This window comes from Fundulus heteroclitus, chromosome 2 (genome assembly GCF_011125445.2).
Source record: "Fundulus heteroclitus isolate FHET01 chromosome 2, MU-UCD_Fhet_4.1, whole genome shotgun sequence".
In the NCBI taxonomy this organism is placed as follows: domain Eukaryota; kingdom Metazoa; phylum Chordata; class Actinopteri; order Cyprinodontiformes; family Fundulidae; genus Fundulus; species Fundulus heteroclitus.
The window spans coordinates 34264100-34408278 of record NC_046362.1 but is presented as its reverse complement, the minus strand read 5'-3'; the positions used below and the strand labels follow the sequence as shown (position 1 = coordinate 34408278).

Below are 144179 nucleotides of genomic sequence, written 5' to 3'. Positions count from 1 at the left end.
GAAGAACACACCAACCTTCAGCTCAAACGATGGCTTGAGGTTCGAGGGCTTAAAAAGACTGGAAAACTGGCCGAGTTGATGAACGGTAAGCTTTGTTTTTTTTTTTCCTGCGCGGCGATCATGGCAGCGTCGGCCGTTTTTTTTTTTTGTTGTTGTTTGCAATCACCGTCCAGGAATGGGTATATGTTTAATGTTTGTCTCATTTGAAATGTTTTTGAGTAAGCCTGGTAGCAGGCTATCATGTTAGCGCCTGCTACCATGATAGCCTATATGCGATCATGGTAGCAGGCGCTACTTTATTAACATGTCGGCCACCAAAATACTCTTACCTTGACTTGATGTCGCTGGAATTGGGTCAGGATGTTCTTCGGTTGTGCCCTTTCCTCCGACAAAATGCTTGCTACATATGTACTTGAATTTGGTAACTTTTTCCGGGTTGAACTGTTGTGTAGGCCGACCGCCCCGAAGCGTACACATTTCTCCTTGGCAGTCTTGAAGAAAACATCCTTCATATGTGGCCGATCAGCGTAACTCGAGTCGCTGTTGCACGTTCCATAGCAACAATGTTTAAAAACCATGGTCTTAGATTTGGAAAAAGCAGTCGTTTACCGAGTAAAACCTAGGCTAACGCACGTCTCTTACAGCGAAACAACGGCAGCTTTCCGGAGTTTGCCCCACTGCGTACCACGTGATGTGACGTCATCGTGACGTTGTGTTTCTAAAAATAGCTCGCGCGTGGTACCGCATTGGTGGGTTGCCAGTTCAATCCGCCCCTCCAACGATCTCAGTCGCCCTGGGCAAGACACTTCAACTGGATTGGCTACTGTCAGTGTTCAGAAGACCGATGTATGGCCGCCTCACTTCTGTCAGTCTGCCTCAGGCAGCTGTGGCTACTAACATAGTTCACCACCGTCAGGGTGTGAATATCTGTGTGAATGACTGTTGTGTAAAGTGCTTTGGGGTGGATGGAGTTGTTAAAGCACTATACAAGTACCAGCCATTTACTATTTATATGCTATATATACTACACAAAGAGAATATTACAAAAAATAATTGTGAGTGAAGGATATGAGGGAGTTTCCTAAAGTTGATGCCTGGGTTGCATCGGTGTAAGAAGCAGATTTTATTTAGTTTCTGCAGAAATATATTATTTTCTCCCCCCCCATATCTGCCATTTTCAGAAAGAAAACATTTATTTCCCGGTAAATAACTTTTTGGATTTGCAGTGTTTGGCTGTGTTGTTTTGTTAACGGGCCATCAAAGCATTTCTCGGAAACTGAAGGTTAAAGGTTTCAGCAGACCTGAATTACAGCTTTTCAACATCACTGTCACAATGAAGGCATGAAGAAAATATTCTGAGCAGTGAAGCTTCTTGTTTAAATATTTTGAAACTCACCATCTCTAGAACGGAACCTTGAGCCAAGGATTAATCATTTACGGTTCTGGCTTTATAGAAATGAATCAGGTCCAAAGCAAAGTTTCATTAGTCCAGCTTTAAGAAATAGCTTTGAAAATCCTTTATGATCCCAGAGAAAACAAATTGTGTAGAAAAAAAACAGAACATGCAAGTAGATGAAGAGTATGTTTTTAAAAGGCTTTTTCCAATAGAGCTACAGAATGCTGGTCCACCAGTAAACCTAAAACCCTGACTGGACCACCACAAAGAAGATGAAGAGGGGAATCAGAGGCCAAATGCAGCACATGGAAGGGGTTAAATCTACCATGTTCATATATCTCCAATTTTAGCTTCCCTTCATTGGCTTCCTGTTAAATCAAGAATATAATTTAAAATTATCCTTCTCATGTGTAAAGTCCTTAATAATCAAGCTCCATCATATATCAGAGCTCTGATTACCCCGTATGTTCCTAACAGAGCACTTCACTCTCAGACTGCAGGTCTGCTGGTGGTTCCTAGAGTCTCTAAAAGTAGAATGGGAGGCAGATCCTTTAGCTATCAGGCTCCTCTCCTGTGGAACCAACTCCCAGTTTTGGTCTGTGAGGCAGACACCCCGTCTACTTTTAAGACTAATCTTAAAACTTTCCTTTTTGACAAAGCTTCTAGTTAGAGTGGCTCATGTTACCCTGAGCTATCTCTATAGTTATGCTGCTATTGGCTTAGGCTGCTGGAGGACATCAGGGTCTATTTTCTCTTACTCTGCTGAGTTCTCCTACTGCTCTCCAATTTGCATTGTTTGTTGTTATTTCAGCTTTTAACTTGTTTTTCTCTGTCATTTTCTCTTCATGGTAGCTACTTCTGGTCTGGTTAGCTGTGACATCATCCAGGGAAGACAGATCATCCACTATTACCATATAACATAGAAAGTACTCTTGGATCAATGTGAGCTTCTGTGCTTTCTGTGTCTCTGCTCTGTCTTCTCTAAGCCCCAGTGGGTCCAGGCAGATGAGCGTTCACACTGAGCCTGGTTCTGGTTCTGCTGGAGGTTTTCCTCTCTGTTAAAAGGGAGTTTTCCTCTCCACTGTCGCTTCATGCTTGCTCAGTATGAGGGATTGCTGCAAAGCCATCAACAATGCAGACGACTGTCCACTGTGGCTCTACGCTCTTTCAGGAGGAGTGAATGCTGCTTGGAGAGACTTGATGCAACCTGCTGGGTTTCCTTAGAGAGGAAACTTTCTGACCAACCTGGAGGATATGATGGAGTTTGACTTTGTATGGAGCCTTGAGATGACATGTTTAATGAAAAAAACATGTCATCTCATAATAGTGACGCTGACAAACGAGAATTGATGTAGTCTTTTTTATTGTGTGAAACGACAGTAATTTCTATTCTATTATACATTTTCAGCAGCAGAGACTGGGACACTGGTTGGAGTCGAGGGGAAGGCAGATGGTGCCGAAATACATGTAGCAGAACCTGTTGGTCTGCCTGTGATTAAAGAATGGACAGGGACGGAGGTTCACTTTCCAGCAGGACAATGACCTGAAGCAAATTGCTAATGCCTAGTTCACGCAGCAACATTTTAAAATTGTCATTTGGTTTTCAAAACCTGAGAAACCCTACATACAACGATAAAAAACTGGTTTGGTCCTACAGTGTGTGGTGTGTAGCCACAGGGCAAGCACAACACAACACGAAACAACAGATTTCACTCACGAACATTCATATGTCAGACGGAAAATCTCTCAACATCTCTTGAGAGTTAGGGAGTTTGTCCTGCAATTGGCGGGTAGCCGGTTTGATCCCCTGCTCTGACTGTCTCAGTCGTTGTGTCTTTGGGCTCCATCTCCTCTGTCAGTCTGCCCCAGGGCAGCTGTGGCTACTAACATAGCTCACCACCGTCAGGGTGTGAATGAGTGATTCTAGTGTAAATCAGGGCGTCTTTACGAAAATCTGCATACTAATTATCTTGCAGTGTGATCAAGACGTCAAAGTGATTTAAGGGCAAACCTTTTGAATGTGTTGGAATGGCCTAGTCAAAGTCCAGACCTCAATCCAATTGCGAGTCTGTGATTAGACCTGAAGATTGCTGTTCACCAGCCAACATGAAGGAGCTGGAGCAGTTTAGCCTTGAGGAATGGGAAAAAAGCTTCAGCTGCTGCTTCAACCAGCTCACCTCAGCCTCTCACTACACAGGTTCCCTGTAAAAGAAAACAGCAACATTTTGATCACTGGTGGAAAAAAACAAGTCATGAAAAAAATCACTGAAACAGTATCTGTCTAAAATATCAGCAGTGGATTTATCCATATTTTTTATTATAATATTTGGCAAAAGAATCAAAATAAAACAACATATTGTTCGACTTGTATATAAATATCTAAAAAGAAGTTAGGGTCGAACCCACCCACCCACTCATCCAGGGAAACCGCTTAATTTATGCATATTTGGCTGGAATATGTCTGGTTTATTTTGTTTGCATGCATTGTGATATTTCTACTGTGTCCTATTAAAATGGTACATTTAATTAAAATGAAATGTGACAAAAACATTCCAGGTGTTGCAAAACAAGCCAAAATTGGTGCGAAAAATGTTGGTCGTCCAGATCCAGAAGGATACCTAGATTTTACAAAAGAGCCCTCCTTCAGTACCAAACTTATCAGAACCACAGAACCTCACTGGTGGAAGCAAAATCAAACTAGAACATTTCTGGAGGGAGGCAGAGCAGCTGGTGCAAAACAGTGAGATGTTTTCCTTGAAAAGGACACAATTGCAGAAATTACACAGGGTCTACAAAGGCAGCCATGACAGACTATTAGAAAGACCCTGCAGAGTCACTGGTTGCTGTGGTGATTCTCGCTTTTTCTGAAAGAAAAAGGGATATGAATAATTTTGGGTTGTAAAGTCCTGCTTTCTTTGAGCGTTTCAAACGCTGACTCATGTTTCTGCTGTAAAGAACCGCTGAGCTGTGGAGCTCTGGAACCGGATCAATTCTCCTCACTCAGAATCCCAGCAGAAATGATCCTAACTGTCATCGGCACAAACTCCTCTGACAGGAAACGTCACGGCACACGTCTTTTCTTTTGTTTTCCATGAGGTTTTGAATCGTGCAATGAAGAGAAGAACGAGTGCTTTGTGGAAACTTGCTCGCTTCTCGAAATACCAGCCTGATAAGCATGAGTCGACACAGAAACTCTCAACAGGATCTCAATTGCAGCTGAATATTCTTCCCTCCGCTGATAAGTCGCTGAACTGAATCTGAGACAATGTGAAGTACAGCCAGGACCGCAGGGAAACGTCTCAGGAGGAAATCAGATTTTGACCTTTACCCCTTTTCCTCTCATTTCCACTCCAAAGCGCAGCACATGCAGAAACTAAATTTCCCACAGTTCCCTGGGTGCGACGCCTCCTCTGTCGCATCAATAGATTGAAATAAGGTTGAATCGTATTAAGAGACACTTTCACATCGACCCTCCTCCCTCACACCCATCTGATTAGCTGTCATCGCCCTGTCTTCACCTACGTCTGTGTCTCCATTTCTTCAAATCTCTCTAAGTTGTAATGCTTTTTTTTGTCTCGGGGTCCCTCCTTCTCCCTGAGGAGTTGGTTGAAACACTGTGAGGTTTAATGGAGGTTGCAGAGGGAACAGGCGGATAAGGAGATGAATAAAAGTAATTTAGAGCTGACGGTGGAGCGCTGCCGTGCGGCTTTTATTTTTAAGGCTCTGCAGCTTCGTGCTGGAGGGCGTTTCTGCATGTTTGTCTCAAGTGAGCAGCAATAAAGATCTCAAACAGCCTGAAGAATCAAACCTTCAGCCGTTCAGAGTCGCAGCGGCTTTCAGTAGAAGCGCAGACAGGTTGCTCTAACTAAATCCAGTTCATCTTCTTTACAACCACAAACTTGAAGCTGTTTCTTTCCTTTAGCTTCTCTGTCGCTGCTGAAGAAAACAATCCTGCTAGCATGGCGCTGCCTCCATGTTTCAACATGGGCATGGTGTGCTCAGAAAAGCAGCAGATTCAGGATCAACTGATCCTTTTAATTTGCCTGCCTGTTTCTTCTCACCGGAAGAAATGTTGATGGTCTCAACATGAATCTGAATCTGTGGGGGGAGCTTAGATCTGACCCCATCATCCGAAGACAAATCTTCAAAATACCAGAGGAAACTACAAAGCAGGTTGTAGGGACTAAGTCGACGCTTAAAGCCACTGGAGTGTTTTTCTTCTGGTTCTTTTTTCTTTTTCTTATGAATCTTATGGTTGACGCGCATTTGCCGGGGTGAGATGGTAAACAGGAAATGTTCAGACTCTGTTCTTGCAGTTAAAAGCCGATTTATTCCCACTTTTGCTTGCTTATAAAACGAAAGATAATACAAACGGCAAGCTGTGTGGTGACAGCGTTTCCCAGCCAAACGGTCAAAACAGATTCGCCTTTTCCGGTGAAACACAAACCATTTCCTGTCTTATATAGGCTTTACACATATTGGCTTCTACACAGGTATGAGGGCCGTTTTTTATTGTTGCAATGCCAATGAAGGTTTTTCTGTTGATTATTCAGAAGGGTATAAATAACTAATTATTTTTATTTGCTAAATGGAAATGAATCTATACTCCTTTCACTTTGTTTTATCGTCTTCTGAGTAGTGTCCTTGTCATGTTGATTCAAAGAAAAACATTTTAAATCTAAATCTTTCGAGTTCAGTTTTGGTCTCATTCGATCAGAACAAATTACACTTCTTGTTGCATTCTTTCAACACTTGTTTTCTTCTTGCCCCTCCTCCATAGAGGCCAGATTGTAGTGTGAACAAATTCTCCCACCTGAGCTGTGGACCTCTACAGCTCCTCCAGAGCTATCATTGGCTGCTTTTTAGACTCTCCTTGTCCAGCCAGGCAGTTTAGATGTCCCTGTCCTGGTAGGTCTGCAGTGGTCCATCCTCTCCCCAGGTTCAGATGATGGATTGATCAAAGCTCTGAGATGTTGTTGAAGAACCTGATCCAGCTTTAAACCGGGCCAGAACTTCCTCCCTGATGTGTCTGCTGGGTTCCTTGGTCTCCATGATGCTGATTGCTCTCTAATGTTCTCTAACAAACCTCTGAGAGCTTCATAGAACAGCTGGATTATCACTGAGATTCAGTTAACCACAGCTGGACTCTGTTTACTGATCACCTGGTTTGGTTGCTCTGGGGTTTATTTTAGGGTATCAGAGTAAGAGGGGTTGAATACAAAAAGCATTGTTTAGACCATGTAATGTTTTATATAAACTTGAAACGATGCAAGAAGTAAACTCCCAGTGAAACTCAGCAAACGTTGCTTTTGAAACAAGACAAACGGTGAAAAAGTTCACCTGTTTGAACGCTTTTTAGGTTGCGGCACATTTCCACGTGATAGAGAGTCAGATGCGTGCTTTGCATTCATGCAGCGCGTTATTATTTTTAGCTCATACAGTTCTCTCTCTCTGTGTGTCTGTGTTCGCTGTATGTAATAAAGGTTTTCATTTGGTTACGAGGCTTCAGAAGGGCCTTCCAGGGAAGCCTTAGATTGGATCCGCCGCATGTCCGAGGAGGACGGGAAATAACATCAGCCGTCAGGAGGGAAGAGGTGAAAAATAACCTGTCATCACTTCGCTCGCTCTCTCTCTCTCTCTCTCTCTCTCATTCCCCGTATCCCCGACTGTCCTTGTCACCTCTGCAGTTTCTCCCCCCCCTCCCTGTTACTCCAATGTGTCAGACTCACTGGATCAGTGCTGCTCTCGCTGGTTTTTACCCCCCAACAGGAGCTGTGATGTGAATCTGTTCAGACCTCAAACAGGTGGACGGCCGTGAGAAGGTCTGCTTAGAGCTGGGATTCACGGATATTCAGAGGAAATATTTACGACCAGCCAGTTGCTTCTTAATTTGTTCCCCGAGTTCTACCATGTAGCTACTCTATAAAAATGCCATTTTAAAATAAAACCCAATTAAACCTAACCTCCCACTCACTGCAATAAACTTGAGATCACAATCAAGCTGCAGCTTCACTGTTTTTTTAAACATATTCGACACCAAATAAAAAAAAAAAAAAGAAAAAGAATAAAAGAAAAAGTAATCAGCCGAATGTGTAATTTTTTCCAATTTCAGGCAACGCATGATATGTTCCAACAACATTGGCAGAAATGTGAGCAACAAGAGATGCAAAGTTCAACACAACGTCTCCTCTCTGGAGGCCAGAGGTTGGGGATTACAACACTACAATGAACTCTCCCTGAACATTAATCCTTCCATGGTCACTTGCCTGCTGCCGCCTTTTTATGTCTGGTTGGTCCGGTCTAACTTATTTAAAATGCGTTTTTTTTTCCTCTGGTGAAATTATGAAATTGTTTTTTTGAAATTAAATGACTATTAGACGACTGAACGATTGTTGCTGTGTGACTCGTTTGCTTCAGTGACATTGCAGCCTGCGCGTCTAAGCTGTCAGAGGCGTGACTTCGATAAGCAGGCATCATGACTTAATCTGATTGGATGAATAAGAACACATAAAGTGCTGATTGGCCACAGGCGCAGGAAGCTGAGTCCAAAGGAGAATCTTTAGGTAACCAATTAGAAACTAGCAGGAAGTCCCGTGGAAACCAAAAGTGTCAAACAAAAGTTATTTGGGGAGCAAGCTTTGTTAGAGAAATGTATGATTTAAACTTACACATAAAAAAAGACTCAAACAAACTCAAAGTTTTGCATTGTATTACATTGAAATGACTGTTGTCATTTCAGCTTTTAACTTTTTGCTCTCTCTTTTTCTTCATAGTAGGCACACCTGATCTGACGTTCTGTTAACTGTGACATCATCCAGAGAAGACGGCTCACTCGCTATTACCATCTAATGTAGAACAGATTACTAGATCAATGTGTGCTTCTGTGCTTTTTTGTCTCTCTTGTTGTGTCTCTGCTCTGTCTTCTGTAACCCCCAGTTGGTCGAGGCAGATGACCGTTCATACTGAGCCCAGTTCTGCTGGAGGTTTTCCTTCCCGCTAATGGGTGGTTTTTCTTTCCACTGTTGCTTCATGCTTGCTCAGTATGAGGGATTGCTGCAAAGCCATGTACAATGCAGATGACTCTCCCTGTAGCTCTACGGTTCCCCAGGAGTGAATGCTGCTTGTCGGGACTTTGATGCAATCAACTGGTTCCCTTATATAGGAAATGTTTGACCAATCTGTATAATCTGACTGATTTTGACTTTGTAAAGTGCCTCGAGATGACATGTTTCATGAATTGGCGCTATATAAATAAAATTGAATTGAATTGAATTGAATTGAACAAACCCAAAAATGGAGCAAGATTACAGACATTTTGAGAGAACAGATTTGATAATTACATGTTATTTTGTATTTGTGTTTATTGTGTCTACACTTTTGCCTGAAATTCAGATTGACGAGCCGCCACTGGTGTGAATCCCGTCTGAGAAATATATCTGCTTCAGGGTCAGATAAAATAAAGAAACCAGTGGTAAATGTTTTCATGGACTGTAGAAACTCTGCTGCAGCTGTTGGACAAACATCTCTATGATTTAACTTTAAGTTGTTCTTGTGTTTACAACATTTTTTACAAAGGAGGCCCCTCTTGGCAAAATAAGCTTATTTAAGAACTGTTTGGTGCATTTCACCTTTTTGAGTCCAGAGGAAAACTCAAGCTGGACCTAATCTGACCATGACGTTTCACATTCCTGTTAGTTGGCCTTTTCCGTTCTCGGTTGCTTTATGCTTGAGTGTCTGAGAGCAGTAAATATTACAGAAACACTGTGAGGATTGATGGAAGATGAAGAATAACGAAGAGTTGGTCGTCAGCAGGTGTGAGGCCGGAAAAGCAGAAAGCTCTGCAGATATTTATAGAGCCGTGCGGCAGGTGAAGGGTTAATAAAAAGACAATCTGAGCAAGACGTTTAGTGCTCGTCCTTTTCTGACATCTTCAAAGTGTGAAATTTGTGACATGAAGACCTTTAACTTCAACACGTTCTCAAATAGGGCTTCGCTTGCAGTAACAATTCTCCGCTCGCCCCGACGAGCTTCGAAGTGGGCCAGAAACGAGAAGGCAGCGTGCTCAAAAATAGCCGGACTCCTGCGCCACAAGCTGCTGAAAAAGAGCGGCGGATTAAATAGACCTGAATGGGAGGTGTAAAGTGGGCAGACAGTGTGAATCGCTGTAGTGCTCACCGGAGGAAGCCAGACATGTTGGAGAACATTTGGTACGTAGCACACCCTGAGGAGAAACACGCCGCTGCCGCCAACATGACTAATGGATGCTCATTTCTACTCAGAGAGAAATGAGACAGCAGGTGAGGTCTTCATCTCTAACGAGGTGACGAGGACACGCGGCTCTGTTTACATAAAGGGAAATATTCTCAGGTCACAGAGTCTTTTCTTTCTGCTTTTGGGGATTTTAATGTTTGTTTGTGCCTGCGTGTAAATATCAGAGAAGCTCCGGGTGTCATGTTGACGCTGAGGATCGATGGCCCATCTCTCAGGAAGAGAGAAAGGCCAATCTCTACCTGTAATAACACCTCAATTTGACACTTGTGTCTGTGTGAGCACGTGTGCCAGCAGAAGATGTCATAAAAATGGAGTTTGAAGATTAAAGAAACGGCGACGAAGACTGCGGTTCGGGATGAAAACAGGAGCATTCAGAAAGGCCAGCTAAGTGTGGCTTCTATGGGTTCTTCATAAGGGATGTGGAGGAAAATTATTTAATTAATTCAATTACATTTCAACAGATCTGATGAGCCCAGATGTTACAGGCTAAGGCAAAGACTCAGAAACAATAATCCTCCACTTGGCAGCAAGGAGACGTGTCAATTATAGTGGATTTCAGAGACCTGTCACAATGTCACACTTTGTTGAGAAGGGAAACACACAGAAATGTTCCCACCTTAGAGATGAAAGATTTCCTCTAAAGTTCACCTAATAAACTAATAAAATTGACAATCTGTTAGGGGTGAAAAATCTTAGACTTTGTAGGAGTATCTGTAAAAAATGCCTTTTCTTATTTCCATCCTTTAGTCTGCAGAGAGGTTAAAAGGGACCTCACTGTTAGGGTCGGACGATTATTCAATAACAATATATATCGATCGATAGACGTCAATTGATGATAGAAAAAAAGATCAATAAAAAGTTCAATAGAATAACAGTTTTCCTTCCTTTTGTATTCTAGCCACGTAGATTAATATTAAAGTCATTACATCCTCCCAACCAATCACAAACACAGACCCAGGAAGCCCCGCCCCCTTCAATGAGTTCAGAGAGCACACATTCTTTTTTCTTTTTTGTAAAACTTACAGTATTGGTAAAAAGTTGGTTGAATAAAGGGTTGAGTTTGAATTCAATGTTTGTGTGATCTGTATCTAAAAATAAGTCGTTAAGCAACAGCATAAAATGGCCAGGGCTGCACTAAAAATAAATGTTTTGAATTTGGTGATAATCGATATTGATCACTATGATTTCTATTTTATCGATATGCTTTTTTATATATCATCCAGTACAAAGGTATTAGCCACATTTAACTGGAAAAATGAACACAAACTTGACATTTCACCAAAGCTGGTTAAAAGACAAACCAATCAGAGAAGTTTACAGTAACACTGAAAGAAGTACCTAAAAATCACCTATATTCTCCAAATATCTGGACTAAGTAGCAGAGTAACAAGATACAAGACTGTTCGCTGATACGCGTAAGCAACTATAAACAAAGTTGCTCCAGTGACGCAACCAGAGAACCAACCACCAACCTTCTGACGTCACATTTCCAGCTTGATTCTGCTCACTAAGGAAGACTGGCCAAGTATGTTCCAAAGAAAGGAGCTGGTACCAAGCAACTGTTTCTCATGGAAACCCCTAATAACCGAGCCGCGCTGCACTGAGCTGAGTTGGTACCGGTGGAAAAAGGACACCAACCAGACATGAACCTCAGAGGAATCAGTCTTTGCAGACTACTGGACCTCAACAGTGGCTCAGGCTTCCTGATTTTACTCTCTCTTAAGACTCAGGACTCATTTAAAAAGCAGCTGAAGGCACTCTCCTTCCTTAAGATCTTTGTAAATGTTGTATTTTTTATTTTATTTTTTTATTATTTGCGCTTTCGCCTTTATTCATGCTTTATTTTAATGTTTAGAACATCTTTCTGGTGCCCTTTGCAATTTGTTTTTGTGAAGGTTACTGTTACTATATAAATAAACTTTAATTCCTTACTTTATGCAGCATTAAAGGGTTTTATAAGCTAAAGAGGTGCTGAGGTGGTCAAGTTGTTAAGAAACTCTAACTAATTTGTTTCAATGCCAGACCATCAGGCGTTGGCCAGAAGCAACCGGCCCAATAAAACATTGTTGTTGTTCCCAGTAGCTGTATACACAACTCATTATCTAGACTCTATGCGTGCTATGAATCCAAAGCAGACAGACAAATAACACATTTTAATTATTTGTTTATTGGAAGTCATAAAGTTATCGCTACATTCAGCAATAATAATGCATGTTTTACAAATATCCTGCAGCCCTTAACCGGGGTAGTATGGTAAAAAGTGGAAAAACTAAAATAACATCATGACCTGATAATGGAATTCGCCCCAACCTGCAGGTGACAGTGTTACATTTAAAAAAAACAAAAAGAGGAAAAATGTATTGCCATCTTCTTATATGACAGGTTTTGGTGTTCAATTACATTTCTTTGTGTATCTAATTATAACTAATATTGGTTTAAGGATTCATGGATGCATCTCAGTGCTTCTTCTGATCTTTGCATCCAACTCTGCTCCTTTTAAACTGCCAATAACAGCAGAACTTTTTGGGTTGTGTTTAGCAGTCCAGGTTTTTGGCACAACTACTTCATGGTTGCATGGAAAGGGAAGAATTAAGGGTGGGTTGAAGGCAGATTTCTATTGACATGAATGTTGATAGTTCAAACATTCAAACCCTCGAGACTCTGCAGGTCTATGTTAAAAGTTCATGACAGGACAGTTAGAAAAGCACAGAACAAGATTAAACAGATGATCTTCTAAAATGAATACGGCACCAAGACGTTTCTGGGACTAATGACACCAAAGTAAAGATGTTTGTCCATAAAACAAGCCTCCATGCTTGGAGAAAACCAAGCACAGCATTTTAGCAGCAACACATCACACAAACTGTTGAGCATGGTGGTGGAGGGCTGATGATTTGGGCTCGTTTTGCATCACTAAGCCAATCATCAACTGCTCTGTATACCAAAGGGTTTTAGAATGAAATAGGAGACCGTCTGTCCAAATTTGGGTCATCAACAGGACAGGGATCAGAAAGACAGCAGCAAATTTACAACTGGATGAAGAGAAGCAACTTTATTAAATGGTCCAATCACAGTACAGACCCGGAAACAATATAAAGCATGGTGGGCAAAAATTATTACACAATAATGTCATGTATATATATATATATATATATATATATATATATATATATATATATATATATATATATATATATATATATACACACATATATATATATATTTAAATATGTCTCTGACTCTATATAGCTCATTCTTCTGTATTTTAAATTCTCACAAAGCATTAACACCCTGCTCCTCTAACTAATGCTGATGGTGGAGTAAAATTATGATTTCATCTCTTGGTTTGCACTAAAACCATTTTAGCAACTGAATGCTAACATCACTGATGGTTTATATGCATAAATTAAACGGGATAATCTTAAAACATTCCTGTGCTGCTGTTTTTACCTCCAAGCTCAGTGGCTTAGCCCACTAATTAACACTCTCAGCTGAATGTGTGTGTATCTATATTTCAGTCTGCCGCTGCGCTAAAGGCACCTGGTTAATTTGTGAAGATGAGAATTTGAGTTTGCTTCTCACATCCCCCAATTATTTTAAATGTATGCAGGGGGGGGGGGTGTCTGGCCAGTCCGTTCTCATAATTGAATCATTAATGAGCAGACAGAGGCTGGGGTGGGTCTCTTTCTAAAAGCAACAAGTCAAAGGAAGTTTGAGGGTTTGAACAGACTGCTGCAAAAACAGCAGATAAGTATAAAAAGCTGCTTATGTCAGTGAGACATGGGCATCAGTCTGACTCATCAGGGTTTGGCTTTTAAAAATTAGAGCTGTTAATCACATTTTGTCACCCCGTCAAACAAAAATGCCTGAGATATGCATGTGCAGAACATCTGTTTTCCATGAAGAAAAAAAAACATTGCATGTGTTTCTGGACAAAACTCTGCAAAGAAACGTATATTTTAGGTGTTTTTTTCTTTATTAACACCGGTTTGCAGGTATGAAGGAGGACCAAATTCCCTTTCTGACTCCAAAGCTTCCATCCATCTATCCATCCATCCCTCCCAGAGCTGACCCAAAACATGAGCAAACTAAGGGCCCCATACCATCACAATCAACCCCCCCATGTATGCTCTGAGCCTACTTAACTGGACGTGGACCCCCTTTGAGACTTAGAGCCTTACTCAGCTTTGGTCCAGCTCTGGTCACTCTGTCAGTCCATCATCGTCAGCTTAAGCTCTTAACATTAACAGATGCATGATGGAAACCCAGACATCCATCTTCCCAACCCTCTCCAGCTCATTCATAGGGATTCAAATGTGTTTCCTGGTCACAAGGGATGTATACTCCTTTAACGAGAGTTCTGGGTCTGCCCCAGGATTTCCTACCAGTCACTTCAACCAGGCTGAAGGGACCATACTTTCCTCAGACCATTGTCAGAGACCTGCCCTGTCTCCACCACCAGGAAACTCTCCGTCCTCCATCCAGACCTACCACTCACAACCCTCCAGCGATACATCTCCTTGCCAACCGTCCTTTCTGGAAACCATAAGACAGAACCTTTTTGAATCATCTGCTCTCAGCTCCTACCAACCTGCTGTTAACCACTGTCTAAGCCAGACAGCATGGATACCTGTTCCTGTAACAAATGTTAAAATCTTAAACAGCCAAGGACGCCGGCAGCCATGACAGTTTCCTAACTAAAACTTAGCAGCACCTATAAGATTAAAGAGTTCTTGATAAAACCTGAATTTACAAATTGGTTTAGAATTCGCCTGCAGAAGGCAGAAAAACTGTTTCCCAACACCTTTACTTTGCACAGATGCAGCAAACAATAGTGAAATGAAAGTCAAATTCTTTATTTTAACTCCGATTATCAGTCCTCTCCGTATCTGTGTATCTGCTCCCACTTGGTGTCGTTTTTTGAATACACTGCACGTCTCTCCACTTGTATGCAGATGACTGCCAGGTGTATTTTCCTGTAAAACACACCAGTGCTTGGTGAAGAAGGCTCAGCAACGGCTCTTCTTTGTCAGAAAACTGGACCCGACTGGACTTTCTACTCTTCATTCTTCACTCTTCATTCTCTAAAGACTCTTCGTTCTTGATTCTTGATTCAGAGGGTTCTCTGTTCAGCCTCTCCTTCACTGCCTCGGAAATGGTTGTCAATTAATTTTTATGTTGTTAAGACCTATTGGTCCCAATATGGCCCCTTGCATTAAGATTTCCTACCTCACATCCTTTGAAGAAATCCCTTGATATTACAAAAAGGATCCCAAGCTCAACAATAAAATCCTACTTTTCCTTGTCATGGTGCTTATCAAAAAATCCCTTCTCAAAGTAATCTGCAGACAGTAATGCACGCTTTTGTTACATTTTACCTTGATTATTGCAATGCTCTCCAATCAGGCATCAATAAGGCGAACATTGCTGGTCTACATTTGGTTCAAAATTAATGAATAAAGCCTTGTTTAACCTCCTCTTCTGTTGCAGGATCGGCGAGTTTTCCACATAGATAATATGAAACATTGGAAAGAGCCAAGTTTATACTTTCATTTGAAAGGTTGCTGGTGGGGGTAAGATCGTATTGCACCACTGCTACTGCTGTTTTTTCCAGGTATGTATCTTATTTTTTTATGATTTAGTTGTACATAGCAGTACATAGTAGATACACCTTCTGGCGTTCTCTTTAGCTGTGACCAGTGTTGTAGTCAAGTCACTATGCCTCGAGTCCGAGTCCAGGTTCGAGTCACCAGTGTTCAAGTCCGAGTCAAGTCCAAGTCATAAAAAAAAAAATCCGAGTCGAGTCCGAGTCGAGTCCACTACTCATCCGAGTCAAGTCCGAGTCGAGTCACTATTGACGTGTGATGTATGACATGAAGCAGTAACATTCCATTGCACTAATAACTCTTTCGCTGTAGTTACCCTTGGTTTTACTCGGTAAAACTACCGCTTTTTCCAAGTCTAAGACGTCTCCTAACCATGGTTTTTAAACATTGTTGTTATGGAACGCGCAACAGCGACTCGAGGTACGCTGATAGGCCGCATATGAAGGATGTTAAAGCCGCAAGTGGCGTCGATCGGCCCTCGCAGCCAAGCGCACTCCGGCCTATTGGCCACCGCCGCGGCTCCGGGCGGCGGGCGGGGTTCGCGCACCGCCGGCCGCCCGCCACCGCAGATGCTGTTACGCATTTTCCTCGCCCGTCCACCGGGCGATTCCCACAAACGCGTTCGGCAGCGTTCCCCCATGACTCACAACAAATCTGGTGTGGATCGGTCGATGCAGCGAGGAGATACAGCCGTTGGATAATGGTAATGCATTTGGCCACCGGACCGGACTAAATTGTTCGGCGGGCCTGAAAATTTATACCGATTCCTGGACGGTGACTACAAACAGAAAAAAAAACTGCAAATGACGCCATGAACGCCGAGCAGGAGAAAAACAACGACTTACCTTCCTATCAACTTGGCCAGTTTTCCAGTCTTTCTAAGACCTCGACACTCAATCCATCGTTTGAGCTGAATGTTGGTATGTTGTTCCACAGTTCTACCAGTAAAATGGGCGCCTGGACATCCTTTTGTGAAAGTTTAACAGCTGAAAAGTCGGTCATATCGTTGTATCTGTTGCATGTGTAATGGCTGGTTGCTACGTGCGCTCTCACACTGTTTGCCCTTCCTTAGCGGCAAGGGGCGTTGCTCATGAGATGGTGACGTCACGTGCGCGGTACGACATTTAGATATTAAAATCATACACCAAATAATATTCTAATGACATATTAAAATTATAGCCTAATGATATAAAAAAAAGTCGAGTCTTTTTCTCAATTTCCGAGTCAGAATGATCTGAATGTAGGAGTCCGAGTCCAAGTTCGAGTCATCAGTGCTCAAGTCCAAGTCAAGTCACGAGTCTCTAAATTTAGCTAATGACTCGGACTCGAGTTCGAGTCTCGGACTCGAGTACTACAACACTGATATATATATATATATATATATATATATATATATATATATATATATATATATATATATATATATATATATATATATATATATTAGGGCTGGGCAACGATTAAAATATTTAATCGCGATTAATCGCACTGATTAATCGCGATTAATCGCGATTAATCGCATTGTATTTAATCGCATTGTATATAAAAGAGCACTTTTATTTTAATGTTCTGCTGCCATATGAACAAAAGTGTTATAACATTTGTAGCACTTATCAGTAACACATATTTAGTGTAAAGCTCAACTTAAACATGTAAAACAAAAAATAGCAATAATAATAAATTAAAGCTTATTGCCACTGACAGGGAATTCTCTTTATGGGGAAAAAATCTACCAAAAACAGGCAATTTCTGAGGTAACAGCAGGGAGCAGCATTACCATTTTATGTTCAATACCAAAGTTTAACTTGGCAGTGGTTCCAACTAACTTGTTTCTGTCATATTCCATGCTGGAAGAACTTTAAACTGAAATGCTTGCTAACTCGATATGCTTGCGTTTATTTGACGTTGACACGCGGTTTTTTGTTGTTGCTTTCTCGCGCGCATATAGTGAATGGCAGGGGGAAAACAGGCAAAAATACATGGATACTTTGAAACGAGAAGCGACTTCACCGACGGCGTCGATGCAGACCCCCCCCCCCCCGCTCCGCTCCGCACAAAACTTGTTCCAGCCGCCAACTCACCGCCTCGCCTCGCCTAAGCTCGCTCGCGGTACCTGCGGGAAACACCGCCTTCCGCATGTCAGCTGTGTTTTTTTCCGGCCAGCACCTTTCTTCCTCTTTGAATCTGAGGCTGGGCTGACAGCGAGGTTATTGGCGCATTATCGCCACCTACTGTTCTGATTCAAACCCCTACACCGCAGCAACAGACCTTCACAAAATAAAAGCATGTGACCAACATGCGTTAACGCGCGTTAAAGAAAATATCGCCGTTAATAGTCTAATGAGTTAACGCGAAATTAACGCGTTAACTTGCCCAGCCCTAATATATATATATATATATATATATATATATATATATATATATATATATATATATATATATATATATATATATATATATATATATATATATATATATACATATATCAGTGTTGTAGTCAAGTCACTATGCCTCGAGTCCGAGTCCAGGTTCGAGTCACCAGTGTTCAAGTCCGAGTCAAGTCCAAGTCATTAAAAAAAAAATCCGAGTCGAGTCACTATTGACGTGTGATGTATGACATGAAGCAGTAACATTCCATTGCACTAATAACTCTTTCGCTGTAGTTACCCTTGGTTTTACTCGGTAAAACTACCGCTTTTTCCAAGTCTAAGACGTCTCCTAACCATGGTTTTTAAACATTGTTGTTATGGAACGCGCAACAGCGACTCGAGGTACGCTGATAGGCCGCATATGAAGGATGTTAAAGCCGCAAGCGGCGTCGATCGGCCCTCGCAGCCAAGCGGCGCTCCGGCCTATTGGCCACCGCCGCGGCTCCGGGCGGCCGGCGGGGTTCGCGCACCGCCGGCCGCCCTCCACCGCAGATGCTGTTACGCATTTTCCTCGCCCGTCCACCGGGCGATTCCCACAAACGCGTTCGGCAGCGTTCCCCCATGACTCACAACAAATCTGGTGTGGATCGGTCGATGCAGCGAGGAGATACAGCCGTTGGATAATGATAATGCATTTGGCCACCGGACCGGACTAAATTGTTCGGCGGGCCGGAAAATTTATACCGATTCCTGGACGGTGACTACAAACAGAAAAAAAAAACAGCCGCTGACGCTATGAACGCCGAGCAGGAGAAAAACAACGACTTACCTTTCTATCAACTCGGCCCGTTTCCCAGTCTTTCCGAGCCCTCGACACTCAATCCATCGTTTGAGCTGAACGTTGGTATGTTGTTCCACAGTTCTACCAGTAAAATGGGCGTCTGGACATCCTCTTGTGAAAGTTTACCGGCTGAAAAGTCGGTCATATCGTTGTATCTGTTGCATGTGTAATGGCTGGTTGCTACGTGCGCTCTCACACTGTTTGCCCTTCCTTAGCGGCAAGGGGCGTTGCTCATGAGATGGTGACGTCACGTGCGCGGTACGACAATTAGATATTAAAATCATACACCAAATAATATTCTAATGACATATTAAAATTATAGCCTAATGATATAAAAAAAGTCGAGTCTTTTTCTCAATTTCTGAGTCAGAATGATCTGAATGTAGGAGTCCGAGTCCAAGTTCGAGTCATCAGTGCTCAAGTCCAAGTCAAGTCACGAGTCTCTAAATTTAGCTAATGACTCGGACTCGAGTTCGAGTCTCGGACTCGAGTACTACAACACTGGCTGTGACACCATGTTACTTTCTAACATAGAAAGTACTCCTGGGTCAATGTGTCCTTCTGTGCTTTCTGTGTCTCTGCTCTGTCTTCTCTAAGCCCCAGTGGGTCGAGGCAGATAAACGTTCACACTGAGCCTGGTTCTGGTTTTGCTGGAGGTTCTTCTTCCTTGTTAAAGGGGAGTTTTCCTCTCCACTGTCACTTCATGCATGCTCAGTATGAGGGATTGCTGCAAAGCCATCAACAATGCAGACGACTGTCCACTGTGGCTCTACGCTCTTTCAGGAGGAGTGAATGCTGCTTGGAGAGACTTGATGCAACCTGCTGGGTTTCCTTAGAGGAAACTTTCTGACCAACCTGGAGGATTTGATTGAACTGACTTTGTAAAGAGCCTTGAGATGACAATGTGTTTTAAATTGACGCTGTATAAATAAAATTGAATTAAATTGGAAAAAAACTGCATTGAGTTACTGTTAAGTGTTGACTTGGGTTGTGTTTTGGTAGCCAATGCTGTGTAGACCATTTAAACAAACCTCTCCCATTTAGGTGGATATGCAACATGCATAATTGCGTCTGCAGTGGTGCAGAGCTCTGGTAGCACTGCTGCCTTGCCACAAGAAGGTCCTGGGTCCAAATCCTGGCATGGGGTTTTTCTGCATGGAGTTTGCATGTTCTACCTGTGTATGCATGGGTACTCCGGCTTCCTTCTACAGTCCTAAAACATGAATGTTATGTCAGCTGGTCTCTCTAAATTGTCCTTGGGATGTGTGTGTCTCTGTGATGGACTAGTGACCTATCCAGCGTGGAACCCGCCTCTCATCCAATGACAGAACTGCTGTAGCCATGTGTTCTCATGGATCAGTGGACCGATTGCTTTCAAAGACAAGATGTAAATTAACTTTTTCTGTTGAGAACGCTTTACCTTTGCATCTCAGGCAGGCTCCTGTTAATGAAATCTAGAGAACAGCCTTACAGAAAGCACTGGAGAAGCTGCAGAAACACACATTTAAGACACTTTGATGTGCTTGTTTTGGGTCAGAGCAATACCTGATTTATCCCAAAATAAAATGGGTGGAGGAAGAAAATAAATGAACAAACCATAATTTACAATTGCAGTGTGAAAGTATGCTTCAACCAGTAAATGTAGTAAAAGGAGGAAAAACTAAAAACAAACAAACAAAAAAACAAGTATGATCCCAATGGAGATAGAAGAAAAGACCTAAAGGCTGAAAATAAAATCAGTAACATCAGCGGGCAGAGAGCTTACGTTACGTGGAAGGCAGTTAAGAGCTCAGAAGACGGAGAGTTCGGTGAAAAGTGGAGCTATTTAAAAACAGTGAGGAGAAAAGAGGAAGAGTCGGGCTTGCACTTACCTGCAGGTCACATCCTGTTAATGGAAAAGATGGAGTAACGATAGAGGGAAAGAAATATAGTATACATGCAGGAAGAAATGGGTGAGAGGGCAGAAGAATGTAAAAAAAGCTCAGAAAAATGAAAAAGACTTATTTATTACAAAGGATTTAAGATCCAATGTTTTAGTTCTGCTGTCATATTTGCAGCTACAGCATCTCAAACTGAAGCGTCCATTAAAAAAATTCAAGGTGGAGGGAGTCCAATAATGAAAAATATTTGGTTTTACTCCCAAAACAATTCACAGAAAATGAACTGAAGCATTTTGATGAAAGAGTCTGATAACTTTAGCGATCCTCAACTTCCTGTTTTCCTGTGGTTTAAATATGATGCGCTCATTTCTCTCTTGTCTTTCCCCTTCTCAAGAGGGGAAAGACAAGAGAGCATGGCATTCGAGAAAGTGCTGATCTTAAAAAGTGAGGGAATTACCTTAATAAAAGATCTCCTGGCCCTAAACGTAATAAAATAATGAAACAGACTAAAACAACAGGAACTATCGGCTGGACAGAGGTTATTAAAGGAAGGAAACAAATCTACCAAACACTGAGGCTCCATCCGACTATGCTTAAAATTAGCTCCTAGCTCCTTTTCCTTAATGCTTCAGACTGCTGTGTCGATTTCAGACTGCATTTTACTCTGATGTCATTGTGTGACGGAAACACATATGGATGGTTCTAGTAAATCCCGGCCTACAGCCTTCTGAAAATTATGTCTTTTCCATGGTATTCTGATGGAGCCACTGTGCCAAAGAATGGTCTCTAGGCGTCACTCAATGACAACTATAAGATCCAATTGGGGTAATGTGGTTTATTCTTATCATAATTAGGTTTTTCTTGCAATCAGTAAAGAAAGACAGTCTAAATTTAGTTTTAAATGTTTTTTTTTTAATTGTCTCAGGTCACCATGTTCTTGATTTGTGGTGCCACATCCCTGGAGTTTCATGGAAAGAAGTTCTGAAGCTAGATTAGATGAGCATTTAAGAATTAGCTCATTTATGCCATTGAATGTGTTTATTGTTCGTAATTTTTGGAGTTTGATAAAAAAAAAGAGGAAATATCTGGTTTTAAACGACGATGCTACAATCCGAACTGTCACACGATATCTAAGAAAATCAAAGAATGCCGATACGTCTGAGCTGCCTTATCATGTAGAGAATTCGTTTTTTGATTTAAAAAAAAAAACCTGAGCACAGTTTTAACAGCTTTTAAAATGTTCTTTACATGTTAATCAAACTTAAACTGCAGGTCCAGAATTATCCCTAAAACCATAAATTCAGTAACCTGTATTTCTTACGTTTCCAAAGAAATGTGTGTCGTAGGTTCACTCTGTAATCTGTTTCAGATTGAAACAGTTTTTCAAACAGTGTAAAACATTATTATATTTCAACCATCAAATAACATCATCCAGTCACGTCATTAGGGCCTCAGCAGGCGACTTGGCAGGTGTAATAACGGATTCATCAGCATGAAGCTGGCAACTGGCTGCAGAGCAACTTAAAAGCAATCCATCCATAAAAGCACTGAATAAAAGTGAGCCAAGTATTGAACCCTGGGGTATTCCCCTTATTGTTAACATAAACTTTAAACACCTGTTCTCTGGTTTGGAAGCATGATTCAAACCAATACAAGCAGTTTGGAAATGAGAATGGTGTGGCTGATGGTGCCAAATGCCTTTTTTAGGACAGAAGACGCAAAAACAGTGCTTTATTTTCAATAAAATGATAGTTTACAGTTCTTACTATGAACTATAGTTATAACTTTGGTCCAAAACCAAATGGTTCTGGGTGAATGACATCTCTAGAATCTCTAGACAACACAGCTAAAAGAGAAATATGAGAAGAGGGTCTCAATGATTTCCTGTAGTTATTTTTTGAGCATGTCTAAGTAGCTGCCTGGTTTTTGCTTAACGTGAAGTCTTATTTCAGGTAGTTATGTTCTGCCAAAGGATGAGATGAAGTCACTGTTACAGCGGCACATCACAGCGATGATTTTACGAGGACTCCCACAGAGGGCGATTAAGACTTGATTAACATCCAATGTAAATATTTAAATCAATGTGTATGTTGGTTTGAGTTTATGAAGTTCAGCGCAAACGACAGAGGAGTTCATTTTCTCTGATAACCACAATCAGAATCAGAATATTTTATTTGTCACGCGTGAAATTTCTCTTTGGCTGCTCCGGTTCACATCACAGTTCACATTTCACATAATGAAGGCAAAGAAACTGACAATCAAACATGCAATGAACAAGGGTTACATTTTTTATGCATGCAATGCATCATAGAGGATGTATTCTGGTGAGCACAATTTTTAACTTTCTCTCCACAGGAATACCTTTCACACTGCTGTCACCATCAGCGGTGCTCCCCACCCACATCCAACACATGAACGCAACAAAGCTGAAGACATTCTGTTCCTTTTGTTTGGAGACTGTGAGGAGAAAATGGCTTCCTGCAGCTGAAAATGTTTAAATGAGAGAATCAGCCCTGAACTGATCCATAAAAAAGTAACAAAAAAGTGGAGATTTTCACTCATCTTCCATAGGAATATCAGATTTATCTTTAAGGATTTTTTTTTTTACTTTCTTGTTCCAGGAATAAATACACGAGGTACAACTGCAAAGGTGAAAACCAACAAGAATTGGGTTCATGAATTTGAGTTCATCGTGGATTTTCTTGAGTCCACACATCGTATAAATAGTTTGTCAGCTCTCAATGGACTCTCAGAACAATGGAAAGGTCCAAGGAACCAAGTGAAGATCTGAGGAGAAACTTTAGATTTACACAAGCTGGGAATGTTTTTTAGTCATTTCTGAACAACTGCAGATTCAAGCAGGAACAAGCCTCAGGAACGTCGAGGTGTAACTTCCTTCATTCTTGCAGGCCTGAGTGAGAGAACAGATGTATCAGCCTTTATGGTCATAGTTTCTTTCCCAAATTGTTCCTTCCAGATAAGAAGGATGTGGTTATGATGTTGAAGAACAATCAAGGAACCACCCAGACTCAAGTCTGGCTTGAGCTGCTGAAACAGAGACGCTAGTCTGACGTCACCCTGGACAAACCGGGTCCCAAACAGGAAAGACGCCTCTGCTCCGAAATCATCATCTTCAAGTTGGCCTAAAGTTTACTGCTGCTCGCTTCAGGAGAAATGTTTGATCGGCAGATGAGACAAATCTTGAACTGCCGCAGTGATAAGAAGCATGTTTGAAGGGCGAAGCCTTCATATCTAAGAACACAGCACCGCCTGTAAGGTATCATGGTTTGGGGCAGTTCCACTGCTAGTGGTACAGAATCATGGCAGAAGCTTGATGTTTGTATTTGAGTCTGTATGCAGACTTTTGACCCAGTGTGGGACAAACAATTAAAATCTGGGTTTCTTCCTCTGTGCTCTCTCTCTCTCTCCAAAATGTGAGGCTTTCCAAGCTAAGAGCAACAATGTAGCACCAACTATGTCACCAGGCGGTGGCAGCGTCATGCTGAGGGGCAGTTCGTCTGCCATAAGGTCTAGTCAGTGCATTAATGGATGCACAGAACGTGGATGGAATGATGAAGGAAGAGGAGTACAGCTGACTGAATCTTGGACACAGTTTGTCATGTAGTGTTGAGTCGTACAGGAGAACCCAAACACAGGCAGGATGATGGATGAAGGATTTATTAAATAAAAAAAACATACAGGGTGTGAGTGCGAGGGAGACAGAAGAACTGAAGTCAAAAGGAGGAAAACATGGCTGAAGAATAGAATACCCCGAGAACAAGGGAAGCGAACCCAGAACCCAGAGAAATGTACCACCCAGAAACAAAACACGGACTAAAAGAAGAACGAATCAAAACTCAAACCAAAAGGTGACAAAGACACTAAAAAAACAGAGATACAACAGAGACCACAAGGAAAGACCAGTTTCATAATAAAACAGTAACCAAGATTTCCAACGAACAGTAAAAAAAAATAAAAAAAAAATAATTTAAAAAAATAAACACTACAACTAAACAGTACTAACTTTACATTAGATTACCTTGTTTTGTCATTACTATTAATTGTGTGTAACTCTGTCTGTGTCTCTGCCACTGCCACAATTTTTTGTCTTATCTTAAAGTACTTCTTGATTCTGAGATCATACAAGTTGCTATAAATTAGAAAGTTCATATATTATTATGACCCGAGGAAAAAAAGTTTTAAAAATTTGATGACAAAGTGGATTTCTAATGCTTTTTAGTGCAAGGCTCATAAAAAATGTTGCGCCGGGTGTTACGTGACCGATGATGTCATTCGTTGACAAGCGTTGATCTGTTGTCATTGCAGCAAGTTACTTCCTAGTTGCAAAGTCGCTTTCTCAAACACAAATAGACAGATTAAACATGGCTAAAAAGCGTGTGGCCTATGGTTGGTCAAATACCAACAAGGATAATGTCTCCTTACACACATTTCCGAACCCGAAAAGTCCCGGAGGTGAGAAAATCCTCGCTGAATGGAATCGCCAAATAGCTAGTAGCCTCTAAACTTTCGTTTCAGACGCAGCGTTACCTGTCCTGAGCGGAGTGTTTCTACCACTCCAGCCGCGACAATCCCTGAGCGGCCTGAGCCCAGAGAAGCTCTCTGCGCTCAATCAGAGCCCACCGAGTTCTCTGCTGATGTCTTCTTCTCTCCTCATCACGCAGTAGGAGCGGAGAAATCTGAAGTCTGGCTGTCATCACAGCAGCCTGCTGTGAAGCGACGTGTTATCCACACTACCTCTCAGCACGGCCCTGCTACCCTGCAGAACCCTGAAGCATTTAAAGTTGTGGTCGGGATAGACACACAGCCATTTCGGTTCGGAACCCCCATGCCCCCCCCCCGAGAATATGAGCGCCACGGCGCGACAGATAAATGCGCGTCCGCTTTCAGAGCACTCACGTCCAGATTATTAAGTAAAATTCTGGGAACACATAATGCTGAGACACTGTGGTTTGTGCCGAATGTACATCTTTTTCTTTTATGTGCTGTTTCCGTGTTTACGCCCCGATTTCAATTATATACCAGCAACCCATTTCGTTTATTCTCCTAAAATGTTTTTCTCAGACTTACCCGAATCGTAACAGACGCTTGCGCTGTCTCTGGTGTTAAAATCATCACTTTGTGAATCCGCATTTGAACTTGTCGTTGTGTTCTCCAGTGTACTCTCTGTAGCGTAGCCTGAGCTACATCAACAAACTACATTATCATACCACGTGACCCAGATTGTGGATTTTCAGCCTAGCAGTCGCAGAGGGAAAATATTTAGTCCTTAAAAAAAGCTTTAACGGCACAATCACGATCTTAATGCCACATTTTTTGAAAATATGGTCACTAATGCATGTATTTCCAAGTTGGTCGATCTCAGAATCAAGAAGTACTTTAAGTGGAAAACGGAGGGACCCTTAAACTAAAGGGTAACGCACATCAGCGGCGTCTGGTCGGAGCGTTGGCACTGCTGAACGAAACATAAAGATAAATAACACAACATGTTCAAGATCAGACGACTCTTCTCACACTATCACAGAAAGATGTCCACACACTCCCTGTAATAATGCTAAATTCCCACAGCGGCCCCGACCACAATCCTGTCAAAAATTTGGCGATTATTCCAAACATAGCCATGTCTGTGCCAAAAAAACAAAACATCAAAGTAGACTCTACCAATCCTGGAAAGAAGAATGATTAAATATCCATCCAGAAGGTTCCTGATGGCAACAAGAAATGTGAGGTCTAGTTGGAACCTGCTGACGGACGCCTCACCAAATATTAATGGAGGTGTCTTTAGTTATCTGAACCAGAAATGCAGATAAATAAAAAAATATGCATACGTCTTTCTCTAACGTAGTTAAAGACGTACGTTGATGCCTGCATTGGAACCTCTGCTTGCAGCTAAACCAGGCCTGACACTCCTCGGTGTGTTTTGGGTTTGTGATCAAACCATTTTCCTGCCTGTTGTGACAGCATCTAACCGTCGGCTTAAGGTTGTTGTGCTCCTGCAGAAAGCATCAGCCGAGCTCCGTTAGCGAGGCGAGCCTCCGCAGCGGCCCGGTCACGGCCTCCCACTTGGTCTCTCCTGTGAAAAATCACCGGGGCGATCCGACAGGAAGGCTGACAGGTGTGTAAAACAGAGCGCGCTCACACCTGTCTGCTCGCGTTACGGGCCCGATTATTCCCAGAGAAAAAGCTGCAGCGCTCGGCGTGAACGCCCTCCGCATCCAGACGTCCAGGGGATTCCAGAAGGCCTTTCAGGCGTCTGGATGTGCTGCTCAGGTCTTCACTCTCCCATGAAACAAAACTGTCTGCTTTTGATCCTGGGAGGTGAAGCAGCGGAGAGACGCTCATCACCTGGCTCTGCTCAACAGACGCGGCGCTCAGAAAACAACAAAAACGTTTTCAGATGGGGTTCTTACATCTCTCACCCAGTTTCTGCTCCCAGCAGAAAGCTGCTCCTCCTGCTTTTCTACCACAAAAGGTCATTTATTGCTGCTTTGATCTTAAGTCAACAAAAATCAATGTGTTTGTGTGCCAGAGCCTCCAATCACTCCTTTAAATTTTTATTTCTCTTCTTTGGTTTTGCGCCTCTTCTTTCTTCTGTCACTCCCTTGCCAAGTGGCTTCCACCTCTGTGTCTTTTACTGATGCAGTGTTTTGTAACTCTCTGTATATATCATGATTTCAGACTTTTCTCCGTTTGTATGCGTGTGCGTGTGTGAGAAAAAGAGACGGGTGCAGGTAAAGGTCAAAGCTGACAGCGCTTTAGCGATGCTGCCAACCGCTCAGAGAGGAAAACAGAGAGAACCGGAGGAGAAATGTGCGCAGAAACCGACAACAAGGAATGAAAGGAGATAGACGGCTGATGTGTGGAGGAAGAGAGGGAGGGGTCGGGTTGTTGCAGGGCTCAATAACTGCCCAGATGAATGATGAATGGATAGATGGGTGGAGGGAAGACCATGATGAAGAGCAGACGTGCAGCGTCAGGGTGGATGGATGGATCTTAAAGCAGTTTCAGGGGAAAAGATTTATCGAGAAATTCTTCCTTAGTCATAATAAAAGGTGTAAATGTTGTGATAATGGAGTAATGGAGTGGAAGCAGTCACACTTAGTTACTAGAATACATAGAATACAATAGAAACACCCTTTATTGTCCCACAGTGGGGAAATTCATGTGTCCCAGCAGTATAGGGAAACATAAAAGGTAAATATATATATATATATATATATAAGTAAAAAATGAGAATAAGGCCAGATTCACAATTTAGGACAATATGCTGTAGTTATTAGCCATCAATAATGGCACACTCAAATTTTTGAGCAGCCTATTAAAGAAAATGTCGCCTACCTCATATTCATGGGTAGATAAGTTGAGTTGAAAAGTTTTAACTAAACCCTTCAAATTGTTTCTAAACGAGGAGCGGTCAGTGGTTTTATGGGTATTTATGTACATTTAATCCAGCTCAAAGCACCAGAGGTCCAGTGTATCTATCTCCATCATCAGGGTTCACCTTGGGCAGGTCATCAGGACACAGCACAGCCATGTTTTACCCAACATCCTACTTAGAAACAGCTTAATACGGACAGTAATGTCTGTAGTTTTTTAGGATACAAAACTAAACTAAAGAAAAATTATTCAAAAGACTAAACGGGCTCTTGGCTGCGTCTGAAAAAGTGTAATGCGGTACCGCGCGCGAGCTATTTTTAGAAACACAACGTCACGATGACGTCACATCACGTGGTACGCAGTGGGGCAAACTCCGGAAAGCCCCCGTTGTTTTGCTGTAAAAGAGACATGCGTTAGCCTAGGTTTTACTCGGTAAACGACTGCTTTTTCAAAATCTAAGACCATGGTTTTTAAACATTGTTGCTATGGAACGTGCAACAGCGACTCGAGGTACGCTGATCGGCCGCATATGAAGGATGTTTTCTTCAAGACTGCCAAGGAGAAATGTGTACGCTTGGAACACCGGGGCGGTCGGCCTACACAACAGTTCAACCCGGAAAAAGTTACCAAATTCAAGTACATATGTAGCAAGCATTTTGTCGGAGGAAAGGGCACAACCGAAGAACATCCTGACCCAATTCCAGTGACATCAAGTCAAGGTAAGAGTATTTTGGTGGCCGACATGTTAATAAAGTAGAGCCTGCTACCATGATCGCATATAGGCTATCATGGTAGCAGGCGCTAACATGATAGCCTGCTACCAGGATAGCTTACTCAAAAACATTTCAAATGAGACAAACATTAAACATATACCCATTCCTGGACGGTGATTGCAAACAACAAAAAAAAAAAAAAAAACGGCCGACGCTGCCATGATCGCCGCGCAGGAAAAAAAAACAAAGCTTACCGTTCATCAACTCGGCCAGTTTTCCAGTCTTTTTAAGCCCTCGAACCTCAAGCCATCGTTTGAGCTGAAGGTTGGTGTGTTCTTCGACAGTGCGACCAGTAATCCGTGCGCCTGGGACATCGTCTTGGGAAAGTTTAACGGCTGTAAAGTCGGTCATATCGCTGTTTCTGTTGCGCTTGTAATAGCTGGGTTATCCGTGCTTTCTCTCCTGTATGCCCTACCTAAGCGGCAAAAGGGGCGTTGCTCTTGAGACGGTGACGTCACGTGCGCGGTACCGCATTGGTAAGGAATCTTCAGACTCTAATTTATAAAATTTATTCATGTTCTTGGATTAATTATTTATTGGACTTCAAACTTTTGGCACCAATCCGATCTGAAGGGGCGGGTCCTCAGATGACAGGGGTGTAGAAACATGATTGGTACCATGCCTCACTGGCTAAAGGGGTAGAACCACATCCAGCCCTTTAGATGTTCCCAAACCGCCCTGCACAGAAGTTAACATTAAAACTTTCATTAAATGTGTAAATACTGCATGTGAATAGAAATAGTGTGCTTTTATTTTGAAACATTGTTCCTGATTTTCGTAAGTACCCACCTTCCTCCAGAGAGGCAGTGTAATTAGGCTCTGCACTGATAAACAGAGAGAAATGAGTTACCCAAAGAAAACAAGAAACTTCTGGGGAACTACAACTTAAACTGAAACGTTCTCTCTAATCATTAAGTTAAAAAGTGGCTCATCTTTGACCCTTATTTTTGTAAAAGATTAATATTCATTTTAAGTAAAGCAGTCTGCATGGTGGGCCATGTTAGAAGAAAATAGAAAAATGTTTTCAGTTTATCATCAAATACATACTTTTATAAATTGTACGGTTTCATCTTCGCTAGAGTCACATGAGCTCATGTGGTATTTTAGGAGAAAGAAGTGGCCACTTCTGGGTTTTCATGTTGCATTTAGGGAACCATGTAAAAACCCTATTTATATGTCTGGTCTGCAAAATAATATATCCTACTGATATATCTTTGCAATGCCAGGCTGCACTTGAAGCAAATCTTAGCATTAGAGTAATAAAATATTTAAAACTGGGCAAAATTCTCAATTTTAACACAGCGGGCAACTTCATAACAGCCTCCTCTCAAGGTCATAATATTTTCTTGTACTGTCAGAATTGTGTGTAATAGCGACCAGTAGCTCAAAAACCCTATCCAGCTTTAAATATATATATGTGTATGTAAACAAATAAATGGTAATATGTTAAACTAATTATTTAATACACATTCAAATAAAATAAATAACATTTTCACATCTTTTTTTATTTAGGATACCTTAAAAACTAAGAAATATGTAACTTTTCCCTTGGTTTTCAATGCTTCTACTCTCATTAAATAATTAAACATATTTTGGCTCGATACATTTAAGGTCAATGAGAGAGAACCGACGCATGAATCATCCCATCCACACAACAAGGATATTTCTAACTCAAATATCTTCCGCCACACATTTTCAGATTTCCTTCGCTTGTAAAATAGTCGTAAAATAATGTTTGTTCAACAGCAAGTCCAATGAAAAAAGCAGAAGCCAATGTTCTTTCCTTAGCTTTAGCAACACATTTGGGAAACTAAAGCAGGATCTGGTGAAGCATTTTTACCACTGAGGTACGTTCTGGCATGAACGCCCCGCTGGGCGAGCAACTCCTCCTGCAGCCCCCCTAATCGATCAAAATGCAGGAAGTCTGCTAGGTTCTCTAGTGGGATAAAATGCAGCGCAGAATGTAAAACATTCACACTAACTATCAGCAACAAGTAATTGACTGCACATGCATAAAAACAATAGAAAACTAGAAAGAGCTGTTCCTGCGTAACAGCGAGTGAGAATGCTAATCGGCAGAATGATTTGAGCAGAAGATGCAGAAGATCCCTGCAGAAGAGCTGAAAAACATTGAAATCAGATTTGAAGAATTTGAAAAAAAATTAATTAGAAGAAATAGAAGAATGTGAAGAATTTGAAGAATTTGAAAAATTTGAAGGAATTTGAAAAATTTGAAGGAATTTGAAGAAATTGAAAAAATATTTAAAAAATTAAAGTTTGAAGAATTAGAACAATTAGAAGAATTGGAAGAATTGGAAGAATTGGAAGAATGTGAAGAAATTTGTATCAATTTGCATTGATTTCAATGGGAACAGCCAAAGAATTGCACAAAAAGTGAAATATTTTAAAAAGTGTAAAAGTTAGCATTACCATGAGACATAGCAGTCATGCCCGGGAACGAGCCGAACGTTTTGATACCAAAATTGTTGAAATTGGTTGAAGTATGCGGGAGTAGTTAGACGCCGACGGAATAATAATAATAAAGAAAAAACAGGAAAACAATAAGTGAGAATGCTGTATAGCATTCTCACTTATTGTTCAAAGAGCAACTGACACATCCGTTGTTTTTTTTGTTTTTTGTGTTTCCTGGTGCTCATGCACACCCCTCTCCAATGCCGCTCAGAACAACTGCTAATGTGGCTCATATCAAAAACTGCCCCTCTTACCACTTACTGGATAAGGAATGAGTTCCTCGGGGTCTTCAGAGCTGCAGCACTGAAGACAGTGGTATCTGCTTGTGGCGATGTCTTTTAAAAATGTAATCAGACTCTGTTGTCACTTCATGAGGTTTTGGCTGATATCAAACTGGATTCTCCAGACTCCATCACTGCTTCTGTCACAATGACATTCTCCGTTCCAGGCCCTAAAGTCCTGACATTTCTGTTGGCAGGAGCACCAGGGTTGACTCTCGGTCAAAGGTTTCATGCTGCAATGTGCCTCATGCAGGCAAATAAAAAAAAAAAGTGCTATTCTAAAAGCTGCAATGTTGCATGATTGTAGGCAGATCTCAAAAAGCGCCTCCCCATTTTCCCTGGCCTCCACTGAATTTAATTTGCTTTGTGATCATCGAAGTTGTAGCAGGGATGCAGAAGAGCCTCAACCTACAGATGACTCCACAGAGAATCACAAAGAGCAGGAGGAAGCACACCCAGAAGCAGAAAATGTGAGCAGAGGAGTGGTGCAGAAACAAAGTAAAGGTTGCATGTAGAGGACAAAAAAAAAAAAAAACTTAAAATGACTGTGAAATGCCAGTGAGCTTGAGAGATGAAAAGCAGGAACAGAAAAAGAAACGAATCCAGGGTTTTTTTGTTTACTTGGCTGCATGTTTTTCTACCCCACATATGTTTGTGCGTTTAGGATGAATGCACTCACACAAATGGGTGGTGGGGTGGGGGGGTGCAGATGGGAGGCCCTTACGGGAGTGACACCGCATCCCTCCTCTCGTCATCCATTAGACTCAGGAGGAAACCGAGCAGCAATGCAGCAGCAGAGAACAAATTAGAAAGCAACGGTAAGAAAAAAAAAGAGAGGAAGAGCAAAACGCTTCAGTCTGCAGGGAACAATAAAGATGGAAACGAGTGACATGAACATCATCAGGCTGAGACGCTCAGTTCCACAGCATCAAACCTGAGCTCTGCTCCACAGGGAGAGATGCACTGAGCCTTGCCTCTGGAGTCCTGGGACAGTTCCGCCGTCTTACAGGAGAGAGGCAGGAGTCAGTGTTAAGAGATGAGGGAGTTTCCACGTAGCTGACACTTGAAGCACTGGTGGACGAAGATAAACATCGAAACATCCTGTTGTTGTCCGGAGCCACAGGGCGAGACGGTACAGATAGATAGAACCTGTACAATGTCTAAAATGTCTAATTTATACGTCTTAGACAATTTCATTCATAACATTCTCACAACACACATATATGTAGGGCATAAATGGGGGGGGGGGGGCTACACAGTCAACGCTTCAGTGATTGTATAGGCCTTCCTCTGCCGCCATTTACATTTAGACATTGAGGTTTAGGATAGTGTGTGATGAATGCAAGTGTGTGTACGGCGTCCCTTTTTTAATTATTGGCAGGAATGTTTGCATGTTGGGGTAATAGGTTGGGAGCATGTGAGTGTGTACGTGGTTTTCTGTTTGTCTTTTTGTCAGGTTGGGTTTGGACCGCCCCCTCTTCTGAGACATCTCCGGTCTCCACTAAGTGTCGAGCGCATCCCCCCCAAGATGTGAATGTTATGGGCCTCGAAAGGGCACGTGATTTGGCAATGCATTGTGGGATGTGGCAGCCACTTTCCGGGGGAATGGGTTTTGTTTACCTTGCTGTTTTAGATGCTGTGCAGTGGAGATAGACACAAAGTGCTTGAACAAGAGACCATTCTAAAGAGATAGGTGATGGACTGTACTGGGACAAGTTAGACCCTGTTCTGATGGTTCATTATTGTGAAAAAATCTCTAGGATTAAATTCAATTTAATTTTATTTATATAATGGCAATTCACGATACATGTCATCTCAAGGCACTTGAGACCACATGTAATCTGAGAGTAATCTGAGAGTAGAGTAATCCCAAGTATCCTTGGGATTATTCCATATGAGCATGATAAATGGACAGAGGATTTATATGAACTGTCGCCGCAGTGTACTGCCATTCTCAGATTCTCAGAAGCTGAGCTTTCTTTCTATCTCGTCATTAGAGTTAGTTTTTATACCAGCGAATAATTCAGAAACGTTAATGGACAAAGCAGCTTTGGGTGGGTCAAGGATCCAGTGTCTGCCTGAATTTTTTTTGTCATTATTTTAAGCTTTGCATCCACTCTGCATTTATGTTGGAAATATTTTATGGGCTTATCAGTTAATTGATTTATAAGGCAGGGAATATTCACAAAGGATCTCCTTTACTTTCACTTTGTTTGCTACCCTCAACTGGCTAATCTAGCGCTAGCTGGCAAGGCTAGTAGCTTGCTAAAAGCTCCATGTAAATTAACATAACAAGCTTTGAGAAACACACATGCCCATTATAACTAAACTAATTTCAGTTATAATGAAATATCACAGATAACATCCAAGAAGTGAGCACAAGTTATGATGTAATGTCTGAATTAATCTCCTATGCATGTTGGAAATAGAGGCTCTCCTTTACTCCTACTTCTTTACTAGACTCAGCTGGCTAGGCTACAGCTAGCAGCCTGCTAAAAGCTCCGTGTTAAACAGCACAACAAGCTTTGATTCAAACTCACCAGTCGGGAAATGTTGTGAAAACACACATTGGGATCGGGATATGGCAATTAAAGTGAGGTTTGGACGTCTCACCACTGCTATCCAGAGTCCATTCAGCAATTATTTGTCAGTTCAGAGATCCGAGCTCCTTGGCTTTGATTCCCTGTTGGTAAACTTAAAATTCTCAATCCATCATTCTTTTTCACGAAGCGATTATGTCACAGAGTGTGACTGTTAATGACACATCACGTTTGCACCATGTTTTTAACTTTTCAAAACCTGAAAACATAGAGAGCGTTGTGGATGAAGCCTATCTAAGCAAACAGAAGCCCGTTTCCCGATGTCCTGGTATCCCACAATGCAGTGTGGTTGTTACTTCACCCTTTTAAGCCCCATAGGAAAGTATTTAGGAGTGATGAAAAACATCAATGAGATTTATTGTAACAGACCCACACAAAGAAGAGCATTGTTCTGAAGCCAAAGGAAAGGATGCATAGGTTTCAAAGCTTTTTACCACTGAATGGTGTGGGGTGCAATTTTTTTTAGCACCTCTGAGTCAAAATCTTGCACCCTCATCTTTTCAAAATAGGATAAACAGACAATCAAAGCAGCAGTTTTTTGTTTTTTTTTTGCCGCTTCATTTGAAAGTTGACGACAGGAAACAGGGCTGAGAGAGGGGGAGGGGAAGACATGCAGCAAAGGTCCACGGGCCAGGAGTTGAACCTGGGACGGCTGTGTTGAGGACTAAGGCCTCTTTAAAATCTTTTTCCAGATTCTCAGTTGGATTTAGGTCTGGACTTTGACTAGGCCATTCAAACTTTAATCCAAACCATCCCACTGCAGCTTTGGCTTTAGTCGACTGCAGCCGCAAAAAGTTTTTTGGGGGGTTTTTTTGCCCTGTATTTAGCTCCATCAACTCTGTGGAGCCTCAATAGTCTGCAGCCTGTGGTTCCAGAGGTGCCATGTGACTCTTTAGACCTTCTACTATGGCTTTTAATAACTTTGGCTAAAAATGATTGGGAAACAAGGGATGTTTTTAAACATAGGTACAATACCGAATGCAGGTTTTGCAGTTTTTACAGTGTTTTCATAGCATAAATGCATTGAATGTGCACTGCAGAATGACACTAAGGTTTATGCTAATAGTTTTTTAAATCAGTTTTCTAGCCATTAAACGTGCAAAGCCATGTTATTTGACTTTTTTTTTTTAAATTTATATGTCAGTAGTTCACTCTGGTTGCATACAGGGTTTTTATGAAAGATTATCACGTCCTGCTGGTGTATTAGTTATTATTTTGGTGTGTTATTCTTTGCTCAATTTGTCAGACAATAAGGCCTTTCCTGTTCATTTATGATTTTAATGGAAGTATGTACTGCATATGCACATGCAGGGGTTAAAACAAGGAAGCGGCTAATGGCTATTAGCATCTCTCAGCAGAGCAATGAAGAAAGACTGAAGATCTAGTGAGAAAAAGCAAAAGAAAAATATGATTCCAAGAGGGAAACTACTGAAATGTCACTGGGAATACAGTATGAACGTTGGTGTTTACTAAAGCAGAAACTAAACCTGCTGAGGCTCAAATGTGACGCAGAATTGACTGACCTGAGTAAATGTTCTAATATGAGGTTCTTAAAATTGCTGTAGATCGGTTAATTTAATTAATAACGGTTGGTCTTCGATCACGCCGAGCTACCACTTTACTGCAAGACATTTCACAGGGTCAGGCTCAGTCCGGCATTATTGAATTTTGTTACGTCCACCAGTCTCGTTTGGTGGGGTAACATTAAAGGAGACCACACAAGGATTTTTTGATTAAATTAAAATTTAATTTATTAAATTATACTAAAGAAATAAAACCTGAAAAGGGAATACCTGAAATAGGAAACCAAAATAGATTAATGCAAAACCCATAACTAACCAGAAATAAGCAAAATGCAAAACAAACCTAACAAAACCCAACCAAGATACAAACCAAACCAAATGGGGTTCTGAGGAGGGAGAGCAGGAAAAGAGCCTCTCCTCTGCTGCATGCCTAGCCTCTTTTAAGCAATTAGGGCAAAACGTAACACCTGCAGAAGGCCTGTCTCCAGAACCCTATAAGGAAAAAAAAACAGAGACCCACTGCAGCCGTAACAAGTTAGATTTATTAATTAAATTAAAGCCGCCACGTTTGTCTATATCTGCTAATCATGCCCGGTGCTGGGGCTATTTATCCACAAAAAGGACCATCAAAACATTATCAGGAGGAGGCTTGGTGTATATAACCTTATTTTATCATGATCAAACGTTTTTTTTTTTTACATCATTTTTCCACCAGTCTCATCTTCCCATGGAGATAAACATATCCATCCTATTTTTCTAAATATTTGTAGTTATTTTAATATCTAGAGAAATATATTTTTTAAACTGGTCCTTTAAAAATTTCTAATAGTGGATCTTTAAATTGTTTTTAAAAGTTTATGTCATGTTTGCAGTTCTAAATGAGTTTTATTTAGCTTGGCTGGGGGCAGACAATGGCTCTTAGGGCTCTAGAAGCTCCAGAGCCCTGATCTAAAACATATTGTAGCCTCTGTTGAGGGCTCCCCGAAATCACCACACACAGAGTCGGGTAGTCAGAACATTCACGTTTTAATGGCGGAACACACAGGTCTTATCATTCGAACACATAGCCTTTTCGCTCACGGTTCGCTCCCTCTTCTCTGCCGCTAAGCCTCATGGGAAAACACATAACAACATAACATCACCCTCTAATCGCTACATTGCCCCCCCTCAGACGGTTAGCTGTCCCCAGCAACCAGGAATGCCTAAGTGAAATGAACCACAACATTGTACAACAACAGAACTCTTAACCCATTACGAATTAACTACAAAGTCTCTGAACCGTGCAGGAAGGCGCCGTTGTCTGGGGTTAGCGCGCCGGGACTCACCCATGACAACTTGAGGCGTAGGAGAAACCACTGGCAGAGGGTCCGTCTCCAGCTCGCTCACCGCAGGCTTGCCTGGCTGATATGGGGCCAAACGGTCCCGGTGAAGAACCACCAGCCGGCCCCTCTTGCGCAGCCGCACCCGGTACACCACATCAGAAAGTCTGTGAATCACCACAGATGGCCCAGCCCACTGACTGGTGAGCTTTGGGGACAGTCCTTTCTTCCGTTCAGGGCAAAACACCCAAACCTTGTCCCCAGGCTCGAAGTTCCTCCCCCGACAGCGCGAATCATAGGCCCGCTTCTGCTTGAGTCCGGCTGCAGTTAGGCACTCCCGAGCCAGTTCATGAGCAACCCGCAGACGCTGCTTTAAATCACAGATGTAGCGCAGCCCTGGCCCAACAGGTTGCTCCGTTTCGGGGGGTGGTCCAAAAACCAAGTCCACTGGGGTGCGTAGTTCATGGCCAAACATCAGCAAAGCAGGGGTGCAGTGAGTAGACTCCTGGACCGCTGTCCGATAAGCCCACAAGATGACAGGCAGGTGTAGATCCCAGTCATGTTGCCGTTTATCCACCAGAATAGCCAACTGGGTGGACAAGGTCCGGTTGAACCGCTCAACCAGCCCATCGCTTTGAGGGTGAAGTGGCGTGGTTCGTGTCTTCTTGATGCCAAGCCTCCGGCAGACCTCGCCAAACACCTCCGCCTCAAAGTTCCGGCCCTGATCACTGTGCAGCTCCTCAGGGGCACCGAACCGACAGAACATCTCGCTCACCAGTCTTTCAGCCGTGGTGGCAGCACTCTGGTCGGGGATGGCATATGCTTCCGGCCACTTAGTGAAATAGTCCATGGCAACTAGGATGTAGCGGTTCCCTCTTTCCGTCACAGGAAATGGGCCTAGTACATCCACACCCACTCGTTCCATTGGAGCACCCACCTGGTACTGCTGCAAGGGGGCATGTGAGCGCTGGGTTGGCCCTTTCTTTGCTGTGCAAGCATCACAACAATGGACATGGAGCTCCACATCTTGGCGGCAGCCGGGCCAATGGAATCTCGACCGGAGGCGTTGCAGTGTCTTGGCGACTCCAAAGTGACCTGCCCCCACAGAGCCATGGACCATCTGGAGCACCTTGGCCCGCAATTGTTTGGGCACCAGCAACTGGAGAACGTCACGCTGTGCTGCTGGAGCTTGCCACTGTCGATAAAGGAGCCCACCGTGGCAACAAATGGTGGACCACTGGGAGTACAGTGCCTTAGTCTCTGGATCTAGAGCTGCTATCGCCTCCCAGGTGGGCCGCTGGCCAGCCTCCACCCACTGCTTGATCCGAGCGAGAACAGGATCCCGATCTTGTTCCTCCTGCAGTTGTTCGGCCTCCATAACTTCCACACCATCCACAGACTCTTCGGTCACCCTGAGACACCTAGGATGTTGTGGGTTTTTGCTGGTGACTTGTAGAGCCACGGTCTGGGGGCCCATTGACTCACGTCCTTCCACCCGTTGACACTGCTTACAGCCAATTCCTGTTGCACACGGCCGGCGGGACAGGGCATCAGCATTGCCATGAAGCCGACCAGCCCGGTGAACGATTTGGAAGTTGTAATCCTGCAGTGCCTCCAACCACCGTGCTAGTTGCCCCTCTGGCTCTTTGAAATTCAGCAACCAGGTCAGGGATGCATGGTCAGTGCGAAGAAGAAACTTCCTCCCATAGAGGTAGTGGCGGAAGTGTCGAACCCCCTGGACAACAGCCAGCAACTCCCGCCGGGTGACACAATAGTTCCTTTCTGCCCGGCTGAGGGTGCGGCTGTAATAAGCAACAACCCGTTCTCCTGTCTCTCCCCCTTGCGAGAGCACCGCTCCAATGCCTCCATCACTGGCATCAGTATCCAGAATGAAGGGTTGGTTTGGGTCAGGATACTGCAGTACTGGGGCCCCCACCAGTGCCATCCTGAGGGCAGAGAAGGCAGCAGCACAGTCTTCATCCCAGTGGAAAGTTTGTCCCTTTTGGGTCAGCCGATGCAGGGGGCTGGCGAGAGTGGCAAAGTCCTTTACAAATCTCCGGTAATAGGAGGCTAGCCCCAAGAAGCTACGCAGCTCCTTAGTGTTCCGAGGCTCTGGCCAATTTCTCACTGCACTGACCTTGTCTGGGTCTGTAGATACTCCAGCTGCACTGATGATGTGGCCCAGGAAAGTGGTCTCTCTCCGGAGCAGGTGGCACTTCCGTGGGTGAAGTCGCAGGTTAGCCTGGCGAATGGCATCAAACACTTCCTGAAGGTTGGCCAGGGCAGCCTCGAAACTGTCTGCGTGCACCAGAAGATCATCCAGGTAGACCGCGCAGCGGCTTCGTGGAATATGGGCCAACACCCTTTCCATGAGGCGTTCAAAGGTAGCTGGGGCGTTGCAGAGACCAAAAGGCATCACCTTAAATTGCCACAGTCCCTGACCAATGGTGAATGCTGTCTTTGGGCGAGCTTCTGGAGACAGTTCCACTTGCCAATAACCGCTGCGAAGGTCAAGGGAACTGAACCAACTGGACCCAGCAATGTAGTCCAGCGTATCATCAATGCGTGGGAGGGGGTAGGAGTCTTTGCGGGTGTTTTCATTCAGTCGTCGGTAGTCAACACAGAACCGCCAGTCTTTGTCTTTCTTTCCCACCAGCACTACCGGTGCGGCCCAGGGACTGTTGGAGGGCTCTATGACATCGGCCTTTAGCATCTCTTCGATCTTCTTCTCTGCCACAGCCCGCCTTGAAAAAGGCAGACGGTGGGGTCGTAGACGGATAGGTCTCGTTTCTCCAGTGTCGATGTCGTGCTGTACCAGATTAGTGCGAGTACACTCCTCATCCTTAGCAGCAAAAATGTCAATGTAGGCCTCCAGCAGGTCCTGTAACCGTTCACTCTGCTCCTGGTCCAGTCCTCCACAGCTTCGCAGGCACAGCTCCCGTACAGCCTGCCTTGTCTCCTCTGATGGCAGTTCTGCATGTGCCTCCTCCGTCTCCACCAAGTCATCCAGTGGCCTTTGAGGAGCCCCGTTGCGGTCTTCTGCTAGTGTTGGTGCATTAACCTGTTGCACCTTCTCTTGACGTTGGGAGTGAAGTTGAACGGCTTTGTGGCCCATTCGGAGCGTGGCTGAAGTAACATCTATGATGCCCCCCCACGCCGCCAGCAAGTCCAATCCAATAATACAGGGGTCCTGGATTTTCGCTAGCCAAAACATGTGTTGACTTTTCTGACCCTCCACCTCCACATCAAGGACCCGCCAGCCTTTCATCCTTGAGCGCTCCCCAGTGGCCGTGGTGATGTATTTCTTAGTTAGGGACCATCCTCTAGGACTTGGTGCCTCTGTCCCAGGCAGTATGCCCGGTCGAACCAAGGAGGCCGTGGAGCCAGTGTCTATCAGAGCACAGAGGGCAACACCATTTAGCATAATGTTCACATATAGTCCATGTGGGCTGCCCAGTCGTCCCAACCGCATTGCATTTTCAGTTGTAGGGGTGTATTCTGGTGGTGGCAGGCCCCCTCCAGTACCACCCCCAATCAGTTTAAAGGAGGCTGTAAGTCTCCTTTACGTGGAGCTGGTGCGGGACAATCACGAGCCAGATGCCCCAGCTCTCCACAACGGTAGCACTCTGGTCTTCTTCGTCGCCGGCCCCCGGATGGTGCTCGCGGTTGGACAGCTGTTGCTTGTCTCAGGTTATCCTCATCATCGCTCTCAGTACACGCTTGGTTTGCATACAGCCTCACCCCTGGAGCAGTATTCTTGACGCTTAGAATAGGCTCTACCCTCTCTGCCTCCTCCAGCACCGCTGCCCAGCTGTTATGGGGGTGGACACTGATATGTTCACGAAGTCTGGCTGGCCGAAGTCCCCTAATGAAGGCTTGGAGGGCAAGTTTCTCCTGTATTGCTTTCTCCAGATCAGGGTAACCTTGTCGCGTTTGTAGCAGAATGTCAGCTGCATAAGAGCCTAGGGACTCACCTTCCAGGCGCCAGCGATTAATCAGCTGTTCCCTTGCATGCTCGGCATAAATCCTTCTGCCAAAACGCCTCCGGAGAGCTTCCTGGATCAACGGCCAACTGTGGCGTTCTTCTTGGCGTCGGTCAGACAGTACTTGTAGGGCACCTCCCTCTAAGCTCAAGGCGACTTGGAGCGCTGTTTCCTCTGGGGACCAGCCACCCAGTTCGGCAGCCATCTCCACCTGGACAAGGTAACCATCCAGTGCCGTCTCCCCATTATAACGCGGAAGCTTGGGTAGAGTTGGAAGGTGACGCCGTCGGGGAACCTCCTCCCTAGCGATCCTCTCCTCCAACTCTTGCCTTCCGATGGTAGGCGGGGAAGCAGGGGCGGGGGCACCCGTCAGCCTCGACAAAGGCCGCCCTCGGACAGCGCTTGCTCCATCCGGTCGGCTGCTGCTGTCTCGAGTGTCCCTCGCGCTTTGCTCCGCCGTCTGCCTTAACAAAGGCAATTTGCTTCTTCTTCTCCGTCTTTCCGAGCCAGGCTGCTCCTCCGTGAAAGCGAGTTCTTCTTCAAGTTCGGCTAGCAGCCGTTCAATGTTCTGTAATGATGTCATTTTTAGCATCCCACTTCTGACACCAATGTAGCCTCTGTTGAGGGCTCCCCGAAATCACCACACACAGAGTCGGGTAGTCAGAACATTCACGTTTTAATGGCGGAACACACAGGTCTTATCATTCGAACACATAGCCTTTTCGCTCACGGTTCGCTCCCTCTTCTCTGCCGCTAAGCCTCATGGGAAAACACATAACAACATAACATCACCCTCTAATCGCTACAATATGCTCCAAATAAAACACTAAAGTTTGTGACTATAATGTGACTAATGTAGAATGGATGGATGGAACATTGATCAGTCGCCTATCAAGGTGACACCTCCTCAGCCCTAACTCATTAAAACTCAGAAACTACAGAAGTAGGTAAAAGCAAACATCCCGATCTGTTAAAACCTAAACATAAAGAGATTTTGTTCAGCATTTAAAGCTTTTATGAGTTCAAGGCTGTCACAATATGCACAGATAATAAACAGTTGATGATTCTTCAGATAAAGAGGTGGTAATGTGAAGCGCACAGATGGAAGCCTTGAAAACTGTTTAAACGAGTTTTTCTGACTGCCTCTCGAATGTCTTGACCTTTCTGCTGCGTCTGATTGCAGACGGGACGCAAAACGCAGAGCACCAGATCGATACCTGCCATCCACTGATCACTGAGTCCATCTCCAAGCAGATGCTGAGAGGTTCATGTGTGAAAAGCCTCCTCGGATATTCGGTCATCTGTTTTCAGAAGCAACGGCAACGCATTTTCCATTCAGCCGGTCGGCTGAATAGATGCTTTGTGTGATTATCTCATTTCCAGGATCATTGAGAAAATAATTAGCATTTGTCTGGATGCTCCACTGCTTCACTTCTCAGAAAAGATATTTTACAAAAAGATAAATACTTATTTTTGTCTAACTGAAGTTTTAAAAGATCTGCATTAGTCGAACCAATGCTGTGTTACAATTTTGTAACTAAACATTTTGCAACAAACAAACTGCAGGAAAATAAAAACACATATCTGAGCTAAATATTCAGTGTCCCTGAATGTAATTGTTAAATATAAACACACAGGGAGTTTTTGGTATTTTATTCCTGTGTTGTGATCAATTTCAGCTGCAGGATGCACCGTTTTTAGCACTGTTGCCTTGCAGCAAGAAGGTCCTGGGTTCAGATCCTGGTCTGGGAACTTTATGCATGATTTGTCTCTTTAAATTGTCCTCAGTCATGAGTGAGCGTTTGCCTTGTGGGTCTCTAAGTCACCCTGTGACCGATTGGCGACCTGTCCGCTGGATGTAGGCAACCAGCCCCCTGAGACCCTGCAAGACCGAGCGGGTACAGTTAACAGACAGATGGATGTAAACATTTGAGTTTTCCTATGAAAACTGATGTTTCAAGAAGTTTTATAGTATGATGTTACCTGGAAACTGATGAAAAGAGAGCTTGAAACTCTTCCTGTGTGTCTCTGTGACAGCTTTACTCTGTGTGTGTGTGTGTGTGTGTGTGTGTGTGTTTACTTGTTTTTGTTACTATTTGGGACCTTCTCTGGTACATTTAGCAGGCTTCTGAAGACCGATGGTGTTATGGGGACCAAAGCCTGGTTCTAATGTGGCGGGCCCCTTTTTTAGGGTTAGGGGTTTAGAGGTAAGGTTTACGTAAAGTTTCGGTTGAGTTTGGGCTAAGGGTTAGAGTTAGGCATAAACGCAGGTAGAAAAATGAATGGAAGTCAGAGTCCCAATAGAAATGCAAACGTGACTTTGTGTTTTTTCTCCCACCCTCACTAACCAAACTTTTTGATCGGTGACTGTGCTTCCTGACGGTTACCATGACAGCCAGTCACATGATCAGAGACTGCACCGCAGGTGTGTGTGTCAGCAAAGATACCCTGAGGTGTGACCTTGTTCAACACAAATCTAGCTCGGGGATCGCTCCGCTTCAAACACTGAACACACACACTGACAGTCAGAGACACAGCTGCTCAGTCACACACACACACACACACACACACACACACACACACACACACACACACACACCACACAATGACGTTCTCTTTAACACACTCAGTGGATGCAGACATAAATGTGAAAGCCACACAAAGATCACGCTGATCATTTTTGTAACCAGTGGTCAGCAAAAGGAAAAATAATGTTCCTTTATTCTGTCTTTTCTTGTCTCACCAGAGTGGAAGAAGTCTGGAAAAGGATTGAACTTGATCTCACTATTTCACAGAACAAAGTAAAAGTGAAGTAATAAATGCATGTTTCTGTATTTTATTATTCATACTTTTGTCCCCTTTTGTCCCTCCTTCCTCCATTTTCCTTCCTCATGTCCTTCTTCTCTTCCTTTTTATTCTTCTTTCCTTGTATTTTTCCTTCCTCTCTTCCATCCTTATGTCTTGCCTCCCTTCCTCCATTTACCAATTTTCCTTTGATTCTTATAACCTACTGTATTTGCTTTCCACTGTCCTTTTATTTATTCCTTCTTTACTTGTTTCCTTACCTGTGTCCTTCCTTTCTTCTTTATTTCAATGATTCCCTCCTAGTATCGTGTCCTTCCTATCATTCTTCCTTCTGACTTTCTTCACTGCAAAAATGGAACTAAAAATAAGTCACATTTTCTTGAACTTACTGTATTTGTCCTTGATTTGAGCAGGTAAATAAGATGATCTGCCAATGGAATGAGTATTTTGATCCCTAAATTAAGATAATTAGATTTCCTGCACTTGAAATAAGACGATGGAGATGAGTTGTTCCCATTTTAAGTGCAAAAATCTTATTCCTTTGGCAGATCATCTTATTTGCCTGCTCAAATCAAGGACAAATACACTAATTTTAATAAAATTCGACTCATTTTTAGTTTTGCTTTTGCAGTGTTGTTCCTTCCTTCCTTCCTTCCTTCCTTCCTTCCTTCCTTCCTTCCTTCCTTCCTTCCTTTTTTCTTTCTTGATTCCTTCTGTCCTACATTTTTATTTCCTTCCTTTCCTCCCTCCTTCACGTTCTTAATGGAGGTGTTTTACAGGAGTAATATATTTTTTCAAGAGTTTAGGAACAACTTTAAAACCATTGGGTACAAAACTCTAGCTTTGTCCCAGTGTGGGTGTCCTCCAGGGCTCCTCCCTGTCTCTGTTCCCGTTTGTGGTGTTGGTGGACTCGCTCTGTAAGATAGGGGTGTCTAGCTTAGGAACCTCTGGGTCTCAGCTTTGCTTTTTGCTGATGATGTGCTTCTGTTGGCACGACTTTCAATGACCACTGGCAGGTTTCACCGCTCACTTTGAAGCAGATCAGAATTGGCTTCTCTAAGACTGAGGTCATGACTCTGGTCCTTCCGGGTCAGGGCAAGTCTCTGCTTCCAGTAGAGGAGTTCAAGTGCCTTGATCCTAAAGGAGATAAAACGTGAAGAGGTAAAGGGGCGGACTCCTTCTCCAGCTGTCAGGGAATGAGAGATGGAGTTCAGTTGTTTGACAAGTGAGCCAAACAGCTACTGTAGGAGAAAATAGAAGGACTTAAAAGAACGCATCAATGCAAAAAGGAAAAACATGTAATTCTGCAGACAAAGGCTCCAGCAGTGACTTTTTGCACCTTAAAACTTCATTTGTATTGTCTAACTGTACTTCAAAATGGCCTCCTTCTCTGCATTTTCTGTCAACTATTCTATTATGGGCACCTTGAAAATACTCTCTACTGCAAGTAAGACACTGACAGGTCATAATTTCCCCAAACGACTTATTTCAAAAGAACAGCAGCATTTATAACTGTTTTTTCCATGTACATACAATGAGACTGAGACTCAACGTACCTCCACAATCAATCAGCTTTCTCTTCGCCATCTCCTTACACACTTCAGATTATCTCTGGGAAAGGAGGCGATGGAGGAAAGCACGGAGCTGAAGACAAGCGTAGAGGAGAAAGGTGGAGAGGATGGTGAGTTTTGTCCCAACCTTTCTGTTTGCCTCAGCATTGATCTTTGCTTCACCTTAACATCAAGGCCAGCCCACACACATATATTTGCTGAAGCCCCGGTTTCGACCGCCTGACTGGTCAAATTAAAGCTGGATAGCTGCCAGGCCCCAGGGACGGTGCACATGTTTTCACTGAGACCCGTTTAATGCATTTTCACATCTCTTTCAGCTTTGAACACAAACCAACAGAGCAGCACGTGTTTGATAATCTGTAATCTACATGAAAACCTGGCCTGGACCAAGATGGACCACATAACTGATAACTCGTGTCAAAAATATGTCTTAGTGTTCATCTATATGAGTCCTGGATGTTGTTCTTTCATGACAGAAATGGTCATCATCAGTACATAACCAGAAGGGAACCAGACATTTTCTCCTGTTTCTTTAACAACTTCATCAGAGCAATCACATTATCAAGTTATAAATAATACGATTGTTATCAAATTATCATTTTTGAGGTGTTTCACCAAACAAATCATGGCAGAATATTTTTAATTATTAAACCCCTGATGAGGCAGGTAGAAAAGCTGCTGCAGACTTTCAGAGGAGACCAGATCAAACGTCATTGTTTGACGACTCAGCGGAGAACGGTCTTTTATCATCCTTCATCTGTAAGTGGAAACTTTTATGTACAACTATGGTTTGTTTAGATGTTATTTAGCTGGGGAAAACATTTTAAAATAGGAAAATAAACACACCTCTGAGTGCATGGTGAGTTTTTTTGTGTTTACCTATGTCTGGAGAGATGATTGCTTACCTGTGCAAAGTGGTACAAGACGTTCTATTGCCATGTTCTGGACTTTTGGTTGGTAGTAAGATTGTATGTTGAAGGATTCAGGAATTGCAACCATTCTGTGTTTTTTTGTAGAGGTTTTTTCCAATGTGGCAATTTGAAGATTCGACATGGCCACACATTGGAAAACAAATGGACAGGCCAACAGAAATACCTCTCTAATATAGTCAGTTTTGGTGCTATTGTTATAAACTTTTAACTTTTAGTAAATAGGAACTGTATCTAATGCCTCATTTGATATATGAGATCATATCTTTGGCCCTCCATGTACAGTTACATAACAACGACCAACTAAAATCCAGATCAGAAGAGAAGTGACATGTATGTGTAATCCAACTACAGAATTGTGACAGTAATAAGAAGTTTAGGTTAAATATTCAGTGTTAGCTTTACATCAAGGCCAAGCTCCTGCTTATGCTCCAAAGGGTTGAAGAACGGCACGTCACTTAGTTCAGGTATGCATTTTACAGGCATTTTTAGATGATTTGGGGGTGAATGTTAAGGTTAAAGCTGTACAACACAGCCAACTAATTCAGTGTAACATCTAAAAGTAAAGGGTTTGAACATTTAGAATAGCTCCAGTTTTCTAAACTGTTGGTCCATCACTGAGAGGAAGATCTGTGGCATGTTTGCTCTTACGGTTTCTCCATCCATTTCTACAGCATCAGCAGATCATCGTAGACGTCCCACACTGAAGCGTTGCATCTGTCGAGCCCCTATTGGACCAAAACCTAAACACTAAAGCGTGATCAGAAATGTTTTGCCGCTCACAGAGCAGATTTCTGACTTTAAGTTGGCTCTGAAAGCTTGTTCAAACGGTGCTGTGGCTGAAAGTTGCCCCTTCTTTGAGAAGACAGCTCAGTTCGTGTTAAAGCACCTCGGTTGGCGAGGGTGATGTGTGTGAGCGCGTGTGTCTGTGTAAAAGTGTGCTGTGTCAGCACCTGAGACAGACAGGGCTGCTGTTGTGCAGCCACAGAGGAAATAAAACAACAGCCCACGTTGTTCCAGCCGACAGACAGAGTCTCTCCTCCTCGCTCCTCCTTTTGTTCCTGCTGTTTATTATTCCTTGTTCTGCGTTCATCCTCTCCTCTCCTCCGACTCGGCTGTCTCTCATACTTCGTGCTCACCCCGCCTGCATCTGCCTCTTCTTTCTCAACTGTCCAACCTCCTTTACATTTATCCTGAAATAACATCAGAGCAACTTGTGCACAAACCCCTCAGCATCACGTCTGCTGAAACATGTTCTATTTTTATACGCCACTATGACTTTTTTTTTTGCTGCAAAAATGTAAAAAAAGGAGAAGCAGCGGGTTGGAGGAACAGATGGAGGAAGGTGAAGCTGAATATCTCACTGATGAGTGATGAATGGTTGAAGGAAGCATGAGCAGATGGGTAAAGGAAGGATATGTGGCTGAAGTACAGTAGAGGAGTTTGCCAGATTGAAACTAAGACAAAGGCGCCAAAAAAGAGTTTGTTAAAAGAAGAAAAGAAAACTTTAAAAGGAAAAGTTGGAATCTTAGGGGAGGGAGAAACTAATGAAACACCTTTTTGTGTGTTTTGTGTGCTTCAGCTCTGATTTGGTAGAATCCAATCTGAGGTGCAAGGCTGCCATCTGCTGGAGATTCAGCAGAAGGATTTTTTTCATGAGTCTGCAGTGACACCAAAGGGAATTAAACCATTACCACTTTACCACATATCTGTGCATTACTACACTTTTTTTAAATTATCAGCATTTCATTTATCTGGAGGCAACAGAGCTCTCTGACCTGCAGGAAATAACTTTGTGGACCAAACCCTGACTGATGGCGACCTGGCCTCGTGTTTCTCAACCTGCGTTCTGCGCGCTGACCAAAGGTTCTTTGGGAGAACCTTTTCATCTGGAGAGTTTCCCAACCGAAGCTCAAGATCTTCACTGTTCTGTTCTTTGAGCCGTAATTGCTGCCTAACAGCAAGAAGGTCCTGGGTTCAAATCCTGGTGTTTGGTCATGTTCTTCCTGTATATGCGTGGGTTCTCTCCAGGTACTCTGGATTCTTCCCACAATCCAAAAACATGACTTTTAGGTGAATATGTCACTCTAAACAGTCTTTAGGTCTGAGTGTAGGAATAATTTATTGTTTTGACCTGGACGTGTCTATGCTGTCCTATGACCAGGGACAGATCCAGAGTGTACCCCCCCTCCCCCCCCCCCCCTTCTGTAATTGCTATTTTAATTGCATAGGAGTAGCTTCTTTCGCCATTCCTGTTATAACGCATGCAGACAGACTCACTGTCAGTGTAGGACAGTGTAAGTGCCGGCAGATGGACGTAGCTCCACACGGCTCCACACATCCATCTGGTATCGCTCCATTGGAAATGTATTTCAGTAGGAGGGGCCTTATCAAAAATCCTTACACGTGATTGGATAAACCACTCATCCGTCCATTATCTTTACTGACGTGCTACTTCAGCTGCTCACGTCAATACCAACCCGTGACGTCGACGAGAACGGCGCAGAGAAACCCAAAACAGAACAGCTGCCATCTAGGATATAGCGCGATGTCGGTAAATGGCCGATGCCGGTGTTCTTTTAAAGAATTAGCCATATTTTTCAGAACATAAGGCGCACTAGATTACAAGGCGCATTAAATATTCTTCAAGCAGTCTTGTAGACAGCTCAGGGGTCCTATCAGGTAGTGACACAGTGTCCCGTAATGCTCTGAATATCCATTGAGCGGAGCGGCCTCGTTGCTAACCAAAGTCGTACTTACACATTTTAACAGGTTTTTGAGCGCATTTTACCACATAAAACCAGTCAGTAAGCACAACAAGTACCATAATCACATAAGGTGCACCAGATTATAAGGCACACCATTAATTTTTGAGACAATTTAAGGTGCTTAATAGTCCAAAAAATATGGTAAAGTGCGAGCAGCCATTGTTGTCTGAATCCAAACAGTTGCTTCTCTGATCCGGCGATTCTGATTGGCTCATCCATTTCATGGGGTATTGAAATTCCTCCCAGTGGCAGTGATTCCAGATGGATGTGTGGAGCTCAGCAGAACTGCATCCATCTGGAGAGAGTCGGGTTAAAAGTCTTCTTCTCTGCAGCTCAACCTTTCGGCTTGAAGTTCTTGATGATCCAGAAAATGATTCTTTCCGCTTCAATATTCTCAGCAGCAGTTTCCTGCATGAGAGGCCATGTTGAAATAAAGTGATGACTACTCTCATCACAAGAAGACAACTATTTCAGCTCATCTGCTTCTCCCAGCTTTCAGACAGTCTGATGACCAGATTGATGGAGGGATTTCAGCTTTGTTAATGGCATCACTGTATAAAAACAGGAGGTTCAGTCCAGTTACCTGATCATTCTGGCCAAAATTAAGAGTAAAAATGGGATCTTGTCATAAACTTGGTATGAATTTAATATTCCTGCCACTGTAACAACTCTTAACCTTAAGTTTTTTTCCCCAAACAACAAAACTAAGACAAGAAAGTCTTAGAATTAAACATATCTGTGTCTAATGGAGCTAACAGTTGTTTTTACCTCACTGAGAAATAACAGACGTGTTAAGAAATCCACACCAATTAATTTGTCTCTGTGAGGATCTTTGTTCCAGCGGAGCAGGAAAACCATCATTACTTCACCTTCAGCACCCGCTCTTTCGCTGAAGCTGCAGCGCGGACGCTATTTTCAGATTATGAAGTTAATGGATTTACTTCTCAATTATTAATTTTAATTCTCCGATCTCACAAGCGCTCACACAGACACCAATGCACAATCCACATATCTAATTAGCATTCCCAGTGTGTGGGAGTGGGAGTGGTGCGACAGTTTGACAGCAGGTCTCTGCAGTATGATGTCAGCTATTAATCACCAGGTCCCAGGACACCTGAAACACCCAGTGTGCCCGTTCTGATCCTCCCTGTAATCCCCTCACCCGTCACAATCACCCCCCCCCCCCCTTACCCATCACCCCCCACGCCCTTCAACCATCAACCCCCTCACACACACACACACACACACACACACACACACACACACACACACACACACACATACCTACAGTCCTGCGCAGTATAAACTTCACTTTGTTTACATTCTAAAGAAAGGTGCATCACTGTGGATGTATTGTTGTTTTAAACCCGTTGCCTTAATTAGTCTGAGGGTTACATTTGTGCAGTCAGGAAAAATAAACATGTAGACTTGATTCAAACTATATATATATATATATATATATATATATATATATATATATATACTTTTTATATTTTCTGTTATATTACAAGCCGGTTTCCAGAACTGGTGCAGAATTTACAGGGTGCTTTCCACCAATAAGTATACTACCCAATTACCTTTTCCCAGAAATACGACCTGGTTCACAAGGTGGGATAATTTGCATGATTTTTGCCCCGTCTTCCCCTTCCAACATGCCCTGATTATCAGGATGGCTCTTAAGATAATCTTAAGAGATATTCCGGCCATGTGTGGTGTGTTAAGAGTGATCTGGTTCGCTCAGAAGGACGTCAAGACTGCCCGACCTGAAATCGGGGATATTCAACATGTTGGATTGTCTTAGCACCATATCCTAGCGTGTGGTGTCCCCCGAGGACAAACGGTCACACAGCCTGTTGAATGTGACGTTTAGCCAATCAGGAAGCGAGGTGAGGGAAACATGGAGAAAAACAAACACAGCTCACCTTTATCATAGTGCAGCAAACATAGAGCCTGTTTTCGAGCTTTTTATAATGTTTTTTTCTCTGTTTAAATCAGTTTATAAACTACCATCATTGTTTTTACATGTTAATTTTAACCCCCCCCCCCCCCCCCCCCCTCGTCAGCGGTTGGACACCTCTGCGTTTCTTCCAGTTCTTTTACGCCGAACAAGCGGTCACACATTGCACCCTTCTTTAATAGGAAATGACTCTGGAAACAGACATTATCCTTTAACACTTTTAATCTAAATAAGCCATATAAATGGTTAAAGATGTGAGCCAGGACCTTTATAATAACAACATGGGGGAAATGAAAGGAAAAGGGCCTTGAATGAGGGTTACATCAGCTTCTTATAGATCAGCAAAGACACAGCCCTGCAGGAGCGGTACATTTCACCACCGGGAGTTATCTGTGACACAGCCTAGACTCCCAGATTTCTCCACATGCTGCCCCGAGATAACTGACCGTTTGTTGGTGTATGCCACGTCTGTGACGTCCAGAGTTTCAGTGAGTTATGTCTTATTTCCCCAGTAACTTCTTTCAGCAGCTCCAGCAACCTGTATTTTCATGCCATATCTAAGATTCCGCCCTGCGACAGACCGGCGACCTGTCCAGGGTGATTTTACAGGATTTCCCGCCTGGCCCCTGAATGTTCCTGAGTGAAATTTCTGTGTGTAAGGTGTTTCCAGTACTTGCACATAAACCTGATAGGTGCTTTCTGGAACTTACTGGATGTTTTCCAATACTGTGCGTTTCCAAAACAAACGGGGTACATTCCCAGAATCACTTAGTATTTTCTGAATCTTTCACAGAACCTACAGGGTAGTTCATCCAAAGTGAAGGGGGAATTTCCAGTACTGGTGACATTTCCGGAACTCACAATTTGCTTTCTTGAAACTATAGATTTTCAGGTACTTTTCCACACTGTAAAAGTTAATTTTGCAGAACGTACAGGGGTGCTTTCATAGACCACTTTCCATCATGAGATGCTGGTACTTTTCTGGAACTTGTACAGTACATTTAAAGACCTTAGTAGCTAGTAGCGTTTCAGTATAAAGTCACTGGAAAGCTGCTCTGGTACTTTCAGATTATTTTCCTGGAATAACAAGTTCCTTCCTTTGCCCATCTTGGAAAGACATTTTAAAGTTTTGGGAAATTACTGAAACCTACTTAATATGTATTTTGTGTAAGTACTGAGTACTTTTGGACACACTGAGAAGTTTTATGAGTTGACCTGTAATCTGACACTTCAAAGGAGTATCAGACTTTCCACTTTCCTGGTATTTAGACCTAACAGCAGCTGACCTGGTGGTTTGAGCTTGTGGCCTTGATAGGCCGCACAAGAACCTTTTACAGAACTAAAAGGTTCTGTAAAGTGACACTTTCCAGGACAAAACATGTTTCTATGGTGGAGCTTACTTCCCAGAAATTAATCTTTCTTGCAATTTACAAGATACTTTCAACTTCAACTATTTAAATACCTGGTCTGCAGGGAGAATGTGCCGTATTGAGTAACATCCTGGTCATTGTTATTTCTGTGCCAACTTTGTTGCTATATGTTGAGCATTTAATAGCAAAATGTAAAATAAATACTTTTATTCCTCATTTGTTTGTGGAATATCAGGTCAGTCTGTAATAGAGTCCATTAGAAAATAGAAGAAATCAGTTAAATGTCTTGCAGAACGTGACTGTCTGCTTCTGATCGGTCCCATAATTGGCCTTCTCACTTGTACAAGCGCCTGCAGGTGAGACCCACACACGCCGAGCCATGCAGGTTCAGGCGTCCACGCCAGGTGGAAACTGAAACACATTCTTGTACGTGCAGAATCGTGCGCACACAGGGAGCCACCGACAGGAGTGTGAACACACCTTGACGTTTAACAAGACGATGCTCACACCTTGCCTGACAGAAGTCACCTGCTGCCACACTTCCACATGTCATTAGAGAGGAGTCTGAGCTCTTTGTTACTTCCGCTTGCTGACTTCACTGGAGTTTTTTTTGTGACCAACTGTGATCAGCCCAATTAGATTTTATTTAGCTCTAATTGGGAACCATTCTAGCACTGTTTCAAAGAACCTCAGAGATTTGTTGAAAAATAGGATTTTTCTATATTTAATAACCCAGTTTATTTTATTTTTTCATGCATTTGACCGGTCTTGTCTCATTCTGCTCTTAAAGGAGCTCCGACAAAGACCTTTAGTAAATACTTTATCTTCTGCGGTCCATACTTGTTCGTTCAGAAGAATCTCAGAATGTCCATGAAGATTCTCTTTGACAGACGTAGTTCCATTGCTGACCTGCTTGCCCAAAGGTCTGGTGATTGGACGATTATGCCATTTCCTCCTAGTCCTGAACCTTGGTGGACCCTCTTGAACATCCTGAAGCCTCATTCTCTACTGCTGATCCATACAACTGTTCTTTAAGTGATAAAACTAACAGCCATGGCTGAATATACTTACCAGGCAAATATGTTTTAACCCATAGGAATTTTGTTTCTGAAACACAGACACTTTTTGGTAAACCCAAACTGAAAAAGCCGATCAAAACACAATCCTGCTGTTTAGTCTCCCATAATGCTGGTAAACCTTCACGTTCTGATATGAGCATCAAACACAGGGCTCTAACTCACCACAGGCTGCATATGCTAGTAACGCTAAACACCTTCAGGTCGCTACTGTGCCTTTTTATAGGAATCAATTTCTTATTCTTTGTGCCTCCCCCATCTAATACTGCCCACATTAAAAAAATAACTGCTACCCCCCGGAAGACCTGTAGCTTCTGTAGATGAGGAAGGGAAATCTCTTGTTTTGGAGGAAACAAGACAGGCTCTACAGCAAAACTTTTATTTGGCCTCAAAGAGGTTTTGGAAAGCCATCTGCAGACAGAGAAAGGAAAAAGGAGCCCATCCCAGGATGTGGCAGCAGATGATCTCTCATACTGATCTAGGTTCTGGTGAAAGTATCTTCCTGTTAAGATATAAAATCATCCATCCATCCATCCATTTTCCGAACCGCTTTATCCCTCATGGGGTCGCGGGGGGTGCTGGTGCCTATCTCCAGCGTTCACTGGGCGAGAGGCGGGGTACACCCTTGACAGGTCGCCAGTCTGTCGCAGGGCAACACAGAGACAAACAGGACAAACAACCATTGACGCACACACTCACACCTAAGGACAATTTGGAGAAGCCAATTAACCTGACAGTCATGTTTTTGGTCTGTGGGAGGAAGCCGGAGTACCCGGAGAGAACCCACGCATGCACAGGGAGAACATGCAAACTCCATGCAGAAAGACCCAGGGGTGTACTTGAACCCAGGACCTTCTTGCTGCAAGGCAACAGCGCTACCCACTGCGCCACTGTGCAGCAATACAAAATCATTTAAATGTCAAATATAGAAACTGTTGAAAATCAATTCAGGACATGGATTAAGTTATAAAAGGAATGCTTGCAACATGTTCAAACCTTATATTGTAAGGACATCTTTCCACTCCCTGGTTCTGGAGGTAGTTTCTGATAAATCCTCTCTGTGGGGGCCGGTGTGACATGTGAAAACTTGTAAATCGCTGTAATCTATGGACATTTGTGAGAAAACATCCTGAAATGCATTTTTCCCAGGTCAATCTCCAGTATCTCTTATTCCTCCACAGAACCACGATCGCTTCCACTGTTGCACCGGCGCTAACAAGGCCCGCGTGCATCACTTCTTACTCACACGGTGGTGACATATTGGATCTCACCACGCTGATGTGCTCGGCTGATCACAGCGTCACGCTGGCAGCTATTAGAGCTCCTATCAGACACACTGAGAGGCAGGCTTTGATGGCAACACAGTCTGACACATGATGATTAGAAGGTTGAAGCTTTTTTTTTTTAAGCCGCAGAAAGATTACATGTAGCGTCATAGAAATTAACCAGACTAGTTTTTTTAATACTGCGGCCCGTCTCCACAAAACCTCCAATGATTTACTTGTTTTCTGATGGATTTTAATCCACAGTCAGAACCTAAAGCAGATCTAATTTGATTGAGTTTATTTGATAACCATTAACCGTGCTAAATGAAAGTAAGTCATCCCTTATGCTGCTACCGGCCCAGGCTGCTGGAGGACAGAACACATCTTCTTTAGATTTCCTTCTGTTCTTCATTTTAAACCAACATTTTTAATACCTTTATTTATTCCCCCTGGCAGACATCTTTTGCCAACACTACCTGTTTTTTTTTTTTTCCGGATCTTCTTCCCCTCTTCTCACCCTCCAGCCAGTCGAAGAAGCCGGACCTTCGTTTAAGTTCTGCTGGAGGTTTCCTCCTGTTAAAAGAGTGTAGCTCCTCTCCACTGTCGCCCCGTGCTTCCTCAGAAAGATGGGATGCAATCTGCTGGCTTAATTAGACACTTTCTCATTCACTGGCCTGAGTCTAATCTTTTGAAATAGGGTTGATTTGAATAAAATGACAAGTTTGACAGTTAATAAAATCAACTGAGACTTTCTTTTCGGTAATATGACTGTAGTGATTAAGGATTAATAATAAAATGTGAGTTGAATTGATACATAGATTTTTTTTGGGTGTAACTTAATTTTTTGAGTTTCTAATGTCCAGTTTAAATGTGAAACTTTTTCCCATTAAGCGTTAATTTCCTCTTTACAATTTTAAAGTCAAACTTCTAACAACAATTTTTTTCTGATGTGGATTTTTATGTTAATTTATTTATAAAGTACTTTAAAAACAACTTGAGTTGTACACCAAACAGCAAAAGCAACAGTAACAATAATAACATGAACATTCAAACCCTAATTTTTTTTTACCCATAAATGAATAGACTTTAAAAACTAAACTGGTACCCCTTATTGTGAAATATTCCAGTCTCAGTTCAGCCTCAGATGAATCTGACAACCAGTCAGTGCAGATTAAACAGCAGACACTAGAGGATGCTGTTGGTTCAGCTTTTAACCTAAGCGCCTTAGTTTGTGTAAGCAAAAAAAAAAAAAAAAAAAAAACACGAAAGAAATGCATTTTCTTATTTTTTGTATAAATGCATCAATTAAAAGGAATATAAATCTAAAATATGAGCAAAATATATGAGACACACATTAGAGCAGCGCAGCAAATCTTTTGGACTGCAAGACATAAATACAACAAATGTATTTAAACATAAGAGTGATGAGGCGACGTCAGCGGATACTAAATCTTTATTCAAATCATACAGCAGATAAAAACATTAAGGCAAACCAGCAGCGAGCTGCAAAGTGGAACTGAACAAGGCTCGATCCGTTCATTAAAAATATAAAATTATAAAGCAGAAAGAACAGAATCCACAGAATGCCTGTCAGAGAGCATGCACTAACTGTGATTTTATCCATGTGAGCGTAAAGAGTTCCAGACGCTGTCTGCTTGGTGCAACCATAAAGTGCTGTTGTTGTCGGGGTTTTTGTTGCTGTTGACCTTCTTTGATTAAAGCAGCTTTCAGAAAGAAAGCTGAGAGCGAAGCAGCTCGACTCGGCAGCGGACGGTTACAGAAGCAAAGCTTTGTGTGTTTTTTTTTTTTTTTTATTCAATTTCTCCTCCAACGAAACATCAGAGCAGAGCCGGGAATTTTATTTCTCCAGATAACAATGGCTTCATGCGCGGGATGAGTCAGAAACAGGCTCCCTCTGCAGCTAATGAAACAGGGACGCCGGCCACTTTAATGAAAACATCCGAGCTCCACAACAAAGACGAGATTAAAGATGAACTCTTCACCTTTGGACGTTTTATTTTCTGCTCCAGCTACCTGCTCAGCATGACTGACCTGTTGTTGCCGAGCCAGGAGTCACAACTGAGACAAGCGACGTTTGTCTGGTAAACGGGAGACGTTGAAGTTTTATCAACCTGTCCTGTAAACTGTGGAGTTGAAAGAAAACTGCTTCCTGGTCATCTTTTGATGCCAAACCCAAATATTTTTTTACCAAAAAAGTCTCAATGATAACGTCTAAGGAGGCCATTGCAGCTTCTGTCTTAAGAATCTGAAGCAAACTTTAGTGATAACTGCTTTTTTCCGAAGCTCTGAGGAAGCCTCAGCTCCTGATTTAATCATTTCTGATCAGAGGATCACACAATCGCTGAAATTGTGACCAAGCTGGATGGATTAATGTGATTTCTGCCCTTTCTGGACAGCAGAGAGTGAAATCTAAGCCTGAAACGGATGGAAAAACTTGATGTTTTTTTTTTTCAAAAATAACAATGATCCATGAGGAGCAGAACCTTCGGTTAGATGTTAAAGTGTCTGCTGTGTGTCTATGAAGGAGAAACGACCAGTTAAAGAGACCTTATTCCAGTTTGGAAAGATTCATTTAGAGCTGGAATGAAATGTGAGTTCTCCAGCAGTGGGTGAAAATAGACAAAAACAAAAATACCTGCCTTTGATTGTTTAAACTGTAAATGAGGCCTGGAAACTGTAGCTATGGAAGGAGTTTAAATCAAGATGTTCCTGTGTTACTTGTGTTATCAGCACTGTTGATTCGGCTCCAGAAAGCAGATGGCCTTCTCTCTCATTTCAACGAAATCCCGTTATTTTCAGTTGAAAACTTTTTCACCTGTTTTATTATTTTGGGTGGAAAATGCACAAAGTATCACTACAGACAGTTAATGAAAGAACATCACACACGTTTTGGTGTATTTTGTGAAAAGGTTTGTTTAAACTCACCCTTTTTAAGCTCTAAAATCTGTCAGTAAGTGAAATGCTTAACGTCAGATCACAGATAAACGTGAAAATACGTTGCCCTGTTGGACAGGAGCGCCACCTAGTGAGCTACACTTACATTACATGCACCTGCAACACTGGGACCTCGGTTTGTTTCTGTTTCCGTCAGGAAAGTCATTCTGATCAAGACGGTTTGTCTGTAACTGGCTGTAAGATCTACTGCAACCAAACCTGATCCCCTGCAGAGAAGCAGCGCTTTGAGATTCAGACTGGAGGCCTCAACAAGACCACAGCACAAACTAGATCATTTAGACGTGGACTTGATAAATGTTGTGGCAAACAGCAGTTCCTTAGAAGAGCTCCCTCCGTCCTCTGGGCTTCTTTTTTTGGTTAATCTGTTGGATTAACCACCACTGGTGACAATACACAGCTGACTGATAGTTTACAGCAGTCATAATAAATAAATGCAACAAAATTTAAGATTCACATTAAAAAAAGTTGCAGTTTTCCTTGATTATTGAACCAACCTGGTGATAATATGTTTTCGGTCATTTTGGTGGATCGATCTGTTAATTTGGGTTAAATTGGTTGGTTTGTCAGTTTGTAGCAGTTAATTGGTTTGGTAGACCAACATTAGGACCTTATTGTTTTAATTTATACTCATCAGTAGCCTCGTTTTTTCTTTTTTTGCCTTTTATTTTGGGCTGGTGTCTAATGTTGACTGCAGTTCAGGATCCTAAACCTGGTTTGTTTCCAGAAAAGCGTGGATTCATCTCAAATCTTATTATATGGCAGATAAGAAAGTTTAAATGAGCCATAAGAGCCTGATCTGATCTAACCAACACCTGCTCAATTAATAACCATAAGTTAGTTATTAAGCTTATTTTAGGTGCCCTTGTTTCTACATGCAGGTGTGTTAAAAAGAGAAGATCACGAGTTCAACTCAGCATATATCTGTTTTTTTGCCCTCCTGTCGCATATTTGGCCGTTTTACCCGCTTGGTTCTTGGTGTCCGTCAAAAGGTTATCCCAATAAATCAAGAACAAAACAGAAAACAGAGACACCAACTGAGCGTTTCCCTTCCTGACGCGTCGCTTCACAAACAGCTCAGTGCCTCTTCTGGAGAGCCCAACCTCCAGAAACCTGAACCAGGACTAAACGCAGACCTCAGGGATCAAAGAGGCCGACGGACGCAGGACATCCAGGAGGCTCTTCCTCCAACCTCAACTTTTTTCCTCTTTCTTTGCACACATCGTTTGTTCTGAAGCGGGAAAAAAGCAAGAAGCGCAGAGACAGCAGAAGAATGTTTGCGTCGGTGTCTAACCCTCCATCCGTCATTTCTACATCTGCAGGTTTGCATTCGCACGCCCAACTCCCTCTCATTGTTGGTTTCACTGGGTTTATTTGTCAGTCGGTCTTCTTGGCCCACGCCATGTCGTCTGATCGGGGCCTCTGGCCCGTCACGTGTTCGATCAGCCGCTCCATCCGCCTCCAAAAGCCCAGCCGGTCCAGCGGATAGTTGCACCAACCTGGGGCGGAAGACAGCAGGAGGAGAAAAGATGGGAGGGAAGAAGAAAAAAAGAGGGGTTAGAGAAAGAATCACATCTTAATCACATTTGATGAGAAAAACAGAAAGAGAGAACAAATATGGTTTATCTTGAAGATTTCTGAATTTTTTTTTTATTGTGAACGGGCGAGACGTCAACCTGGAGACTGGTTTGCTGAGATTTATAGAAGCTCCTGGCAGACGTTTCCTTCCCTGCATATTTTTCCCTGACTTAAGCAGCCAGCTTGTGCAAAAGACAGAAAACTGAAACGGCAGAAGGGGAAAAGATGTGAGGAGGTGTTGCAGAAAAATACAGCAACTCGATCCAAAAAAATGTAAGAAATAAAGCCGTGTTCCTGATAAAACCCCAGAGATTCAGCAGCGGAAATGAATTAAAATCCAAAAGTCAAGCTAATAACCAATAAGCAGGTGATTTAAAAAAATTAAAACCACAGACGATAAAAGTTCGGCCTCCAGAAGGAAAAATCCGAAAAGGATATAGTTTGATCCACAGGCAGACCAGAGATGGGTCAATAAACGATGAACGGAGCAGGAATGTTCAGGTCGTCTGTCCATCTCAGTCCTTTTAACTGCTTCTCTAAGATCATTTCAGGGAGACCAAAAGTTTTACTCCAATTGTTTCTGCTCTTAACTGTTATCAATGGTCACAGAGTTGGAGTCGATGGTCAGGACGATCCCATGTGTTCATCTTTAAAGGAGATAGAGGGCCTGCTTGGCCTAATGACTCAAGCAGAGACTATTGACACAAAGACCTCACCAGTGTGCCGTCTCCAAGATAATGTGAACGTCCCTGAGTCACTGCCAGAGGAGATGTGAAGATGCTACAGGTCCCCCATGCTATGATGAGGAGAGGACATCGACAGGATATGACAGGAAGGGATGCAGACCCCAGATTCATCACTGCAGATGATGCCGTGCCACTTATCACCCTCCCACTGATCCAACATTTGGCCAGAGTAACATGTGTGTGGTCCACATGCAGGAAAGATGCCACAGCGTGACCTCATGCAAACCAAACCCTTCCTCCATCACTGAACTTTTCCCTTTGGCGCTCTCTCTAGATGTTCCGGCTCCGTCCACCTCGTTCACATCCACGCCTCCGGTCTGCATTGGCACCAAATTAAGTCTAAACTGGAGCTTTGCTTCTGGATGGTTAATCAGGTTCTTCTGATTTTAACTGTTAGACACAAGGTCAGCGATTGCATTCAGGCGAGGCAAAGCAAATTTATTTATATAGCACATTTCAGTACAAAGACAATGCAAAGTGCTTTGTGTGATTAAAATATAGGAAGATAAAACAGAATAAAAGCATGTTGGAATAAAATGTAGAAACAAAATAAAACACGGGAAAGTAGAAACTAAAAGCAAATATTAAAAACAATTGGAATACAAAGTTGAACTAATGATATTTCAGTAAAACTAGAACTAGAACAATCAAAGGCAATCCTAAATAAATGTGTTTTTAATCTTGATTTAAAGGAACTCAGGCTTTCAGCACTTTTACAGTTTTCTGGAAGTTTATCCCAGATAAGTGGAGCATAGGAAGGTATCACTCTCCTCCTTTCTGCTACCTTAACTTCAGGGCCCTTAATTTCTCCATTTTTAAATCGATTCTCCACTAAGGTTTTAAACTCCTGCACATCTTAAGCGTCCTGTTTTATTCTCATCATTATGGCCAGAAGGATGAAGGAGTTTCCCAGGAGACACCCCTAACCCCACCAACACACACACACACCCACGGTGCCTCACTTCCCGTGACGCTTACAGAACTCCGGCGGCTGTGAATTTATCCGTTTGAGTTGAGCAAATTCATGAATGTGTGGCTGCAGGCCAAAATACATTTACATGTGCACATGAATGAATGCATGGCACCCATGCAGCAGCGCAGCGGCCCCGAGAGGGGAAGACGTGAACACGCAGTCCGCCGTTATCACCGAAGACGCAGACTGGTGCACGCAGACGGAGTTTAGCTCATGAAGTGGATTAAAACAGGAAAGATGCTCACACACAGACACAGAGGGCGCATGCTGGAGCTGCCTGTCCACGCAGAAGCCCTCTCTCTTGGCTTAAAGAAGGGAAAGCATCCCGGTTTTGTTTCATTTCCACCATCTTCCTGCATTTTTCCATGTTCTGCCTTCCTCCCCAGTCGTCCTCCCCTGTCCTCCACCCTCCCCTCGGCTTCCTGTGAAGTCCTATTTGTTAGAACAGACAGCAGGTTAGCATTAAATATACATGGCGATTGTCAGCCGGTGGCGAACACAAAGGCAGCGAGGCGGGCCCCCAAAGGACTCCGAGCCAGGCCCAGGCAGCCAGGCAGCACGAGCAGGGGACCGCCGTCCCCCCCCGTCCCCCCCCCCCTGTGGACCCCTCCGCTGTCCCCTACCACCACCTCCTTCCTCCACACACACAGGTTAGGCACCGAGGAGGAGGTCAGAGCGACCAGCGCGCGCTCACAGATGCGAGGCTCTGCAGATGTAGCCGAGTGTGTTCGCCGTGCCACCCCCGACAGCTCAGGCTCACATCTGTCGTCCGCTGGGGCGCAGGGTGACGTACGAGCCGAGTCCCCCCCTGAGTATACCCCCCCGCCCCGCTTTCACCCAGATGCAGGCAGAATACAGAGTGTGGCTGTGTGACAGAGGCCTGGAGTCTCCAAAGACGGCACGCACGCAAACACAACATTAGCTTTTAGTTATTTATAAGCCTACGCTCAGACACACACAGTCGCCATTTTATGTAAATCTGCAGAGAAGTGCGAGTTAAATTATTCTGGAGCCATCGTCTGCGCTTATAAACGTCCAAAATGGAGGATTTTATTTGTCCTTAAGCTTTAACCTACAATTCGTTTTTTTTTTTTTCATGTCCCTGTTTATATTTTGTCTCTTAGCAAACAGGTAAAGCCAGATAACAACTAAACCTAGAAGCACAAACAGGGTTAGAAACTAAGTCCACCTGGGCTCTTTATGTGTGATTTAAGGTTACATTTCTATTCCTCAGCTTCTGGCACAACCTGAGACTTTCTTTTAGTTTTTAGCTATAGTTTTTTATTGTTTCAGATTATTCTCTGTTCTCATTGTCCTTTATTTGCAATGTTCTTGATTTTACATGAGCAGCTGTGGTTATTTTGACGTGCTGTGCAAATAATAAAGTAATAATAGTAAATTAAAGACATTGATTAACTGATCGTCGTCATTATTTTCATCTTATTTTATGAAAACATCTCAAACAGCAGCCAATCTTCCCAGGAGTGGACATCTCAGCAGATTCACCCTAAGGTCAGAGCGTGAAGCACAGAAATGACCGGGGCTGCCGCCTCGGACCGCCGTTCCCTGACCCACCCACTGTGGACTGTGGGAACTGAGCTCCTGGACCTGGAAAGTGTGCATCAGGCTAACTGTAGAGCACGGCGGTGGAGGGGGGATGGTTTGGGCTGGTTCTGCAGGCACCGGCCCAGGGCGCATTGATTGGACTGACAACCAACGTTCCTTCACATTTACCGTCTATCAGTCTCATATTTTTTCATAATTTGAAGTCTCAGTTTTCTAGATTTCTCAACTGATTCCCTGCCCTTGTTTTTGTGGAAATTCAAAAGGTAGCAGCGACGTCCCAGCACATATTTCTAGCGTGATCGGAGTTTAAATGTGGAACCTGCAAAAACCCGGGACTGTAGCGGGTCGGACTAATTGGGGACCGTCCCAAACCTCTGCTTCTACAGATAAATAGTACATTTCCCTTGATATTCAAAATTAAAAGATAGTTTACAATGAATTAAACTTGCCTGTATTAGATAATAATAATTAGATTGCCTTGGACTGTATATAAAAGGGTTTAAATCTGAAAGAATGATTAGATTTGATTGAAACTGGATTGTCTTTAAAAACTGTTATAATTTGGTGCAATTAAATCTAAACTGAATAAAATGCACTTCTGCATGACAGATGGCTCGATTGATACAAAACTTTAAAGAAATCAACTAGTTTTTTCCACAAATCTGAAAAAAATGGGGCTGAGGATTGGAAATACAAAGATAATGTTCCCTTCTTCTCCAGATGTGGAAAAATACTTTAAATTCATGCTTCTCAACACTTTAGGACATTCTGGAATATGGAAGAGTTGCCCAGGCACAGATCTGAAACTGTGACATCCACAGAAACACGATCAAAAACAAAGCTACAAATCTACGGTAGACCAGCATCACGGTTTTGCAATGGCCTAGTCAAAGTCCAGGCCTCGATCTGACTGAAGTGGTGTGGTGGCACCGTCACTCAGTGCACCCACCTGTGGTGATGCAGTAGTACGTCTCGTGCGGTGAAACATGGTGGATGCGGTGGTGTTTCCGTGGCAGCACCAGGTGCCAGTCCTGCAGCAGAGTCACCCAGCGTGGGAGGCCGAAGTAGGAGTGGCTCCACTTGTGGATCTGATTGGTCAGCGTCACAAATCCCGCCAAGGCGAAAACGTAGCAATCCCAGGGGTAAGACGCCGCCAAGGCCTCTGAAAGGAGGAGGAGGGGGAAAATAATCAAGCCAAGAGAATGATTGATCAAGATGTTTTCGGCTGCACTCCCACAGGGACGATGCTGAGGAGACGAGGAAACAACGAAGACAGAAACACATAAATGCAAGATGTTGGCAGCAGTATTCCAGCCGATGCCCCTTTTCTGTATTTCTGCTTTTTCTAAACTTTTCTCTGTTTTTGATTTCTAGTAAAAAAAAAAAAAAAAAAAAAGATACAGAAGAAAAGTCAAATGATGAATCATTAACCTATACTTCTAAAACCCTAAATCTTCCTTATTCCCACTCTCTTACACACATCATGCCCATCCTGGACAGTGTGTGATTTTCCGTATTCTGATGCAGGTAAAGCTGCAGCTCGGCTGAGGGATGGAGAACAGCAGATAAGTGGTTTTCCGACTGTGACAAAGTGGCAACGAAACTGAATTTTACACAGCGAGAGGCGATGCAAAGCTGAGAAGCAAAAGTATGAGTCAGAAAAGAAGCATCCAGATCCTTTAGACTGAAAACTGATCAGAAACAGCTTTTATTTTACTGGTTGAGCAGCAGAACGAGTTGAAATTTAAAATGTCTTCTCTTTTGAGACAGTAATAAAAAAAATGCTTGACCCATCATTTCTGCTGGGGAAAACGTGCATTTATTGTAAATGTAATTTTGCATGATGGCGAACGCTGGGTGCAAATGTAGCGATTCAAAACAAAAAGAAAAACAAGATAGCAGCAAATGTTAAAAAAGCTGCCTATTTGGACTGGGGTTGAGCTGTGGTTTAAACATCTAAATGTTAACTGTTTTAATTTGAAAGAAGAGATAAAACTGCCTGCTTTTAAGAGATCCTTTATCCGAGTCGCTTATAACTCCTCCATTACTCTCCAAGCTGGGGTCAGACTGCTGTCGACCAATACTAAAGGCACACAAATCAGTCTTTAAATAAACATTTGATCATTGTAATAAAAACTAAAATGCAATGAAAGAAATATTTAAAAATGCAATAAAAATTAACATAATTGTATATTAAAACATATTTAATCACATTACAGTTCATTTTATTATTGAGAATCCTGTGTTGCAGCATATTGTAAATTTCTTTAAATTCCATTCGGCCTTATCCATGAGTGGGCGGAGCTAAACACTAAGACATGAGGTGATTGGCTGCCAGTTAAAACTTCTGTTCAGGTCAACCAATCAAATGTTAGTTTGTGTTTAATGAGCTGTTAATATATTTAAGGTTTTAATTAATACTTTACACATTTATTTAACTGTGGATATTTATATAAATAGCGACAGCTTCTTTTAATCTATCTTAAGCTGTCCACAAGTTTGTGTCTTCATCCGTCACCTCAAACCATCTTCCTGACTCTTTGCTGCAGCTTTTCATGTTGAAACGACTTACAGAAACACACACCCCCACCCCCCCTGCAAAAAAAAAACAACTAAAAAAAAACACAATCTCTTGACCTGAGTTCAAGCACAGACATGACAGCTGGAGACGTCAATCCTCCACCTCGTCCTGCGTCTCGCCGTTTGTCCGGTGACACGGTGAGGAGCCTGACATGAGAGGTTTAGATGTCATCTTACCGCTACATGACCCTTGGATGCCCCCGCCCCGCCCCGTTTCCTCCCGCCAGCCGACTCAAACTCTTAGCGGTGACCTCTACGGGAGCAGACATGACAGGCGAACACGTCGCTGCGTCCCTGTCTCTGTTTGGTGACCTCCTGACGCCCTGCGGTGACAGGACGAGCGTGGACGCCGCCCACAGGTGGGCTTCATCCTTCATCGTCCTCAGCCGCTCATCCTTCCTGATGTTTCCTGCATCCTTTTGCTGATGTATTTAAGATCATCAGCATTAGACAGTTTAAAGAAATGTTTCTTTTAAGCAGTTTTTCTAAAGCCTATTTGACATAAACCTAAATTTTAGATCTATTAGTTGAATAAATACGTATATAATTAGCATTATTAATAATAAAAGTCAAATTAAAATGTTGAAATGTATATTTATTTTCTAAAGTTTCTCCTAATTCTTTTTATTTTTAGATTTATTTATTGAAAATCTAAAATAAATAAATGCTCATGTATAAATACAAAGCAAAACTGGCTAATTATTTTCAGCCATAACCTTTAAGACTTTAGGGCCAAATCATGAAACCGTGAGGAGCAGCAAACCTAGAGTCAGATTTGTGAGCCATGGAGACTAGATCCTCCAATAAACTGATGATCAATCAATCAAAACTTTGTTTATAAGTGTTGTTCAAAGTGCTGCACAGCTGAATAAAAATACAAGATAAGGGTTATTTTAGTCATGGGAGGACATTTGTGCTCGCTGTCACAAGGGAATCGGGAGTCAGAATTGGAAAGAATTTGATTAGAAGTGCAAAATTAGTTTTTTTTGTTTTGTTTTTTTCAAACTCCTCTTACAAGCTTTTTTTCCAAAGAGCAGTACTGGTGATAAATGTTTGAGGGGTTGTGGTGAAGAATCAGACCCACATATTCTGGGACTGTCCTCACATACAAAACCTCTGGAAAAATGTTAAAGATGTGCAGGAGAGAATACTAAAAGTTAACATTCCTTTTGATCCTGTAATTTTCATACTTGGTGTGTTCTCAGACCACTTTACTTATGACCAAAGGAGTCTCCCACATATTCTTCTAATGACAGCTGGGAAGATGATTACAGTGGATGGCAATAAAGTTTTTTTTTAAAAAAAAGAAGTTATTTTAGGTTATAGCTCACTGTAAGAGAACTGGAGCACAGGGTGGCATCCAGGGGGTCACTACGTCTCCATAACAACTGTTACATGCCATCTACCAGCCAGCTTATTCGTTTGGAGCAGTGGTTTTCAACCCTGGTCCTCAGGACCCGCTGTCCTGTCTCCACACACCTGACTTAAACAAACTGGTGATGAAGAGGCCACTTTAAATCTCGATAGCAGCTGATAATGATCATTTAATTCAGGTGTGCTGGAGCAGAGACACGTCTAGAACATGCAGGACAGTGGGTTCTGAGGACCAACTGCTAGGAAAAAACTTTTTTCTAGCATGACAAACATAAGAATGGTGTAGTTAGTTAAACTGGGACTGAATGAGACTGATATTAAGCTTTTCAGGCGCAAACCCCAGGTGGCTCTGAAGGGAAAAACGCCTCATGGACACTGAAGTACGTTGTCGGATCTGTGATGCTGTGGGCCTGTTTCCCGTCCAAAGGCCCAGGGAACCTGGTTAGAGTCCAGGGCTTCATGAACTCTGACGTATGCAGAAATTTTTATCAAAAATCTGCTGCGCTCTGCTAGAAAACTGAAAGTGAGCCACTGTTGGGTTTTTCAGAAGGGATAATGATCCCAAAATTCTGGTCAAATCAACCCAGAATTTAGTGGACAAATCAACCCTCTGACGTCCATCTCTTTAGCGTATCTTCACACTGGCTGGTTAGGGTTACATAAGATACACCATCAGTAAACCAAAAAACATCCTTTTAAATTCCATTTTAGGTTTAACACCAAATTATATGATATTGAAAGTGTTGAAATGAATATGGGCCTGCTCCTGCTTATTTCTGAAGGCCCGTCTCACCCCGGTTTAAGATTTGATAGTAAAGGAGAAACAGATTATCAGAGGCAAATATATAACAACTAAGTGACATTTTCCACAACAAGAGTAACTCCATCAAACGAGAACATCTATCATCTAAACCCGTTTGTCTGTGCCATGTCTTAAAGGGTCTAGTGCTCGTCTCCAGTGGCCATTGGGTGAGAGGCGGGGGCCATATTGGACAGGTTGCCAGCCCCTTTGCAGAGACACCCAGTAATGCACACAGTCATACCTGAGGGCAGGAGAGACCAATTAACATAGCAGACATGCTTTGGGACTGTGGGAGCAGGCTGGAGTACCCAGAGAGAGCCCCAAGCTCCATGCAGAGAGACCCCAGGCAACAGTGCAACCCTAAACCTTAAAATAACATTAATCTATTCCCTTAGGAACGTCTATTGTTACCTAATAACAATGACTTTTATTCTATAAACCTCACTGAATGCTGCATCACAGATATGAGCTGCAGCGTCTGGGTTGACCTCATCTGTTGTGATTTCCTTTCATGAGGAAAATGCATTCAGTGAGTTTACGATTGAAGACATAATTACAAATATACGTGTAATTAAAATGAGATATTATAGTTTTAATCTAAAAACTCATAAATCTCCTGAAGCTCAAAACTCTATGTTGGGATCAATAAACTTAGCGTTTGAAATTTAGTTTAATACTTTCACCTAATATTTTATTTTTCCTAAACTAAACTAAACTCAAGAGTAAACCTCTGAAGTTAAATAATCTGATACATGATCAGTTCTGGTGTATACGCCGTCACCCTGAGAGGTTTAAAACTGATATTTACGCCCCCTTCTGCTGCGGGTACCTGCTCGTTTTGCCCAGCTACCGTGATTTATATCTCAGATACTCAGTTCCAGATGCTTGCAGCAGCTTAACCCCACAGCGCCGTACGTAATGCAGCCTTTAACCCGAGTAACTGGTGTCACCTCCCCCGTTCTCCTCCCATTAGTGACCTTTACGCTCGAGCTGAAGTGCAGACATGACAGGTGGAGATGTCACCTCCTCAATAAGCGCTCTGCCTGCTCCTCCTGCTGGTCCTCCTCCTCCTCCAGTCCCTCCCTTCCTGCCCTGCGCTCTCAGGGTCAGAGAACACGATTACCAGCACAAGTGCCACGTGTCTGCAAGCAACTTCCTGTCTATCGGCCCTCTCCAACTCTGAGAGGCTGCTGCAGGTTGCTGGAAAGTCTCTGACCTTCTGGAGTCCTTAGATTCACTTTTGAATGTCATGGAATTTGACCGAAACCACTGACTGTGTTCTGGGTAAAATGTGGCAGCAGGTATGCACAAAGACGTGCAGAGGCAGCACGTACCTGGTGTGTATGTGAGGAACTTGTAGGCCATGTGAGCAAGTGGCAGGATGGGGATCATGCAGTTGTCGCCGTTGGTTTCGATGAAGTCGTGCCGAGTGATGGCGGTTGGGTCGATGTGGTGCTCCCTGAATGGTCGGATGAAAGCCTGCAGAAAGAAAAATCATTGTTTTGTTTTTTTTAATACTTCATTTCACTTTTTAGGACAGAATAAGCTTAAAAACAGATTCCGCTCTGTTATTGAACCAAGAAGCTAAAATAGCAAAGCTCGTGAACTCCATGTTTAACAGCAGTGATAACTACCATTAGCTCACTGAGATGCTACATTACAACCAAACATCTCAACTTTGGTCTCATCTAACCAAAGCACATTATTCCAGGAGTCTCGTGCTTCATTTAGATGCCTAAGTTGTGCTCCTTATGCTTCTTCCTTCATCCTTTGACATGTGACACATGATCTCATATTGGACTTTAGTACAAAACCTCATCTTACATAAAAGCCCAAACCATCATTTCTCCCTGGCCATGCTTTGCAGTCTGTATGAGGCTTAAATACATGTTGGAGTCTCTAAGAGTGCAGAAAAAAATTAATTAGTCTTTCCAGGTACTGCATAGTTAACTTTAAATTCTTTTTCAGTCACATTTTTCAATCCATTCAATTTTCTCTGTTCTCGATATTGTTTTTTTGAACAATTACATCCCAGTGTTTCCTGCAGAGCTGCTAAACAAGGCTATGGATGTCCGGCTAACCGATTTCACAAATCCGCCTTTTTTTTTTTTTTTTACCACGACTTTGTAGTTCAAGCTGAACAATGTTGATGCTACAATAATAATATTAATACATTATTTAAAAGCGCCCAAAAAGTAGCATCATAGCAAAGATAAAAGACAATAAAAATTACAGTGAGAGTATGCAGTTTTAAACAGATGGGTTTTGTGTTTAGACTTGAACTGGTAGAGGGTGTCATCTGGAGAGAGAGAGATCCAGAGTTTGGGAGCTGAGCGGGAGAAAGCTCTGCTCCCCATGGTGTTGAGGCGGGAAGGAGGAACAGTGAAGTGAACCAAAGCGGAGGATCTAAGGGTGCAGGAAGAAGTAGTGTTGAGAAGAAGATCAGATAAGTTGGGGGCAGGCAGGTTGTGGATGCACTTGAATATGCATAGAAGGATTTTGAATTCTATTCTGAATCTAACCGGCAGCCAGTGGAGCTGCTATAGGACTGGGGTGATGTGATGAAATGAGAGGCTTTTAGTAATAATGCGAGCAGCTGAATTCTGACCCACTTGAAAATTATGGAGGGATTTTTGAGGAAGGCCAAAGAGAAGATAGTTGCAGTAGTCAATGCAGCAGGTCCAAGGCTATGGACAAGAACTGATGCACCATGAGGGGAAAGGGAGGTATGAAGCCGATGTGTGGATGAAAATAGGTTCATAGCTTAGCATATGGTCTTTAGCATGGAGCTGCTAACAGGTGTGTTTATAAATGTGTTTGGATTGAGGTACAGAGGTTTTCCTTTGGTGTTTTATATATTACATTCAAAGGATTGTAATTCTCATGTCACAACTCACATAGCCAAGTCTTTATGTCTTTGGTCAAAGTAAAAAATTAAACTCCAGCTGTTTTTTCCGGCCCAGTTCGAACAGTTAATACCAAAGCACTGGACCATGATGAACCGTTTAATGGTAATATGCTATTTATCCTCGGTGGCTCAGGTAACTAACCTTGCCGGCAAGATGAATTCTCGTGGTGTTTGTGCGTTCACAAACACAAAAATCCATCTTCAACCGTTTGTGACCGAACCAAAAATGGTTTGGGCCAATCACGTTGCAGTATTGTGGTTTAAGGCGGCACATACAGCTGTGATGAAAGCAAGAGCTGATGAGCTCACAGCCGAAACAACATGGCAGCGCAGGGGGATGCACACATAGCTGCTGCTATCACATCTGTTAGGTCAGAATCCACGATTTGTTCTTTGATAGTAACAGCAAGAAGGGTCTTGGCTAGCTTACCTTCTTGTGGTTTCTCATTATACCTGCTGCTTATGTTTTAATTTGATACCGTGATTGGCTAAAACCTACCTTTGGAAGGCGGGCACTAAGTGTCGCTTCTCCCAGTCAGCTCGGGGAACATCCCTCCTTTCCCCAAACGGATTTCATGGGAGCAGACCCGGGTTGATAATGTGCAGAACAGAGAGTGCTACACATTATCAATCGTAAAATCAAGTTAGTTAGTTAGGATTCTTTTTTTAATTTGCATCTTTTATGATGAGTAAGTTTAGTGCTTCTACTTTTATGTGATGTTAGCTTCAAACCACTTAAATTTTACTTTCTTTGTGTAGAACAATGGACTTCAGATGGTTTGGGTTTAGAATCGTTCCCAGACTGACGGGCAGAAACAGTTGCTTGTCTAAGGTCATTGCTGAGGTCTTCCCATCCTGGTGTTTCATCAACACACATCAACAGCAGCAACCTGAAAAAAGTTATGCTTTTATAACGGTCAGTTAATCTGATCAGCAGCATCTGTTTGCTTCTATACCCAACGAAGCAGCAAGGATCTACTTTTTTTTTTTTTTCCAATTTTCACATTTGTTTAAGAATTTACATAAATGTCTGTGTGGAATCTGTGGTGTGTTTTAGTTCAGATGAGATTAGATTAAAATAATTACAGAAACTCATAAAGAGAGGATATTTTTATCATCTTCAAATATTTTAACTCCTTGAATTAGAAATGGGTGTATTTTTTATTTTGAGGTGACTTTGAAAGGCAGAGAGGCAAAACTACCACTTCTTTGTTTAAAAAGCAAACTACTACATCTTAAACATCTTTATTAAGAGACAATGAAATGTGTTTCAGGAAGTTTTATGAACTTATCTAGAAGCTCAAGAACATTCAGACCATTAAAATGAGTTGATGCATTTTGAAGGACTTCCAGCAGCTGAATTTGTCTCTTTGATAAATCAAATAACTTCTTTTAGGGGTTTTCCACATCACTCCCAAAACAAAATCTGATATATAATCAATTAAATTTCTTAGCTAATGCTGCACGACTGCAGAAACATTTACCAGACAGCAACAACAAAAACGCAACCGCCACAGAAACTCATTTGCAGCTTTTTTTTTTCCTAGATAATATACAATAAACTGCGATGCTAAACAATGCAGATTAAACACACAGAGGAATTCTCGCCACACATAGCAATGCTGAGCGTTGTGCACAACCCCAAAGCACACATCCAGCATCCTAATAAACCTCAGAACAGCAGTCGACCTGCACACAAACACACACACACTAATGCACATAACCTGAAAAAAAATGAGCTTCAAAACACACACAGACACACACACACACGGCTGCAAACCCCACCTGCGCTGTGCAGAGGCAGACACCTGTCTGTGAGAGCACGGGGGTCTCAAATGAAAGGCTGAATCAGAATCTCAGAAGCTTAAAAGAGGACAAAGAGAAACACACCCACGAGCACACGCTGGATAAAGGTAATTTATTTCCCTAGGCAGAGAAAAAAAAAAGGCGAGAGAAGGGAAGGTTTGCATGTGTGTGTGGAGGCATGGAAGCATCAGCATGAAAACTCATTATTGTCGGGTCTGCTGCTCGAAACAATCACAGCCGCCGATCTGTGGACGTCGTCGATGGGTGCCACTGCAAACTCTGAAGTTATCTGTTGATATCTGTGCAATTAGGGCCCTATCGCCGTTCCGTCGGTCCCTCTCTGTCCCTTCCTCTCGCCGCAGCCCTCAGTCAGATGAAAGGCCGGCTAAGCCGCAGAGGTCGTGCCGAGCGGGGCGGCTCCGGCGCTCCCAGCTAACGGCAGGCCGCCGGTCGCTGCGTGTCCTCTAATCCCACACCGTTTAGCGGCCTGCGTGGCACGGCGCCCGTTAATCACCGGCTCACATCGCCCATCGCCCCGGCAACCAGCACCGTCCCACTGCTCCTGCAGACACGCCCTTCCACCCCCATTTTCCCGTCCTAACATTTATTTCATGCGCTTTTCTTTCTCCCTGCGCTCCATTCACTTTCAGGACAAACGTCTGCCTTGAGTAAACACGGACTCGTCCTCAGGAAGACGTGTTTGCTAAAAGGCGCGACGAGGAGAGCGGGAGCCGAAACAAAGAAAGCCGCTTCTAAACAATGAAAAGTGAAGCCGAGCAGTCTGGGACGGAGGATCTACAAACACGTCCTCCTAAACTGGAAACACATCTGGCAAATTTCAGAGTGAATCGAGCTTCATTGGGAACTAATGAGCGTGACTTTGTCCTCAAAGTAGTCTCATTAGAGGACTGCGAAATCCTTGTTGAGTCAATTAAAGCTCAACGACACGAAGACGAAAGAAAATACAGCGTGGCCCGAAGCCTCGCGAAGGAATTGTTCTGAGCACTGCGGGGAGGCTGTGCAGCTCTTTTTAAAACGCTGCTGTAATTCTGGTTCAGCAGAGACAAAAAAAAAAAAGAAAGAAAGAAAAAAAAGGGATTTATGGCCTGAATTCAAAATAAATTGTTTTATGTTCTGATGAGTTTCTTTAAATTCATATTAGACGTTTGTTTTTTTCACCCCAAACGCTCCTTGTTTAATGTGCTGACTTTCATTTTTAGAACGAGAACCTTTTTATCGAGTCACCCGTCATTCATCCCATCCTGTCAAAAAGTATTCACCCCCTTGCAGATTTCTTCTGGTTTTGGTTTTTCTGACCCACTAAAATTATTTAGATCATCTTCATTTTGATATCAGGTTTCAAAACTAGTTAGGCTGAATTAACTGTACTGAAAAGCATTTTTTAGAAAGCTTAGTTCAATTTTAATACACCTGCAAATCAATAAATTACTTTAATAGAAGCCGTCTGACAACATGAAGCAGGCTTAAAGATCTTGAATAGTCACATACAAATTTAACAACAGTCTAGAAACAAAGTCACCAACATATGTCCGCCTGGAAAGGCTTACAAAAACCTTTTTAAAGGCAAAAGCGCAGAAAAGTCACCCAGGAGGATTACTCAAAGCAACATCCAACGCTCTGAAGGCTCAGCTACGGTCAGAGTTCACAATTCAACAATATTGTGAAAAACAATTCTTAGTTTTTTAAATGCATTCTTGCACAAATGCCCTTTGCACAATCAATTCTGCACATACAAATGGTTTTTAAAAATACTCACCTGTACACTGTGACTTCTCCTGCATTGTCTACATTTAAATTGTTTACTTTTAAATCACTGCTGCACCTTATACTGTAATTTAATTTTTACTGCAATTTACAAGCTGTATGCAACGAAATTTCGTTCTGTACGCACTCTGTGCATACAAGATGACAAATAAAGTTGTCTAAGTCTAAGAGAAGAGAGACTGTGTAAAAATGGCCTCAGGTCGAGTGGAGTCAGGGCTGTTTTGGCACAATTAGCCTGGTGGTCATAAGGTTGACTGGTGTGTCTTTATTTCAACTATCCTCTTATAACCAGGTTTAAAAAACGAGTAAACAAACAATCAACTTTCAGACTGATACGTATCAGTTGTGGACTCTTTTGCCTCCCTGATAAGCTCATAACACACAGCCTCATCTTCTCAGGAAAGCACCTAAAACTCTGAGGTGTGCCGACATTTTGCATAACCGCTTCCACACTTTGTGTTTCACAACCTGAGAAACGTCCTCAGAGATTTCCCAACAATTACAGACAACAAAGGAAACAGGAACTAAAATCAGGACGAGCTCATGTAGACACAAGACGTTCAGAAGACAGCAAACAGAAACAAACGACCCAACAAACAAAGAATGAAAGTGCCTCTATTAGCCTCGGGTGTTCTGCATCGAGTCGGTCTTTGATATTCAAACTAACCTTAAATAAAAGTAGAAAACCGCTTTATTCTCCAGCTCAAAACCACCACTGAGGTGGCGGCGTACACACATCAACGCGCCGCCTGTCGTCGCCCCTCTGTTCCCCGCTAACGTCCATTCTTCTCTTCCATTAAACGCATTTATTAGGGCTCTCCCACAGCGGCTGACACGCCATGTAAATACGCTGCTGCGTCTTCAGTCTGCCTCAATAAATGCCACATCATACATGAACATCCAGCCACACGAGCCGCTCAGGAAACAGACTAGTCACAAACGTCAAACCAAATGTGATGTGGGAGAATTAACTCTGAATAATATCCAGCTGGATTCTCCATTTAACCTGATTATTAGGAACGGTCGCTGTTGCGTCATTAGCCTTTGAATTAAAGTGAAGTGAAATGTTAACTCATCGTCATTTTGTCCCTTCACCGATTCCTACTTTCAAATCAGCCTTCTTCTGGGTCAAGGCTGTGGTACTACAGGAATGCAGGTAGGAGACAAGGAAGGAAGGTTGGAAACAAGGAAGGGCCTAGGAAAGAAAGAAGGACAGAAGGAAAGAATTGCAATAGGCCACAAATGAGGAAAAGAATCAAGAAGAAAAAGAAAAAGGAAGGAAGAACACAAAAGGGCAAGGAAGGAAGGAAGGAATGAAGGAAGGAAGGAGAGAAGGAAAGAAAGAGGAAGGAGAAAAGGACAGAAGGGAGGGAGGAAGGAAGGAAGGAGATAGAAAAGAAGGACAGAAGAAAAGAATCACAATAGGACAGAAAAGAGGAAAATAATTAAGAAGAAGACACAAAAGGGGAAGGAAGGAAGGAAGGAAGGAAGGAAGGAAGGAAGGAAGGAAGGAAGGAAGGAAGGAAGGAAAGGAGGAAGGAAGGAAGGAAGGAAGGAAGGAAGGAAGGAAGGAAGGAATCGCAATAGGACACAAAAGAGGAAAATAATTAAGAAGAAGAAAAAGGAAGGAAGAACAGAAAAGAGGAAGGAAGGAAGGAAGGAAGGAAGGAAGGAAGGAAGGAAGGAAGGAAGGAAGGAAGGAAGGAAGGAAGGAAGGAAGGAAGGAAGGAAGGAAGGCAGGACACTTGCATTGTGTTTTAAACAACCCAAAAAAATCTAATAGTGAAATAAAAGTTTAAGATAATAGGAAGATTAGGTTAAAGAAACAGGAGTAAAACCTGAGAGTGTCTGAAGCAGGAAGATGGTGGAAACAGAGGGAGCTGATTAAAAGTTTCTGTCGTCTCCTTAATCTGAATCGCTCTTAAAGGTATACTATGCAACTGGGGTTGATTTTCCAGTGAGGCTCCCCCCAGAGGGCGAAAGTAAAAGTGCACTGTCATAAAGATGCTCAGCTGTTCTGGTTTCTCCGTCAAGCCAGGCGCGGTTGTTTTGAGCTTAGCAGACAGGCGAACAAAACGAAAAGTGGAAAAAACGGCAGTACAAACAATGACTAAAGCCGGGCGTACACTGTACGAGTTTTTCAGGCGTGGTACTTATATACATCTCAAACTGTGCGACGGAACCGCGGGGTTTAAAAAGTTCACCGCTCACGATCTGTGCGGCGCGACGCTCGGACGAGACCGGACTGCTCACATTGTACGTCGTGTCCCCTCTGGGACCGCTGGCTGTGGGGACAGAGGCAGGCGAGCGACGGTAGGTGACAGGGACCCAGAGCAGGGGTTCGAGCCCAGCTCTGGCGAGGCCCGCAGGAGGCACCGGGCGTCGGGGGAACGGAGGGGAGAGAGAGGAGAGACGAGACGCATCGGCGGCCGCGCGGCACGGCAGGTCGCCTGGCCCGCACCCCCCGCCCCCCCCAGCAAGCGGAGGAGTGCCGAAACAGGCGGCCAGCGCGTTGCGCGGACTGGACGGCTCGCCCTCCCCAACACCGGCCGGAGGTTGCTTCAGGGACGCCTGCTTCCCTCCCTCCGCTGGGGGGGACGGAGAGGAGGGGAGGGCGCCCCCTCGTAGCTCTGCTTGAACAGCAGGATGCGCTCACGAAAACCTCACGACAGCCGACTGAATTTCAAACATGTTTGATTTTCACCGATCGTCCGATTCCTGATCGGGAGGTAGTCGTGAGAAGCCAGTCCCCCCTCCTCCCCCCCTCTACGATCAAGCTGAAATTCAGCCCGATTCAAAAAATGCTCGCACGACTGAAGAATCGGCCCGAAAAGGGGAAAAACTCGTACAGTGTACGCAGTGAAGGTATGAACATCAAGCTTCCCGCAGCGCTATCTTGGCGAGGCGGCCACCTTGCCAAACTCACGCTACCACCTCGCCAACATTCAAAAAAAAAAAAAAAAAAAAAAAATTATAATAATAATAATAAAATAAAAAAAACTCGATATGCTTGCATGTTTATTTGACGTTAACACGCGGTTCTTTGTTGTTGCTTTCGCGCGTGCATATAGTGAATGGCAGGGCAAAAACACATGGAGTTCTCGCCATAAAGCAAGACCGACTCTCGCGGTCTTGCACGAGACTTCTGAGCCTGTGTGTGCGGCCCGAGGGCTCCTGCAATTGCAAGTACGGTATTTCCCCCACAGACCACCAGGGCGGCCGAGAAAACCTTTGTTCGACCTGAAATGACTAATTTAATCATCCAAAACGGTATGGAGCACATTAATTAACTGAAAAATGTTGCATAGTATGCCTTAAACCAACTCCTAGGAAGAAATATTTAGACCAAGACTCTGAGAGACTCTGAGGATCTTTGTCAATACGGCCACAGGTCTTCTTGGTTTTAAGGTATAGAGCAGCAGGACCTTGGCTCCATCCGAATACTCTTATAGAGTGAGAACTCTTTGGACAAAGTGGAAGTGATTTAGCGGTCGCCATGATAAGTGATGTCCGAATAGTGCAGTCAGTAAGGAAGGAGGTAGGAAAAGGAGCCTTTAAGCTTCCTCCTGTGGCTAGTTTGGCCTAGGAACTTCGCAATGTCCTTTACTGGCACTAAGGAGCCTTAAGGTATCCCACAATCCTTTGTGTGACATGACATATAAGCAGCCCACCTCACTGAAATGAACAAGAGTGTGCACTTAGTAGCTCTTTTTTTGGGAAGGCTGCAGTCCCGAATATGACTTTTCCTTCACGTAATGACGTCGCAGTTAAAGGCTGTCCGAATTCAGCACAGCGGTCTGAAGCTCCTTTCCTCCCTACGACAGAGTTCTTACTGTTGACCCCAAGAAAGGTCAATAAACAGGAGCTAGAAGCCATTAATAAGGTTTTTCTGATGGATCCCTCGTCTCAACATGGAGGATTGTTTTTTAGTGTGAAGGCAGATTTTTGAGTGAGAATGGGAAATCAGAATTTCCTGCTCTTAGATGAACAACGCACACTTTTAATTAAAGACACCCCGTTAATTTTTACATTATGCACTAGCATCAGCGTCATCACAGCTCACATTCACCTCTAATAATGAGCTTTTGTCAGATTTCTTTTTTTTTTTTTGCGGGTTTCATAAATTTTAATCAAATTCTGACTAATATCAGCTCATTATTAATCATGCGTTGATAATATATGTGTACGACACGAACGGTAACTGGTCTAATTGGGGTACATGAGCTCTTAAAATGCACATTAGTTTTAACATTTCAACAAATTATTTACCTATGAATAAAACATAAATGCAAGAAAGATTCATGCAGCACACACAGACCCTAAAATCTGATCCCATTAATCAAAACAAAGCTCATACGAACCAATCTGCATGCTGCACCTGATCACGCTCACTTTAATTGGATGAAATGAGGATGAACTTTAATCTAATTGGCTTTGTTGGAAAATGTGTGTTAATGCAGTGATTTAATAGTAGGCGAATGTGCAGACATCTTTCACCAGCACATCAATGGAGTCCCCGCATATGTCCTCTGGCGGATTAAGGGGACAGGTCAAGGTCAGGTCAATTACAGAACCACTCGTTTATGGTGCCTATTTAAGACCTTTTAATGGTATTTTTTACCTTCGAAGACCAATTGGCTTTATGGGATTCAAAGCCCAACCCAGGTTAAAGGTCTGTATGTGTGTCTGTGCAATAAGATATTACCATAGAACCGTTTTTATACACTTACCAGACCTAATACTGAATGCAATTATGAGATTGTGGTGTGTGTGTGTGTGTATTTGAACAGGGTTAATTTTATATGAATGTACATTTTTGGTTAATTCATCAACACACGCTGTTATATTTATGGTAATACATTAGCAACAGAATTGATAAATATTGATATTTCTTGTTTTATGTCCTGATCAGCTGTCAGACTGCAGCGCTCAGTGAAGAAAATACAGTGGTGTTTGTTAAAACGTCTATACCTAGTAAGATAAGATGAATCTATATGTGGGTTTCCTGAATATTCAACATTATGCTAATCTTCCGCATGAACGTCTGCGCCTGGCTAGCTTAATCTATTTATAATTAGTTAGCCTAGCCATTCTACACTTACACTACATTAACTTCTCCTTCGTTAGCTTAGTTTGGCTCAGCAACAACCCAACAGAGCCTGATAAAAAAAGTCATTCAACATGATCAAATTATCTTTTTCTTTCCATAAATATTTTAGGATAGGTCTGAGTTCAATGCTAACAAGCTGCTAGCTCATATCCAAAATACATTTGCAAATGTATGCTTCCAGACCAGGAAGCAGAGCCGTAGTTTAACACACCTCTCTGCAGCTTATGTACTGTTACCCATCCATTATCCTATTGAGACGGTGTCTTTCCCACGGCCAAAACTTAACAGATCAAAAACTGATCTAAAAGGAACAAATCATAAAAACCTAATAAAAATCAATATGGTTCACCTTGAACCTAAAAATAAAATAATAAAATGTGGTCTATTAAATATAAGGTCTCTCCCTCCAAAGACTTTGTTAGTTAATGAATTGATTTCTGATAATCAGATTGATTTGTTTTGTCTCACAGAAACCTGGCTACAAGAGGACTACGTTAGTATAAATGAGTCAACCCCCTCCAGTTATTCAAATTTCCACATTCCCAGATCTGTGGGAAGAGGAGGAGGAGTGGCAACTATCTTTCAGTCTGATTTATTAATTAGTCCCAGGCCAACTAATAATTACAGTTCTTTTGAACATTTAACCCTCAGTTTCCCTCATCCAAACTGCAAAGCAATAAAACCTCTTCTGTTTGTTGTTTTGTATCGTCCACCAGGCCCTTACACTCAGTTTTTGGATGAGTTGTCAGATTTCTTATCTGATTTGGTGTTAAATACTGATAAGGTTATTATAGTGGGTGATTTTAACATCCATGTTGACACTGAATGTGATAACCTTAGTGTAGCCTTTAAAACTATCCTAGATTCAATTGGTTTTGCTCAAAATGTGCATGAACCGACGCACTCTCGGCTCCATACTTTAGACCTTGTTCTGACATATGGCATTGATTGTGAAGAATTAACAGTATTCTCTCACAACCCTGTCCTGTCTGATCATTTTTTAATAACATTTGAGTTTAATCTAACTGAATTCTCCACCCCCAAAAGAGGGTTCCATTATAGTAGATTTTTATCGGATAATGCTGTATCAAAACTTAAAGAGTCTGTCCCCTTCTTAATATCCTCAGTATTGCAGAAATGCCCTGTAGATGGCAGCATTGCTGTTTCTTCCCATTCACAAATCGATACCTTTGCTAACAATGTGACTTCCTCATTGCGTTCTGCATTAGACAATGTAGCTCCCTTGAAAAAGAAGGTGATTATTCACAGGAAGCTGGCTCCTTGGTTTAATTCAGAGCTGCGTTCCTTGAAGCACAATGTTAGGAAATTGGAGAGAAAATGGCGCTCTACACACCAAGAGGAATCCTACTTAATCTGGAGGGACAGACTATTGTTGTATAACAAGACCCTCCGCAGAGTTAGAGTAGCATATTTTTCATCATTAATTGAAGAGAATAAAAATAATCCTAGATTTCTCTTTAGTACAGTTGCCAAACTTACCCAGAGCCACAGCTCTGTTGATCCATCCATTCCCTTAGCTCTTAGTAGTAATGATTTTATGGGATTCTTCATAAATAAAATTGATGCCATTAAAAATAAAATAATTGGCATCCTCCCAAACATGATTACCTCGTCCTCAGTAAGTGAGGCAGCATTGGAGGAATCTTTAGAATCTGTGCAGTGTTTGAACTGTTTAGAAGCAGTAGAGCTTTCTGAGCTATCTAAAATTTTAGCTTTATCTAAACCTTCTACCTGTATGTTAGACCCAATCCCAACCAAGTTGTTTAAGGAGATATTCCCTTTGATCAGTGGCACTATTTTAGACATGATTAATCTATCCTTAGTAAATGGATATGTACCACAGGTTTTGAAAGTAGCTGTTATTAAACCTTTACTTAAGAAACCTTCTCTTGATCAAGATGAGTTAGTAAATTACAGACCTATATCTAATCTTCTTTTCTTATCTAAAATTCTTGAGAAAGTAGTTGCTAATCAACTTTGTGAACATTTACAAAGTAATGACCTACTTGAGGAGTTTCAGTCAGGCTTCAGAGCTCATCATAGCACTGAAACAGCTCTGGTGAAGGTCACTAATGATATTCTCATGGCCTCAGATAATGGACTTGTGTCTATACTTGTCCTGTTAGATCTCAGTGCTGCGTTTGATACAGTTGATCACAATATTCTCCTACAAAGACTTGAACATACTGTAGGGATTAAGGGGAAAGCATTAGGCTGGTTTAAATCTTATCTGTCAGACAGATTCCAATTTGTTCATGTTAATAATAAATCTTCCTCAAACTCTAGGGTCACCTGTGGAGTACCACAGGGTTCAGTCCTTGGACCAATTCTCTTTACTATATATATGCTTCCGATTGGCAAAATTATCAGACAGCATGGGATTAATTTCCACTGTTATGCTGATGATACTCAGCTATATTTATCCATAAATCCTGATGAATCCAATCAATTACTTCGACTGCAGTCATGTCTTGATGACATCAAAAGCTGGATGACTTTAAATTTCCTGCATCTAAATTCTGACAAGACCGAAGTTTTAATCTTTGGGCCAGAGTCCTCAAAAAATAAACTTCTTAACCAATCACTTAATCTGGGTGGCATTAACCTGGCCTCTGGTAATAAAGTAAAAAATCTTGGTGTTATTTTTGACCAAGACATGTCATTTAAATCCCATATTAAACAGGTTTCCAGAGTTTCCTTTTTTCACCTCCGGAATATCGCCAAAATTAGAAACATTCTGTCCAGGAGTGATGCTGAAAAACTGGTCCATGCATTTGTTACTTCAAGGCTGGACTATTGTAATTCTTTACTATCAGGAAGTCCACAAAATGCAGTTCAAAGCCTTCAGCTGATCCAAAATGCTGCAGCAAGAGTTCTGATGAAAATCAACAAGAGGGATCATATTTCTCCAATTTTAGCTTCCCTTCATTGGCTTCCTGTTAAATCAAGAATAGAATTTAAAATTCTTCTTCTAACGTATAAAGCCCTTAATAATCAAGCTCCATCATATATCAGAGCTCTGATTACCCCGTATGTTCCTAACAGAGCACTTCGCTCTCAGACTGCAGGTCTGCTGGTGGTTCCTAGAGTCTCTAAAAGTAGAATGGGAGGCAGATCCTTTAGCTATCAGGCTCCTCTCCTGTGGAACCAACTCCCAGTTTTGGTCCGTGAGGCAGACACCCTGTCTACTTTTAAGACTAGGCTTAAAACTTTTCTTTTTGACAAAAATTATAACTAGTGACTCATGTTACTCTCAGCTACCTTTATAGTTTTACTGCTATAGGCTTAGGTTACTGGAGTATATCAGGATCTAATTTTCTCACTATATTGAGTTCTACTGTTCTTCAATTATGCATTATGTGTTGTCATTTCTGCTTTAACTTTCTGTTCTCTCTCTTTTCTCTTCATAGTAGGTACACCTGGTCTGGCGTTCTGTTAACTGTGACATCATCCAGAGAAGACGACTCACCTGCTACTACCATCTAATGTAGAACAGATTACTAGATCAATGTGTGCTTCTGTGCTTTTTTGTTTCTCTTGTTGTGTCTCTGTTCTGTCTTCTGTAACCCCAGTCGGTCGAGGCAGATGACCGTTCATACTGAGCCCGGTTCTGCCGGAGGTTTTTTTTCCCGTTAATGGGTGGTTTTTCTTCCCACTGTCGCTTCATGCTTGCTCAGTATGAGGGATTGCAGCAAAGCCATGTACAATGCAGATGACTCTTCCTGTGGCTCTACGGTTCCCCAGGAGTGAATGCTGCTTGTCGGGACTTTGATGCAATCAACTGGTTTCCTTATATAGGAAATTTTTGACCAATCTGTATAATCTGACCCAATCTGTATAATATGATTGAACTTGACTTTGTAAAGTGCCTTGAGATGACATGTTTCATGATTTGGCGCTATATAAATAAAATTGAATTGAATTGAATTGAAATGTAGTAGGCTATGTCAACAGTAAGAGAGGAGAATAATTGTCAAATGGTAGTCCACTGTATAATCACTAAATCATACGTTAATACGTTTAATCACGTGAGTATCTCATCCACGAGGGAGAAGTATTTGAATTATTTTTTTTAAATCTTTTCCACCGGCGCCACTTTTGCTGAGCTTTCTCTTTTCCACCAGTTATTTCTGTTTCAGAGTTTTCCAGTTTGAACGTAAGATTTTCCACGGCTTGTGGAACCCTGCTTCCTTCATTACCGCTTCAAGATCTTGGTAAATGCTCGCATTTCTTTGCTGTTTTAAATCTAGTATGTTGATCATACCCCTGTCATGAGCTAAATGTAAAAAACTTGTTGTCTCCTCGTGTATCCAAACATGCCGCGCCATCATTCTGCTGCTACTTCCTGTCGTTTTCTTCGTGTATTTCACCAGCAGTAACGTTCATCGTGTGACTCGTGTGATGCCAAAAAAACTATTTGCATTGCAGTTTTGCGAAATATACCAATTTCGATTATGGCTAAAAAACCACCTCATCCTAGCGCAAAAGCCTTTCAGCGAAAAATAGCTGATTTATTTTCATAATTACAATTTGCACAATTTGTTGGTCAATGGAAACACGACTAGTGACTTAATGCAATCTACTGGGTTCCCCTAAATAGGAAACTTTTTAACCAATCAGTCTGCATGATCGACTGAATTAACTTTGTAAACTTAGAGATGACGTGTTGGGAGTTGGCGCTACATGAATAAACTAAATAAAGTTAAATTTCTAAACATTAAGCAAATTTTGATGGATTATTCTTGCCTCTTACTGATTATGTGTTTTATGTGGGTTTTGGTAAAATGTTTCAACCTATTTACATTACGGCCAATCAGAGCCTTGAGCTGAAAAACAGAATTCAGTAGATAATCGACTGAAAGATGACACATTTCTTAGGTCCTAAATCAGGACAGAAATCGTGGTGGCGGTGCATGACTAGTAGTCCTCGACGCAGCCATCCGGGATTCTAGTCCTGGCCGTGAACCTTTAACCACATGGCTTCCCCCTCTCTCTCTGAAGCCCAATTCCTGTCAGTTTACAGTCAAATAAAGATCGCTAGTGCCCCACAAAAAAAACATCAAACCTCTAAGCTCATTGCTGATGTCTTTCCTCTTCGCCAGTTTGTTAACATGTTAGCCGTTTATTAAAGAAAACATTTCTGCTGTAAAGTTGTTTCATACAAGCTGGTCTTCTGCGTACATGCTCACCTTCCCAATAACAGGAATATCCACAGATCCCCAGGTATCAGCTCCCCAATGAACAATCCCCGAGGCAAAATCTGCTGTCACGATTCCCAAAACTGCAACAGAGGGGAAAGAAACAGCACAGTTAACATAAAAAATGGTCAGATTACGAATAAAGAGGATGAAAATAATGATCTGGGGTCATTTTTCTTCATTTACCAATGCCAAGGATGATCTTGTAGATGTGAACGGTGGAGAAGTGCAGGAGGAGGAAGGAGAAGTTGATGATGAAGAGGAAGAGGCACAGAATCACACAAACCCACTCCTGGACTCGTTTACCTGAAAAGAAAATAGGGAGTTTTATTTATCTAGGTATGAAGAGTTAGAATGAAAGGAAAAGAGGGGAAGGGGGGGTTGATATGATGAACTGGGTGAGGTTCCTGTTCCCATCAGGAGAACAAGGCGCTGCTTACAGGAGGTTAAAGGATCACTCAGCAGCCATCACTGTGTGTGTGTCCACAGTGTTAATATGTAATCATTCAGAGGAAGACAAATGTACTGCGAGGCGGCGAGGTCACGACCTCTCCGGTACCAAACACCGACGCTCGGGCCACACAGAGTCCGCTTCAGGTGGGAGGCCGGTCTCTGCAGGGACGATCCCAACTCCGAGGTCAGCAGCTGAGGGAGCGGCGGTCTAACTGAAACTAACTCCAAACTCTGGATTCAGCAGGAAAATCGGGGAGCGACGGGAGGGTCAGAGCGGGAAGCCTCCTGCTGCACAGCGCAGAACATCAGAGGTGCTGAATTATTGAGATTTCGCTCCGCCGCTCATCTCATTTTCCTGAAAACTTCTGGAACCGTCTGAACTGTACATCCACTTTTCCCCATTTTCTTTTTTATTTATTTATTTTTTTAATTTTCCAGACCCATCAGGAGAACAGAAGAACCATCAATGTCTCACAGATTTACAGAAACAAACCCAAAAAGTAAACAACTACATCCGGTTGGCATGCCTCCCATCCTTCTTCCCTTTGTCTTCATCCATCTGACGTGTGAAACTTTAATGTCTTCAGATCCTAATGTATCTCACAGCATTAGCAGCCTATAAGAAATTCATGACAGATCTTTTTCCTAATAAAGCACTCAGGCCTGCAAAGGTTTGCGTCCGCAGACCTGAGCAACTATGAATATGAAGGTGCGGAGTCAGGAGGTCATGAGAGATTTAGAATAAGTGATTATGGATATTTTACAACTCATCAAAGCTGACCCTTCACCCGTAACGAAGCTATGAAGAGACAGACGACCGATTCAGAAACGGATGGAGGTTAAGCTCCTCGGTGAGCTTTACATTTCCTCTTCAGATGCTGCTGTTTTAATCTCTCACAAAGTTTTATTTGTCCTCTGCTTTAGAGAAAATGCATTTTCAGGTCAAAGTTGGGATCTCCTTTTGGCTTTTATGCAGAATAATACGTCCAACCAGGAAACTTCCCTCTGTTTCTGCATCTGCACTGACCACTCAGCCACAATTAGCCTAAATATTCAATGTTGAGACTCTTATGTGTGTGTTTTTCTCAGCTTCTTTATTAAAACCAGAAACTTTTCTCTCTTTTTTTTTTACTTTTTAGGCTGCTTAGTAGGTTTAAACATCAAAACTTTTATTAATCTACAGAATAGCTTCCACATTTATGCACATGTAGGACATCTTATCCTCTCACATTTCTGCATGGAAACAGGAGAATAAAAAAAAGCCTTGTGTTGAAATGAAAATAGTAATACGAAACCTGTAAAACCTTTAAAAATTATCTCCCATCTCTACTAGACAAGAGCAGGTTATTGGTCTCAAGGCTTTTTAAAAAGTTACACTTTCAGGATCACAACTTTCCATAAATCAGTTCCTGCGCTTTAATGTCCTTGAATGAAAAGCCAGAGAGAAAGCTGCAGGAAGAGCTCCGTTTTTATCTACAACGTAGAAATTAATAAGAAAATAATGAAAAGACATTGACTGACAATGGTGCGTCAAAACATTTGACTGCTAATGTAATATATGAAATAATTCACCGGTACGGGAACACCAAACAGCCGCCAGGTTTAAGACAGATACGGTGAACGGTCTCTTGCGCTCTTCATTTGCTTATTAAAAATCAAATAAAAAAAATCAAAGAAATTCAAAGGAGAAAAAAAAGTCATAGACAACATTATAGCATTTGTAGTATTACAGCAATGTCCCACTTTAGTTTCCATTCCTGCTGGAGCAGACAGAAAGCAAACACTTCTCTTTTTAGTCTTGTATTACTGATTCAGTTCTCCGTTTCCTTCTGGTCAGCCGGCTGCTGATGTCGGCGGCATTACTCTGAACTCAATTATCATAAAGACATGTTGCAGCAGCCAGATTTCCTGTTTTTCATGTTTGTGCTCCAGCTGTGATGTGGATGTAGGGATGGGCGATAAATCGATTTAATTGATTAATTTGAATTCACAATTTTTGGAAAATTAGGATTTAATTTTGTCAAAGGACTCACTGGGCTCCCATCAAGAGAATAGCAGCAATGCTGAATGTGCGTTTAGGAAAATATATTTTCAAAATATTGTAAATAGGAAATTCTTTTACCTTAAGACAAGCCACTTAAATTCATTCATTAACTTTTTTAAGTTAACGTACAAAAATAAAGTCAGTTCTTACCTCATTGTGTAAAACCACTATATATATATTTTCATTGTTTACAACGACAGGACGGCCATCTTGTTTTACCAGCATGTTTCACAGCTTGGATTTAGATGCACTTTGAATTCAGGTCAACTCCCAGATGAACTGTTAGACATAAAAGCAAGTTTTAACAATAATTTCTTATTTTCCTTCTGTTTTTTTTAAAGGGAGGGGGGGGGATCAATTGATTGGATTTAGTAAAATTGGAGAAAAATATTAAGCCATATAGCTCAGCCCTATCTTTCATGAAGCTTTGCACTATATCAGTCCCGAAAGGTGGAAATTGTTTTGCTAATAGCAATGTTGATGTATGTTAAGGAAAATATATTGTGCAAATAGTCCAAAGATCTTTTTTACCCTAAGAATTTATTAATTTAGTTATTTTCTTATGATGGTGTGATGTTATACAAGTGAAGCCTGTTCTTAGATATGTAATACCACCAGCAGCAAAGATTTTGTGTTATATTTTTATTATTTACTATGGCGGCGCCTGCATGTTTCAAAGCTCATAATAAGTTGCATTTTGAATTCAGCTCAACTCCCAGATGAGATTTTTGAAATAAAAGTTAGTTTTAAAAAATAATTTCAGCAATTTGTTTTTATGAAACAAAAAGGGAAGAAAATCAAGATTTTACTTTTAAACCATATCACCCAGTCCTAGTTGTTAGTACAAAAAATAAATAAAACACACGTGTTCCAAGAAATCAAAGGAGCGAAATTAACGGAGAATAGATTAAGAATGTATGAAAATTAAATAATTGTCACACAGCATTAAAATGTTTGAACGAACCTTATTTACATCCTCATCATTTTGATTTGCTTGTTGTTTACTCACCTTACTGGTCATTTTACTACTTCATATATTTGATACTAATGTGCCCTCACCTGTCAGCATTTTATTGTGATTACCTGCTTGTATAAAGCAGCTGGATTTGGCAAAAGGGGCGACATAAAATAGAGAAAAAAGGTGGAAAACAGCGAGAGCAGCAGCGCCTCTGTCCCGCTCAGCTCTAGGAGGAGAATAGAGGAGTGAAAAAAAAAAAAAAAAAAAGAATAGAGGAGTGTTGGAAAGTAAAATGGTTCCTGAATCATGGAGAAGGACAGATCAATCTGCCTTTTTCCTCTGCATGTCCTGGCTCTTAAAGCCTAAAATGCTTTGTGAATAACTTACCTAACTAAGGTAAAATTCTAAGAAAATCTAAGATTTTTCCTAAAATGACGTAACTAGGAGCTGCTTTTAGTCTGAGGATCCTCTGTTAATGATGGCACACAGGTCACTGCCACGCTCCTCTTTTCCCCGTATCGCTTTAGCCTCAGGATGGGAAACAAGAAACACAGTTAAATCTTAGTAAATCAGAATTTAAATGTTCATTTAATGATCTTTACTCATAAATACATTTACTACACACTGTGTGATACATTTTGAGTGATTATTTCTCTTAATTTAGATGATTATGCCTTGCAGCTATTAACATACAAGACTCGTAGGAATATTATTAAAACATAACTGAACACGCCATCTGACATGACAGCAGACAGCCTCTAAACACGCCACAAAAGCTCTTTCCTGAAGAGGCTGATTTATCCGCATGCTGCATCCAAGCATACGGTGAAAGTTAAACGGAAGGAAAAAGTGCGTTCGAAAAAGAAATGCACAGCAGGTTGTCCGGTAGTCATCAACTCCCACCACAGGCAGAGTCAGCAAACAGAAACTGTGTTAAGTGTTGCACCAAAGCAAATCACTGGAAAGTTGAGTGGGAGGAAAACGTGTGGGAGGCCAAAGAGCTCTGACCAAGCTGAGAGGATATACTGTAAACTACATGGACATGCAGTTTCTAAATAAGCTTTATTGTTCGTTTGCAACTAAAATTTTCTGAGAAACTGAACTTTGGGTTTTCATTTGCCGTAAGACAAAACCATCAATCACTGAAAGGTGTGTCATAAATGAACTATGCAACCTATGCGTTTCACTCATAGTGATGTTCCTATTTATTAACATGTTTGAAATTAAAATGGTTGCAGAAATTCCTAAACCAATGACTTCAGTGCATGTTCGTGCAGAAGAGGGGAAAAAGCTTTGAAATGCAGACCTTCCTGTGTTTGCATGGCGCACAAAGACAGTAAACCTGGGCCGACGTGGGTCTGGAGCTTCAGCAGCAGACATTTAGCTTTGTTGTTTTTAAGTTTTCTGTGACATCATCTTCTCCCCCAATCAGCCTGAAGCCCCCATCCCCCCCCCCCAGTGCACCAAACGGGGGTCACCGCCGGAAAAAAATCATCTGCCGTCTCCACCAAGTATGGCTGCTCCCGATCTGTGAGCATGAAGACAGACGCTGATGGACTTCCTAACACACATCCCTCGTCACACGGATCCAGACGCTCCATCTCTGTCACACTTTCACACACCCATGGTGCAGGGCACTGGAGCAGTGGGGCGGCTGTCAGGTGATGTGCTTCAGTCCTTGGATCCTCCGGCTCCCTGGTGAGGAGAAGGAAACTAGGACAGGCCTCCACAGAGTGTGCACATTCACTCACAAACACACACATAAGCCCTCGTCCCTCAGGCCACGGCATTGCTGGGTATCACACACAGAGGCAGTGACAGACAAAAAAAAAATAATGTCTAAAAGCATCTACATGCACGTGGAAAGATGCACGGGCAGAAAAAAAAACATAAAAACCAGAGCCATTTGTTCCTTCTTCCGGCACGCAAACACCCAAACACTTAAACGTGCTGGCACGAACAATCGGCGCACACTCCGAGGGCCTGAGCAGCCCGCTCATTAATATCGCTCTGACAACAACTGGTTCCCTGGCAACCTCTCCGCCATCGCTCACCCAGCAGCAACCCCCGCCTGCGAGCATGCACGTGGGTGTGCACGGGGACTTAACCTGGGCGGAGCCGGGGGAGGCAAACGAGGGGTGCTAATAGGCTGAAATTAATCAACGCCGGCTGATTTGCCGTCAGGGGAACGAGTGGCGGACAGCAGGAAGGAAGGCGACGCGTCCTGAATACTAATGACCAAATAAAGAGGAAGAGGATCCCTTCACCCCTCTCTGTGCCACTGAAAGGGGCTAAAACGTGATAACGTCTACAGATTCCATGCCAGAGGTGTCGGCTCGGCTCAGGTAAGGCGTGACTACATGAAACAGGATGCGAGTAAAACAGGGCTAAAGATCAGAGATGCAAAGATCAGGCTTTATCTGGTTAACTTCTGGTTTTCTGGAAGGTCTGAGCTTTGAGCTGATCTTTCAAACCCATCAGCAAACAGACAAAAGAGCCGTCTCAACAGCACAGCGTCAAAAGAGCGTCTGAATAAATCCCACCACTTCGGGAACGAGGTCCTTTAGGCAGATGACACCACAGCACAGATGTCCGGTTATGATGCACAGTGTCTGGAGTGGACCGAACCGAGGACGCCGGTACAAACACCTCATACCAACCACCAAGCACAGCGGCAGAGAGCTGATGATTTGGGCTCTCTTTGCAGCCGTTCGATCTCCTTTATCAAGAAGCGGTGCCGGTCCGAATGCTGCAGTTATTCTTCCAGGTGGGATTCATGAGACTGGATTATTGTGAAGCCATTTTTTAGCCAAATTCATGTTGATAAATGAGGGAAACATGTTTTACTTTAAATGTCTGTACGCTACCAGACCTAAAATCCCACATTTATGAGCTAATGTCTAGGCCATTCATTTTAAGACAGAATACTTTGTTTTACTAGCTTTTAAAAATCCACTAATTGGAACATTGTGATAAACTGAATCTGAGTATCACACGGTGGTGGAGGGGCAATGATTTGAGTTTGTTTTGCAGCCACAGGGACTGGGAAGCTGTCTCCGAGTCCAGGATGATCTTCTCTGTATACTGAAGTAATCTAAGGTCAGCTGTGCGGCTAACAGCTGAAGTTTGGTCCAAACTGGCTCAGGAGGACAATGATCCCGAACACAGCAGCAAATCTACAACTGAATCGCTAAAAAATGGAAAAGAGCCAAGGTGTTTCCGTGGCCGGGTCATAGTGCAGACCTGGAGCTGACTGAAATACTGCGGCGGGACGTGGGGAGCGCCGTGCAGAAACCAATGTCTGTAAATCTCACCGTACCGAAACAACGCTGTAAAGAAAAGTGGACCTGAATGTCTCTGTAACGATTCCAGGGACGGATAAAGTCCCTCGACTTTAGAGTGACCCACTGCTGAGAGTTACTGCCGCTGGAGGTGGTTCTGCAAGATGGACTTTACACTTTAACTTTGTATTTGTTAATTAAATAATGAAAATGTGAAAACTTTAGTCTGTTTTGGGCATTCAAAGGTTGAAATCTAATGATTCCAGAACCTCGTGCATCTGTTCTTTACTTGGACTCTTTACCCGTCTTAGTGGTTCTGTTAAGAACACTATTGGTACAGAAATCTGCTGCTGGCAGGACTGAGTCTATATTTCTAAAATGTTACATTGGGAGAGTTTTATAAACATGGCAAAATAATTGTCATAAGTTTGTTGGCATTTGTTGTGGGCATTCTTTGCTGATTTTTTTGGGGCTTTTATATTGTTTATATCGATATCGTAATTATATTGTACCGTCCATCACTAGGTTCCTGCTTCCTGTCTTCTCATGTCACCGTTGCTTTATAAAACTCTGAAGCTCAGAAACGGTCTTGTAAACAAACTGTGACTGATTTGGTTTTATCTGATTGGGTTTGCAGCAGTTGGAGTCAAACACAGAGCCCTGAACACGGGGCTCTGAAACAAAAGCCAATTCATACCTTTTAATCCGACTGGCCGTCATGCAGGGTAATTAGGCCACATATTATTGAGCGGTTGGCTGTTTTTCTTTGGCTTGACTGAAGTAATCAAATCATTTTCATTGTCATTAACCCGCAAGAGATCCGATTCCCCGACGAGCTCCATTGTGGAACTCGTATGAAAAGGCATTGGACTGACTCTAGGATCAATTAGTTTTGAAGTAATTCGGGTAATACTACATTATTAGTGAACAAGCAGCATGCTGGAGACTAAGGAAACCAGCGGACGGGTCAGGGAGAAGGTTCTGATCCAGTTTAAAGCAGGGTCAGGTTGTGCAACAACATCCCGAGCTTTGAACGTCTCCCAGAGCTCTGATCGATCCATCATCTGGACAGAGGATGGACCACCTGCAGACCGACCAGGACATGGACGTCCACCTGGACTGACAGACTGAGACAGAACCCCCGTTTCCTCTGACCCATCAGGCACAGAACCACAGCGGTCCATAGATGCACTACGCAGGATGCTCCCTCAGTTCTGTTGCTCTCTATCATCCGTCACTCAGTCTTCCTGCTCCCCCCCCCCCCAACCCAACCCGGTGTTCTCTCAACAGACTGCCTTCAGATGGGACTTTGGGGGGGAGAGATAGGGAAATGTGGGTGGTGAAAGTGGGTCACATGCTCAGAGAGAGGGAGAATAAAGGAGAGAGAGACACTGAGGGAGAACGACGACGACATGGAAACACGGGGGTTTAGGATGGGGGGCGGGGGGGGGGGGGGGGTTGAATTCCCTCGTTCAGGAGGAGTGGATCAGTCGGAGGCCTCTTCCCTTTCATCTGATCTCTGCGGATGGGACGCACACGGATCCACAACACACAGCCAGCAAAGCGACAACAACACAGCAGAGGAGACAGACGCCTGACAGCACAGACACGGCATGTAGGACCCTGTGTGGACGCGGGTCTGCAAGACGAACCCAATCAGCCCATCGCCCTGCAGATCCAACAGAGGCACAAACATGGAGGACTAAAGTCAATAAAACGTACCAACACACACACACAGAACACATATAGCACACATCACATTTAACCCACAGGGGGGGTCAGAGGAAACAGGCCCCTCTCCAGCCTCCCTCCATCAGTCCCACCCGGCCCAGACCACACACTCCCAACCATAAACACAGGATGGACGGTTCCCATCATGCTCCTCTTAGTGCGTGCTGCATGTTGTTTTCTGGGCTTCCCACCACATTATTAATCTGCAAGCATCATAAGGATAATCGCTCACACACACATCCACCCTAAAAACAAGTCACATCTCCAAATATTCCCAGATATTCTAGAGCAACAGCAAAACAGCGGAAGCTCCGCCTGCAGCCAAAGAGAGCAAATTGATTATTGCACTCCCCAGGGCCTTTTAAACACCTTTCAGAAACATTCCTCATATTGATAATTTAGCGCCATGAACCTGCAGTAGATTCCTCGTCTGAACATCTATGAGAGGATTCTCCTAGTCATGCTCCAGAAGTTGCTCAATTTTGCTGAGATCTGGTGAGCATGGACACGACAGGAAAACAGTGAACTCATTGTCATGTTCCAGAAAGCCCTTTGAGATGCACGCATCAGAAGATGGGTCCAGTGTGGTCATGAAGAAATGGAGACTCTGGTAGGCTGGGGTGTTTAAATGATGCTCAGGTGGCACAGAGTGGCCTGAAGTCTGCTAAAAAACTATCCTCAGTACCATTATACTGCCAATCACCTGGATTTTCCAGGTGAAATCAAGTATCATTGAACCAGGCAACATTTGTCCAGCCTGTGTGAACTGCAGCCTCCGTTTTCTGTCCGTAGCTGAGGAGAAGCCCCCTGTGTGGAGCTCAGCTGCTGTAGCCCATCCGCTTCAAGGCTCAATGTGTTCAGAGATGCTGCTCTGCATACTGCAGCTCTGGGGGGGGGGGGGGGGGGGCTACTGCTGCCTGTCAGTCCTGTAGAACCAGCCTGTTGGTTCTCATCTTATATCTGACATCAACAAAGTCTTTCTGTCCAATCAGCTGCCGCCCTCTGGACAGGAACTGGACTATTCTCTGTAAACCCGACACGGTTCTGGGTCATCAACGAGCCTGCCATTGTCACTTAAAACCCGTTTCTTCTTCGTTCTTATGCTTTGAACTTCAGCAAGTTGTTTGCAACACGTCTAGATCCCCACTTACATCGAGTCGCTGCTTTCTGATTGGCTGATCCACCAGTTTAGCCAGTAATGAACCACTCTACCTTTTTCCAGAACATTTATGTTAATTCCAGCAGGAAGATGGCAGACAGCCTTTTCCACGACTTCCTAGACGTCATACCGTGAGCTTGACTGAGCTAAACGCATCCGGGCGCCGACAGCGTGAAGACCAGAACCGGACGACGACGAGAACGGCCCTCTGAGATTAAATTCAGCAGCATCAGACTCGGTTTGTGTCTTCAGATCTTAAATGACTAAGGTGCGTTTTCATCATTAGATTTGGCAAATCTTTCTAAACAAGTAAAAAGTGTGATTATTGAGGGAGTTTCATGTGAAGGTGAAAAGATTTTGCATAAATGATGATAAAGGGAGACTTTTAAGTGGCCTAACTGAAGACCAGGAGGTTTGCTGAACGTTTTAATGACAAAGTAACACAATGGTACGCCTCAGAAAATCAGAACTTCCTATAAACTTTCAGTTGTGGAACCTCATGGACACAGAAAGTGTCCAAAACAATAAATATTGATTTTTTAATCCACAATTTTTTTATTATTTTAATCTGTATCTGTGAAGAAAATAAAAAAGACAAAACTTCTCTGTTGGACAACAATGATTTCCTGCCACCATGACACCTCTGTGCCAATTAAAACTACAAAATAAACCCCCTCAAAGGTAGCCAGTCCCCCGGGGAGATGCCCGGGCCTCCGTTACCCTCAGGGAGCCCTCCAGAACAATTAGGTCCAAAACTGCCAATTGGTGTCAAAGTGCAGCCATGGCTCCGGGCCAAACAGAACCGAAAATTTAATGTCCCAATGGACAGAATAACCTCTGAAAACAGGACCGCTCTGAAAAGCAAAATGAGGATTCTTTTATTTATGGATCCAGAAGTGGATTTAAGAATAACAGAAGTTATGAAGATGGATGGAAAATAAAATAGTGAAAATCTGCAACTATAAATACTTTTCTGAATTTTAACTTCTTTGTCCATTCTAATTCCAGACTGTAAGAACCATGATAGTGGTTTTTTTTCTGCCATCTTTGTTCACAGTGACTCTAAACAGCCATAAGTCACATGAAGACTCACCGACATCACAGGTCAAAGAGAACTGCAGCTCCATGTGACGCTCAGACCGCTTATCTTTCTGGACCAGAGGGTCTCTGGTTTTGGTGTAAAGTGAGAATATCCTGGTCTTGAGGAAACACATGGGTCGGGTTTGAAGGGTTCTGATGTTTCAGTGTTCAACGGGCCCGATAGAAGCGTGGTGCTGGTGCTGGGGCTGCTGTGATGCCAATACAGTGAAAGAACTGGGAGGGTTTTCTTAGCAGGGTTTCAAGTTTAATGAGACCAGGCGGAGATGTGAGAACTACCCAAGATGAAGGGGAGGAGGTTGGAGATTAGCAGCACTCACGAGATTACTCACACACACCTAAACCCACCCTGACCATTACTAGTACAATATTCCTTAACCTAAAACTAGGATATAATTGACCTTAGCATCGGTATCGGTCAGTGTTAGTCATTTTTTAACATATCGGTTATCGGTCCGACAGGTAAAACTGGGCCGATATTAAGAACGATGTTTATTTCCAGCTGTTGCCCTTTATACCCATGTTTAAAGATGGGAAGGTGAGAGGATTGGTCATGTTAAAGTGACAGTGATGCATTGTGGGGGTTTTAAATGAAAAAGATAAAAAAGCAGTGTGTAACGCACATTCAAAAATGCAGTTAGAATAGTTTTCAGTCGGTACAAACCTTTACTATATATATATATATATATATATATATATATATATATATATATATATATATATATATATATATATATATATATATATATGGACACACACACACACACCAGTAAATATCGGTTATCGCACATAACATTGATATCGGCCCAAATTTTCATATCAGTGCATCCCTCCCTAAAACCATACCTCTAAACCCAAAATGCGGCCTGCAGCATTAGGACCAGGCGTTGGTTCCCTTAAAGCCTACAGGTCTTCACAAGTGTATTTATTATACATGTAAAGGTCCTAAATAGGGATTATGAATCCCCCCCCTCCCCTACTCGCTACTGAGGCGTACAAGACAGATCTGTTTTTATACCCACCACAACGACAGCGCTAGTGACGTCAGTTTCTCTGGGTAACGTCACAATATCTATTGAACCAATAGCAATACTATAGTACAAATGCAGTACACTGATAAAACATGAGGGGGGCGCCACAGAGACGGTTTTAGACACAAAAGCAGGATTTCAACAAGCGTGCAGTAAATTGTCAAAACCCGGACATGTAGACAGCACTATAACCAGAGTGCGAAATACGGGGGGGGGGGGGGGGGGGGGGATGGGGGGGGGGGGGTCCTGGGGAGCTCGACCCCCCGATTACCCCATGAGACCCCCTGAAAGCCTCAAAAGCTAAATTTAAAGGGGGTCTTAAATTGTGTCAAAAAAATGAAATTTTTTTGTCACTAATGGTCACTAAAATGTTTTTAAGCTCAATATGTCCAGTATTTAAAATTCAAAACATTTATTCACAAATATGTTCTGTTTTTTGCCAAGTGGAGCCAGCCAATCCTGTTTGCGTATGCAAATTAGCCATGTGCGCGCCAAACAGAAGAAATACCTAACGTCAACAACAATTAATACTAAAAATGGCTAGCAAGCGAAAGCTAAATCAGAGTGTATCACTCGCACACTTTGGGTTCACATCCAAAAAGGTGGCACTCAGAGAAGAAGAGATGGGCCAAATGTTTAAATTTTAGTATTAGGAACTGATCTGATCTGTTTCACTGTTGGTGAATGAGAAACCCCCTCTCAAGTCGTATGTCTGGTGAATGTGAAGAATTGACATTAACGCTGACTTTGACATTGTAATGTTATAGGCCTACTGCATATTGAGAAAATTTAGATCGGTATTGCGCAACAATTGGGAGATGGGGACCCACCCAAATATTGACAGGTATTTCGCACACTGACTATAACACAACCATTTTCACAGTTTATTAGTAAAAAAAAAAAAAAATTCAATTTGTGGGCAAGTTGCCCTTTAAGCACAGAAACATTCTTACAAACGGATCTATAATTGGTATAAACCTAGTAAGAAAACAAACCCAGTCTTCAAACATTTGGTCACGACTTTGTGAAACAGAAACAATCCTCTGAAAAAGGTCCGACTGGACAGAATTAATGACAGGGCGTACATAGACTTTTGCATGACTATAGCGAATTATAAAAAATAAAATAAACATCTAAGCAGCTTTACTACCTTAAAAATAGTTTGTATGCAGAAATGTAAGATAAAGAAAAACTCCCAAATCACCACCCATCCACCACCGTGCTTTGACAGAAACTTATCAGAGAACAACTTATGCTAAATTGCATTCATAGATTGAAGGTTGCGGTTATTGTCAGATTATCACCATCTCCAACCACAAGAACTGCCTTCAGGAGAAAAAAAAAATCCAGCCTAAGACCCACATAAAGTTACCAGACACACTTAAGATAATAAATACAAACATACAAGATGCTCATGAAACAAGACTGAGAACTAAGATGTCTTGTAAATACAGAGGAGGAGGAGGAGGAGGAGGAGGAGGAGGAGGAGGAGGAAGGCACTGGACCGTGACACTTTAAAACATATGGGAGGACAGAGGAGACGAGGGAATGAACACAGACTTGGTGGGAGAAATGGAAAAGCACAGAAACGGAGGCAGAGGGGGATGCATCCAGCTGTTTGTCCATCCTTGCTCTGCCGTAATGAGCCTGTGTTTGGCTCTACGGAGCGTCGCCGATGCCTCATCTAACTTCTCCAAACTCTAACAAGCCAAACTGCTATTTAGATTTACCTCCTGCCGGCGCTGCACCGAGCCCAAACAAGCGAGCGCGGAACAGCGTGGCGCTCCCCTAAATGGACACTTTGACATTTTGGATTTCGGCTGTTTATTTTACTTTAAACAGACACTTGTCAGCATGTGGGGGAAAATTTCTGCTTTTAAGTTTCCATAAAATGGCTCGGCTGCATTGTTAGCGTCGCTGAGCATATCTTCCACTCGCAGCCCGCTGAGCCCATTGGCTGAAATGAGGGGGAAGTTTGTGGAGACTCACCTGGTGAAAACAGACCCATCCTCTGTAGAGGCAGGAAACCACAGGGCCATTATTTTAATCACAGAACCAAGATCCAGTCACTCCAGGATGCTCACATTTATGATATTTGACTGCACTCGTGTTGGCAGATACAGCTGTCCTTCATCAGTACAACACAAGGCTCTGTGACAGTGAGAAAATGGCAATTTATCGTCACCAGAACCAACATATCTGTCTTTTGCTCAAAAGAAATCACTTTTTTTCCTAACTAAGATGAAGGAGTGACTGCTCTCTCACACCATGTGACATCCCCTCTACTAACTAACAGAAATAATGGCCGCTAATGGCAGGAAGGCACAGTAAAACATTCTGAAAACTCTCCTTATATTTTCCTCTAATGTTGTTCCAAAATGGAAACTGGAATTAGACAAAACTGCTTTACAAAAACGCGGAGTGATCGGTGTATTTTTAACTAATGCAAAACTTTAAATGCATCAAATAACATGATTATTGATGCGTTTACAGACAGAATAATGTGGGACTTTCCAGTTTTGATCCATTTACCGAGCAAAGAAAATCTGATTGTTGGGTTTTTGAAATGAGAGCCAGCCTGAGCTGATTGAGGAAAAATTTTGGTTTCCATCACTGACTGAAAAGTCAGAGAAATAAATCAATCAATAAACCAATCAGACATGTTAGCCTCACTTCTGTGTTTTTATCTTTCTTATTTAAAACATGGCAGCCTGATAGGTGTCTGTGATGCTGGAAAATGTGATGACTATTACAATTAAACCATGTTTTTCTTTCACTGCTGTAAATGTCCCCACCATACTTTATGACCTTCAGCATCTCGTGTTTGATCATCAGGACCCGTTAGAGTTCAACATTTATTACAGATATGAGGCCGTTGATGCCGGGCGCTCTGTATCGCGCTGATTTTGGGATGATGACTCCAATTCGACACACCTTGTAAATGCAGAAGCAGCTTTTAAAAAAAACAAGGTGGCAGTTTTTCTGCTTTGCTAACTGAAGAACATCAGAGACTTTAGTCATGTGACCGTGGCAGTTTAAGGTGTCTCTAGATGTGTAAGACGAACTTTATATGATTGATATGCTGCAGTCCAGCAGAGGTGAACGGGAGCTCCTTAAAGCGTCAGGATTTATGATCTCTCGTAAACTTTACTGCTGCGTGTGATTGTGTAACAACCTCGAGGTTTAACGGGCCGTTCTGCAGGGTTGCATCACAACACAACCCTCGTTGGGGCCATTTCTGCCGTCAGGGATCAGATGCGTGTGTGATCCTCTGATGCATCAATCCGAGCTTCAGTCGTCGGGATAAACCGGACACGACTGTAAGTGTTCACTACAGATTTAATCTGCTAATCCTGAACGACAAAAGAAACGCGGCGCTGCACGTTTCTGTGCCATGACCGCTTCAGCCCAAACCAGCACTTCCTGATGTTTTTACTGCAAATCAGGCAAAGCTTTGCTAGAATTACAAACAAGAAAATGGATGTGGAAACTATTTTTATCACGTGTACAGGACAGGTTAATTATTGAATTATACATAGCCAGTACCTACAAACTGATACTTTGGCATTTAGCTGGATCATTAGCTACAGACCCGCATCCTCTGATCCCTGGTGCCGTTTCAGAGAACCTCTGAGTGTCAGAATGAGCCAATCTGAGCAACAACACCACGGCTAAAGTGTGATTTTTGTTTTTTTGCATAACAGTCACCCATCTTTCTTTTTACAAGAGAAACTTCCTTTCCTTTAAAACACGTTTGGCTGCAGATCTCGTTCTCATCTGACAACAGATTTGCCGCACAACCTCTAAACCAAGGGTACCGTCCTTCAACTTTTAGATGCCTCCCTTTTTCACCAAAATTATCTTTACCAAGCAAATAACATTACATGAAATTGGGCAGGCGTTGCACCGCCAACCAAACTGCAATGGGAGTCTCTGCTGAACGCGAGCAAAAGGCACAAACCAGGCAGAGGAGACACGGCTTGTTCCATCTGGTTTTAAAGGGAAGATTAAAGTCAAACTAAACACAAAAAAAAATTGTTGGGCTTGTGTTGATATATGAATAGCAGGATGAGAGAGCATTCTTATTATAAAAAACCTATTTACCAACAATTAATAATATTTCATAGTTATATAACGTCCTTTATAATGAGACGTAATCCTCTATTTTCAGAACAAGTCTGACATTTGGTGCAGCTTCACAGCACTAATGTCAGACTTGTTCTGAAAACAACAGCTGGCCTCAAACTTTTCCTGTTGCCCTGAGGATTACTCAGAATATTGTCCCATTTTAGAACAGTTAAAAACATTTTATAACAATAAGTTTTTAACATCTGGCATTTTTCAACATTGCCACATTTTTTTTAAACTATATAACAGTAAAAAAGCTTTTTAGCCCGACGCATACCTGCAGACACAACAAGTTACTTTTAGCGAGTCATGAACATCAATAAAATAAAGAGACAAAAATATGGTGCAAATAATAAAGAATATGAAAGACAAACTACATTAAGTTTGATCCTCCTTCAGGAGTTTAATATCATTTGTCCACAGACACTCAAAGCTGCATTAGCTAAATCTGGTGAAGCCGTTGCTCTGAGGATTACCCAGAATCCCTTGCTGCTCATACTGCAGGTACAGACCAAACAGCAGATGGTGCTGTTGTCCCATTTAGCAAGATTTAGCTATAAAAAAAAGCCTAAACTTTTCCGACATTATGTTCTTCCTCATGTTTTCTCACTGATCCACGGCTACTAGAGGTTCTTACTTCACAAACATTTTTGCCACGTACGCGCACTATGCAGCCAGGACCAGCTCTACTTAATCCTCACCAGTATTTCTCATCCCATGGTTATCTTGCATCTAAACGAATTCAGCTGAATAAAGTGTGAATGAGTGAACGCATGCTGGTCGGCTCTGACCGAAGCAGAACGGACCGACACGTTTCCCTCTAATGTAATTGCACTGAGTAATGGTGCAGATCCAATTCCATTAACAGGGAAGGTGCTCAGTTCCTCACCGCAGCTAAAAATAGAACAACTGGTCTGACCGGCCTTAGGAGAAGGGGCTGATGGAGCTTAAAGAAAAACAACTAGTCAGATTGGACATGGAGAAGTTTAGTGTGCGTTTATGAAACCGCCCAACAGACTTGTAGTGATGCAACTCTTCCCTTGGTCGGATCACAGCCTCTTTTTTTTTTTCCTGGAAAGTGTCAACAGGTTGCCAGCAGGGCTAAACTGGAGGCAATTAAAATGCTCAGCGAAGTGAGACACACAGGGCAGATGGTCAGGCTAAACGTGGCACAAACCAGCTTGATGCACAACTGGTAACACAGGTTTCCTCTGATCGAGTCTGTGCTTTCCACGGAGCCAGAAGTCAATGTGCAGACACAGAACGACTCAATCTGCAGAACCTTCTGGGTTTAGCCTCAGAGCTGCAGAGACGGAGCTGTCCGAAGGAGCACGAGAGTGTAAAAGGTCCAAAAAAAAGCCAGATACTGTCCTCAACATCTGGATTAATATCATTAATAACAAGTCTGACCTGGTAGAAACGCGTTCAGCAGAAATAACTCAGTTGTGGTTCCAGGTCTGACTTTATCGGCCTCTCACGGTGTTGTGGAGGAGCTGCAGACAAGCGTTTTTGCACATCTCTGTGAAGGTCCGACCACAGCCTTTCAGCAGCTTTAGTCTGGACTTGGACCGGATCAGTCGCAGCTTTGAACCCTAAATCCTCCCTCAGAGAAGAGGCTACCTCCTTCAACCCTTCCAAATAATTCAATCCAATTTTATTTATATAGCGCAAATTCATGAAACATATCATCTCAAGGAACTTTCCAAAGTCAATTTCAGTCAGATTATACAGATTGGTCAAAAAAATTCCTCTCTAAGGAAACCCAGCAGGTTGCATCAAGTCTCTCCAAGCAGCATTCACTCCTCCTGAAAGAGCGTAGAGCCACAGTGGACAGTCGTCTGCATTGTTGATGGCTTTGCAGCAATCCCTCATACTGAGCATGCATGAAGCGACAGTGGAGAGGAAAACTCCCCTTTAACAGGGAGGAGAACCTCCAGCAGAACCAGAACCAGGCTCAGTGTGAACTTGACATAAGATGATGGAGATGAGTTGTTCCTATTTTAAGTGCAAAAATCTTATTGCATTGGCATAGTATCTTATTTACCTGCTCAAATCAAGGACAAATGCAGTCATTTTAAGAAAATGTTACTTATTTTTAGTTCTGTTTTTGCAGTGACGGCAGCCATGTTTCAGAGTCCTGGTCTGCAGGATGTTCAGCTGCTGTGTTGTCCAGTCTGAGCTTAGAAAAGGATCAGCTGGGTCACATGACCCAATACACATGGGTCCTGCCTGGGAATCCAAACATATCTGCATGAGCATCTTAGAAACACGAAGCTATACGCTGGTGGTAGGAGGTGAGGCGGAGGAGCAACAGACAGCCAAAGGTTCCAACGTTAAAACTCACGATGAAGGTCTCTGATGTGACCAGAATGACTTTCAAGAGTAAAAACAAAACACCGGACTTTAAAAGTTAGGATGCTGAGGAACAACATCCTAACTTTCCGGTCTTAGGAAGGTCTGCAGCTGCCCACACGGACAAGCCGGAGATCTCCTGGGGGGAAGTTTTGATGGTCAGACGAGGCAAAGCTGGAGCCGTTTGGCTACGATCACAGCTGGAATGTTTGGAGCCGTCAAGACGAGACTTTAAACTCAACAGGAGGGCGACCTGCAAAGCAAGGAGGCGGCGGCATCATGCTGAGGGCTGCTTTTTCTGCTAGGGGGGGAAGGAGAAGGACTTCACCACAAACCAGCATCCACACCGATTCTGGCCTGAATTCTCGACACCGGGTCCGTTCCAGGACACCAAGCTGCTTAAATAAGCTGCACTGATGGCTGCAACATGCAGCTCCACACCCAGCATTGTGCAGGTCTTAGTGGGCGTGTCTGGACAGGGCAGGTTCTGGCCTGCGTGGGGCCCTCACACACAGAACCGCTCACCAAGCCCAGTTCTGCTGGGTAAAGTCCAGTGAGAGCAGCTCCTTCAGAGAGAAGAACCCAGATGTTTCTGCGTGGACTGCAGGCCTCCATGCTGCTCAGAGCACAAGATCCATCAGAACCACATGAGATGCACCAACCTGTCCCAACATATCTGAGCCGGTTTCCAGAACTGGCCCCCCATCAGCAGCAGCAGCAGCCGGGCTATCAGCGCTGATGCCCGGGCTGCTGCTGCTCGGCCTCCTCCGTCCGCACCAACCACAGCCAGACAAAAACCAGCCAGACATTTGTTCCTCTACCTGGGGAGTAGAGCCGGGCCAGCTGCCGGGCGCCGGCGTGCTGCGGCCCCCAGCGGGGCGCCGCGCTGCGTGCAGCCGCTCCATGCTCGTTCCCGTTCGGATCCTCCTCCGCCATGGACCGGTGCCTGATGTCGGTCTCCGAGAGAAGCGACGCCGCCATCGCTGCTGCCCGCCGCCCTGCCTCTGGTTCCGGCTGTCAGCGAGCGGGCGTGAACCGGGGCTGCTGATCGGCGCTGGTTCCGTTCGCTTCCCGGGCCTCCGGAGCTGCTTGAGGCCGCCTTGCAGGAGGATGGAGGCTGGAGCAGGTGACGGAAACCCGGAAACGCTCCGCGGACACAGCCGCTGATCAGCGACCACCAACCGCTGCTTTAATCTCTAACTGAAATACTTTAAACCGCTCGTTAGGCTCAAGAATTTAAGATTAACGTTTTAATTCAGTTAAATTACAACAAATAGGAGTTCAACTACAGCGGAGAAGGTGGCGTTAGGGACCGTCTGCAAATTACTTTGCTCATAAGAAAGTGGAAAATTGGCCAAAAATAAAAAGCAATCTCCGTTATTAGGGGCGAAAAACAATATTTCTTAAATAAAAACGTGACAAATAATCATATTTTTTTTCTAAATAAATGGAAAGAAAATACATCCAATCCATAACAGTTAATCGGTTAATCAATTGTCTTGCAATGATAAAATTTAATCTCAAATGTTCTCTTGAAATAAGTTAAGATGGCAACAGATTTATGCAGAAAATGCCACATTACAGAAAATCACCTGATGATATGAAGGTCTGGGTCTTTTTAAATAATTTCTGCATTTCTAATTGGTTGCCATAATAATCCCTTCATGCATCTTCCCTGTGATCCTCTCCTGCCCAGCCGCCTCCAGCACCATGCCTATCTTCATCACCTATCTTCATCACCAGCAGCATCATTATTGTCTACGTCCCCATCCCTCCTCTTCCACCACTGCAGTCACCAAAGCCGGCTCCAGCGCTACCATCACTTCCGGGGCCTTTTAGTTTTAGTATTATTATCATCATCCTTCTCCCTAAAGGACCCACTGCCCTGGCTGCATGTTTTAGGTGTTTCCCTGCCTCCAAACACCTGTCTTAAATAAATCGGTGATGAAAAGTAATGCAATCATTTGATTCAGGTGTCCTGGAGCACATTTGATGTTTTTTTTTTCTCATTCTTCACTTTTTTTGTTTGTATTTATCTTCTCCCTCTAGTTCCCTCAGAGCCTCGGGTTCCTGCTCTTCTCTAAAGAGTCTTTTCATTTCCGTTCACTTTAATATCAACATTTAGAAATAATTTTATAAAGATAACTTAAGTGGAAAAGTTAGCTATCTGACACTTATCTGAAATTATCTTTGAGAACTTACAATAACACAGGTTAAATTTAATGAAACAAAAATGTCTGCTTTATAAAAATCACATTTTCTGTTTAAGGAAACCCAGCAGATTATATTTGAATGCCTGACTTTTCAGCAATCCCCCCTCCTAAATGTGTCGATGTGTTGTTGTTTAGAGTGGACATTAGATTGCATCGAGCCATTAACTTTGCAGCAATCCCCCATACTGAGTAAACCTGTGGAGAAAATGTATAGAAAAGACACCATTTTAATAGTAAGAAAGCAGCAGCAGTGTGAACGGTGATCTGCTGTGACTGACTGGAGGTTTACAAAGAAACAGAAATGCACAACAAATAGAAGCAGTAACCCAGGAGTAATATCTGTAGAGGAAAAGTACATTTTTGATAAGGAAGCAACCTCCAGTAACAGAGGCTTCTAATGAGCTGTCATTCCATTTGCTTTGGAAGTCAGACCGCAGATTTGGTCTGTCACCCAATCAAAGCAACATTCTTGCAACTCTGATATCCTTTGGGATTTTCTAATAGTTGAACTGATTTATCGGGCAACCAGATGTCTTTTTTCTTAGAAACATAAAGCGTTTTTCTGTGGGGCTAACTATTTCTAAGTAAACCTTTTATTCCTGGAGCTTTCTACATGCAGCCATGCTGGATTCTGAGGTTGTGAAAAATCTAATCCAAGTCAAAATTCTAAGTAAAGCAGACGTTTTTCTGGCCAGTAACCTGCTAAATAGCCCCATATCCATGACCCGGTATAAGGCTGGACGCTAATTCAGTAACAATTTATATTGATCAATAGACGTATATTGATGATAGAAAAAAAGGATCAATAAAAAGTTCAATAGAATAACAGTTTTCCTTCCTTATGCATTCTAACCATGTAGGTTAATATTACATCATTACATCCTCCCAACCAATCATAACGCAGACCCAGGAACCAAGCCCCGCCCCCTTCAAAGAGTTCAGAGAGCACGTGTTCGATTTAATTTTTTAAAAACTTGCAGTTTTGGTAAAAGGGTTGAGTTTCAATTCAGTGTTTGTGTGTCTTTATTTAAAAATAGGTCGCTAAGCAACAGCCAGGGCTGCACTTAAAATCTATGTTTTGAAATGGTTGATAATAATCAATATCGATCAATATCATTTCTATTTTATCGATATGCTTTATTTCTATGTCGTCCAGCCCTAAGCCGATATAACCAAGTTTGTTTTTCTGCTCTCACCAAACCACAGCTAATGGTTTTGAAATAATGACACATCTTAACATCTTTATTCTGTTTTCAGAAGATAAAAAGAAAGCTGTTGTTCCCTTGTAACAGGGTCATAATTGGTCTATAACCTTTATAATAATGTAACCTGACAACAGCCAGCTGCATGTATCGCTCCGCCTAGCTCCACTCACATACATCTGGGACACGGCCATAGGAATTGCCTTTACTGAAGGCTGGGCCTTATCAAAACTCCTTGCATATGATTGGATAAGCCACTTGTCTGTCATCTTTATCGACGTGCTATTTCAACCAGTCACACCGAAGCTAACCCGTGACGCTGATGAGACCGACGCCGGAAAAAAAACCTTTTTTTTTTTTTTTTTTTTTATGTGTTTGCGGCTGTAGTGCAGGGTTTCCCGCAGCGCTATCTTGGCGAGGCGGCCGCGGAAAACGTGTCGTCCACCCCCCCCGCTCCGCGAGCCGGTCCGCGTAGAAAAAGTCATCCACCCCCCCGCTCCGCGAGTCGATCCGCCTCGCATAAGCAAATTCATGCGGGAAACACTGTAGTGGTCACACCGAAGCTAAGAAGAGGGGGGAAGACAGGCGGCAAAGCGCCGCGGGTCGGAGTCGATCCCGGGCCGACCGCGTCGAGGACTAAAGGCCTCCCAATATGGTTCGCGCTAACCGCTAACCGGTCCGGGGCGTGTCCGCGTCCGCGCCCCGGAACACAAAACTTGCCAAATCCGGTCGGGAGAAGGGCGAAAACATGGTTTCCACCAACAAAAGCCTTCAGAGCCGTTCTCTGATGTTCTTTTAATGAAACAATATCAGATAGATTGGACAACACGGAAGAAATAGCAGCATCAATGCTAACGCTTGCTTCCTCGATGCGAGCCGGCATTGTTGTTGGAATCTCACGGTGGCTTCTCCACTACGTCACATCCATGAAACACCCGCCCTGCGTCCTGATTGGCCAGACCAAAAATTTGGTTGGGGAAATCACTTTCAATGAGCCGTGTCCCAGATGTATGTGAGTGAAGCTAGGCGGAGCGATACATGCAGCTGGCTGTTGTCAGGTTAATAATAATGCTGATCAATGACAAATGTGGCATTCTCAGCCTGATTTCATCACCAGCATCAGACCTTTCTGACGTCTCAGTCCAACTAACTAAACTTAACGGGCCAAATCGTTTCCTCTTCCAAATCCGCTGCACTGTGGGACAGTAAGATGACTTTATTGTTTCAGAGACAGAACCATCCCAGAGTGGAGGACAAACGCTCTTTTGTTCTGTTTCAGGCACATTTGTACCAGCGATCATCGGCACAATGTGTTGGTTTTGCTTAAAACCCTTTTTTCTGTTTTCTCGTGGTTTCGTGTTTTCAACATTGATGATGTGCTGTTACCACTTAACGACCGGATCTGAAGTCCAACGTGAAACATGGATGGAAGAGCCAGCTTGATGCAGGGACGTTTGATCAGTGTGAATAGCAAATCTCCAACCTCTTTTGCGTTTTTTGCGTGAGGCGGACTTCCTGTTTGCGGTAAGGCGTATTGCGTCACTTCCTGTTGTTGCTGTGTGAACGACGGAGCTTTGCTCCAGGCTCTCTCGCTTTTTATCTTTAAACCTCTTTGCTGTAACATCTGTTTCCAAACATAAGCACTTTTAAAACATTGTCTGTGGCTGCTCATCACGTTTGGGAACTCCTCGTGTTTCACACGGTTTGTTCTTTGGCGTGGTAATAGGGCGTTAGCCTAGCTTTAGCCTAGCGTTAGCCTAGCGCTAGCCAAGCCTTAGCCTCATAATGGCTTCTCCGGCTCTGACTAAGTCTCCTATCTGCTGCTCTCTGTGTCAGATGTTCAGTTATTCCTCTGCCTCCTTTAGTGATGATGGTACATGTAATAAATGTAGTGTTTTTGTAGCTTTGGAGGCGAGGGTGTCAGAATTGGAGACCCGGCTCCGTGCTGTTGAAAAACCAGCTGATAGCCGCTCTTTTGCTAGCGCGGAGCCGCATAGAGTAACTTCACGTAGCGAACCTAAAGCAGTAGCACCCAGCCAGCCTGGTAACCAGGCTGGCTGGGTGACAGTTCGTAGGAAGCATAGCTCTAGATTACAGACCCCAGATCACCACCAACCCATCTGCGTTTCTAATAAATTTTCCCCTCTGAGCGACAATCTCGCCGAGGAGCCGACCTTAATTATTGGCAGCTCCATAATGAGAAATGTGGCACTAAAGAAACCAGGGACCATACTTAAATGCCTACCAGGGGCCAGAACAGGCGACATAGAATCCTACTTAAAACTACTGGCTAAGGATAAGCGTAAATACCGCAAAATTGTTATTCACGCTGGCGGTAATGACACCCGGTCACGCCGATCAGAGGTCACCAAAGTTGGTGTTGCTTCGGTTTGTGAGTTTGCTAAAACTATGTCGGACTCTGTAATTTTCTCTGGTCCCCTGCCTGATCTGACCAGTGATGACATGTTTAGCCGCATGTCATCATTCAACCGCTGGTTGTCTAGGTGGTGTCCAGAAAACGACGTGGGCTACATTGATAACTGGAGAACTTTCTGGGGAAAACCTGGTCTGATCCGGAGAGACGGCATCCATCCTACTTTGGATGGTGCAGCTCTTCTTTCTAGGAATCTGGCCGGATTTATTAGTTCTCCTAAATGCTGACAACCCAGGGTCCAGACCAGGAAGCAGAGCCGTAGTTTAACACACCTCTCTGCAGCTTCTGTACTGTTACCCACCCATTATCCTATTGAGACGGTGTCTTTCCCACGACCAAAACTTAACAGATCAAAAACTGATCTAAAAGGAACAAATCATAAAAACCTAATAAAAATCAATATGGTTCACCTTGAACCTAAAAATAAAATAATAAAATGTGGTCTATTAAATATAAGGTCTCTCCCTCCAAAGACTTTGTTAGTTAATGAATTGATTTCTGATAATCAGATTGATTTGTTTTGTCTCACAGAAACCTGGCTACAAGAGGACTACGTTAGTATAAATGAGTCAACCCCCTCCAGTTATTCAAATTTCCACATTCCCAGATCTGTGGGAAGAGGAGGAGGAGTGGCAACTATCTTTCAGTCTGATTTATTAATTAGTCCCAGGCCAACTAATAATTACAGTTCTTTTGAACATTTAACCCTCAGTTTCCCTCATCCAAACTGCAAAGCAATAAAACCTCTTCTGTTTGTTGTTTTGTATCGTCCACCAGGCCCTTACACTCAGTTTTTGGATGAGTTGTCAGATTTCTTATCTGATTTGGTGTTAAATACTGATAAGGTTATTATAGTGGGTGATTTTAACATCCATGTTGACACTGAATGTGATAACCTTAGTGTAGCCTTTAAAACTATCCTAGATTCAATTGGTTTTGTTCAAAATGTGCATAAACCGACGCACTCTCGGCTCCATACTTTAGACCTTGTTCTGACATATGGCATTGATTGTGAAGAATTAACAGTATTCTCTCACAACCCTGTCCTGTCTGATCATTTTTTAATAACATTTGAGTTTAATCTAACTGAATTCTCCACCCCCAAAAGAGGGTTCCATTATAGTAGATTTTTATCGGATAATGCTGTATCAAAACTTAAAGAGTCTGTCCCCTTCTTAATATCCTCAGTATTGCAGAAATGCCCTGTAGATGGCAGCATTGCTGTTTCTTCCCATTCACAAATCGATACCTTTGCTAACAATGTGACTTCCTCATTGCGTTCTGCATTAGACAATGTAGCTCCCTTGAAAAAGAAGGTGATTATTCACAGGAAGCTGGCTCCTTGGTTTAATTCAGAGCTGCGTTCCTTGAAGCACAATGTTAGGAAATTGGAGAGAAAATGGCGCTCTACACACCAAGAGGAATCCTACTTAATCTGGAGGGACAGACTATTGTTGTATAACAAGACCCTCCACAGAGTTAGAGTAGCATATTTTTCATCATTAATTGAAGAGAATAAAAATAATCCTAGATTTCTCTTTAGTACAGTTGCCAAACTTACCCAGAGCCACAGCTCTGTTGATCCATCCATTCCCTTAGCTCTTAGTAGTAATGATTTTATGGGATTCTTCATAAATAAAATTGATGCCATTAAAAATAAAATAATTGGCATCCTCCCAAACATGATTACCTCGTCCTCAGTAAGTGAGGCAGCATTGGAGGAATCTTTAGAATCTGCGCAGTGTTTGAACTGTTTAGAAGCAGTAGAGCTTTCTGAGCTATCTAAAATTTTAGCTTCATCTAAACCTTCTACCTGTATGTTAGACCCAATCCCAACCAAGTTGTTTAAGGACATATTCCCTTTGATCAGTGGCACTATTTTAGACATGATTAATCTATCCTTAGTAAATGGATATGTACCACAGGTTTTGAAAGTAGCTGTTATTAAACCTTTACTTAAGAAACCTTCTCTTGATCAAGATGAGTTAGTAAATTACAGACCTATATCTAATCTTCTTTTCTTATCTAAAATTCTTGAGAAAGTAGTTGCTAATCAACTTTGTAAACATTTACAAAGTAATGACCTACTTGAGGAGTTTCAGTCAGGCTTCAGAGCTTATCATAGCACTGAAACAGCTCTGGTGAAGGTCACTAATGATATTCTCATGGCCTCAGATAATGGATTGGTGTCTATACTTGTCCTGTTAGATCTCAGTGCTGCGTTTGATACAGTTGATCACAATATTCTCCTACAAAGACTTGAACATACTGTAGGGATTAAGGGGAAAGCATTAGGCTGGTTTAAATCTTATCTGTCAGACAGATTCCAATTTGTTCATGTTAATAATAAATCTTCCTCAAACTCTAGGGTCACCTGTGGAGTACCACAGGGTTCAGTCCTTGGACCAATTCTCTTTACTATATATATGCTTCCGATAGGCAAAATTATCAGACAGCATGGGATTAATTTCCACTGTTATGCTGATGATACTCAGCTATATTTATCCATAAATCCTGATGAATCCAATCAATTACTTCGACTGCAGTCATGTCTTGATGACATCAAAAGCTGGATGACTTTAAATTTCCTGCATCTAAATTCTGACAAGACCGAAGTTTTAATCTTTGGGCCAGAGTCTTCAAAAAATAAACTTCTTAACCAATCACTTAATCTGGGTGGCATTAACCTGGCCTCTGGTAATAAAGTAAAAAATCTTGGTGTTATTTTTGACCAAGACATGTCATTTAAATCCCATATTAAACAGGTTTCCAGAGTTTCCTTTTTTCACCTCCGGAATATCGCCAAAATTAGAAACATTCTGTCCAGGAGTGATGCTGAAAAACTGGTCCATGCATTTGTTACTTCAAGGCTGGACTATTGTAATTCTTTACTATCAGGAAGTCCACAAAATGCAGTTCAAAGCCTTCAGCTGATCCAAAATGCTGCAGCAAGAGTTCTGATGAAAATCAACAAGAGGGATCATATTTCTCCAATTTTAGCTTCCCTTCATTGGCTTCCTGTTAAATCAAGAATAGAATTTAAAATTCTTCTTCTAACGTATAAAGCCCTTAATAATCAAGCTCCATCATATATCAGAGCTCTGATTACCCCGTATGTTCCTAACAGAGCACTTCGCTCTCAGACTGCAGGTCTGCTGGTGGTTCCTAGAGTCTCTAAAAGTAGAATGGGAGGCAGATCCTTTAGCTATCAGGCTCCTCTCCTGTGGAACCAACTCCCAGTTTTGGTCCGTGAGGCAGACACCCTGTCTACTTTTAAGACTAGGCTTAAAACTTTTCTTTTTGACAAAAATTATAACTAGTGACTCATGTTACTCTCAGCTACCTTTATAGTTTTACTGCTATAGGCTTAGGTTACTGGAGTATATCAGGATCTAATTTTCTCACTATATTGAGTTCTACTGTTCTTCAATTATGCATTATGTGTTGTCATTTCTGCTTTAACTTTCTGTTCTCTCTCTTTTCTCTTCATAGTAGGTACACCTGGTCTGGCGTTCTGTTAACTTTGACATCATCCAGAGAAGACGACTCACCCGCTACTACCATCTAGTGTAGAACAGATTACTAGATCAAAGTGTGCTTCTGTGCTTTTTTGTTTCTCTTGTTGTGTCTCTGTTCTGTCTTCTGTAACCCCAGTCGGTCGAGGCAGATGACCGTTCATACTGAGCCCGGTTCTGCCGGAGGTTTTTTTTTCCCGTTAATGGGTGGTTTTTCTTCCCACTGTCGCTTCATGCTTGCTCAGTATGAGGGATTGCAGCAAAGCCATGTACAATGCAGATGACTCTTCCTGTGGCTCTACGGTTCCCCAGGAGTGAATGCTGCTTGTCGGGACTTTGATGCAATCAACTGGTTTCCTTATATAGGACATTTTTGACCAATCTGTATAATCTGACCCAATCTGTATAATATGATTGAACTTGACTTTGTAAAGTGCCTTGAGATGACATGTTTCATGATTTGGCGCTATATAAATAAAATTGAATTGAATTGAATTGAATCAGGAAAGATGTGAGATATGCACATCAGAGATTCTTTTACTCATATCTTTAAGGCTCTCCAGATCAGGACTTGAGTGAAGGAACATTATAGTGTTTCCAGGGACTTTGAGTCAACTGGTTTAAAAGGTATTGTAAGAATCATCACTCCTCCTCACCTGAGCAGAAAATGGGTGAAATAGATGCCTTTCACTTACTACATGTTGTTGAACCTTCTTGTTGGGCATCCAGAAGGCATTAAAACACATGTTTGTGTTTTATTGTCCTCAGCTGCATGCATACCGACTGGCTGATCTCTGCATCTGACTCCGGCGTCATTTGTTGGCGGGTGGATTTTTTTCACAAGCAGGTCACAGAGAGACGTCAGCAGCACGTTTTCCAAGCCTCTGGTGCTCCACTGGCTCTCCTCAGGGGTTTGTGTTATCACCCCTGCTGCTCACGCTCCACACTGACCAGCGTCAGAGCCAAATTGAGTCGAGGCCAATCATTATCCACTTTGCAGACGACTCTATAATTGGTAGCCTTTTGCAAGACAAGGAGGCGGGCCGAGGTCCGGTTTTAGAACAAATCATGCGATGGCGCAGCAACTCGTACTTGCAGCTAAATAAGTTGAAAACAAAACAGGGGCAGATACATTTTTGAAGATTGTACCAACGCTCAATAACACAGTGGTAGTGATCATCAGTCAGGTTAAGTGTTTGGGCAACATTGTGGACAGTAAGCTAACCTTTGAGGCTAACACTGATGCTAAATGTTGAGCCAACCAGAAGCTGCTCTGTTCAAGAAAACCAAATGGTTTTAATTTTAATCAGTATTTTTTAAAAAAAAAATGTTTTTCATTGAATTTGTTTTAAGTTTCGGAGCGATGCACTGATTTAGTAACCTCTGCATGGCAGAAAGAAAGGTTGCTGAGCGTGGTTAAGGTCTGTAAAGATTGCTCATATTGATTTAGGAGACCATAACCAGGTCTTCAGAGTCACTAAGAGGGCAGCATTGATCATCAAAGACTCTCAGCATCCTCTGCACACCGAGCTCAGGCCTCCACCACCAGGAAGGTTTATTTCTGGCCAACTGGCAAGAACAAACCGGTATCTGAGGTCCTTTATTCATTCAGCTGTTGTGTTTTTAAAGTATTTTAGATGAATTTTGCTCCTTGGAGTCCTAATATAATCTGTAAATTGATGCAACTTTCTTGTGTTTATTGTTGTGTAGTTTGTGGGCTCTGCTTCAGATGAATTGACCCTCAGCGACAATAAAGTATGTGAAAACTGGTCCAACCTGGACTGGATCATTCAACACTGATTCCAGACTCATTAACACGGTTTGACGGTTCAATAATTAAGAACTTTGAGGCTTTTCCTTTTATTTTCAACGCCAAAGACAAAACTTTAGATAATGAGAAGTCAAACCTAGACTTAATTACTGTAAACTGAAGAAAGACATGTACAAACACATGTATATACCCTTTGGCCCCATTTTATTTGTTCTTTATTTGCATCCCCAAAATCAACTGTTACATATATTCAGTAATATCTCCCACCACTACAATGTTAAAGGTTTTTATTACTTTAAAACCCCACTGTAGGTCAAAAGTCATTCAGGATTGTTTCAAACACAGAAAATCTGGGTTGTGGGATAATCTTCCCCATTTGAAGGAGCCAACAACATGGATGCTTTTTAGGTGTGCGCTGTAACGGCTGAATTAGATCTCAACTGGTTGTACTTTAATATGTTTTAACTAAACCAGAAATACTTATTTCATTTTATTCATTTATTTACTTTTCATGTATCATATCACTGTACCTCTTATTCTGGGTTGAGGTTCTTTCTGGAAAGGAAAAGTCCTGCTGAAAAACAATGATAGTGGACACTTTTCTTTTTACAACCAGAGAAAATGTCCCCAAGATCCCAAATTTGAATCTTAAGAACATGTGTGTTAACGTTCACTGTTAAAGAACTGCAGCAGGGAGGGGGACCGAGTCTCCATCACAAACAGAAACATGTGGCGTTCTCTGAACTCTGCTGGGACACAAGCAGGAAATGTGGGATCTGCTCAGATCAGACTAAACTTCAGCTTTTCAGCAACAAAGGATGACCATGTGGAAAGTGCCTCATGTCCACCTTTAAGAACAATGGAGGACTGGTGATGCTGCGGGACAGTTTCTCTCCAAAGGCCACCATGAGCTCCCCCAAGTTCCATGTTTTTACCCTCTGAGTGAATGTAATCAAAGAATTGTGGCTTTCTATAAATGTTCAAGTTGCCCTTTGTGGAAATTCTCATCTATTGCTGAAAAGATTCAGCGCATTCCTTGATGATCGGCACGCTGGCTGGGAAATGGGAGATGGGGAAAACGGCGAGGGAAGTTCTGGACGTCTGCACACCTGACCGCAGTTCAGCTGCAGTTAATGTTGCAACCAGAAAAGCAGCAGATGCCTCCGTAAATAAGCTCACACCACACAGAGGTTCTTTATTTCTCTTTTATTTATTTGTTTTCTTGTTTTTTTTTTCTGTACTAGATTATTGCAATCTGGTTAATTCACATTTAAAAACTGGTCTTTGACCAGACTCACTGAAATCATTGATAATTATTTTTACAGTAACCATTACAGGCTCCATGTCTGGAAATCCCAAATAAAAAAAAAAAGAGCAGAAAAAAGAAACGAAAGAAAAGATCTGTATGTTTTTCTGCACTTTATTTTTGTTTTCATGTTTTTTTTTTAATAGTAATTACAAAAAGGGAGAAAATATATATAACAATCATAAAAAGGAAAGGTTGTGGGCGGGGTCAGGAATATTACGACTGGCAAACAATCACAACACAGCACGAGTACCTACTAACCGCAAGAAATAAAATACTTCAAATAAAGGCAGAAAGCTAAAAAAAGACAAAAAAAGGAAAGGAAATGAAGACTTGTGAGTACAAGAGGCAACTGAGAGGACGACAAAGTGATGCTTTTCCTACAATCTACCAAAAGTATAATAAAAAAAACTTGTTTTTTGTTCTGCTTGTTGAGAAATAAAATAAAAAGCATGAGTCAGGTGGCGGCTGGTTGGAGGAGGGGGTTTTGGCAGGGACAATAAAAAATACTGCACGTACAATACCTTTGTTCACCCTTCTCCTCCCGTCACGTCGCTCCTACAGTTCTCCTCTCCCACTTTCCCCTTTTCTTTATTTAATAGCATTTCCCATTAATATTCCGTCCCCCCGCTGCTCCTAATGGCCGCGCCCAGTCGCGCGATCGTTACACTTTTACATGTGAGTAGCAAATGACACTTTGATTGGCTGTGATGTGGAGATGGGGGTCCCCCGCCGGCTCCGGGTCGGGGGCGCGGCTGAGCTGAGGGATCCCGCCGGGCCCCGGTCTCACTGCGCGTGCTGACTCAGTGTGTGGTTCTGCGGGGAGAGACGGAGAACGGGAGAAAGAGTGAGAACACATGATGGGAGAAATAATGGGCTGCATGAGCGGAGAGCTTTCCACTAAACTACAACCGGCAGAACAGAAACACAACTGCCTCCCACAGAACCAACAGCGACGTCTCCTCAGCTCAGACAATCTGCCCAAAGAAGGAAAAGCAGCAGAGGAGACGACCCGACGGAAAGGTGCAGCCGCTGCACTTAGCTGGGTTTCTGCAGGCAAACACTATCTTTTCATATCAGATGGTTCCTTATTTTAGATCTTGATCTGGCCCTACACTCCGCAGAAAACACCTTTATTTCATCTGCGTTTCAGCGAAAAGAATCAAGTTTGACGTCGGAAACCGAGCTGAAGGAAACAAAGGTGGTCCAGACCAGAACTGAGCGATCTTTTTAGGTCTAAGCCGCTACACAATAAAGTTTGTTTGATAAATAGGCACTAAGTTAAAGGTTTTAATTTGAAAACTAGGAAAATTAAACTCAAATTTATTGATGTTTTTAGATTTTACAACAAAATGAATATTTTACAGAGGAAAGAAAAATTTTATTAGGACACATGCCCAAGAAATTGGGAAAAAAAAACTCTTTATTCTTGTAGAATGAGGCCTGCTAAGAGATGCCCTTCTATAATTACAAAACATGAAGAAAGTTACCACAGTTAAAAAATATGTGCAACATAGTCTGAAGCTGAAAAGACATTAAATTGTAAAAACCTTGTACAGTCAGTGCCTTTCTGTTGTAGATATTCTTTGCAGATATTGCACAACTTCACAGAAGAACAGCAAAAATCCCTGTTTCGTATGATCTTCATAATTAAAAACGTTTATTATTTGGTTTTAGGAGAGTCACAGGTTGCAGAGCCCCCGGTTAACGGTTTCTAGCAGAATTAAACGTCACCTGCATGCTTTTAGAGATTTTAATGATCATTTAATGCCTAATTTCAGCGGCACCTTAAATCCAACCCCGACCAGCGTGGATTTAAGGTGGACGCGGTTTTTCCACGCAGCCTTCTTGTGTTTTCCTCTGTTGTTTCTGTCAGAAGCTCGACGGAGCGCCGGCGTGTTTATTCCGATGTGCCAGACCCTCGTGTCTTTTCATTTTGTGATTAATATTTTACAGAAAACATCTCTGCACCTCTGAGACGCCCTCACTCACATCTCTCCAAAGGCATCAGAGCATCAACACTTGATTACAATGAAAAAAAAAAAAAAAAAAAAAGAGGCCCAGCTTTTACAAAATTTAAATTCAGAGCAGCAGCGAGAGCGCAGAGAATGATGGAGGGCCTCCAGGTAAAACGCTGCAGCGACTTACTTTTAAATGAACACAGGCCGAAGAAGAGTCAAATTAATGGCTATCAGCTGAATGTGAATAAAAAGGTTAAACTTGTTTTGTTTAAAGGGATTAAAAAGAAAAACCTGAATGTTTTGGAAGAGCTCAGGATCACATGTGTCCTCCGCTGCTGCTCCCTATCAGCTGCAGACGGAAACTGAACTCAGGATAATCTGGATTTGCCGGTTCAGAACTTAGATAGCATTACATCTAAAGCTGGAGAGATACGGCAGAGAGGACGGGGAGATGATTGGAGGGATTTCTTTGGGAATGTGCGGAGATATTTCCACTCGGAAGCATCCTCTCTGGTTTTCCCCAGACAGCGCAGCTTCCTCCCCGTCGAAAACACCTCCGAAGGTTTTCTCTCCGTCACACACAAAGACCAGTTCCCGCAGCAATCTTCCCCGCTTCCTCACAAACACACACAATTCCCAGTGAGATCTTCCCAATCAGCGCCGCCCCTCCCCACAGCCCTCCTCACCACTAAAAGCAGCTTTCTCAGATTAATCGCTCACTCGCGCCGATCGGCCCCGTTATGACAAGGAAAAAAAGGACAAAAAAAAAAAGAAAACACAGAAGTGGATGGTAGGAGGGAAAATGGAGAGGACGGAGGGATGAACAGACCAGAGAGGAAATACAGAGGTGGTTGGGGACAGGAATGGGACGGATTATACGTGGTTTGGGCTCGATAAAGACTTATTTGTCATTCTATGGGCGCTTATCTTGCCGTGCATGTTTTGTTGAGCCCTTTGGTGCATTTGTGTGTTTGTGGCGAGGCTTTAGAGGCTGAACTTGTCCGTCCAGAGGAAAGTAAAGAGTATTAATGCCCCCCCACTGGAGGGCAACATGCAGGCTGTCGCGGAAATACGGCAGCGAAAGAGCAAAATAACCAACGGGACGGTGAGAAATAAGTGTCCCCTCCTCCTGTGTCAGCATGGAGGCCTCTGCAGCGAGCAGGGAGCTCTCACTGGGGGCCACTGACCCCATTATGATAGAAAACCCTCCTCCTCTTTATCTCTTTCACTCATCCCCTGCCTCAGCTCTCAATAAGCTTCGAGCGATTCCTCTCGCAGCCAGAAGAGGTCAGGCTCATTCTTTTTTAACTAACCAAGGGAGCGAGGAGACTGGAGCAGAATGTGTCCAGCATCCTGAAGTCCAGCTTTCATCTTCATGCGCTCGCCGCCTTCAGCCTGGCCTCCAACGCTGAAACGTACGGCGTTGGCAGAGTGAACGCAGAGGAAAAGACGGGGAGGAGCTGGGCTGATGACGGAGAGATGTATGGTGGGAGAACGAAGGATCGAGGTGCAGGAGAGAGTCCATTCCCTGGAGGAGCTCACCGCAGTGCAGGGGACTTCTGGAGCTAGTCCAGGAGGAATGACAGGATGTTGGACCACTTACGTCAGAATAAACACTCTCCTGGTTTGTGTAGATCTTGGGGCTCAGTATTGATCGGACAGCGCTGGAATCGATCAGTGTGAGTCTGTGTTACAGTGTGGCATCTCTTCCATAGCAGAGTGGCTGTCACACAGTGATCTGCAAATACCTTAATGCACTCCTAATTTCTTCAGATTTTAGCTGCAACGCACCAAAACGCTGTTTAAATCATTAGTTCTCCACACCTCAAGGCCTTTATTTTCCTTCCTGTTTTATTATCTGCAAACATGTCCAGCAAAGAAACAATTTTTTTTCTTTTATATTCCATTGAATCTATTAAAAAATGCCTGACAGAGATGTAATTTAATTTTAGCTCCAAAAAGTGGATTCTCAAAGACCTTTTAGCTGAAAGCATAGAGGAGAAGATCTGCTGAGGGACGATGCATCTCCATTTCATTATCTAAGCTTATCCGATTTAACTTAGTTTTGTTAGCTTACTTTGTCTTACGTCTTGCTTTTTATTTATTTATTTTTTAGCCTACTTTATCTAACACTAACAGTCAACTGTGTGAGTTGACTTGCCTTATCTTAACATTGTTCGGTTGATTTCATATTAGTTTAGCTTACTTCACCTGATGTTAGTTTATATCTGGTTTAGCTTAACCCTGTTTGCGCTAACTTAGCTTACAATAACTAAGCATTGCTTGGGTAATTTTGTAATAGCGTAGCTGATTTAACTTGTGTTTTCTGTGTGTAACTTTGTTTAGTTTACTCCATCTAAGCTTACTTATTTTTATTAATTTGGCTTAGCCAATTTTATCATTTTTTATTTCTAGCATAATTTATATTATTAAACTATAACAGGTTAGCGGCCCTAGGGTCACCTGACATTCGCAATTTTCAGAGACAGTGGCTGTTTCAGATGAACTGTCCCCAAATAATGTCTCCGATTTCAGTGTTTTATGGATGAAACAAAAGGTTGTGTGCAAAAAGAGCTTTTAAGTGACCTGGAGGCGCTGTTGTTAGCGTTACAGACGTAGTATAAAAGGAGCTGAGAGCGCCATCACCTCTGTGTGTGCTGACAACTTATTTCTATTAGTTTGTATTAGATTATCTTACTTCCTGTTGCGTCCTATTGTAGTTTAGCTCACCTAACCTTATCCTACATATTATTACCATCGGTTAGCTTATTCCACCTTAGTTTACTTAATCTTACATCATCCTAGTTTAGCTTAGCTCGTTTTATCGTAGCTTAATTTAGTCAATTATTTTATGTTATCTGAGTCCTTGTATATGAGAGACGTACATTTTCATAAACAATTAAGAAGAAATGTATCCGTCCACATGAGGGCTGTAGTAGGTATGCTGGGCCCATTGGTGGCGCTGAATTTCATCCACGCACAGCTGGACTCCCTTATTCACCTCATTCACTGTGTGCCTCTGACTGTCTTTTTGGTAAAATTTTATGTTTATAGTGGATTCAGGCAATGCATTAAAAACGATCAATTATTTAATAAAGTCCATTTGTAGTTCCAAGCATATTTAAAGTGTTTTTAAACATCTTTTTGTCTTACCAAAAGCTTTGATTTTCCTACAGCCTGAATCACAAGTACATGAACAAATATGCAAATTACGCAATGACAACTTTTAGGACAGCCAATAGCGACTTTCCTTGCTGAGGAGGTGGCCCAATAAGACACAGAGGACACGCTGTGTAGAGCGACCTCGTTAGGAAGGGAGAGTCCAAAGATGCTACTGACAGCCATACCAAAAGCCCCAACACTGGCCGGTGGCATCTTTGTTGTTATTTGTGAAAGTGAGGCGAAGCTACGACGCCATTGTTTTAGAAAAGATGCAGCTCACATGTACAGAGGAAAAATTAAACTGCCATTTTGAGATTTATCTACTCAAGGACCCGGTTTAAAAAAAATTACAATTTAAGGTCTCCCAACACACAGTGTTCAGCCTAAATGACAAAATACCTTTACAGCTACACCTGATCTCCTCTCCATGGGGACTGGGCCTAAGTATAGCTTAGTCCACCATAGATTGTCTAAGCTCAGCTCATCTTATATCGGTAAGCTAATTGTAAAATGATTTATCCTATCTTATAGTTTGGTTATATCAGATAATCATTGCTTATCCTAATTTAGCATAAAGCCAACCAACATTAATTATCAAGGTGGCTCTTTCTTAAGGTGTCCAAATCCTCTCACAAGACATTATGATTTCATAAAAATGTTTGTGTTAAGCTAAACTGTCATTATTAATGTGCCTTGACTGAAAATTGTGTCTTTGTATTTAATGTATTTTGTTTAAGACATTACTTTTAGATACTGATCATCATTGTTTTTTTTGTTTTTTAAGTTAGCGTCCTCTCTTGTCCTCCACTTGCACATATTTCCACGTCATTTAAGCTCAAAACCAGACCAAAGATCATCTTGTGCCCGAACATGTTCACTTATCACCTTCTGTCCGTGGCATCCAGTGGGCATTTATAGAAAATCAAAGAAGTCCGCTTTTCAGCGGTTTCTCATGGGACCAGTAGGCATGTATTTAAATTAACTGCAGCGATGCATGGATTAAGACAGCCTTATTTTGTGTGATATCATCCCTGGGCGGCTGCTATGACTGGGGTTCATCTCCGCTCACCGTCGGACCCTTGGGTAGCGCTGGTCCATTTGCTAATGCTGTTTATAAGATGTCAAAGCGCAAGTAAACCTTTAACAACGGACCACAAAAGAAGTTTCCCTTATACCATCCTGGTGGGGACAAATGGGGGTTTCTGTGACAAAGGTGCCATGCTGTGGGTCACACGGACGCAGACAAAGATAAAAGGCTGTGCGAGTTCAGGAAAAAAGGGTTAGGGTGCACTAGAAGTGGAGCAGAAGCAGAACATGTAGCTCAGAATCACTGAAGATTTCACAGCCTGCATTTGCACTTCTCACAGAGAGTTTTCTCACTGATGCAGAGCCAGTGGACCAAGGAGAGGAACCAGCTTCCTGTTGAGTCACTCAAGGGGAATCTGCCTGTGTAATGTAACTTCAAAGACACTTTCTGCTTATTTTATCACTTTCATGCTTATTTTTGAGTAACCAAAAACTGATAAGATTAGCTCTACAGCTAAATATATTAGCATTAAGTAGAAAACTAAGGACTCCAGCTGTAGATGTGAAGTTTGTTAATGCGTATCTTTGTCAGATTGCTACTTGCTCGCAGTACAGCGCTGTAAGAGGGCACAAGCAGACATGGGAGGAGGCCTCTGGGTCTCACTGCTGTATGGTGAGCATGATTCAACCACCAGGGAACATTAAGTGGCCATCAGAGCACTAACCATGGTGGATCCACTAAACAAAAGTACGACTATCTACTACTAAGATAAAACGTTAAAAAAAAGAACCCATCCAGAGGACCGACTAAATTCCTTTTTTTGTAGTTTTACCTGGATTATTGAGCTGCATCAAGACACCGTATAACCTTCCTAATCTCCTGTCAGTTCTCTTTTACACTTTGACCAACTCAATGTTCTTCTCCAAAAGAAAGGTAAGATTAACAGAAATGTGAATCTTATATGGAGATAAATGCACCAGAAGCAAATAAAGAAATTCCCAGCAGCAGCAGCTGAGTTTTATCTTTTATCACTGAGATAAGATTATTTTTAATATCCATTAAATTTACATGAAACGGTAACTTCTCTTCGACAGCTGACTGGAGAATGAACCCATGGTTTTCATTTGAGCGTGTTTCCTTTTGTCAGAATGCTGTACTTAATTTCATCCTGCAGCTACAATACAGAGTGGGATACACCAGCGAGATGAGCAGGAAGGGAAAGTGTGTGATCTGTTGCACTCCCCAAACCAATTCCTGCGTCACTTTAAATAAATGTGCATGGATAGGAACCTCGGTCCGGGTTTTTATTTCACTCTGCAGAGCGTGCAGGCTGTGGCACAAACAGCCAGACCATTCCAGGCCAGTCAATGCAGAGGCCTGCTATTGTTGTTCCTAAAGTGCTTAGAGAGAGCGAGGCTAAAGCCTGCAGAGCCACGGGCTCCAGGGAAATATGGCCCTGTCGCAGTCCCCCCCCCCCCCCCGCCTTCCCCAACACGAACAGATATGTGAACGGATTCACATAGAAACACAGAACCGGACACACCGAATCCCAGGAGGGACGGCAGAAGGAAGGATGAGCAAAAATCCATTCTGGTCTGTCACCTTTAATGTGCCTGGCTGTGTTTGTGCATGCACACAGTCAGTGCAGCAACTGCAGACCCTCCTCAGGTATCATACAGGTATCTGTTTGCACGGGGACTGTTTGCAGAATCTGATTTTGCCGCTCTGTAATGATGCAACCAGACCTTAAATCAGGTCTCCTCTCAGGTGCCAGGTCTGTTTTAGAAACAGGAAGGGGAAGTGATGCCGCGTGTCCGTGTGTGGCGGCTCCACCTTCCAGCGAGCGTCTGTCAGCGCAGGAATCTGTGTCAGATGCGTGTGGGTCTCTTTAACGCCACATGAAGGATCACCTCAGTTGCCCCTGTGGCTTTCCATGAGCTTCTCTGTATTTTTAGCTCCTAGTTGAAACCCTTCCAGCAGCACATTAAGAGTTTGCGTCCATGTCTGGAGCCAGCAGATGGGCCGTCTCCGTCCTCTTCCTCCGCTCCCTGGCTTTTCTTCAGCCCGACCCGTCCAGGACAGGATGCCACATCGGGAGCGGATCGAAAATAAACCCTGCCCTCGACATCCCGCCGACACGGATTCCCTGCTCCTCCATCCATCTCTCTCTGCCTTTGTTTCCCATCATCTTTTAAAAACAATAGAGCATATTCCTGAAATTCCCAGCACAAACTAGCTAGCATCTTCTCCCTACAGGTGATGACCCTGGGACCACATCCTGTTTGAGGCGTCCCCCTCCCCTCCTGGCTCCCAGAGGGCCTTCCCTCCCCCGCTGCTCCTGGCCCGTCCAGCCATGCCGGGAACGGTAAACACGACCAAAAATACACTCACAGCGTGACGGAAACGAGCAAACAACACATAAATCCAGGCACTTCTGAACGTCCAGCTCATCCGCTGCGAAGGTGAGGCTGCGATTCGACCAGGAAAAGAGGAAATGACCTCACTTCCAGCAGGAATGCTGCATGACAAATCTAAGAGGAGAATATTCCAGATAACGAGGAACGGGGTGCAGACTCACAGGCTGATCACGAAAGTCCAAAGAGACGTCGGGTAAAAAGCTTCAAAACAGACAAAGCATTTTAAAGTTCAGCATTGCAAAGGTTAGAGAAGGACAAATGAATCGAACACGTTCTCCCAAAAAGCAGCAGAGCATGCCGGCTCGCCATGTCTCTGTCATATCGGCTCACAACCGAGGCCCTCAGAGGCCAGGATGTTTATTTATTCTCCACCATCCAGAGGAACCAGGCAGAACGGGCATCAAATTATGGCCCACTGGAGCAGGAGGAGTTAGTGGCACAAGCTGAGAGAATGGGAGAGAAAACTGGAAAACCACGTCTTTTCCACAACTTCCCAGAATTTCACCTTTACTTTGCTCACTTTCAGACCAAGTTTAACTTCAAAGGACTAAAATGTGACTTAAAATTTATAGCAGTTGTTTGGATGTTGCTCAGATTCTAATATAATCCAAAGGAAAACAAAGAAACAAACAAAAAAGTTAGAAAACACGGAAGAGAAAATATATTTAGAGTCCTTGAGTGTTTTGAGTGTTTTTCATTAATTCATAATCATTTTTGTAAAACTAAACTGAAATAAAGTTAACAAAAACATATATAACTAAAATAATTAATGCAATTAATTTATTCTAATATTCACATTAAATTCCTTAATTTTAATGCAAAAGTATAAATTTTTAAGTACTTAATTTTAAAATATAAAACCAAAAATAAAGAACATTGAAAATATTTTAATAACTTGATAGGCTTAATAATTTACACATATTTTTAAATTTACCTTTATTTAAAAAAAGTCATAAATAAAATTATTTATAAATACAGAATAAACAGAAAAGAAATTACTGCAGGAACAAACTTATCTTTCATTTTGTTTTCAATTGAATCTTTATGATTTAAAGATAAGTAATAAAAAAATAAAACAAAAGAAATTAAAATGACCTAAAAATATTTAATCTGCAGGCATAAAACTGAAAAAACTTTTGAGTTACATTAAAAGAATCATCAAAGTAAATATTTTTTATTTGAAAATAGTAAAATAAATTATAAGCCAATGAAAAAAATTAAACAAATACTAAAAATATATTATTGTTATTTTAACTGTAAACTAATTTTGTAAAATTAAAATTTTAAGTCAACAAAATGAAACAGGAATTTAAAAAAAAAAATGCATCATTTTGCATGCATCACAAGCCCCTAATTAAAATCTGACTTAAATGTTTATGGTGTTAATGGCAACCTGATATATAGGAAATGTTCTGAGGTTTAAAACCGGTTTCATGTTATATAAAATAACTGGATGCGTTTTTAGTTGAGACTGAGCTGCCCTGTGGGAATAGAATAGAGTCAAACTAAGTCATTTATTTCAAAGATAGTCTGGTGAGTGCTTCTTTAAACCAGAAGAGTCGTGGCCCCGCCCCCTCGCATCAACACCAGAACCACACAGACACACTTATCTGGACCTGAAACCTATTAAAAATAACTTCTTCCTTTTTCAAGACCAGACTCTGAGGACCCATCAGATCTGGATTCACAGCTAAACATCATTTTCAGCAGCGTTGAACACATTTTATTTTCATTTTGTCTTCATAAACGGCTTTTATGCATCATTTGCTCCTTCTTGTTGATTTTTTTTTATTGATTCCTGGTAGTCGAAGAACAACGACTGTGTTTTCAGCAGAGCTCAGGTGGAATCTGTCTCTGCCTCTCCACTGATCTTTGGTGTGGATCCTCTTTCTGTTACTTCTCCCTGATGGAAAAATGTAAAAAAAAAAGTCCAGGGATTCAGAGAGGTAAAAATATGTCTGCGTGAGAGAGAGTCCCAGGTCCCTGCTCTAATAACACAGAGTTTCCCAGTGAGCAGTGGGGCAGCTGAGTACGCTCCCTTGGAACGCCGCAGGGATCTACGGATCAAATTCTCACACACACACACACACACACACACACACACACACACACACACACACACACACACACACATACACACACGAGGGACCCACGGATCAGAGGGTTCACACTGTGACTCGACACACACACGTAAACCTTATTTCCCAGTTCAGACACATCCGCGCATTTCCATAATTCAGTTAGAGCGAGAGGCTCTGAGACTCAGGCAGTGATGGGATTATTTAGACACAAGCTCGTTTCATAAAAATATCCGGCACCATAACCGTTTCTGATCCAAAAAGCACGGACCGGCCTTTTCCAGAAACAGAACCTGCTGGAATCCAAACTCTGGACTCCTTTTTTTATTTGTGCTTTTCAGTCTTGATTCAGGTCCTGTTTTCTCAGCATCTACAGCTGCACGCCAGGTTTGATTAATTCAGACCTCCTGGGGAAAAAAACTGATTCCTTATCTTCCTGATGGTGCGTGCAACTGAAACATTAAAACACCAGAAAACAGAAGGGGGAGAATCCTGCAGAGGAAATGCAACACCCCTCCCATATCTATTCGTTTGTTCATCTGACCAGAGATGCCCCTCCATCCATGCCGCTCTTTTTAAATATTTCCTGTTGCAAAAGGAAAAACACAACAGGCACAGAGAAAAGGGGATGACTTGGGGGGGGGGGGGGGGGGGATAAGCTGCAGCACAGCACCCCCTGGAGGCTGGGGGATAAAGTGAAGTTTAACAACACCGTCAGCGACGACACGGGACCACAGTCACATTTGAAATGAGTGTATTTGTCCTTGAGTTAAGCAGCAAGTTTAAATGATCTGCCAATGGAATAAGATTTTTGTACTTGAAATAGGAACAACTCATCTCCATCATTATATTTCAAGTGCAGAATATCTAATTATCTTATTTTATGGGTAAAACTACTCATTCTATTGGCAGATAATCTTATTTACGTGCTCAAATCAAGGACAAATACACTAATTTCAAGTAAAGTTTACTTTTAGTCCCCTTTTTGCAGTGCACTGAGCATCTTCTTAAACAAACCCATTAAGTAACAAGGGTTTTATACACATTTTAAATTCCAGATCTTCATTGTATTAAGTTGAAGCATGAACATGACCTGTACAGCAGGTAATTAATTAATTAATTAATTAATTAATTAAATTAATGATTTTCTATAGCTGCAGCAGACTCTCAAACCTGCATATTTAGACAAATCCACCCTTAAATTTAAGTACATTTAAAAATCTCAATTTGTTTTAGCAAATCCTCCCTTTGCTACCGTCAGCGGCTTCTGTAACAAATTGCTATAAAGTGTAACAGATTTATTTTTGTGATTGGAACTTCAAAGGAGCTTATAGCTTATAAGATATTTACTGTAAAATCAACCTAAAATATTCTCATTTGTCACCCGAGATGGAAGTAACATTTCCTATAATCAGTCGGTCCTCTCCATCAACATTGTTTTAGTCACGTTTTTCTCCTTTCAAACCTAAAGATACGGTCCAGAACTACTTTGGTTCAGAATGTAGCTCGTGTTTACTTCCTGGTTCCTGAACCAATCATATGAGAGTTTCCAGAGCTCCCAAAACAGAGCGCAGCATTTGGTATTTTATGTTGGCAAAAGAGCAGCAGACTGCAAACATGGAAGCCAGTAAGAGAAGCGGACCAGAAATAGAACAGAATACATCATGTCTCTATGCTGTGGAAGTAAAAATTCACAACAGCAACACCGTTAAAAAACGGCACATTGGATTGTTACTGGCAGGCTGTTGTACCGATTTGAGCCACCAGGTGTCAGTATTACTTATAGCTCCTGTTTCTGTATCCCCGGGGTGTAAATGTGGCGTGACGGAGAGGTTCATCTCTCTTATGCAAATGGGAAAGACAGGAGAACTTTCCATTTAAGTAAGGCAGACACAGCTAAATGGACTGTGATTATGTAGCTGTTTCCTAGTCATGCTGACCACTCAAAGTCTGCATACTCTTGCCACATGACGCCGGGCAACATCATGCACCATGAGAAGCCCAGGGCCCACTGGGTCTAACAGCAGGTCTAAGGACTTCATTCTGATGGCTAATGGCGGTCAGAGTGCCATCGTTTATCCCGTACAGGTCGGTGCATCTCTCCATGGAGACGCCTCCCCAGACCAACACTGACCCACCACTAAATCAATCCTGCTGAACAATGTTGCAGACAGCATAAAGTTCACCGCAGCTTCTCCAGAACCTTTCACGTCTGTCACATGTGCTAGAAGTGCTGTTCTCTGGTAAATGCCAGTCCAGGTGCCGGGCAGTGAGCTCAGGGACTACTAGTGGATATCGGGCCCTCAGGCCACCCTCATGAAGTCTGCTTCTAATGGTTTGGTCAGAGACTGGAGGCCCCTTCGTAGGGCTCTGGTGGTGCTCATTCTGGTCCTTCTTGCACAGAGCAGCAGATACCAGGACTGCTGATGCCTTACCAACTCTCCTAAAGTGACTGCCTTTTGCCTGGGATGTCCTCCATGGTCTTGAGACGGTGCTGGGAGACCGAAAACCTTCTGGCACAGACCCGTATTGATGGAGTTGGACTGCCTGTGCAACCTCTGTAGGGTCCAGGTATCGCCTCATGGTACCAGTAGTGACACTGACCCTGGTCAGATGCAAAACTACTGGGAATTAGTCAAAAAAAGGTGAGGGGGGGGGAAAAACGGTCTGTTGCCTCCACCTGTAGGCCCATTTCTGGGGTCATTGTTGCCCCTTTAGTGCCTCTGCTGTTAATTTAATTAACACCAAACCAGCCGGCAGTGATTAACATCCCCCTCTACTACTAAAAATAACCAGATTAGACATTAAAAAAACTTCCTTTAATTTTTTGAGCGGTATTTACACATGTATGAATTACAATTAACTACACCACTAAGCCTGGGAAATGCCTGAGGCTCATACTATAATATCTGTAGAAACCCTGATTATCGGCTTGTTTGCTTTGCTCCCAAATTTAAAGAACTGGTGAAAAAAAAACTCTTGTTCCTGTCCTGATATTTGCTGCTGAAATAAACAAAGAGAAGAGAGATAAACTAAATCTGAGTCGACTGTGAAGCTGCAGAGAGAGAGGGATCCAGGAGGACGTCAGTGATCAGGGCCACAGCATCTCTTATTTACACTCACACACACACACAGAGAGCAAAAACATTTCTTATTTACCAGCTTACGTCTGCACTATTTATGGGACGCTGGGGAGAGGCACAGAAGAGAGGAAGAGAGGAGAGGGGCTAAAATATGCATAGGGGCTGGATCTTCGGGGACGGCAGGGGGGAGTCAGACAGGAAGAGGGAGGAAGTGAAAACTGTGGCAGAAGCCATGATGGAGAGAGTGGGAGACGTTTGCGTGTAAGCGGGGCTGAAGGAGTGAAACCAGGAGAGAGGAAGCGATGATACAAACACCCTCAGGTGGCGCAGTGTTTGTGAGCTGGACATCATACGGAGGCCCCCGAAAGAGGCCAAAGCCAGTCCATGCCGGCCAAGCCGCCTTCTCCCGTCCATTCATCCCAACCTCGTTAAAGCGCGCACACAAATTACCCCGGTCCACATTCTCTGGCAGATGTGCACACACGCAGCAGCAGCTCGCACTCGCGTTAACCTCCACGGTCGAGGCTCTCCATCTCCCCCGGCCCGCCTCTCCGTCTAGCCCACTTAGAGCGCCCTCCCATGGGGCGATGGAGTGTGGCGGGTCAGGCTTGGGCTGAAAGTTTGAACACAAGCACACACACACGCTTTTGGGCAAGCAGCAGAGAGTAACAAGATGGATGTTGGGGAAGTGCTGCAGTCAAACTGAGGCTAAAAGAGATGATAGAAAAACCAAAGGACGAAGATGTTTCACCCAACAGGTTTCTAATTAGTCCAAAGTGTGGCTGTTCATAAACACCTCATTCAAGATGAGTTATACTGACGTCTAATCCAACTGTTTTAATTCACTGCAAAAAGGGAACTAAAACTAAGACAAATTTCCTTGAAATTAGAGTATTTGTCCTTGATTTGAGCTGGCACCTTTAAATAATCTGACATTGGAATACGACTTTTGCCCTTAAAAGAGGAACAACTCATCTCCCATCACCTTATTTCTAGTGCAGAAGATCTGAATATCTTATTTTAGTGGTAAAATACTCATTCCATTGGCAGATAATCTTATTTACTTGCTCAAATCAAGGAAAAATACACTAATTTCAAGAAAACTTTACTTATGTTTAGTTTCCTTTTTGCAGTGCGATTGCCTGGAGTGGCCCTCACTGCTTCCATAGGACCTAAAAACAAAAGTTGAAACCAGCTGCAGATCAAATGGATTGATTAATTGATCATCATTAGTAAGTCCTAAAAACAGGATGCTTTACTGTTCTGAAGAACTAGGGATTATGCTTATACTATGCCAATAACTTATAGGAACATCAGCAATATTTCTAGGGAAAAAGCTGCTGCAGGTGACCAGTCGGCCATTTTTGAACCTATTAGATAAGGTTTAAGACTGTTTACAAATATTTATAACAGCTTCGATCTTTCAAGAAGTGGACATATTCTGAGCAAGTTTACCCCAACGTTAGCATGTGCAACGCCTAGTGAGATGGAGAAAAAAAACAAAAAAAAGGGTCTCAGACTTTACTGGCCTGAGTTAAGTTAAAGTAAATCACAGGACCAAAGTAACAGAACAACCAAACAAGTACTCCTCTTTCCAACATTGTTCCACTCGACGAAGTGAAACAATGTTGGAAAGAGGAGTGGGCCATCATTTCTCCTCTGGTAGGTGAGAGACTGATGCTTTTAAAGAGAAGACGGCATCAGGCGTCGCCCTTTTCTGTTCGCTCCTCTCTTTCCGTGCTTTCTTATCTGACATTGTTTAGTATTTGTTCGCATGATGACATTTTTAACTTAGAACCTGATCAAGTCAAAGAGGCACTAAATATTAGAGAAGGAACCTGGAGACAGTCGTGTAGGGATAAAGGTGAAGTTTCATAAAAACGATTATCATAGTTTTTTCAGAGTAGATGAATTATGATCTTTTAAATCTTTCACACGTTCTTCTTCCTGTTGACACAAGACAGACGAGGATGATCTTCATGACTTTATTTGGCAGACTGAATGGATCTTTCTCTCTTAGTTCGCTGAAATGATTCCCGGTTTTTCTCAGGACCGGGTCAGATGGCAGGAGAGAGCTGTGATGGAGGTTAACCGGAGTGTGTGTGTGTGGACATTAACCGACAGGGTCCAGCGGTCACCCTGCTGTTAAATGGACTGGCCAGCCATATGCCCACCACCTCTGCCACTATATCATCCCCACTTTATGTGCCTGACTGAGCGGCTTTCTCTGTGGGGGTTCATCGCTAAAGCCATTATTTATTATCAGCTTTTGATAATTATTCCCCCTTTTCACCACTTTCTGTGGCTATAGCTCCCTGCAAACATAACCCACAAATACAATCGTAGCTGTTCTGTTGAGACGGCCAGAAACAAATCATATGTGGGTCACTTAATCACCAAAAAGTGGGACCTGAACCACATTTCCATGCAGTGTTTACATATATACGTGTAGGTACGTATGTATGTAAGCGTACAGGTATATGTATATATATAAGTATGCATATATGTCTATATATATAAATATTTCTTTTGTATCCTTTTGATCCATTGTATATATGAAGATTCACTGTATATAACTGAATGCACCTTTCCTACCCTGCACCTTCTTGTATGAGCCGATGTGGCAAGTGAATTTCTCCATTGTGAGATCAATAAAGCCTATCTTATCTTATAGACAAAGACGACTAAGGGCGATTTTCCACCCATAGTTCGTTTACTTTGGTCCGAATCAGGTGATGGGTTTGTTAACTTGTAGCCTTTTCCGGTGGTTCGGTTTCTTTTCACACAGAAAAAAACGTCAAAGCAAATCAATATAAACGAGACACTCAGTCTGTCTATTGGTCGGATGCGTCCGGGGCAGGACAATCAGACGTAAATACAGGAAGATGACGCTGCGCTCTGAGCTAGAAGAAAACCTGGAGAGTTTAATTACATCATTAATGAGTTTCTGGGGAATCTTTCAGCTAAAATTATCCGAGAAGTTAAGTTAAATTTATGCTTTAAGATAAAGATTGCTTACTGGCTTGTTTACTCTAAAGTATCCCATAATGCAATGCAAACTTGGCCACTGGAAGACATTTGGATCAAGTAAGCAGTGTTCACCAAGCAGCTGAGTCAGATCTCGTTCACAACATGGACAAACCACTCTTGGGTTCTTTTGGCACCAGAGTGCGGACCACAACAACCGGGTTCTGGTCTGTATTCTGGTGCGTTTGCTATGTTCACATCTACACAACTGGGCCATGGGGGGAAACCAACAAGAGTTGGTTTTAAATGGACTGAACGGCTCAAGTGAGGATGAATGCAGCAATGCTGCTTTGTTACAACAGAAAACTAACCAGCATGAGTCTCAGCAATAGTTATAACAAGTGAACATTAACTCAATATATCGGCTCCGGAACGGTCTCCCCAAACATAAAATAATCTGATTTGTGCCAGGAATCCAAACAATTTAATGACCCAAACATGCAGTGTTGCAGTTTGACCAGTGTTCAAGAACTCAATTCAGGATTATACTAGAAGCTTGTTGATGGCAACAAAAAGAGTTTTTTTTGTAGAATAATCTGAGCTTTAAAAAAACCCTGATTAAAAAGAGTGCAAACAATTGTATTTCATATTAATGTTTGATAACCTATTTTTCTTTATTCTCTTTACCTTTGGGAATGGTTATTTAAAGAAAAGTTTACTTTCTTACTGAATTGTTTTGGTCTAAGCTGCCTAATTGCTCCTCAGAAGCTGTCATCACCTTTCTGCTGCTGTCTTTAACTGTAAATCCACACCATCAGCAAGCAATCAAGCTTTTACACAAGCGACTGTACGACCTTCACCTGTCAGGTCCCCCATGTTTGACCTCAAGACCAAAAAGACTGCGGCCAGAGGGGATGAGAGGAAGGTTTAGATCATCGGCGAGTCGACTGCAGCTGGCTAAGGACCTACTCTAGTGTGACTTATATCCACTTATGGGTCTGAATCAAAATGAGCTGAAGCTGCCAGAACCCTACCAAGACCACACGAGGAGAGACGGAGAGAGAGGGATGGAAAAATGGGAAGAAAAGGTGGAATAATTACAGCAGAGGCATGGAGTTTGAGCTGGATAACATTTCTCATACATGGAGTGTCCTTGGTCACTCGGTGCTGTTAATGCACACATTGACCCTCACCGCCACGCAGACAGCGAAGACATGATGACAGATCCTACCTGTAGCTCTGTCTGGAAGAAGAACTTCTGCGGACACTGGGAGCAGTCGTAGATCTTGTCCTCCTGGCCGTGCACGGCGAAAATATGCTGCTGGAGCTTGTTGGCCTGCACAAACACTGCAAGGAGAAATGGAGCAAAAGCGTTAATGTGATGGAGTCTTTGCAAACAGGGGCGTTAAAGTCCATGACTTTATCTGTCTGACAGGGCAACTTTGTTTCAACGTTTAAATCTTCATATTATAGGACAGAAATATCAAGAAGTTGATTTTAAGCTCTGCAGAAACTAACTCAGCAGGTGAAACAGGGCTGGGACTCTCGGTTAAACATTAATTATCTGAAACAGAGAGGGTAATGAGGACTGATGAGGAAGCAGCGTTCTGGACCAAATTAAGAGAAACCAGGAAGAACCTCTGTCAGCAGAACATGCGATATTTATCAATTAATCATCTCCTGTCTTTGTTTCTGTTTCTTTAGCTTCAGCTCCAGTGTTGTTTTATATACACCCCCTTTGTTTCAGTAAACTTTTGCTTTTCACTTCGAGACAGCTGAATTATTAAGCTCCCCACAGGAGCCAAGCCCATCTTACTAATTCATGAGCCACCAAGGAATACAGTTGAAGTTTAAAGTGTTGCAACACCTGGGGAGGAGGAGATGGGGGGGCAAGACAACAGCTAAGGGGGGGGGGGGGGGGGGGGGGGGTAACAGAGTGAAGAAAAGTGCTGAATGTGAACACCTAATTTGATCATTTATTCACTCTCTCCTGTGGATTAAAGACGTTTCATGTTTGCTAACGCAGATATCACAGAGGGTGTTGAACTAAACCAGAGTTTCAAAAAAAAAAAGTTAAATTTAACATTTACTTTGTGGATTTAGAGAAAAGTAAAAATCACTGTTTTTAAAACCTTCAATTAGTGCTGAATTAAAGCAGCACCGTGTAGCTTTTAGCTACTAGGCGCGCTAGAACTGTAAATTCCAGGTTTAGCGCCCCCACTAGCAGCACTGCACTGTAGCAAAATTAAACAGTCTCCATCAGTATTTTGGAATCTGATAGCAGACCACTTTGGACCAGCAGATTAAGAAGTCTTTACTAGTAAAGACAAGGCCACATTCACCCCTCTAGATTAAATACTACATCAGAGAACCAAAAATATGTCTGTTAGGTGTCCAACCCTTTCATGTTACATATGCAAGTTTTTGAGAAGGGCAGCCCCCACGGAGCCTAGCTACACACCAAGTGCTGTGTATTAACCTCAAAAATAATTGAATATATCTCAAATTAAGCTAATACTTGTGTCAAAACTTAGGTGCTGCTGCTTTAAAATGCTAATTTATAAAGTATATTTAAAAAGCAGCAAATCTACCCAAAGTGCTTCACAAAAATAAGACGAATAGATGAGATGAAACCAAAATACAAAACAGATAAAACAAACTTATAAATATAATAGAGGCATTAAAAAGAGTGTGTCAGCTCATATTGGGCCAATCACTACTGTGTTTTTTTTTTAAACGTAAGCAGGGAGCAATGATGCCTTTATAATATTGAAAGGAAACAACAGAAAAAATACATGATTGACTTTAAATTTCTACCTAGTTTTTGGGACGACTAAAAGCAGCGGGTTGGTTGATCCAAGCACTCGCGAAGGAAGATAATGCTGGATTAAACAAAGGAAGAGCAAGACCATTTAGGCATTTATAAGCCAACATTAGGATTTTAACCTAATTCTGTGATGCACATGAAGTCAAGGAAGGGAGGACAGAATAGGTGAGATGTGCTCATCCCTACAGTATCAAATAGGATCAAAGCAAATCCAGTACTGCACCTTTAATCCCAACCCAGTGCTCTAAATGAGAGATAAGAACAGTGTGGCCCAGAGTGTCAAAGAATCACAGAGCTTCCCAAGTCATCGGCTAAAAGGAAGTCTTTATTAACCCTCAACAGTGCGTTTTCAGTGTGATGTAAATGTTTAAAATCAGACGCCATTAAAGCCAGAAAACGCTTTCAATTGGGTAAAGACAGTTTTCTTCAATATCTCTAAAAACAATGGGAATTTAGAGAAACTCTGTTTGAACAAACTGAAGGGTCAAGGACAGGGTTTATTTAATCAAAGGGTTTACAGTTGCATTAGGGACCGTACTGGAAGTGATAGTCATATTTATAATTTACAAAACCAACAACTGAGGTTCCAATTGAAAGGAAAACATCTTTAAAGACACATGCAGCAATGAAGCTTACAATTTAATAAAAGTTCCATTAGTTATCTGTGAAATCTTTATGTGTGTCATGACACAAAAAAGTGGAAAGTTTGATTTCTCTGATGTTCTATAAAGTTGCTTGTAGACCACCTTAAATGAAGTTGAATGCAAAAACATCTCTGCATTTAGACTGGTCTGACATGGACAATATTATTCTACTTTCAACATATTAAGACAGTTTGTGATCTGTGAACATGGGAATACTCCAGCCTAGGTTTTGTGATTTTCAAATTGGATCGACTCTAAAGGGCTCGGCACACGGAGAGCGACAAACAACAGCGACTGATGGCTTTCATCGCCACCGCAGTGAAGACCCAACACACGGGACACGACAGCGATGGAAGCGTTTGAAATCACGTTGTTGGATCGCTTGTTTCAGGACTTTTGATATTTGCAACTGGCTGCCACTCTCTTCAGGTTTTTATCAGTAAAAGCCTTTGAAAACTCTGACTTTGGCACCACAAAAACAGAAAGGGATTCTGAAAGACTCAACTGGTCATCTTAAATTGACAAAATTTTCTGTTTAGATGCATTTATGAATTCTCGTGACGCTGTGTTCAGGATTCATCTTTCTGTTTATTGTATGTTTGATGCGTCCTTGAACATGTTGCCGTGCGTCTCACCTGTAAAACAGACGGGACACTTGAAGGTACCACCCATGCCTTCAAAGCTGTGCTCTATCAGGTGGCACAGCAGCTTGGCAGGTGAGTCAAACATCTGGTTACACAGCTTGCACTCGTGATTGATGCCCTCCTCTGCAAATAGGAGACAGACAAGCATGCGTAGGTTAGATTAGGCAACATGAGAACCAGAATTTGTGACATCATTTCAAGATATTAACCCAACATCTAGGACAGATGTCTGCTGTAAACAAAAACATACAAACACAAAATGTGCATCAAAACCCTGGTTTACGCTGCTTCTTAGACAATTTTACTACAAATACAGAAAGGATAAAATATTCCTTGTCTTTATCTCGTACTGAAAGATGGTTATGCTGTTATTTCTAAATTATTTATATTTATTTTATATTAGGTCATTATTTTTGCTCAACAGCGTTGCTACATATTCTCCTTTATAGGAGAATTTCTGACACAAATGATCAGGATTCATGTCACATTTTCTGTACAACAACAAACATATATTGCATATTACATAGTTTCATATTGAAAAGATTAAAGCGGATCTCATCCTGGCAAAAATTCACTAGATGATAGCGTCTCTAAGTCTTGTAAAGATCAAGTAAAACTATAAATACAAACATGGGGTACAAAAGTTTTATATTCACATTGTTTTGTTGTTGTTGTTTAGTTGTTTTAGATTAAGAAATGTAAAAAAATCTAACACTTTATTTGTCTACTTTAGCATCTTCCACATATTGGTTAGTGGTTAACATGTAATACTACTTTTTAAATTTACAGAGTACATTTTCTAAACTACACCAAACAGAAGGCCAGTTGAAAATGCTAAGATAAACTAAGGTAGGCTAAATCAAACTATAGTATGATAAATTAAAGTAAACTAAGCTGATTAAGGCTAAGCTAAACTAACAAACATTAAGGTAGATTTAATAGGTTAAGAAAAGGTATGCTACTCTAATTTAAGATAAGCTAAGCTTCAGTCAATGTAAGTAAGGTAAAATAAAGCTAAAGACAATTTACATAGGCTAAACTAAGCCAAATTAAGGTTAACAAAGTAACTAATATGAGGTCAGGTTGACCAAGCTTAAGGTAACCTAAGCTAATGTAAGCTACATTAAGTTTAAAGGGGCTAAATTATACCAAACTAAAATCATGTAAATTAGGTTAAGCTAATGTCAATGTAGGATTAGGTCAATTTAAATTGACAAAATTAATTAATAATTAAGCTAAAGCTAGTAAGGTAAGCCAAGCCAATGTTAGCCAAAATTAAGTAAACCTAAAAGAAGTCATGTAAACTAATGTAAAAAAGGCTAAATTAAGCTAAGTTAAGTTAATGTAAGGTAGGCTAAGATAATAGTTAGGTTTGATAAACTGATGTATGGCAAGATAAAGAAAGCTAAGGTAGGCTGAAGTAAGATTAGATGTGTCGAATTAATTTTAGGTAAGCTAAAGTAAATTTAGGTTGGAATGAATAAAAACAAGTTAAACTATGTTGAATGAGTCAAATAATCTTATTCGGGATATGACATCAAAGCTAAAGTAAGCTGTGCACAGGTCTGTCAAATGGTGAATCAGACCAGCCAAGATCATGACAGTTAGATATGCTAAATTAATCTCAGTTAAAGTTAGGCTAAACTACTGTATGTTAAAGTGGGTTAATCTAAGCCACGATGGCTACACCAAGGTAATGTAAGATAACTTTATTTTATATTTTATATTTAGGCACCACTTTGGTTAGATGGACTAAATTAAGTCAAGCTAAAATAAGGTAGAGCGAGATATGATAAAGCAAGATAAATTCAGGCAATCTAAGGCATGAAAAAGTATTTTTAGATAGGTTAAACTAAGTCAGTCAGGCTATTGTAACCCTTATAAATATACAGCTAGATGAGCTAATGTAAGATAAAATAGTGGGTTAATATAAGGTAGGTAGATGAAGGTAGGTCTCCTTCGTACTGCTTGTGTTGAAGTTTTTCAGACTGTGTAAAAGTGAAACATAAAGGTAAATGCCAGGGTTTTAGTTAAAAGCTCTTAAGAGACTGTCTTGTTATCATAACCGTACTTTCCTTATTTCAGAATGTTTTTAAAAAAAATATATTTAACTGAAGAAATGGGAACAAATTGTGTCATTGTGTGGTAACAAAGAGACAAAATATCCAATTTAATAACTACTCTTTGTAAAGGTGTCCTGTGTAGACAACACTGTTTTATCAATTACATTTAGGAGCCTGTTTTTTGTTTCTTTAATGATTAATAGAGTTAAGTGGCTAAACAAACAGTATTCTTATGAAAACGGACTGGTTCTGGACTGATAGTAGGTCTAAATGCAGCCAAAGCCAGAAGAAACACATTAAAAAAATATGGAGATCTATTTATTTGCTACATGGAAGCACAATCAATTAAACTGAATTAAAAAACAGGAATGTATTAACACTTTTGCAATAAACTTTAAGCTAAAACAGCAAAAATCATCCTTTAAATTGACCACGTACTACACAGCATGCAGTGCATATATCCATAGTTGTTGTTTTTTTCTGTTTGTGTCTATTTTAGGATGGTGTGAGTGACATCACTGCCCCCACGGTGAAAGGCCAGATGATGGTGGGCGTCGTAAACACAAACACACACGTGCACCCCTTGGTGATCGAGTCCCCTGCCTGTTGTCCTTATCACCAGTGTACCAAACAGGTCCGATACCGCAGTCGCCCACACACACAGCACGGGGCAACACACACACACACACACACACACACACACACACACACACCACAGGACTGAACTGCCAGGAGACATCAGATGGTGTCGTCTGCAGGCCAATCTGTGACCCCCGTGGAGCTGTGCACGCAAACACATATACACAAACCCTCATTTTAACACTTATCTCATGTCCCGTAAGTGCTAACACACACACACACACATTCTGCAAAACTTGCGCTGCAGGGGCTCGCAGGGTTAATAACGTCTTCAATCATGCATCCATGACACCCATACTGACTAATACACACACGCACACCAAGATTTTTATCTCTTCTTGCCTCAAAGGCCATCACAAGGGTGCCCTAATCCTGTCTCAATAGCTGTGTGGTTGTGTGTGTGTGTGTCTGTGGGTATGGGTGGATGGTGTTCTCCATGGTCCCGATCCCCAAACAAGCCCCCTTTTCACGCACACTGACACACAGAAACCTCAAAGACTGGGAGGTTGTGAGGGGCGCCAGCGTGTCCGAGGCACACTGAGACAGATAGAGGTTCATTATCATTTACCAGGAGATTGAACCAGCAGGAGAGAGTCACATGGAGCGACACATGCAGAGAGGGAGGGAGGTGGAGAGAGAAAGTGAGGAGGCAGGGTGTAACAGCAGCAGCAGCAGCATATTCAATTGTTTCAGATTTCCTGTCTGAGAAACAAAAAGTTTAAGTGTACCGATACATTTGTTATAGTTTGCTTTTAAGTAAGGAGGCAGAAGCTGAAACGGCAAGAAGTGCCTTGGCATCATTGATGTCATCGTTTGTGTGTGTTTATTAGACACAGGGCTGTGTGGAAGGCGTCTTTAAGCCAGTGGCCTCGGTGGGGGTAAAGCGGCCCTCAGAAGTTGCCTCCAACTCTCCCACGCTGCCAGGATCCGATAAGGTGGTCAAACATCAGCTACCTCTACGTGCACACAATGACCTGCTTGTTATCCACAGGTCACTTTTTTCCTGAGATCTTAGAAAGAGACATCTGAACTGAGTTACAGAAAGTTTTTAAGCTACAGTTTAAAAAAAAACTGAAACTAAAACTCTGAAAATAATATTGCTAAAAACCAGAGGAGGTCATTATGTTTTTTGTTTTTTTTTTACTCAGACACTCAATGTGCTATAGATTCCTCAACAATCAGTTAAACACAAAGAGGCAATTAGCTGAATGGGTTTAATTCGGTAAAACTTCAGGCAATCAATCCATTAAAGGTCTTTACCCGCCTATCCTTGCAAAATCAGGGGTGGGTTGCAGGAGCTTATCTCATAGGGCAAGGGGTGGGGCATACCCTCAACAGGTCACCAGTCCAGTGGCTAAAATGCACAAATGTTCCACCGTGCAGCCCATTTCAGACTGGTGATGGCTGTCATACTATCTAAAGGAAGCTAGCATGATAAGAACTAGAGGAAACATTCATTAGGGACAATGAGCAAAAGGTAAAGAGACTGTATATATATATATATATATATATATATATATATATATATATATATATATATATATATATATATATATATATATATATAGTAGTCATACTGACCAGTCAGGGTTCTTTACACTAGAGCCACATGCACTAACTAATGCACACACTAGCACAACTACTCTTCCCTCTGAGCCACAGTCGTCCTACAAAGGGCAGGAAATACAAAAAATACCCTGTAGCTGCACAAGACAGGATTACCAGCACTTCATGGAGGTTGATGGGGCCAAATTTTAGGCTTTGTCTGGGATCAGGTGGTCTTGTCATGCAACAGACAGACATGTGAGACATACAGATGTCAGAGGCCTGGTGTTGAAACCAAACGGAATATGAGGCCACATACCAACAAACCAACATTAAAATAGCCTAAAAATAATTGTGCCTGGTGTCTAGACACTGGTGCTGCAGTCGGGTACCATCCAACACCACAACATCAACAATTATGGTTTCACTGTTCAGTTTTGTGGCTGCTAATAACACCAGAGCAGAGACAGAACCGTAACTTGGGGATGTGCACGGATGATTAACTTTCTTACCAACTATCCATTTGGGTTGTGTATAAGTATTTTATGTGCATGTGTCAATGCCATGATTACAGGACACATTCTGCCAATGTTCTGGTAAGACATACCAGTAATATTGCTGGAATCATCATTGTGGGGAATCATATGATCTAACCGTAGTTCATCTCTGGCAGTGATTTAGAGACCTTGACTGCTGAGTGATAAGTCATTAATAACACCCTGTGTCTGGAAGTCTTAACTTCCTCAGACAGTATCCAATTAAGCCCTGGTCGGCGCAGATTTGTCTGATCTGTAGGACCAGCTGGAGCAGTTTTGGGCCAGCTTGCCTTATCATGCATGGAATGGGTCAAACATTGGGTTATTAGTGTAGATTAAAGTAAAATTTTGCATTGCATATGCTAATTTTTTGGTCTTTTTATTAACTTTTTTAACCCGTTTAGGACAGAGTTGTCAGAACGGAAAACGGCAATCCCAAATATCTAGAAACATTGTTTATGATTTATTAAAATACGAGCCATTTGATTTCCACTGATATATTTTGACAGGATTGTTTTATGAGTGTCAATTTCTTAAGCAGAAGAAACCAAAGTTTGCATCTTCATTGTAATGGTAGTTTTCATTGTAAATTCACATACTCTGGAACATGTTATATGGCATCAGCTGGAAAAAGGAAACTTTAGGAGTTCATTTATGGTCAATCAATTAGTGTGAGAGCAAAAAATGTCTACAAAAGGAAAAAAAAAAAATCCAAACCAGAATAAACGGGAAAGCCTTAGAGAGAACAGAGGAGAGAACAGTGAGGTGCAGAGAGATAATTGGGCTGTCCGGAACAAGGGCATGGAGAGAGGCCTCTAACGCCTCTGTGTGTGTGTGTGTCCCATGAAAGACTCCTCTTTTCTGACAAATACATTGTTTTGATCAGTGTGTGTGTGGGGACGGCTGTCTCTGTGTGCCGCCCGGTCCGTGTGCGACCCATAGTGAGATGACAGAGTGGCAGAGCGTCCTGCCGCTATGCTTTGTCTCACAGAGAGCATTTGATCCCACAGCACAAGAACACACACACACACACACACACACACAGATCGCTGGGAGGCCTTCGCTGGGACAGAGAACACAGGGGAGGACACAAGCAAAGAGGCAGGGTGAAGGTTAGGACTAACAGTTTGTCACAAACCCCCTGAAACTCAACTTTTTCTAAATTTTAACTCAAACGAACCGCGACAATAATTCTTTGGCCTTACGATCACTTTAATCTACGAACCCATGACGCTGGTTTTTATCCAAGAGACGGCATCCTTTGCCGTAAGAATTTGTGCAAACTCCTTTAGCATCCCTTTTCAAAAAACTTAACCAAAAGCACTTTTAACATAACTCGACTTCCAGACTAAGACTGGGCAAAAGTTGGTATGTTTCTAGATGTTTAGTATATATTATTATTTATACAAAAAAAATGTAAGTTTCTCAGCTTGAATCAAAGCTCTCAACCAAAACTGCTACATGTCATGGCTACTTTTATCGTCAGGTTTGCTCACTGAGATAATGGGCGGCTTGAAAACAAGATGTCTTCTGGATATAACGAAGGACGGACTTAAATTTGTATTTGTTTTACAAACTTTGTATTTATGAAGAACTTCTAACCAAAACGTAACAAACCTAGATGGCCTTGAGTGCCAGCATCCCTTGGGAAGATTAGATTTTCTTTTTTATCAAAGTTTAGCTATGTAAAATTTGTGTTTTAGTCTTAAAATTGGAAACTGCTCACTTTGAACTAACCAATGAGTTCTTATCAACGCTCAAGTGGCCGTTACAATATTCCTCTGCAGGTTAACTCACCAAGTTAGAGAAGAACATACCAACATGATGGCTAACATATCACCAGACTGGGAGATTATTAATCTGTATTTTATATAGAATAATTAAAAATTAACCTCAATCTAAGCGAATCATTACACTTCTCCAACCACTGTCTCCCAGAGGGAGCGCGGCTAGAAGCCTCGTCCTGAAACTCGCCTGTAGTCAACGAAGAGAGGAGAGCCTCTCCGTTTCCTCATTGAAAATGTATCCCAAAGCGGGATAAAATATGTTTTTGAAATTTTTTTTTTTCTTTCAGCCCCGTACCTCATTCAGTCCATGCGTCTGATAACTGTTGTTTTGTTTTGGTAAAATTCATAAATTATTTAATAAGGTTCATTTGTAGATCCAAAGAAGCTTTTATATTGAGAGATAAATGGCAAGTAAAAAAAATTTGGAGATTTTATTTGGAGATTTTATTAACCAGGTACCAGGTACAGGTACTGTATCGGTTAAAATGTGAAAGGTACCCATCCCTATGTCTAACCCTAACTCCTAACATTTGGGAGAGTCGTATCAATACCAAGAAGTCAAAAAAACACAATAGTTTTAAACTGCTTTGCTTCTCATAGATGTAGTTAGGAATAAACTATTCAAAGTGAGGCTGGATCAGATTTTGCTCAAGTGTAGACGCTGGGAAGGTGCGATCAGCAAGTGGAGAGATGTTTTTTAACAACAACTAGTAACAACGGTCACTTCAAAATGTTAAAATATTTTATAAAGGTTATTTAGAAAGTAGGAGTCACAACTTTTGTTTAGTACAAGACTAAACAATAATGCTTTAATCACCTATTTCTGACATAACAGTGCAGACGAGGTTTTAAAATCATCATTAGGACCCGGCTGCCTGGATGACCTGCCTAAATAATAGAGTGAGGAAACCGCTCATAGACAGAGGTAATGGTTGTGTGCACATCTGCAGAATAACTGAAGAGATTTTCCTGGACGCAGCAAAGTTAGAAAACAGAAAAATAAATAAATGAATAAAATGAGAAAATGCAAGATATAGATATGGATGGAGGAAAATGAGGCCCATACTGTAGGCAGCCCTACAATTACAAGCCCGCAACCTGAAATATTTCACCCAAACACACATCCTCATTGCTCATGCTGTTGCTCGGCCTCATTCTCTCTCATTAACCGGCTTTTTCTCTCTGCTAATTGACCAGAGGAGAAGGACCAGGTGGCATCATCCCATTTACGCTGGCCTCATCACAGACCCCTGCAACATGCAGCACAACACAAATGAGCTCCTTGGTTTGTGCTGGGGACGGATCCCTAAGGTGCTTCCCTCTTAAACACCTCAACATGCATGCAAACACCCACCTTCCCGCCGTTGCTCTAAACGAGCTGCTGGGGGTCCCTTGGGTGTCTGCCCTCCATTACTGCCCTTCTCTGCTCCTGTCAACCCCCTCCATCCCTAAAATCCATATCAGACTGTGTCTGTGTTCGGTCCTTTGTGTCGTGAAACAGGCAAGCAAAATAATATTCAAAGTCACTCGGAAATATTTAACGATTTTACAAAACTCCTGTATTTTTACGCAAAAAGCAGGTGGTAGTCAATCACATTACTGATATTTCATAATGAATACCATTCTGAAGGTATGCTTAACTGAAAAGTGAGAGATTTGACCATCATTTAGCCAGTTTAATAATCTTTTGAAACAAATTTGGAGGAAAGCGAGAATGAAAATTACATTTTAATTATTACTCAGCCTAATTGGCAATGGAAACATCTCCTGTTCTTTAAATGAACAAAGGTTGCAATATAAACGTCTGCTTTTATTTCACACCGGTCCAACATCCCAGTGTGAAGGGGAGTGGATGCAGTACGTCCTCAGGTCTATGCTAAGCCACGGTCGTAGTTTAGTACAATGTGGGCTAGTTTTTTGGTTTTAAAATTCCACTAAAACTTCATGTCATGTTTAAAGTGTATTTATAGATATGTAAGACATTAAGTCATCAGTAGAGCCCCTCATTGTTATTTGCCGTACGGTAGATGTGTTTCTTTTTACAGTAGCTCAGCCATCAGAGTTTCAAATCTATTTTCAATTGAGTTCAATTCAATTTATATTTATTAATATAGTGCCCGTTCACAGCACATGTCATCTCAAGGCTCTTTCCAAAGTCAAATTCAATCAAATCCTCCAGATTGGTCAGAAAGTTTCCTCTCTAAGGAAACCCAGCAGGTTGCATCAAGTCTCTCCAAGCAGCATTCACTCCTC

At 42.3% G+C, this 144179-nt stretch overlaps 2 protein-coding genes across 4 annotated transcripts; both read right to left on the bottom strand.

Annotated features, from left to right (window-relative positions):
• Window positions 1–56990: 56990 nt before the first annotated feature.
• si:ch211-212o1.2 (TMEM189_B_dmain domain-containing protein) lies at window positions 56991–103464 on the bottom strand. 3 transcript variants are annotated; one of them, XM_036126068.1, is made up of 6 exons: window positions 102927–103455; window positions 84057–84176; window positions 83862–83953; window positions 68377–68521; window positions 63236–63448; window positions 56991–58922 (listed from the first exon to the last, which is right to left on the bottom strand). In XM_036126068.1, exons 1-6 carry the CDS (start codon window positions 103084–103086, stop codon window positions 58801–58803), a joined length of 852 nt encoding a protein of 283 aa, XP_035981961.1. In that variant the 5' UTR covers window positions 103087–103455; the 3' UTR covers window positions 56991–58800. The 3 variants fall into 3 exon arrangements, with proteins under 3 accessions (XP_035981961.1, XP_035981972.1, XP_035981968.1); XM_036126079.1 differs by lacking the exon at window positions 102927–103455 and adding an exon at window positions 97615–97648; XM_036126075.1 differs by lacking the exon at window positions 84057–84176 and having other exon boundaries at window positions 102927–103464.
• A 10967-nt stretch (window positions 103465–114431) lies between these two features.
• LOC118557105 (zinc finger protein 423-like) lies at window positions 114432–135519 on the bottom strand. The gene is made up of 3 exons (XM_036126264.1): window positions 135348–135519; window positions 132473–132588; window positions 114432–115362 (listed from the first exon to the last, which is right to left on the bottom strand). Exons 1-3 carry the CDS (start codon window positions 135502–135504, stop codon window positions 115333–115335), a joined length of 303 nt encoding a protein of 100 aa, XP_035982157.1. The 5' UTR covers window positions 135505–135519; the 3' UTR covers window positions 114432–115332.
• Between the last annotated feature and the right edge of the window lie 8660 nt (window positions 135520–144179).

Coding starts and splice junctions, on each gene's coding strand:
- si:ch211-212o1.2 (XM_036126068.1), bottom strand. CDS start 103,086: ATGGCGGCGTCGCTTCTCTCGGAGACCGACATCAGGCACCGGTCCATG. Junction 84,177..102,926: donor GGCCCGGCTCTACTCCCCAG/GTAGAGGAACAA, acceptor TTTTCTTTTCAG/GTAAACGAGTCCAGGAGTGG. Junction 63,449..68,376: donor GTTCCTCACATACACACCAG/GTACGTGCTGCC, acceptor TCCTCCTTTCAG/AGGCCTTGGCGGCGTCTTAC.
- LOC118557105 (XM_036126264.1), bottom strand. CDS start 135,504: ATGCTTGTCTGTCTCCTATTTGCAGAGGAGGGCATCAATCACGAGTGC. Junction 132,589..135,347: donor GTGTCCCGTCTGTTTTACAG/GTGAGACGCACG, acceptor TTCTCCTTGCAG/TGTTTGTGCAGGCCAACAAG. Junction 115,363..132,472: donor TCTTCCAGACAGAGCTACAG/GTAGGATCTGTC, acceptor CTCTCCCCGCAG/AACCACACACTGAGTCAGCA.